Source organism: Arvicanthis niloticus, chromosome 24 (genome assembly GCF_011762505.2).
Source record: "Arvicanthis niloticus isolate mArvNil1 chromosome 24, mArvNil1.pat.X, whole genome shotgun sequence".
NCBI lineage: Eukaryota > Metazoa > Chordata > Mammalia > Rodentia > Muridae > Arvicanthis > Arvicanthis niloticus.
Window position 1 is genome coordinate 40,278,031 of NC_133432.1, and position 144,179 is coordinate 40,422,209.

Below are 144,179 nucleotides of genomic sequence, written 5' to 3' on the forward strand. Positions count from 1 at the left end.
AAGAAAACAGAGCATAGAGTTCAAGCAAGCAGTGAGTTTAGGTCGTATAAAAAGGGCCCCGGGTATAAAACATAAATTCCTTCCACGGGAAATAATAAAAGCCCTGAAATTTAATCTACCATGAACTAGTTTTGTAATGCCATCAAATATTTTTAAAGCGGGCTTCCGTAGATCAGAGGCAGGATTCACTGCTGACGTTCAGTTGGCATTTTCATTGATATCAGAATTTGAAGACACCTTGAAGTGTTTCCGTGCTTTCCATAGAGGGTGTTCAAACTTATTCTATACATGATTACTGCGTGTCGCTGTCCCAAGTGGTTGCCGTCTCCTACGAACAGGACACAGATGGTCCCTGCCTCCCCAGAGCCTACAGTCCAATAAGCAGAGCAGCACGAGCTGTTGATGTTGTACCCACATTTAAATGGCCATGAGAACAGTGTATTTTTTTAAAGACTGATGTTCTACTAACATTGGTGGCAATTTGACAACAGTGGGGGCACACACAGGTCATTAGCTAAGCCACAGCTGTCCATTTTCTTCTCACTTTTACAAAGCTGCATGTCACGGGAGTCCATCCTCTGGGCATAACATGCCAAGCTTATCTCGAAATGAGAGCAACTGTTATGGCCCACAGCAGACCAGAACAAGATGGAGCCTACTAACATTCCCTTCTGGAGGGTGGGGTTTGCACCATGACAGCACGAGACCCACCCCTTCCCAGGATATATAAGCAGGTAGCTGCTGGGGGTGGATATTCTTTTTCAGTGAAGGAGGCACCTGTAAGCTGTTACATTCCTGCAAGTGACTCCAGTTGAATTCATTGGTTCATGCAAGCTAAACTTGGACTGAATCACTTCTTGGTTTTGCTGGTGGTGCGGTATCTGGGGTAAGCAACCATTTGCTCACATTCCCCCAAGTTAATGCAATGATGTATGTTTTAACAAAAACCATGTATGAAGTGGCACTGCAAGATGTATCTATGTCGGCACCAAGGCAGGAGAGCGAGAGAGAGAGCGAGAGCAGATTACTAAAGAAACTGTTTCTCTTTGGTGGGCATTTCCATAGTGCTTTCCAAAGCAAGATACAAATGCTTTACCAGACAGAAGAAAGTCAGGCACTGATGAAGCTACCTTACAGTCTGTGGCTGGGTTCGTGCATACACATTGTCTGTCCATCACTGGCCAAGGAAAGTGTGAAGAGGGAACATTATCTCCCTTCAGGAATTGCCTTTGCCACAATGGCTTGTGGGAATGTCTGTGGGGGCATTTTCTCAATTGCTAATTGGTACAGAAGGGCCCACCCACTGTGGGAAGTGCCAATCCTGGGTTTGTGGTACTAGGTTTTGTCAGAAAGCTGGCTGAGCAGGAGCCAGAGGCAGTAAGGCAGTAAGCAGTGTTCTGTGTAGTCTTTGCTTCAATTCCTGCCTCCAGATGCACGCCTAGGCTTCCCCCAATCACAGAGCATAACCTGTGTCCTAGTTTGGTTTCTGTTGCTCAGATAAATAAACATCACAACCAAAAGCAACTTGGGGAGAATAGGGCTTGTTTATAGTCCATCATCAGAGCTCAAGTTTGGAACCTGGAGGAAGGAACTAAGGCTGAGAGCTGCAGAAGAATGCTTCTTATTGGCTTGCTCTCCCTAGATGCTTTCCTATCACCACTCAGGGCTTGCCTGAGGGTAGCACCACAGACAATGAGCTGGGTCCTCCTGCATCAATCAGCATCAGCTGACATCAGTCTTTAATCAAGAAAGTGTCCCCACAGATGTGCCCATGGGTCCATCCGATAGAGACTCTTCCTCAATTGTCATTTCCCTCTTTCCAGCTGACATAAGCTCTTTTTAGCTTATGTCTCATTGACAAAAACTAGCACACCCTGTAAGCCAAATATACTGTTTCTTTCTCAAGTCACTATTAGTCAGAGTGTTCTATCACAGCGATAGGAAAGCCAGCAAGGACACCAGGGAAGGGAACTCCAAACCATAATGAACTGGTGTGATCTGTACATACAGTGTTGGAAGTGACATATCCTAAAACTGTCCAGATTTTCACTTTCCCATATGACATTTAAAAAAAAAATCAAATCTTCCAGCTGAGATATTTCAGAGTTAGTAAAACATGACAAAAAGCAAGATGGATTGTTGTTTCTTGGGAAGTTTTAGGAACAGAGTGAAAGACTTGGTTTTGGATGGTTGCAAGTTCACGGCATCTTTGCACGTGATGCTTTTGTGATATGTTTAGGAAACTGGAAAATGTCACTAATTCCACATAGATTCCCAGATCGATAGTCCTTTAAAGAAGTGTATGGAACCTTAGTCCAAACATGGTTTTGGTTCACCTTCCATTCTGTTACAAGAACGCCACAACAAACAAACAATGGCTCTACTTTCCCTGGCATTTGACGCTGTAGTTTAGAAGCAAGAAATGGGGACTAACAGAACTAGCTGTCTCAGACACACAAATCTTATTGCTGTTGGAGAGGACGGGGTGAAGTCATTGCACAGGAGGCTTTATTTGAAACTCCAGAGTACACACACAGACTCCAAGACTGTAACCACTTAGTGTAATAGCAACCAAATGCCAAGAATAGGGATTTACTTTCAGGTAGCAGGCCACAGCCCCAAATGTATTTGTTTCCTTTTATGCTTTATGCTGTGAAGTCATCCTGAACCAAAGAGAGGTGAAAAACCATAACACACACACACACACACACACACACACACACACCATTGGGAAATGGAGTTCCATAACAATGGCTGTAAATGATAAAAGAATTAATTTTTTTAGGGACAGCTTCAAAACTTACTGGGTCACACTTGTGATATGACTTTTAATGATGGCCAGTCAAACGACAAGTTCCTCAGTAAAATATCAAATTAGAAACCGGTATGCTACCAGATCCATCAGCAGGCCAGGAGGCCACCTCGTAGATGAGGCATCTCCCACTATGAAGAAGGCTTGCTTCCCCTCCCTAGAACATGGAATTCACTTCTTTTGGTCAGTACTAGAGAGTTTGGAGGTTTCCCTAGAATAATATTTCCCTCCCAAATTCATTTTAGTTTTTCCTTTTAAGTAGGCCAGCCTCTGTCAGGAGTTCTCTGACAGTTGGGATAGCAGGACACGTGAGTCACTGTGAACACTGCAGGGGATGTATTGCTGCCAATCAACAAGGTGTGCACAGAACTAAAATAGCCTCAGATGACAGAGTGAGTCGATTACTCCTTAAGCACCAAGTGGGGGATCGGGATGCTTGAAAAGGCAAGGGCTTCACATACCTAGACCTCCAAAGTCAGACCTATGGGATGGAGCAGTGGAGAGACTTGGGGTGGCCCCTCCATACACAGGGCACACAGTGGCCCAGAGAGAAGAAATATTCTCTGAACAGCTCTGACACGTCAGGCCACAAGATGACATACATTTCAATTCTCTACTGTGTTACAACAGGGCAACTCTCAAAAACCTGTAGACGCCAAAGAACAGTGGCAGGGAGTCAAGCAGACTCAGGTTCAAATCCTACCTCGATCACTCACTTGCCGTATGGTTTTTAAGAAATTATCTAAAATAGAGTCACGTCAGCTTGATATGGTGGCATGTGCTTGTAATCCCAACCCTTGGAGTCCAGGGGAGGCAGGAAGACCACAGGGAGTTCAAGGGCCACTGGAACTATGTGGGAAGTCAGACAACTTAGGAAAGGTAATGATGTTACCTTAGAGTGATAACAAAAAGTCTAAATCTCACCCAGTGAGTGCCCGACACACAGAGTCAATGCTGCATACTATTAAGGACAGGTTCTTAAATGAGTTTTTGTAAGACATAATATAGTGTGTGTATGTGTGTGTGTATACGAATTATAAGGACCTGAACTATATGTCCCTGGCTAAGGATACTGTAACGTTGTTTTACAGTATGAAGGTGTGATGATAGGAAGAGAATCCATGTGAAAATTTCTACGTGATCAGGTAAGTATTCAAATCAGATAGAATTCAACATATTTGTTAAAATCTGCTAATTGTGAGATTAAGCAGTAATGTTACTACTGCAACCAAGTTATCTTATCATAGGCCTATTTCTACATTCTTGATTAAGCCAGAGTTTTTTTTTTTAAGTACTTTTTTTTACACATCTATTTTTATTTTATGTGTATGGACATTTTGCCTACATACATATGTACCATGTACATGTAGTACGTGTGGAGGTCAGAAGAGGGCGTTGCATCTCCTGGAACTGAGCTACAGATGTTTGTGAGCTCTGCATGCTGGGAATCAAACCCTGGTCCCAGGCAAGAGTAGCCAGTGCTCTTAACCACTGAGCCATCTCTCCATCTCTCTTAACCAGCATGGGTTGAGTCTAATTAGTCTACATTACTGAGAGTTGTAAATAGGACTCATCCAATCCGTCTTACTTTGATAGCTGAAACTTTTGGCTATGTTCTGCATTCTTTTCCTTTCTCACTCTGAGAAGTGGGTCAAAACTTCATCAGTCCCCCGCCCCCAACCCCCAACCCCTGCTTCACAGTACTTGTCCCAATATTAAAGACAAGCCAATACGAACCACAAAGCAATAACATATTTAACTCAACACACGTAGCTGGCCCGTTCTGCGCCGTGTATCTGCGATCTTTGGTTAGAAAGTAAGATAGGCTTAAGATTTGAAAGCTTTAAAGCATAGCTCGTGGGCTATTCTACAGTACACTGGTTAAACCAGGTGGGCACTGCGGCCAAGCACACCCCACCAGGTTGAGGTGTAGATGCGACTGCTGAAAGCCTCCTTCCCCAGGGAGAGTCCCACAGAGCAATTTCCTCTTGCAGCGTTCCAAGTGAGCAGGGCTGCTCCTGTGGGAAAGTGCACCAGTCCGCTGCGCTCCAGTTCAACGCATGGTGTACAGGGCAGTGTGCCACGGGTCTGTCCATGGCCTCGGGGACCAGGGATCCATCAAACTCTCCGCATCTAACTTTGTCCCGGAACAAACCCTCTTTGAAAACACAACGGGGCTGGAGGAACACGTAGCGTGGGGATGCCGTCAGCTGCTGGCGAGACCGTCCTCCTCCCCCACCTCTTCCCGGGAGGGAAGCGACCCGACGGCGCGGCCCCGCCCAGCCCCACCCACCGGCTCCACAAAGCCACTGCCCAGGCGCGCGGGTCTCCCGGGGCGAAGGAGGGGTGAGCAGAGCTGGTACCTTAGGAAGAGGCCGCGATGCCAGAGCCCGGGGACACCAGCAGCATCGCACCGCCGCCGCCAGCTGCTCCACCCAGGGCCGCCGAATTGCTCCCTCCCCGTTGCCCGCGCCGCGCCGCGCTCCTCCGTTGCGCCCGCTCGGCTGCCCAGCGACCGCCACTGTCAAGTGCAGCCCCGCCCCCGGCGCCGGCCCCAGACGCTCGCTCATTGGCTGCGGGAGTAGCTAGCTCCGCCCCCCCGGGCAGGCCCTCTCCAGGGGCGCGCTAGAGGGTGGGGACCCAAGCTGGGCGAGGCTTCCTGCGGGCACCCGGAGCTTCTGCTTTGCCAACCCAGAAATAGACAGCTCCAAAGAAAGGCGAGAGAGGAAGCGTCTTCAACAGGGCGAGGGCCATGGCTCCGCGGGACGGGTTCCCTAGAGTGGAATATTGAAATTATAGCTAGAGGGCTGGGGTTTGGGTGGTTGTGTTGGCTTGCTTTAAAAAAAAAAAAAAAAAAAAACCCAACAACTCAAAATTGCTCTTACACACCTCAACTTCATCATATGGAGAAGCTAAAACCAATTTAAACAACCTGCCTGGCCAAGGTCACTGAGCTGGTCGTATGCAGACTCAAAGCTGTTTGGGTTTTAGACTTAGGCTCACGAAGAGATTGTTCTAACGTACTGTATATATACTGTCTAGCAAGCGCTTAATTGAAACTCTGTAGCTATTGGGTAATTCAGAGGTTGCAGGGGCTGGAGCGGCATGGAACTGGGAGTGTTTGCTAGAAAATGCGCTTCATTTGGGGAGAGATGAGCGCATTGCACTTTTTTTCGGTGGTGCTGGACACCTGACCCTTGACTACGTTATAAGCCCCTGAACTGTACATTTTTAAGTAGTGAACTTTATGATAGGTGAGTTATCTCCCATAAAACCAGTTATAAAGTGTACGGAGTAGATTGCGTTCAATAAAACCACATAGATCCGCAGAGTGTGCAACAACTGTGCCCATTATGAGCAGAAATTAGGATTTATTGGCATTCACCCAAGTGTCAGTAACTCACGGCCATCTTCACCAACAGACTTCGACAGGGCAAAGATTCAAATGTGGCCCACTCCTCAGAGTGCCCAACCCCCGGGGGTGTCCTTAATGAAAGGTGTCAGTTACTGTAAAGAAGGAAGCTAAGTGCTAGCCCAGAACCAAGGCCAAAGAAAGGCTTTGGGTCCAGCCATGACGGGCCTGGAATACCCTCGGTGTTAAGCCAAGCATGAGGATCACTGTGGGGACCCCGGCTGAACAGCCAATGGTCAGAGCAGAGATAGCCTGGAGCTCAGTCCAATACAGGTAGCTTCTGAAGAACTACATTTGGGGTTCCTTCTCAGTTCCCCTAACCCTGTGCAGTATGTGATGTTGGTACTAGGTTTCATTTAAATCTATTTCACCACCTGTCTCAGATCAAAGGAAGCACTTACCAACCTAGGTTTCAAACCTTACGGAATATCAGCAGTGTTCTCAGTTAGGATTCTGAACTGGAGCGGAGTGGACAGATCTCAAGGCCTTAACTCCTGAGTGCTGGGACTGGAGGCCTGTGTCTCCTCACCGCGTGTCCTTGTTCTCCACTTTGTCATCCCATAGAGTTGTGAAGCTTCCTCGGATATGTAATGCGTTTGAGCCAAGGGGGCATTTAATGTAATGACTAGCGGCCTGTTTATTTGTTGTTTGATTGGGAAGTAGAAAGACGACTTAGAAAAAAAAAACCTACTTATTCATCTACCTCCCTTGCAAAACCCTGGGTCCTGATCTGGGTATGTGTCAGTGCTGGGCTGGAGAGGTTGCTAAGTGGTTAGAGCACTGGCTGTTCTTGCAGAGGACCTGGGTTCAGTTCCCAGCACCCACATGGCTGCTCACAACCATCTGTGACTCCAGTTCCAGGGGATATTGCGCCCTCCTCTGTCATCTTGAGGCATTGCATGCATGTGGATCACAGACATTCAGGCATGAAATAAGGCGTAGGCTCACATCAACTCCCTTTGTTTCCACATCTCCTTTCATCCCTCATGAGATTCTAACCTCCCTTTAAAAGCAGGCCCTGTGCTGTGTTTTGATAACCTCATTTTTTTTCCCTCCGCTTGTCATTCTGTCCTGTTCCCCATCCTCTTTGGGGTTAGGGTGAGTGGCCAATACAGTTTTATCATAAGACAGGAAGTCCATTTCTCCACACTAACAGACTACAGTGCTGACATGCAATAAGAAATTTAGAAATTAATTGGCCCATATTGCACGCCTGCTCCTGCGCTTTGGGACAACTGCAAAGACACGAGAGAATTACATCAACACTTTCCGTGCTTTAACAAGCTGTCGACTGAATACTAAGTCCACATGCCTGAAATCTCATGTAATCTTGGTCTAAGAGGTCACAATGTGAGCATGTTAGCCATAAATACTCTAAATATTTGCAAGAGAATTTTTTTGATTCATGAATGTGGGGTATTTAATCCTTGCGATTAAATTTCCACTTGATAATTTACTATCTTTAAAGACTTTTAAAATGTCTTGGAATTTATTCTTGTTTACTTTCATTTTTGGGGATCATAGATAATAGGCAAGTACTCTATAGTGAACTACACCCCCAAACTCTCCTATCATGTCAATACCTCTTTTTAGGCATATATATTCTTTCACAAGAATCTTACATCTAACACAACAGCTTTACAATTGTTTGTTGCTAAGTTTCTCTGCAAATATCTAGGATTCCAAAAGAATGGAGGTGTATTGATCTCCCTGGAGTCCAAAGCCCAGGAAAAACAAGGGGGACGCTGCAGTTATTTCTCTTGCAGGAGCAGATGCTGTCTCACCCCAGGGAGTTATAGGTTGGAAGAAATGAGACAATAAAACTATACATGCTACTTTTGTGAATTGTATCAAGCAGGGTCAGTGCCAGCCGTACAGGTCTGTAAACGAACACATACGTTTCATTCCTAGAACCAAGGGCAAGCAAGCACTACCTACAGTCTTCTCAGTGTAACCAGAGGAAAGTATTCGGAGCAAGAAGACTGACCTAGTTGAGCCCCACATGGTATAGCCTGTGGGAACCAGAAAGCGGGCTGCTGGGTTGGTTCAGCTGGCTGTCAGCTGTCAGCTCTGCCCCATAGCCACGGCTCTGTGGTCCTCTCCAGCAGCCTTCCCCCGCCCAAGGTCACAGCCCAGAGTTATGGGCACAAGCATCTGTTGCCTCTCAGTCTGCTCACAGAATTTTGTGCCTGTAGATGAAAAGCCAAGAACGACAAGACCTACAGAGTAACCAAACCACTTGCTCCCCGACGAGCAGTTTGCCTTCTGGCACCCTCGACCCACTAGCTGGCCTTCCTTATTGTTCTAAGAAAGCAGTTCGCCTTGCAGACAGGAATCACATCAAGACATAGGGAGAGGTAATCTGATGGAAAAGATTGGTCTCGGACTGTAAATGTGAACCTATGACGTTTTAGAATGAAGAAACCAGCAACAGCACACTCTGTGTAAACAATGAGTGGTAGACGGCTCTCTCCTAGTTGCGAGCATCCTGACGAGGGGCGCACGGGGCTGACAGGGAAACATGGAGGAGTCCCAAAGTCTTAGAAACCGAGAAGAACGGTCCATGCTGAATAAAGAAAAGTCCCCGAGTGTAAAGATGCTCACAGACCTCAGGGAAGAAGAGGGATCGTGCTTGAAATTCACGCTTCTGTCAACCTAAACTGCTTATCTCTGCTCTTTAAATATTTCCAGATTTACCCCCTGGGAAACTGGATACGGACTTAAGAGAGAACAGACACAGGCTTGAAATACCCCAGCAGTTACCATAGAGAAAATAAAGAAAAAGGAAAGTGAACAATTTTCATATTATGTGGAGGAAAGAGGAGCATAGTATATAATTACTCAGAATCTCCAACAAAGAGGCTCTTCTGCGAACAAAAAGAATAGATATCCCAAAGGCAGCTACTGTGGTGACATTTAACTGGGAATGCAGCCAAAAACTTAGGCTAGGATCACAGCTCTTGCCTTTCTTGTGGAAAATTTGGGGGGCAATTAACTCATCCAACCTGATGGTTGTGGGTCTGGCAAGCTTAGAGCAATGGTTCTCAACCTGTGGGCCGCGACCCCACGGGGGTTGTATATCAGACATTCACATTGTACAGTTCTGAAGCAGCAGTGAAATAACTTTACGGTTGGGGACACCATGACATGAGAGGCTGTATTAAAGGGTCACAGCTTTAGGACAGTTGAGAATCTCTAGACTAGGGGATGATAGAAGACACCCATAAATGTGTATTGACAAAGGTTAACATGATGCCATCTTTCAGATGAATGGTTTGAAGGTGTTTCTTGTTGTATCTAAATATCTCTCAGAAAAGAACTTTAGCTATCTTTTATATTCGCTCCTTTTGCTTACTTACATGACTAATGTAAGTATGTCATTTTTTTTTGTCAGACTGACACATATTTGGGAAGGAAGAATCTCAACTGAGGAATCGCCTCTATCAGACTGGCCTGTGAATATCTGTGGGGTGGTTTCTTGATTGCTGATCAGATATAGACCAGCCCACTGTGGGTAGCAATATTATCCCTGGGAAAAGTGGGCCTGGGCTGTATAAGAAAGAGAGCTGATTCAGAGGTTAAGAGCACTGTTTGATCTTTCAAAGGACCCAAGTTCATTTCCCAGGACCTACATGGGGGCTCACAATGTCTGTAACTCCAGCATCAAGGGATCTGATGCCTTCTTGTGGCCTCCAGAGGTACTGTACATACATGGCACACAGACATACATGCAGACAAAACCACTACACATCACCTAGAAATAAATAAAATCTCAAAAAATTGTTTGCCTGTAAAGAGATATATCAAGGTGGCTGAGAAAGCTGGGACTGCAGACCAGTAAGCGACCTTCCTCCATGGTGCCTTCTCCAACTTTCCCAATGATGGTCTGTAATTAGATTATGTTTGCCAAATAAACCGTTTCCTTCCCAAGTTGCTTTTGGTCATGGTGTCTATGGCAGCAAGAGAAAACCAACTAGACCAACCAGTTAAAATGATTAATTTTTTTCTATCTCTTAGTCTGTAAGAATTCCATTTCATTGCATTAGAAGTTCCTGGGAAGGAAAACACCAACACGTTGATCTCTGTGGAGTGAGTGCTCTCAGGAGACGGTCCAAAGATAAAATTAAAATCCATTTTTCCAAAGGAAACTGAGGGTAGCTACTGTGACGTTGACCTCAGTGATGACCCAGGCCAGTTGCCCTGAGTCTACACACAAGATTTTACACACATAGGGGGTCTCCAGAATCAAGCAGAGATCGCAGAAAAGCAAGTGCCTCACCATCCCGCTGGCTTCCCCCAAGTAGGACCATGGATCCGAAGTACATCTGCCTAGTGTAAATATGGTGGAGATTGCTGGTTGCTTCCTAACAAATATTCTCCTCGGCTTCTTTCCATTCCAAGGTTTTAGCTGATTGTCAAGTGGGTGAGGTGAGACCCTACTTCCCAGATGCCACTGTGGTTAGGTGTATGCATTAGCCCAGGCCCTGGACTCTGGGTGCTGGGAGGCCTTGTCACTTCTTTCTGACTTAGTGGAGGGACAAAAAAGGCAGGAGAAAGAGAGGGGGAGGGAGAGAGAGAGAGAGAGAGAGAGAGAGAGAGAGAGAGAGAGAACACCACGAGTGAGCTGAGGAAGGCCCCTCCCCCCATGCTGTGTGGAAACACACTCTGATGAAAACGGTCTTACTTCCTCAGGACAGGATCGATCCATTTAGGCCTTTAGGCTCCACATCTCAATTCTGTGACACTAGAAATTCTCATTGTCATTGTTTGAACATGTAATGCCACCCCCACCCTCACCCTCCACTCCACTCTCCTGCAAGCAGGGTCTTTTGAGGTGTATTGTCACTGTCCCCTCCCTGTCTCTTCTGGTAGGAGATGAGAGGAAAAGCTCTCCTCTGCCCTACACTTTCACTGCCATAGCATCCTGACCAAATAAGGGGAGCAGACAACCATGGGTTGGGTCCTCTAAAAGTAGGAGCCCAAATAAATCTTCCCTCCGGTCAGTTGTTTCTGTCCGGTACTCTGGTCACAGCAGCGATGAATGTAATGAATCTGGAGGTTCTAACTTGAACATTGCAGGAGACACGTGCAAGACACGCTGCATTCCCAGTTAGCAGGCCCGTCTCCTGCAAGCGGTCATACAGAGGCGTCTGTTCCCCTCAACAGGCTGTTCCTTCATCTTCAGGGCTTTATGTATGGAAGTGAGAATGAGCCACGGTGACGCTCAGCCATGCTCCTGGCAGAGAAGAAAAAACAAGAGAAGAAATAAGCGTGCATGGTTGCAGTGAGCGCATGGTACTGTTACTTCCTGTGCATCACAGCTGGACCCCGATGCTCGCCCAGACTCAGGTTTGGATTCTAGGAGAAGCACTGTTGTATTCCATGGTTGGGAAGGCTGTGCTAGCTGCTCTCTCTTCTCTATGTAGTTACGCCCAGGCCTATCAACTCATTCTCTTTTTGCCCTTGTGGCTTCACTTTCTTACTTGAATTACTTGTAAATTGGTTGCCTTGTTCTAACCCAGTATTTGCTTTCCTGGTCATATGGCTTATATAGTTAAGACAAAATAAATACCTATATTTTTCTTTGTTTGCCAGTCACAAAGATAGTTATTGTCCTGATTATTCCAGGAAGCCTATACGTGTTACCACTTTCACTAATAGCATCATGTAGCCCTAAGGGAGGTGAAGAGTTCAGGGTTTGGAAAGCTCCTTTACAGTGAACATACAACATGAAAGGCTTCCATGGCATCCTAATTTCTGACTACAGTTTCCACGTCTGAGGAGCCTCCAAACGACCCTCAGGATTTCCAGACAACCCATTGGAAGGATTCACACAACTAAATGAAACCCAGTATACTTGTGGCTACATCATAACACAGGGCACTGTGACTGGGAAAGGCCTGAAGAAACCATGAGTTGGAGTCCACGTGGAATCCTTGTGAAGGGAGTCCTGAATGTTCTAGCTTTTCTTGAGGCCTCTCCCCCACCTCCTCCCCTCTCCTCCCTCCATTCCTTTAATTAACAGGTCTCAATTCCACCAGGAAGGCCCACCTTTATGATCTAGCTAGCCCCTAACTACTTCCTAGGAGCCCCACCCCCAGACACTGCTATTTCTGTTTCTGTGTTAGAATATAAATTTTAGTAGAACACAAACATTTCATTTACTACACAAGCTTCAAAGACAGGAAACATGGTTATCAAGCCCCCCAAGAATTCCAATTTGAAAATGTACATGTATGAATTCGTTTTCCTAGCATGAACTTTTACTCTCATTAAAATTCAAAAGAGATCAGTGACCCAAATTTTTAGAACCACTGTTACAAAGCCTGGGCTCCTCCAGAAACAGCAGTTTTGTTTCCCCTTTTGATATGTAAAACGATGTGGGTGGGGGTGAGCTAAATGTTTTTTGTTCTTGGTAGCTATGAGAATGAAGGTAACTTTAAAAAGATACAGGGTTTCTTTCCCCTTTCTCTTTTTGTTTGATTTTTACAGGAATTTGAACTTGAGAAACAACTCGGAGTGTGTTTGCTGTGTTTGCGGTGTGAATATTGGGCCAGCTACGGACTTAAGAGTGTAACTGTCAGAAACAGTACTTTGCCAAATGGAAGTCTTGCATCACCACAGGACAAGAATTTCTGCCATTTTCCCTCCCTTAGCCTCTCTAGTGGGTGCTGGAGAAATGGCTCCAGGCTTTAAGGATGCTTGCCACTTGCAGCTCTTCCAGAGGGCCTGAGTTAGGAACCCCAGCATCTTCAACAGGATGGTCACAGCTGCCTATAACTCCAGATCCAAGGGATCTGATACCTTCTTCTGGTCTCTGTGGGTATCTACACACAGACGTGCGCCTGCACGGGGGCGTACACGCATGCATGCATGCATGCATACACACACACACACACACACACACACACACACACACACACGGTGTGGGGAACATTTTTTTAAAAGTCCCTAATGGCCACAAAGTTCTAGCCTACTTAGTATATTAACAATTTCTTTTAAAAGTTGGCATTCCAGGGATATCATAGAGGTAGACGCCCCGAAACTGACAATTAACCCGATGGTTGGCAGACTGTCCCAGGACAGGTTCGAAATTGGTGAAGTTCTCCTGGCTGCTTCTCATCATGTTAGCCAGCTTTGAAGGTACAGTTCTCATTACTATCTCGCACTTTCCAGCTCACAGTGATTGCTGGCAGACCCATGCTTTTGCCACATTCTTGAAAGCAATCGCAGCGTTTTCGGGTCTAGGATGTTTTTGAGTCACCAAGCGCTCAGGACTCTCATCATGATGCAGATCTGTAGGAAGCTAATCCGTAGGAATGTTACAGACGAGCCAACCAGCCTCTGGAATTCTGCTGATAACGGAAAAGTTATAGTTGTATTTATTTACTAGCATGCATACTGACTAGGGGACCATGTACAGACAAACCAGAGGCCACATCCTGCAGAGACACATACGTGGGCTGTGGGCAGCCTTTCCCATGCATGTCTACAAACCGTGAAGAGCTCTAGTACCGTGATTATCAACATGCAATCAGGCTAGGCTAAATCCAGCCTCTTTAAAGACGGAACCATGTATCTATCGCTTCTTATATGCTCAGAGGGAGAATTTCTAACCTGGTTAGGCTTTAGGAGTTGGTAATGTATAGAGTCCAGGTCTTTACAAGCATCACTGGGTAGAATTGTTTCTGGCTTTTCTCTTGCACATATCCCCTCTTCTCCCCATAGTGGTCTGGGAATGATTGTCGGTTGGCTTTGAGAGCCTCAAAAGTAACTCTAAGGGGATAGCGCCTATGATTGAGTTGACCATCATCTATTATGTATTTCTTGAGATACGATAAATAATTTCATCAAGTTTCCCCTTATGGACTATGTAGTTTATTTCTGTGGTTGTGTTTTCAAAACAACACCTTCCAAGTTCTGTAGCTGGAAGCTCAAAGCAGTGTAGTGGTTTGAATGAGAATGGCCCCCAGAGGCTCATATATTTGAATGTTTGGCTCCCAGTTAGTGGAACTGTTTGGGAAGGTTTAGGAGGTGTGGCTTTATCAGAGGGGGTGTGTCACTAGGGGAGGGATTTGAGGTTTTGAAAGACTCCCACTATTCCCAGTGTCTCTGTCTTTCTGCTGTAGGCATAATGTTTTTGTGCACTATGTAAAGGTTACCCTTGTGTTATTCAAATGTTTATTTCTCTGTCCTCACATCTTGTGCTGTTGGAGTTCCCAGCCCCAATAAGCCCATATAAAAAAGCACACAATCCAGTCGTCATAAGTATAAACTGTATATATACCTAGATAGGACAGATCTAACACTATACTAACTTATTCTCCAGCTATAAGACTTCTTGTTACTTGCAGTTTCTCCTGGCTACATGGTTCTGGTCCATCAAGGCTTCTTTCTCCTCCTCCTCTATCCTCTCTTCTCCTCTTGTCCTTCTCTGCCTCTCTACCTGCCCCCACCTCTCAAACCTCCAGCCCCACCTTTCCCCTCCACCGCCCAATCACAGGCTCTAGCCTTTATTGACCAGTTAAAATGGGGGAAAGGTTCACGTGAGATCACCTGAGTACCTGATGGACTGGAGCAACCCCTCTTGGGGCAGCAGAACTAACATCAGTATGTAAACAGCATCAGGCCAACCCACAACACACATTGTAACACTTAGGTCAAGAACCTCCTGTCTCAAGTTTGTGTGAACAATTTTTACCGTTTATTCTCTGCCTTGACAATAAATGCTGATCACCAGTGACTGAGCAGAAGAGAGAATCGGGCAGGACTTCTACAAGGCCAGGGAGTGGGGGAGGAGGAAGATGAGGAGAAGGAGGAGGAGGAACAGGAGACTCAGATCAGCCTTGAGGAGGAGAGGATCCAAGAAGGCACCATGGGAAGACACATCTGAAGCCCACAGAGCCAGATTAGTAGTAGTATGCAGGCATCATGGGATCGTGGGTGGGAAGTAGCCAGATTAGTGTCGGATGTTTAAGGTAGATCATTTAACTGTCCAGATATCGCAGTGCAACTTGAAATAAATCTTGGTTTCTCTGTGTGGTTATTGGGGACTAGCAAAAGTAAAGAAATACAGTCAACAGATTAATTTATTGATTAAACTTATATTAAAATAATTAATTTTACAGTCTGCCTTTTACGTGCAAGATGTGAGCTCATACATACTGCCTCAGCGCCATGCCTGCCTGTCTGCTGCCGTGCGCCCTGTCATGATGGCCATGGACTCTAACCCCCTGGGAACATAAGTCCTCATTAAATGCTTACTTTTATAAGTCCTCTTTGTCATAGTTTTTTTTTTTTTTTTTAAATCATGGCAAAACTAAGACGTACAGTTTCTGATTTGAGGTCGTGGCTTAAAATCCCTTCTTAGCCCCATGATAATTGTGAACGTGAAATTTATAAGAATATGCTCAAAATATGCCCAAATTACCAGTTTTCAATGTGTCACAGGATCAACTAATGAATTTTGATGAATTTGAAGATACTGTTTAGTGAGTCGTTAGGATAAATAAAGAAAGAAAAGGCCCAGTGGTGGACCACGTGTCTGGCATGCATGGGGACCTAGGACCATTTCCCAGCACTAACATAAAGAAATAAATAGAAAAGTCATCTTCTCTTGGGGGTAAAAAAAGAGACAATTTTAGGTTCAACCATAGTTCAGAAAAAAAGGTGATGGTGCAAGAGAAGGCATCCTGATTGTAACGGAGCACATTAGCCTAGCAACGAGGTCAATTATAATCCATTTATACATCAGAGCATGAAGTTAAAATCTCAGAGCAACATACCATTTTCAAAAGGGGGAGTTCTAATTCCTCTAAAAACAAGGAAAGGAAAATTGAAATATTGCACACATCATCTAAAGCAATGGTTATCAATTTAAGTGTCGTGACCCCTTTGGGAGTTGAATGACCTTTTCACTGGGGTCACATATCAGATATTCTGCATATCAGATATTTACATTATGATCAGAGAAGTTGCAAAATTACAGTTATGAAGTAGCAATGAAATAATGTTATGGTTGGGGAGTCACCACAGCATGAGGAACTGTATTAAAGGGTCTCATGGCAGCAGTAAGAAGGTTGAGAGCTACTGATAAAAGTGATATAAATGTGCTTCTTCAGTATTCTAAGATTCCAAGGAAGAGCTGGGTGCTACATACTTTTAATCCCAGTATTCAGGAGGCAGAGTAATCAGCTATTTGTGAGTTCAAGGCCAGCCTGGTCTACATAGTGAGACCCTGCCTCAAAAAGTTATTTTTTAAGAGACTTTGGAAGTATATTTTTATTTGTTATATATTTTTCATTATTTGTCATTTGTTCTTTATAGATTTTTATGGGTTTTCTTTTTAAACATTTTTTAATATTCATAGCTATATATATGTGTGTGTTTGAGTCTAATCCACCTCATATTCTTTCTTTCCCAACTCTTCCTCTATTCTCCCATCATTTTCACCTCCGATTAGTTGCACTCTCTTTTTTGAATGCTCATGGAACCCACTTACCGCTGCCTGTACATGCACAAGTGCAGCAGAGTGTACTGGAGCGTGGGTAGCCTCTCAGCCTGCGTCCCTGGAGAGAACCAACTCTCCATGCCCAGACAGTCCTCACTTACTAAGAACTCTCAGACTGACTGGGAGGGTCTTCATGAGCCCTCCCCATCTATGCTGGGTTTTGGCTAGCTTGATCTTGTACAGACATTGTGTATGTAGTCACAACTGCTGTGAGTTCGTGTGTGCAACTGCACTGTCACACCTGTCTCTACAGACAACCTCCTCTGGTTCTTACAATCTTCCTTCTTTCTTCCCTCCCTCCCTCCTTCCCTCTCTCCATTCCTCTCCTCTCCCTCCTCCCTTCCCTCCATTTCTCCTTCTCTCCCTCTCCCTTCTTTACTTTCTTATTTTGAGGCAGGGTCTTTCTGTGTAGCCTTGTCTGTCCTGGAACTTACTATATAGGCTAGGCTGGCCTTGAACTTGCAGAGATTTACCTGCCTTTGCCTTCTGAGTGCTGGGATTTAAGGACCACACCACTATGCCTAACTACAATCTTCCAATGATGAGTCCTGAACCTCGTGTGTGTGTGTGTGTGTGTGTGTGTGTGTGTGTGTGTGTGATATATGTCTCATTGAGAGCTGATCATGCCACAGTTTCTTATTCTCTGCACATCAGTTATAGATTTCTATTAATCACCAGCTACTATAAAGAAGAAGCTTCTCTGATAGAAGTTGAGAGGTGCAGTATCTCCAGGTATAAACATAAGAACTCCTGGAGCAGTTTATTACTCTCCATTTAGCAGAATGAACATATTAGAGTCTCCCCTAGGTCCTTTGACCTAGCCAGCCTCGGACCTGTGAGCCAGTTAACAGCACCAGGCACAGATTTCTTAATATGAAGCAGGCTTTAAATCTAATCAGAAAGCTGGTGGCTACTCCCATACCCCGTGTCATTGTTGTGCCAATGGGCACATCTTTCCAGGCCTATTGTTATTGCAACTCACAGGAGTCACATGTGGGTAATATCAATGCTTACTTTTTGTTCCTGATAGTGTTGGGGTTAGTCTATGGTTTCCGTTCTAAGAGTTTCTGGAATTGGATGCTCTGTGTTTGGTGTATAAACATTTACAACTGTAATACCATCTTGGTGAAATGTTCATTTAATGAATATGAAGTGACACTCCTTATCTATCTTTTCTGGCTGCTTTTGGTTGAAGTCTATTTTGCCAAGTATTCAGATCTCTCTGCCTGCTTGTTTCTTGGCTCCAGTTGTTTGGCATATCTCTTTCCTTCCTGTTACCTTAAGGTGGTGTCTTCCTTTTGATAGTAAACTGTGTTTCCTGGAGTCAGCACGGAGATGGATCCCGTGTTTCATCTAATTTGCTAGTCTGTGTCTCTTTCCTGGGGAATCGAGACTTATCAGTAAGAGTTACTGATGGGTGATGCATTAACTCCTGTCTTTTTGTCTCTTTGTGGTGTTTTTCTCAGACCTATTTGGTGAACTGTTCTGGGATTATTTTATTCCTTGTGACCTCTTGAGTTATTGATCACTGTCTTCAGACTGAAGTATTTGTTCTAATATCTTCTGTAGCTCTGGTTTGGTGGTCATACATTCCTTTAGTCTGTTTTTCTCCTGGAAAATTTGAATTTCTCTTTCAGTTTTAATAGTTAGTTTTCATGGGTCGACGTTTGTGGCCAGTGAGAACTTGTAACACACATCTTTCCAGGTCGTTCTAGCTTAAAAGTTTCTGTCAAATAATCAGGTGTTATTCTGACAATAACTGGAAATAACAGGAAACTGCCTTTATAAGTGACTTGAGCTTCCTCTCTCACACATCTTTTAATGCCCTTTCTTTATTCTTGTTCTATGTACTTTAATTAGGATATGTCGTGGGGAGCTTCTTTTTGGGAGTTCTGTGTTACTGTTCTTGTACCAGGATGGGCATCTCTTTCCCTAGGCGTGGGTGGTCTTGCTGAAAATATTCTCTGTGATTTCGCCATTGCATTCTCCTTCTTATTCTGTGTCCATAATCTGAAAGTCAGGTCTTTTCTTGGAATCTGAGAATCTCCCCATTTTCTGCTCATATGTTTTTTAAAAAATCTATGGTTGACCTTTACTGAGTGATTCAATTCCTCTTCATTGTTTTGCATGTCTGATTCTTGTTTTTTTTTTTTTTTTTTTCATGATCCATTCTGTCTGTAGGGATTTACACTGAGGATTTCAGGTTGGCTTGTTAAATTTTACATTTCCAGTATAATTTCAGTTTGAGTTTTCTTCGGCAAGTCTATCTTTACTTTTGTCCATATTTATCTTGAATTCTTTGTCTGGTAGTTCTTCCAAGTTATCTCCCCTAGGTGCCATCGTTATAGAATTGGCGATTTGTGGAGAATCACGTCGTCTTGGTCCTAGTATGGTTGAGGAGTCATTTATCAAGTACTCAGGGCCAGAGGCTCTTCATCTCAAGTCTTCCTCTGAGAGTCAGGTGCTACCCCATATCAAATAGAGCCTCCTGCTTGCTTTAACTGTGAGTTATAGACCTCCCCACAAGCATGTGGTCCTTACCCTGGGTCAGATCTGGTTCCCGCTTTGGGTCTATAGATTTCACTGGAGCTCCGGAGAAATATGGAACTTCCAAAACACCTACAGGGTTGACCCGGAAACAATCTGGTGCCTCAACTCCTACATTTATCTATACAATAGCGTCATTGCCCTTAAGAAGTTATGTAAATGCATGTGTGGGAGTTACACTAAATTGAGTTTAGGTGCCCTCTGAAGCTGAAGTTATTGGTGCCTGTGAGCCTCCCAGTGTGGGTCCTGGGAATGGAACTTAGTTCTGGTCTTTCTGGTTCCCACAAGTGAAGTATACAACATTAACCACTGAGCCATCTCTCCGACCCCGCCCCCTCCCTCCGTTATCATCTTTAGAAAGGTTAAATTTACACAATAAGGACTCATAAAAAAAAAAAAGAAAGGAGTCATGATAAGGATGAAAATAGAACTCAGCGGGAATTGTTACACATGTAGAAGTGCGCAGAGATGGTCCAGCATGACATCGTCAGGGGCATGACTCGCGGGAAGAGGAAATCCATCCGGAAGTAAACCTGAACCCAGTCAGAAACTGAAAGCTTCTCAGAAGCTGTCAGATGCTGATCCCATCAATCGCGACTTTTGAGGATTTAAGCACAGCACGGATAACACCAGCTCGGATCTGATTATAAGGAAAGCTTACCCTGAATGTGGTTTTTCCTCTCTCATGGGTCCTGTTCTCTTTTCCTGGTATCTCCCCTCCCACTGTCTCCCAGGCATGTGTATTAAAGAGTTAGAAGGTAAGATCCACAAATAAGAGAGGACATGTGATGTCTGTCTTTCTGAGTCTAGAACGTCATTTCATTTCCCCAAAAGCCTAGAAAATGAATTTACTATACTGTCGTTGGACAATGATACTAAGCTCATTTCTAAATGCTCTTTCTGCTCCCCACCCCAGTGACATCAAGTAAAGGAAATACCATTAACTTCTGTTTTATTTCCATATTAGGCAATATTTCCAGTTAGCTACCTATGAAGACACTGACTATGCAAAATCCACAGGTAAGCCACTCAATTTAATATTCTTTTTTATTTTTATTTTCTGTGTATGAGTATTTCGTAGCCACTACAGAGGATTAAGGGAAGATGGAGTCTTGGGAAAGAGAGAGAAGTGGGGAGAGGGCAGGAGGCAGAGACAGAGGATAGGAAGAGGTGTTTATGAAGCATCAGAAAATACCTTTACACTTAACACAAGTTTACCCTCAAGACTGTGACCTCTGAGTCTATTGCCCGTGTCCCAGGGCTTTGGGGAGCCACCCAGGATTTTGATTTTCATGAGGTTCTTCTCTTAGTAAGTCCTGATGCTGCCGACTCTTCTGACCTGAGTTTGAAGGGCAACATGTCCCAGATTCCTCATCCCAACTTGGTCTTCTTTGACTCTGTGTCTTAATTGTGTCTCCCCTTTTAACCCAGGGTGAAAAACTGACTCTCCAAAAGTGATGGCAGCTACAGAGTCAGCAATCTTGGTGTTGATGATCTGTGCTCCTTCTCAAAAGCTTGTAGAGAAGACTCATTTGGTTTTGTAGTCGCTGCAGGCATTCACTGGCTTGTGGCAGCACCATTATAGTCTCTGCTGTCATCTTTTCATGGCCAAATCTCCCCTTAGCCATATCTATGCTCCCTCTCCATGCGTCTCCTATGTCACTTTGATTACTTGTGCAAGGATGTTATTTCCAATAAGGTTACAATTACAGGTACCAGGGGTTGAGGCTTAAGCAGGTATCTTTGGGGGAAACACCATCAAAGCATATATGTTCATGGTTTGGAAGACATACCATTAAAATGTATGGAAGTTGGAGGTTGCAGAGATGGCTCAGCGGTGAAGAACACTGGCTGCTTTTGTAGAGAAGCAGGGTTTGATTCCCAGCACCCACACGACTGCTTCCAAACGTGTGTAACTCCAGCTCCAGGGATCCCACACCCTCTTGTGGCCTCCACAAAACCATGCATGCATGTGGTGCACCTGTGGGCAAGCAACTCACACATATAAATTTAAATTAAATTTAAAAATATTTGTGGAATAATAGCAGTATGTCAAATCCACATTTATCTAGTTTCATTCTTCTACACGAGAATTCTAGTTTCCCCCGCACCATTTGTTGAAGAGTTTGGGTTTTTGTTTTGTTTTGCTTTATTTTGTTTTTTAATTTTGCTCTGGTGTAGTGTTTTTGAAGGCATCTTTGTCCAAAAAAGCAAAAATAGGAAACTGGCATGCTATTATAGTTACAGAATGCCCGTTGGCAATCCTGGGTTGCGAAAAGGACAGATGTCACTGAGTCATCCACAAGGCACGTGTACAGGGGTTCTGCATTTCCTACGGGTTGCAGCAATCCTTCTGTGGACTCTGGGTGTGCTTCCACAAGAAGCTTCTAAACTGTTGGCAAGCACAGAGCATATACTTACTTAGCATCAAGTGCTGTATTCACAGGTGCTTCCAGATGTAACTTGACAGTAGCTTTTTGGTGAACGGAGTGCAGCGTTTTGGAAATTCTTTGCTCACTGGCTGGATGTTTTTAGAGTTTCTATTCTGAATAATCTTATACTGTTCACTGCAGGGTCTCACCAGGATCACTCTGGAACCAACTGGTTGCTTGGAAAGCCGTAGACTTATGGCTTGCTTTCTTTTCTTTTTCTGACGTAATTATTGTTGCACAAGTTAAATTACAGCACTGTTGAAAGAAATTTAAACAAGGACATTAAAACATCCACAAGCCCACTACTTTAATACAGTAACTAATGATGCAATTTTTTTTGGACCTTAATATGCACACACACACACACACACACTTCCTCCATCATGATCCCAGCATACATAAGCAATCACATTGTACTATTCCTTCTTGCGTGGATGTCCATATTTACAGTGTTACACAATTTCCTCATATTTCTAGATACAGGAAAATACTTCTCTTTCGGAATATTACTTTCATTTCACTTAGTCGCTACTATGAGCAGTCCATTCTCCTTCGGAGAGCGTGGATGGAAGTGCTCTTTCTGGGCTAAGCCTGGTAGATCTAACACAATGAAGAAATGGTCCTAGTATTCAGAAAGGTCAGGGGAAGGAAACCTTTACTTTAAAGAAACCAAAGCCTAGTTCGGGAGCGCAGAGACTGTAGGGTCAGATGGTGAGGGCAGCTTTCAGGAGTCTTAACTGGCACATTCCAAACGTTTAGAAAAGAGAGATGAAGATGAAGAGAGAAGGTGGAAGTTAGACAGACTTAAGGAGACATTCAGTTAATCATGGACATCTTGCACCTTTTAAATTTATAAACAACCCCCCCCCCCCACAATGGATGTGGGGTGGCATGCTTCTGTTCTGGATTGATCTGGTTGGTCTCGTTCTGGATGTTTCAGTGTGAACAAGAGCTGCTTCTCCGGTGCCTCCCTGGTAGCCCCTCTGTTAATCATTACCTTGTCGGGGATTGATCCAATACATGTGATCGATGCACAGCCCACAAGCCCTGCTGTGGGGAGTGTGCAGCTCTGTATGTAAACAGTTGTTTCTTTGAGACAGGGTTTCCCCGCAGCCCATGTTAGTTGTGAGCTTGTAATTCTCCTGCCTCAGTTGTTCCAATTCTAGAATTACTTATTAGCTATGAGCCACCATAAGAACGGAGAGCTTTTTAGGGGGTGAAGGAGAGGAGGAAAGGGTTTATTCAGCTTACACTTCCACATTGCTGTTCATCACCACAGGAAGTCAGGACTGGAACTCAAGCAGGTCAGGATGCAGGAGCTGATGCAGAGGCCATGGAGGGATATTCTTTGCTGGCTTGCTTTCCTTGGCTTGCTCAGCTTGCTTTCTTATAGAACTCAGGACCACCAGCCCGATGGCACCACCCACAGCCTTATGGATCTCATGGAGGCATTTCCTCAAGGGATGAAGAATGGAGTTTTACAGCTTAAATATGGACTCCTGGAGCTGAGTAACAACTCTTCACTTCCCCACCCTTCCCTTCTCCCTCTCACTTGCTCCGGGTCAGATGTTTTTTTCTATTTATTTATTATCTGTAAGGACACTGTAGCTGTTCAGACACCCATAGGAGGACATCAGATCTCATTACAGATAGTTATGAGCTGCCATGTGGGTGCTAGGATTTGAACCTGGGTCCTTTGGAAAAGCAGTCAGTGCTCTTAACCACTGAGCCATCTCACCAGCCTTCTTTATGATCTGCTCTTTGTGGGTGCTGGGAACCAAACCCAGGTCCTCTGGTCTGGAAGAGTAGCCCGTGCTCTTACCTGTTAATGAGCCATCTCCAGACCCGGATAGAGGAATTCACTTTCTTAAAAACATTGTTACTCTACAGTCAAACCTTTTGTCCAACTTTTTTTTCTTATTGGCTGACAAAGTGCACATTTGTAGGAGCTGGAGAAACAGTTCGCTGTTTGAGAGCACTTCCTGCTCTCCACGAGGGATCACATTCTGTTCCCAGCACCCACATTGGGCTGACAACCAGCTGTAACTCCAGCCAGGGGGATCCAACTCTCTCTTCTGGCTCCCTGGGCACCTGCACCCATGTGCAATACACTCACGCAGGCACTCATACAGAAACATTAAAAAATTTTTTTTTCAAAATTCCTAAGAAACAAAGCGTCACTCACTTTAAGGAAAACTACAAGCTACAGAAGAATGGGAGGCAGGTGGGAAGAATTCCCGCTTCAAAGGCAACAGAATATAACATTTGTCGCTCAGGCTTATAACAGAACAAACAAAATAAAAGCTGGATCAACCAGACCCAATCCATGTCTCGGTCTGTAAATCCTCCTCCTACCACTCAGTGGGATCTACTAAACTCCCGATGAACATCATGCTTTCTGTCAGTGCTCTCGTTTGCGTGCTTTACTTATAATTTTTTAATTTCAGAGAGGACCTTCCTTGCTACGTAACCCAGGCTAACCTTGTAACTAACCTTCACTATGTAGTTCTAAAGTCAACGTGTACTCCAGGCTGTCCTCAAATTTGTGCTCCTCCCGCTCCAGCACTGGCATCAAAGGGGTACAAACACATCCCGTTAAAGGAGGGGCCATGAGGGTTTGTTTGCTTGTGTGAGGATGGAGATGGAACCCAGAGCTTCGCGCATGCGTAGCAGGTACTTTACCACAGCGCCTGCAGCTTCTGAACATACCTCTCACTTCTACTGTGTTTGAGACCGGTTCTCACTCGGGAGCCCAGCCTGACAGGAGCAGTCTGTGTAGCCCAACATGGGCATCACATTCCCAGCAATCCCGCCTACCTCAGTTCTCAGGTCCAGGAATATAAGCATGAGCCACTACACTCGACAAGAACTTAAAATGGTCACATTTGAATGTTCTGATTCAGTTCTGCAAAACTAAGGAAAAAGCAGTAGCTATACTTACGTTGTCATCTTGAGATTATGACAAGGGAATTGAAAAGAAACTTTGTTTTATTCTTTGAGTCAGGATTCAATCACAGTGTTTTATACACGTGTCTGTACACCACCTTCTATCCTGTCCTTCTCCCCACGTCCCTTAAGATGTCTCACTACCATGCTGTGGTTCCTTTTATAGTTTCATGTCCTACACACTCAAGAACACGCGCAAACATTATGTATGTGTATACATGTACATACACACACATATAAACAGAATAAATATCTTCCAATAATGAAAATATTTTTTTAAAAAATTAGTAAGTAGTAACTAGCAAACTAATGCTAAAATACCACAATATAGTATAAATTCTGCTAACGTTGCAGTAGACAGAATAAAAGAAAGTCGCACAGAGTAGAATAGAAACTACTCCAAGACAGCTACGTTCTGGAGTCTGGATGATCAGAGCCTGTACAGAGCACGGGGAGAGTCAGCTGAACTTGAGGGCTCCTTTCTTTCTATAGTTATTCTCTGGTGCAGTCGCTAATGGACTGACTGCCTGTTGTCTTCACCTGGGCCACGTTTCTCCTCAGCCCACTAGGGGCCTCTGCTGGCCAAATGTAACGTTGCAGTCTCTGTGTTAGGTTGGTTTCCACAGACCCTCCTGAGACTGGGGTGGCTAAAGTTTTAGCCTGCAAACAGGCTGTCCTCCATGTACAGTATAAGTAAGGGAAGCAGCCACAATACTGGGAGGTGGAGGACCTGTCTTTGTGCTTTCAGGACCCTCTCACCAACCAGTCTCGATCACCGTATTGAAGGAAGGCAACTGCTGGTATTAACACACTGCTGGGGCTTCAGAAGTTTTCGAATCTGTGGATAGCTACATGGTTGCTGAGGCTGACCCATCTGACACCCTTGGCTCAGAGATAGCAAACTCTCAAAGTTATGAGATCTCATCACTGCCACAGACAGACAAGGGGCAGGAGGGGAGAGGGGAGAGGGGAGAGGGGAGAGGGGAGAGGGGAGAGGGGAGAGGGGAGAGGGGAGAGGGGAGAGGGGAGAGGGGAGAGGGGAGAGGGGAGAGGGGAGAGGGGAGAGGGGAGAGGGGAGAGGGGAGAGGGGAGAGGGGAGAGGGGGAGAGGGGGGGAGAGGGGGGGAGAGGGGGGGAGAGGGGGGGAGAGGGGGGAGGGGGGAGGAGCGGGGGGGAGAGGGGCGGAGAGGGGAGGAGAGGGCAGGAGCGGGGAGCATAGGGGAGGAGAGGGGAGGAGAGGGGAGGAGAGGGGAGGAGAGGGGAGGAGAGGGGAGGAGAGGGGAGGAGAGGGGAGGAGAGGGGAGGAGAGGGGAGGAGAGGGGAGGAGAGGGGAGGAGAGGGGAGGAGAGGGGAGGAGAGGGGAGGAGAGGGGAGGAGAGGGGAGGAGAGGGGAGGAGAGGGGAGGAGAGGGGAGGAGAGGGGAGGAGAGGGGAGAGGGGAGAGGGGAGAGGGGAGGAGAGGGGAGAGGGGAGGAGTAGGAGAGGTGGAGGGTTTCTTTGTTGCCTGTGTGCTTCCCAGTGGAGTCTCCTCCTCTGCAGGATTTGACTCCTCAGCAGTCTGCTCTTTTTCATAGCTGACTCCTAGGGCATCCCTCACCCTGGGCCCATGACCGGCCAGACTAAGCCTCCCTGACTTGCTGTTCTTTGCGGAATTTATATTTGGCACTATCTACACCCTCATCATTGGTTTCTAGCCTGGGACTTTTATTTTGAAATGAAGAGTTTTCTATCCTGTTTTAAAGAATAGTTACATAGGTCTTAAATTTTATGTAGGTTGCATTAAATATGTAATTGTATTACCATTTTTTTTTGAGGCAAAGTTTTTCTGTGTACCTCAGGCTGGACTCAAACCCATGGCAATCCCCCTGCTTCAGCTTTCCAAGTTCTGGGGTTGTACAAGTGAGCCATCACACATAGTCATAAATGTAGCTGATTCTCAGTGGGGAGGATGGAACTGTACACGAAACACTGGTATAATTTCTTACTGAGATTCATAAAGGACCATGAAGATCTAAGACACCTACCTTGTTTAGGGCCTGAGCTTTGATCCCCACCAAAAAAATGACAGATAGACAGGATCTTATAAACTTCCCAGGCTGGTCTGGGACTCATGATCCACCTGCCTCTGCTTCCCAAGTAGCTGTGACCACAGGGCTTGTGTGGCTGTGCCACACATGGCTTTAATTTTTCCTGAAGAGTGTGTGATGGATTAGGAAGTTACTAATTGGAATGTTTTGTACTTGATATCAATGTTTGCATGCTTAACACTTGGATCTGAATGTGTTTGTTTACATTTTAGTTTTATTTTTCGTGTTTGGGTGTTTGATTGAATATACATGCACTCACCATGTGCATGCCTGGTACCCACGGAGGCCAGAAGAGGACATCAGATCTCCTAGAACTATAATTATAGATGGTTATGAGCCACCATGCAGGCGCTGGGAACCAAATGCTGATCCTTGTAAGAGCAGCCATGCTCTTAACTGCTGAGCCATCTCTCCAGCCCCTTAGTGTGTGGTTCTATCTAAATACACATAATAGGTCTTAACAGGGAGAGAATAGGATACATTTATCAAATCCAGTTTTGAGGAAACTCAGTTACCACAAAGGCAAGAATAGGTAGAACCAAAGCTGCATTTTCTTCTGACCCTAGATTTCATTATCACACAAGGGCTCGGCTTGCAGCAGGAAAGGGTTCTGATTCTCATTGCGATGCTGGCTCACACCCCATTGCCATAGCCCCTCAAGTACAGAGAATTGATAAGCCGTAAGTGTTTCTGATGGAGCTGGGGAGATGGCTCAGTGGTTAAGGTCACATATTATTCTTCCAGAGGACTTGAGTTTGATTTCCAACTCTCATATCCTGTGGCTCACAATCACGTGTAAGTCTCGCTCTGGAGGATCTGACTCCTCTGGGGTCTACAGGTACCCACGCACATGTGGCGTACACTCCCACATACACCTACAAAGAAAAGAGTGTTATTGGTTCTCTGGTGGTCTAGATGTAGTGCCTGTCATGACTGGCTGGGACTTAGGGAGTGCCACTGTGGGTTGGAATGATCTGTGGAGGTTTTAGAGGACTTTAGTTCCAGGCTCTGTGTGTCCTAACTGTCCTTAGTGTCTTCCCTTGTAACCCATCCCTCCTGTCCATGCTTTATGGGGAAATATCCTTCCAGTGATGTGTCATGAGCAGACAGGTTTCAACTAGTTTACAGGATGTAGGAAGCATATTTCTGGAACTTGGGGGCTTTCTCCCCAAATCGCTGATAAGAATAGCCTCCGTTTGATTATGCAGGTAAGGACAGTGGACATTCTTGTATCTGTCACAGGAGGTGCGGCTCAGATGGGGAGAAAGAGGCCTTTTTAAGCCTCAACCCACAGAAGTCAGGCTTGGGTCAACCCCAGCCAGACGTGTTGGTTTGAGCTGGAGGATGAGTTAAAGAGAAAACCGCTGCTGGGCAGTGGTGGCGCACACCTTTAATCCCAGCACTTGGGAGGCAGAGGCAGGCGGATTTCTGAGTTCGGGGCCAGCCTGGTCTACAGAATGAGTTCCAGGACAGCCAGGGCTATACAGAGAAGCCCTGTCTCAAAAAGCAAGGGGGCAGGGGGAACAGCCTAGAAACCAAAGACTTAGCTACTGTACATACAACCTGGTCTTCTAGCCCTATTCTGCCCACAGAGAGTTACAAGCTTAAAGGAAAGGCATGGCAAGAATATTCAAGTGTGTGAATTTGCCAGATTTAATGCATATGGTTTGGCTTTGTTGTTTTTGTTCAAAGATTATCTACCAACATAAAGAACATTTTGAAAAAAGTGGACATATTGGTGGTGAGCTTCATAGTCTTTGGGCTTTCATAAACACTCTCAGTGCTTGTAACAGTATGGATTGCTATAATAAAAAAAAATAAAACTAGCCTCCTTTTCTGCAGGGTTCCAGAGCCCTGAGTGGAGGAAACTGATGGAGACATCCCACTTAGGACAGAGAATTCCAAGCTCTCTCACTCTCTGCACATTGTCTAGCTGTGGGTCTCTGCATTTATTCTGATACACTGCCGGAGGAAGCTTCTCTGGTGATGGCTGAGCAAAGTACTGATATATGATTAGAGCAGAATGTCCTTAGACTCACTCTGTTGTTATGTTTCTTTAGCAGAACAGTAGAAGTGTCTGGGGTTTCCCCTCGGTACTTGGCCTATTTAGTCTCAGGCTCTTGGCCACCCAAGCTGTGTTGGAGATAGGCTCCTTCTCATGGAGCGGGCCCTATAGCCAGTCATATATTTGTTGGTTACTCCCATAAGCTTTCTGCCAGCATTCCAGCAGCACACCTTACATGCAGGTCATCACTGAAGATCGAAGGGTTTGTAGGTGGCTTGGCGTTCACCTTTTTCCTTTATAGAGTGCAGAGTATTTTCCAGTACTGAATACTACTGAGTATATGAGTGAAGGCTCCAGGTAGGAACCAGCTCAGTCTTTCCACGTTCATGGAGAAGAGGCAGAAATAGTGGAAGAGCCAAAGAGGATGGAGAAGATGAAGGACACACGGCCTTGTACCATAGCAGGACTGATGTACGTGTGAACTCACAGAGCCTGTGGTGGCATGCACAGAGCCTGCACAGGTCTGAGCCTGATGGCGTCCCCAGAGCTGACAGTAGAGGTGGACACAGACCCACATTCTAACCCAGAAGCTATCTCCGATTGATAACCGCTTGCAAAGAAGCATTCATTGTCCTCAACGGAGTCTTACTGGGTATGCAAACTACTCTTAAGGCCAGGCTATATTCCCAGATTAGCTGGACAACACAAGACAAACTCAATAATATTTTTGGAGTTTTTGTTTATTTGTTTTGTTTTTGTCTCGTAATGCTTTGTCTGGGAATTTTTTTTTCTTAACCTACAGGTCTTTTGCTTATGTGTTATGGTTTCCATTTTTTTTTTTTTTTTTTTTTTGTAATGGGATGTCTCTGTGTGCTAACATGTGTGTCTCTGCTTCTGTATGTATTTTTTTTGTAGTTTCCCAACCCCTTTGACTCTTTGGTTTTCTGTTTTATCTTATTTTATTAGTTTTTCTTTCTTTTTTACATGCCTGTTTGTTTTCTAACGAGAGCAAGCAAGAAAAGCTGTGGATTTGGGTGGGTGGGGAGGATCTGGGAGGAATTGGGGCAGGGAGAACTACAATCAGAATATAGCATATGAAAAAAGAGTATTTTCAATAAGAAATAAAACCTGATTCAAAGTTAAAATAAATAAATTAAAAATAAAAGAATAGCTTCATCTTGCAGCTAGAAATAAAAATCATCAGTATTAAATGTATTTTCCCTTGCATCAACAGGTCGTCTGACAACAGACCTATGTTATAGAAACATACAAACAGATAAATATAAAGGGGGTGCTTTGTGGTAAGTTTCTTATTCTCTAGAGTAAGAGAGTCCTTTAATTTTTTTCTTTCTTTTCTCCTCCTTCATCTATTCTTCCCTCTGTCACTCCTCTCTCCAATCTGTCCTTCTTTCCTTCCCTTCTTACTTTTTTCAGACCAATAGCCCTCCAATACCTCAGGCTGTTCTTCAATTTGTGATCCTCCTGCCTCCATCTCCAAAGATCTGTCTTAGTTACTCTTCAATTGCCATGGCAAAACATTATGACTAAAGTAACTTATATATTGAAAAAGCGTGTTAAGTTTGGAGCCCCACAATTCCACAAGGTTAGAGTCTGTGATCATCATGACAGGCAGCAGGAAGACAGGTGGGTTGATATGATGCTGGACCAATAGCCAGAGCCGAGAGCTCCCATCTGATCCAAAAGCAGGAGAAATAAGGACTAACTAACTGGTAATGGAGTGAGCTTTTGAACTCTCAAAGCCTGCCTCCAGGGACAAGCCTCTTCCAGCCAGGCCACACCTCCTAATCCTTCCCAAACAGTTCCACCAACCGGGAAGCAAGCATATGAGCCTCTGGAGTGGGGAGGGGAGCATTTTCATCCAAACCACTACAGGTCACTCCGGATAACATGATAACACATGCCTATTTATGCCGTGCTGAAAGCTCCTCACCCAACATATTTCCACATCTCACACGCATTCCTGGTTTGATCTTGAAGCTGAGATTCCAGACTATGTGTAATTTTTCAAAGTCTCCCATTTCTCACGTTCTGTCCTGTGCATTCTGTAGCTCTCTACACTGCTTATTAAACAGAGGCTGATACAAGACAGTAAAGAATCAGCAAACATGGATTCAGTCTGGCCCCAAAGTACCCTTTAGAGTACCCTCAGTTTCTTTTAGAGAGTGAAGCTGTGTGGCTTACCCATGCTAGGGGCCCCCGTGAAAGGAACTGAGCTAGGGTATAGAGAAGCGAGAAATGTGTCCTACTGTCACTGTCTGCATGCCAAGCTCAAATCTGTTTGATTTCTTTAAAACTTGAGTCCCAGTTTGCTTTGTGTTGCTGTGATAAAAACCACGACCAAAAGCAACTTGGGGAGGAGAAGGTTAATTTGGCTTACAAGTTATATATAGTTGATTATGTAGGGAAGCTCATGGCAGGAACTGAAGCGGAAACCACAGAAGGATGGTGCATACTCCTTTGCTCATCTCCCATCTTTGTATAATTCAGACCTGCCTGCCTAGGGATGGCGCCGCCCAGAGTGGACTGGGCCCTCTTGCATTGATTAGCAATGCCACACAGATGAGCTCACAGGCCAATCTGATGGAGGAGGTGCTTCCGTTGAGAGTTTCTCCTCCCGTTTGTTGCTTTGTGTTTTAAGCTAGGCTTGTGTCAAGTTGACAAAAACTAACCAGATAGGATGGGCATAAATAATCCTATTAGTAAAAAATAATTGAGAGTCAATAATGAAATAAAAATTACTAAAAAAAACCTTAGTTTTTCTAGACTTCTGTTTGAGGCTCCTGTGGATATTTGAAGGTGTGCTCTTCACTTCTTGACACACATGCAATGTAAGAATGTGGAGTGTATGGCTCACCCTGATCCTCTCCCACTCAGAGGCACAGGCTACAGCCTCTCTCAGATGCTGAAGTAGTATCTACCTGATGTTTAGATTTCAAAAAAAAAAAAAAAAATCCTGAATTTACATGGTATTTACACAGCCACATAGAAATCTAGGTTTAGAAAACAGGTTTGCACTAACAAAAGGTCTCATTCAATGAGACTAAAAGGATTCTTTTTTCCTTCCTCTTTCTCCTCCTTCCTTCTCCTCCTCTTCCTCTTCCTCTTTCTCCTCCTCCTCCTCCTCCACAGGGTTTCTTTGCATAGCCTTGGCTATCCTGGAGCTTCCTCTGTAGACCAGGCTGGCCTCTAACTCACACAGATCCTCTGCCTCTCTGCCTCTCTGCCTCTCTGCCTCCTCTCTGCCTCTCTGCCTCTCTGCCTCTCTGCCTCTCTGCCTCTCTGCCTCTCTCTCTGCCTCTCTGCCTCTCTGCCTCTCTCTGCCTCTCTCTCTGCCTCTCTGCCTCTCTGCCTCTCTGCCTCTCTGCCTCTCTGCCTCTCTGCCTCTCTGCCTCTCTGCCTCTCTGCCTCTCTGCCTCTCTGCCTCTCTCTGCCTCTCTCTCTGCCTCTCTCTCTGCCTCTCTCTCTGCCTCTCTCTCTGCCTCTCTCTCTGCCTCTCTCTCTGCCTCTCTGCCTCTCTGCCTCTCTGCCTCTCTGCCTCTCTGCCTCTCTGCCTCTCTGCCTCTCTGCCTCTCTGCCTCTCTGCCTCTCTGCCTCTCTGCCTCTCTGCCTCTCTGCCTCTCTGCCTCTCTGCCTCTCTGCCTCTCTGCCTCTCTGCCTCTGCCTCCAGGGTGCTGGGATTAAAGATGTGTGCCACCACCATCCAGTGGGAATTATTATCTAAAAGCAGAAGTATTTGTAATGTTTTTCTAACCCTGTGGCAGTGTAGGGTAAGATTGTAAATCATTAGGCTGTCAGACTTAACTGGATGCTGTGGTATCAGGTTGTTGACTACTATGTGGCTTTTAGTTTCCCATAAAACTGCCAACTTTCTGAAAGCTTCTATCATTTGTATCTTGAACCCTCCATTCAAGAACAACATGGGCATTGATGATTGACAGCTGTCAAGTAAATAACTGGATATTCTTGTTTCTTTCTCTGATAAACCACTGACCACTTCAACTGGGGAGGGGAGGAGTTTATTTCCTTTTACATTTCGGGTCACACTCTATCAAGGACAGAAGCTAGGGCAGGAACTCACTGTAGAAATTGAAGCAGAGACCATGGAGGAACACTGATTACCACTTGCTCTCTTTGGTTTGCTCAATTGCCTTTCTTATACAGAGCAAGCCCATTTGTCTAGGGCTGGCACTGATGTGTTTTTTAAAAGATAAGGAGAGTGGGGGATATGTTCTATGGAGGTGTGGTGGGGTATGGCGAAAGGGGGTACCTCGGCGGGCCCATGCCAAGACATCCCTTCCCCCTGAGGAACCAGCCACACGATGGTATAGTATAGAGTTTATTCAGGACATGGGGAGGGGAGTTAAGAATGTAATAGAAGCAGAGAAAGGCAGAGAGAGAGAGAGAGAGAGAGAGAGAGAGAGAGAGAGAGAGAGAGAGAAGAAGAAGAAGAAGAAGAAGAAGAAGAAGAAGAAGAAGAAGAGAAGTTGAGGCCAGCCATGAACACGTGGAAGGAGAGGGGGGGGAAGGGAATGGGGAGAGAGGAGGGAAGGGAAACAGAGAAAGAGCAAGAGAGAAACAAGAGAGGGCAAGAGAGTGAGGAGGGGGCAAGTAGCCCTTTTATACTGGGTCAGTCCTACCTGGCTGTTGTCAGGTAACTGTGGGGTGGAGCTTAGAATGCTAACAGGCCTTGTACACACTGGGCTCCACATTAATTATCAATCAAGAAAATCCCCCACTGACATACCCAGGGACCAATCTAATAAAGGTACCTACTTGATTGAATTTCCTTTGCTCAGGTGTGTCAAGTTTGTGTCAAATCGACAAAACTAACCACATTTAGTCATGGGCCATAGACAAAGATATTGGGGTCAAAACTGAAATATTCTAGACAAAGGACCTAGTCTGTCTGTATTAAGTTCTTTGTTTGGATCATGGATTTGGAAAAAGCCATGCCATAGCTGTGTCCGTTGGGTTTCCACCATCGGTAAGTACCTGAACTGAGAGCATTTAAGGAAGCAGTGATTTGGCAAAAACTGTCAGAGGTGTCAGTGGAACTCGGTCTGTGCTGCCTCAGTCCACAGGAGGAGAAAAATCTCCCTCACAGCAGCTTGGAAACAAAGGAAGGATGGGGCTAAGATGCCAAGATCCTTTGAAGGCCACACCCATAGTGACTTAACTTTCATTTTATAGGTCCCACTTCCAGAAGGTTCCATAAACTCACAGCTGTGCCAGCAGCCAGGGATGAAGCCCCCAGGAGCCATTAGAAGACATTTAAGATCCATATCATAAGAGTGGTTAAGGACTTTAACAAGATGCCAGCCAGTGAATAAACAAGAAGGGAAGTGACAAGAGAGAGAGGGTGAAATCCTCAGGGAAGAAGGCAGCCCAGTCCACGCTGCCATTCATATACTCCAAATGTGAATCGATTTCTGATAGAAGAAACATATTCTTGGTGTAATGGAGGAACTTGTTTTATAATTTTAGTTAGGTAGCAAACAAACCGGGGTAACTGTGATAACACTGAGGTTTTTGCTTGTTTGTTTTGTTTTCTGGATGCTACCAGATAGAAGGATATCCCATCACTCTGTAGGAAAAGGTGACATAGTGCGTTTAGATAGATGCTTGCATTTTTCTCTTCCAAGGAACCCAGAAAGAAGGGAAGGGAGTTGACAAAGTTCACTTACTGTTTCATGCTTTGGCAACATAAGACCAGAAATGTCAGCTGTGTCTGGTGAGACAGTGGTGTGCACCCCAGCCATGCCGTGAGGCGCACTCAGCCGACTGCAGACCTACCCACATTGTTTGTTAAGCTTAAAGTAGCACACAGACTAGTGCAAAATATAAATTTATTCATAGTATTTTTCCCTCACATTTATAAACTTTCAGTATAAAAGTGTCCAAGTCTTCATAAACATTTTTCACTTTCAAAAAACAAAGCTGAAGTTTCTGGCAGTTTTGTGTGGGAATGGGGATTTGTGCGACTAAGCAAATGGCCCCACATCAGACCCGCCATCCTGAGTCACCTTTTAACTCTCCTTGTTTTTGTGCTAAATGAGAAGAGAACTTACCAGCAATAGAAATATTGTCCTAAAGCATTTGAGAATTATAACTGTTTGGGGAAGTTTGGGTTTCCGATTTCCTTTGCTCTGTGGGTAACTTTAGAAAAAAACATCTAAGATCTCAGCTTTTCTGAGCTTACACACAAGTCAAGAGGCAACTGGCTCTAGGCTCCCACAGCAGCCTCCTGCTTGTCTGGTCATGCTAGTCATGATCAACTGGTGTGAAGACCCGCATCCAAAGTTGCTATTCCAGCAACCTGCAGAAGCTGTCTAAGTATTAAAGAGATGTTGATGGTTTCATTCTCTACTGAAAGAGCAATGACAAAGATGTTCATTTTGTGTCTTGATGGTCACACTGGAATAAGATGTCATGGATGTCCAGACTTAACAGGCAGTGCAACTCGGTGTAAGAATAGGCCATGGTGGTGGCTACATGTGGGCACCCAGGAGTAGGCAGGCAGTGCTGACTACCTGGAGATCCACCATGGATCTGGGCTGGCAAGAAGGAGAGGCTTGCGATGCTATTCTCAGCTTGGTCCACAGGTCATAGAGCTGTCACCAGAATGCAGGGGCCAACAGCCATTCCACCGTGTCCCCGGTGCTGAACGGGAGGCTGCTGGCCAAGATGGAAACCGTCTCAGATGCCATCTTCCCCAAATTGTACCTTGTTTTAGGTAGCACCAGTGATCCAAAACCACTACGGGGAGACTGGCTTCATTATACTGTCCCCGAGGGCTATTTTGTTCAACACTACAAGTTTAAGTGAAGAGTCATCTGTCCACACAATGGAAGCAGACAAACTTTTCTTTTTAACTTTGAAGATGGATTTCCTCCGATGTTTGTGCAGCAACTGTTTCAACTTGTCCTTAAAAAAGGAGGTGGTGAGGGTGTAGAGGATGGGGTTTAAGGCGCTGTTTACCGGAAGGAAAAAAACCACAATCCAGGAAGTGATTGTGCCTGGAGAAATAAAAGAAGTTTGAAAAAAAATAGAAAGTGGCTCTTCTCTCTGTTCCCGGAGGAGACCCAGGCCTCTCCCCCACCCATCTCATCCCCATCTCGTCCCTGCTGCTGCAACAGAACACTAACTGCAACCTCCCCCACAACATCTCCTGTAGATCCCACACACCATCGTCCTCACCTAACCTCCCAGTCCCCACTCAAGGCTGAACCCCAGCCTGCAACTGCAGCAGGCACCTACTGCTAACACAGGCCATGCCTGTTGCATTCCTTCTACCCTCCACCCAACAGTTACCTAGCAACAGCCAAGCAGGTCAGGCTTGCTATAAAAGGAACTGCCCCAGCCCAAATCTATGTGTTCCTCACCTCTCTCTCTCTCTCTCTCTCTCTCCTGTCTTTCTCTGCTTCAAGTCTTTCTCAACTCCCCTTCTCATGCCTCCAAATAAACTCTTCTCCAGGGGAGGGATGCGTAAGCATGGGCCCCCTGAGGTACCCCTTCCATGGCTTTATACCACGCTCTATAAAACATATCCTTGGCTTTATTGAACACATCAATGCCTGCCAGAAAGCCAGGCAGGCTGTCTGCAGACCTCCTCCTCTTCTCTCTGTTCACCGAGACCCAGCTCCCCAATCTCATCCCCAGCGCTGCAGCAGAACACCCGTGGTGGCCTTCCCTCTTCTTCTGTGGAACCCACGGATTTTCCCTTCCTAACCTTCCTTCCCCAACCTGTTTTTTTTTTTTTTTTTTTTTTTTTTTTTGTCCTAGACCCCAACTCCAGCAGACACTCCCCTGCTAACCCAAGGGCGACAAATAGGCTAAAGGCAGAGACCCACACCTCTCCTCCTGTTCCTGAGATTGATGCCCAGTTGCATCCCGGCTCTGTAGCGCGAAACCTGCAGAGGTCTCCCTTTCCTCTCCGACCCCATCCTCAATGGATTACAAAGACCTTCTCCTCCAACCTTCTTTTCCCTACCCCGTTTCTCCTAGCCTTCAACACCAGTGGGCATTCCCCATGAACACACGGACTGAACAGGACAAAAACCAGGCAACACACAGCATCACATGGTCCAAAAATCCAGAGAGGAAACAGAAATCAAGAAGCAAAAACCCACCCCACAAAGACAAATCCAGAAATCAGTGCCTAGATATTTAACCATCCCAAAACCAGATGCTGAACCGCCAGTGTAAAAACACAATCAAGAGCAGCCAGGACATTAACTTTCCATGAGGGCTCAGCTATCCTACCGCGGCAGGCCATGAATATTCCAATCTAGCTGAGGCACAAGAAAAAAAAAAAGCCTTAAATCATCCTTTAAGAATATGATAGCATTTCCTTAAAGAGGAAATGGATAAATCCCTTAAAGAAATCCAGGAAAACACAACAAGTGAGTGTAAGGGAATAAATAACATGTTCAAGACCTGAAGTTGGAAATAACAAAGAATACCCAAACTAAAGGACTTCTGGGACTGAAAAAAAAAATTAGGAATTCTAACAGGAAGTACAGGTGCAAACATCACCAACAGAATACAAGAGATGAAAGAGAGAATCTTAGGCATAGCAGATACGGTAGAAGAAACTGATACGTTGGCCAAAGAAATCTGAAAAACTCCTGACTCAGAATATCCAGAAAACACAGGACTCCGTGAAAAGACTAAACCCAAGAATAATAGGAATTCAGGAAGGAGGGGAAACCAAGCTCAGAGGCCAAGAAAATGCTCTTAAAAAATCATAGAAGAAACTTTTCCCAGCCTAAAGAAGGTGATGCCAATAAAGTTACAAGATGCATACAGAACACCAAATAGATTGAACAACGAAAGAGAGTCCTCTTAGCACATAATAGCCAAAACACTAAACATACAGAACAAAGAAAAAATATTAAAAGCTGCAAGGGAAAAATATCAAATAACATATAAAGGCAGACCTGTTAGAATTATATCCAACTTCTCACCTGGAGACTGTGAAAGCCAGAAAGGCCTGGGCAGATGTCCTATAGACCCTTAAAAGATCATAGACACCAGCCCAAATGACTATACCCAGCAAAACTTTCAATCACTATAGATGAAGAAAATAATATATTTCATGATAAAGTCAAATTTAAACAATATCTCTTTACAAATATAGTTTAGCAGGAGAACTCAAACCTAAGGAGGTTAATTACACCCACTAAAACACAGGAAATAATCTCATACCAGCAAAATCAAAAGAAGGGAAACACACACACACACACACACACACACACACACACCACCACGACTACTACTACTACCAGCACCACCACCAATGACAATACCAAAGTAACAGCAATCAATAATCATTGATCATTAATGATTAATGGTCTCAATTCCTCAATAAAAAGACTCTAACAGATAGAGATTACCTCAAGTAATCCAAGTTTGCATAAGAAACCTACTCCAGCTTAAATCACATACTGGCACTTACACATTGAGAGTGGGGACTTCAACACCCCACTCTCACCAATGGACAGGTCATCCAGACAGAATCCAAACAGAGGAACACTGGAGCTAACAAACCTTGTAAACCAAACGGACCTCAGGTGTTTACAAAACTTTTCACTCAAGCACAGAATAGCACACCTTTTTCTCAGCACCTTGTGAAACTTTCTCTAACATCGACCACATGCTTACCTGGACACAAACCAAGTCTCAACAGATATAAGAAAATTTAAATAACTCCCTGCATCCTCTCTGACCACTACAGATTAAAGTTGAACAATAGAAACAAACAAACAAACAAAAAAAGCTTACAAACTCATGGAACTGAACAACTCTCTACTGAATAAAAAATGGGTTAATCCAGAAATAAAGACGTTAAATTCATTGAAGTAAATAAAGTAGAATTCATTGAAAATGAACACACAGGATACCCAAACTTATGGGACACAATAAAAGCTGTGCTAAGAAGAAAGTTCATAGTACCAAGTGCCTTCATAAGAAAATTGGAGAGATTGCATACTAGCAACTTAATAGCATATCTGGAAGCTTGAGAACAAAAAGAACCAATCAAACTCAAGAGGAGACACCAGCAGGAAATAATCAAACTGGGGGGTGAAATCAATAAGTTAGAAACAAAGAGAACAAGGAGTGGTTTTCTTTTTTTCGAGAAAAATCAATAAGATAGACAGACCCTTATCCAAACTAACTAGTAGGTAGAGAGAGAATATCCAACTTAACAAAGTCAGAACTAAAACGAGAGGTGGGAGAAGAGAATAACAAAAGGCACCAAGGAAATCCAGAGAATCACAAGGACATACTTTAAAAACATGCACTCCACCAATCTGGAAAATCTAAAAGAAATGGATAATTTTCTTGATGGAAATCACTTACCAAAGATAAATCAAGATGAGATAAATGATTTCAATAGACCTTTAACCCCCAGTGAAATAGAGGCAGCCATTAAAAGTCTCCCTTCCCAAAATCAAACAAATGAACAACAACAACAACAACAAAACAACCCAAAACCAAAACCAAAACAAAAACAAAAACCAAACCAAAACAAACAAACAAACAAAAAAACCCAAACCAAACCAAACCAACCAACCAACCAACCAACCAACCAAAAATCAGGTCCAGATGGTTTTAGTATAGAATTCAACCAGACTTTCAAAGAAGAGTTAATACCAATACTCATTAAATTATTCCACAAAATTGAAACAGAAGGAACATTGCCTAATTCACTTTAGGAGGCCACTGTTATCCTGATACTCAAACTACATTAAGACACAACAACGAAAGAGAATTACAAACCAATTTCTCTTATGAACATAAATGGAAAAAGAGTCAATAAAATACCTGCAAACAGAATACAAGAACACATCAGAAAGATCGTGCACCACAATCAAGTAAGCTTCGTCCCAGAGAAGCAACACACAAAAATCAGCAAATGTAACCCATCATTTAAACAGACTGAACGACAAAAAACACATGATCATCTCATTATATGCAGAAAAGGCCAGAGACAAACTCCCACACCCCATCATGATAAAAGTCCTGGAGAGATTAAGGGATCCAAGGGACATACCTCAACATAATAAAGGCAATTTATAGCAAGCTTAAAGCCAACATCAAATTAAATGGTGAGAAACTCAAAGCAATTCTACTAAAATCAGGAACAGGAGAAGGTATCCACTCTCTCCATATTTATACAATATAGTACTTGAAGTTCTATCTCCAGCGATAAAACAACTGAAGGAGAACAAGGGAATACGAATTGGAAAGGAAGAAATTAAAGGATCTTTATTTTCAGATGATATGACTGTATACATAAGTGCCCCTAAAAATTCCACCAGGGAACCCCTATAGCTGATAAACACTTTTGGCAAAATGGCTTGATACAAGATTAACTTAAAAAAATAATAAAGACTAAAAAAAAAGTAGTCTTCCTTTACCCAAATAACAAATGGACTGAGAAAGAAATTAGGGGAAAACACCTTTCACAGTATCCCCAAATAATATAAACTGTCTTGGACTAATTTTAACTAAGCAAGTTGAAGACTTCTATAGTAAAAAAAATTCAAGTCCTTAAAGAAGATATCAGAAGAGGGAAGACCTCCCAAGCTGCTAGATCTGCAGGATTAAAATAGTAGAAATGACCATCCTACTAAATAAAATCTACAAATTCAATGCTATCCCCATCAAAATTACAACACAATTCTTTATAGATCTTGAAAGGGCAATTCTCAACTCCATATGGGCAAGCACAAAATCCAGGATAGCTAAAGCAATCCCGAACAGTAAAAGAACCGCCGGAGGCCCCACCATTTCCAATTTCAAGTTGTACTACAGAGTTATGATAACCAACCACATGGTATTGGTACAAAAATAGACATGCTGATCAGTGGAATTGAATTAAAGATCCAGACTTAAATCCACACATCTATGGTCACCTGATTTTTTGATAAAGTCAGAAACACACAGTGGGGGTAAAAATCCAGCATCTTCAAGGAATGGTGCTGTCAAACTGGATGTCTGCATGTAGAAGAATGTAAATAGAGCCATTTTAATCACCTTGCACAAAACTCAAGTCCAAGTGGATCAAAGATTACAACATAAAACCAGATCCATCGAATCTAACAGAAGAGAAAGTGGGGAATATTTTTGAATGCGTTTGGCACGGGAGATGACTTTTTGAACAGAATAGCTATAGTGCAGGCATGAGATCAACAATGAATAAAATGGACTTCAAGAAACCGGAAAGCTTCTGTATGGCAAAGGACACTGTCAAACCAGCAGCCTACAGAAAGGGAAAAGATTTTCACCAATTTCACACCCAATAGAAGACGACTAGAGATCAAAAAACTCAAATAATCCATTTTTAAACCTGGGGGAACAGATATAAAACAGAGAATTCTCAATAGAGAAATCTCCAGTGGCTGAGAAAATTTAAGGAAATGTTCAGTATCCTTAATCATCAGAGGGATACAAATCAAAACTACTCTGAGATTTCATCTTACACCTGTCAGAATGGCTAAGATCAATAAAACAAGTGACCGCTCATGCTGGTGAGGGTGTGAAGCAAGGGAAACACTCCTGTGTTGCAAACTTGAACAGACAGTGTAGAAATCAATATGGCCATTCCCCAGAAAGTTGGAAGTCAATCTACCTCAAGACCCAGCTATATCACTCATGGGCATATACCCAAATGACATTCCATTCTGCCACCAGGACATTACTCAACCATGTTCATTTTGTCTTTATTCAAAATAGCCAGAAACCGGAAACAACCTAGATGCCCCACAACAGAAGAATGGATAAAGAAAATATGGTACACTGACACACTGGAGTACTTTTACATTTATACAGTTAGTTACAACAATGGGGTACTCCTCAGTTGTTAAAAAATGATATCACAAAATTCGCAGGCAAATGTATGGAACTAGGAAAAAAAAATTATCCTGAGTGAGGTAACCCAGACTCAGAATGACAAATGTGGTATGTACTCACTCATAAGTGGATATTAGCCAGTAAACAAATGATAGCCAAGCTACGGTCTGTAGGCCCAGAGAGGTTAGGTAAAGAGGAGGGGTCTAGGTGGGGACACATGGATCTTCCTCAGAGGGGGAAAGAGAATAGATTTTTCAGCAGACCGGTGGCCATTAGGTTTGGGAGGAGGAAATGGGGGTTAGGTAGGGGTGGAGTGGGATGAGACGGAAGGAGAGAGTGCAGGGGGAGATGGCTGGAATTGGGATGGGGTGGAAACCTAACACAATGGAAACTTCCTGGAATCTATGAAATGATCCTAATGAAGGCTCCCAGTAATGGGAGATACACAGTCTCATTTCTTGTAGCCAGGCAAGGTTCCCAGTGGCCTGACTGCATTGCATTCAGTTGATTGCTGGTCAAGGGGTCCTATGGATCTCCAAACAACCCATGCTGTTGCTAAGACAAAGGGATGCTCTTATCAAAACTGAGATCAATACCCACAAGGCTCACTGAACATGGAGAAGCCGAACTTGTGCCTACATGGAGCCTCCATCCCTATGTTCTAGTCTCTTTGGTGCAAGAAGATACCTTGCAGGCCACTGAAAGGACAAGGACTTTGACATACACTCTATCCTACCTGCAAAATATTCTACAGCAACGGTGGCATAGAACTTGTAAGAGTAACCAGCCAATGTCTGATTTGACTTAAGGCCCACCCCACAAGAAGGAACATGTACTACTTGGATAACCAAGAACCAGAGACTAGATATTTTAAAGACATGTGGTAAAACCAAACACTACTGGTCTAAAAAAATTAGGTAGGAAGGAAGGAAGGAAGGAAGGAAGGAAGGAAGGAAGGAAGAAAGGAAGGAAAGAAGGAAGAGAATAGAAAGTAAAATTGGCTGTTTGGTTTTGCAGTGCTGGGGACAGAGCCCAGGGCTTCGTGCATGCCAGGAAAGCACTTATCACTGGGATATAGCCATAGACTGAGGATATTGACTTAATAAACATATAATACTCATAACACACTGCAGCTGATGTTGTGTATATAGGTGCTGCCTAGTATACTTAAGGAGTTATAGATTCTTACTGCTTATTCTTTTTTTTTGGGGGGGGGAGTCCCTGGATGAGAACACAGAGGAACACACAGGTGGGGACATAGCAAAGAGGAAGCTATGTTTAAAGTGACCACCTTTAAGACAATAAGAAAGGCCTTGGGAAAACCAAACCTGAAGATAACTTGACTTTGGCTAGCCAGATCCCCATCTGATGAAAAAAAAATAAGTGTGTGGAATACTTTGTTATCATGGCGTTAGGAAAGAATACAGCCCCCAAAGAGTTAAGAGACTTGTAGAACATGGGAACCATTTGAAAGCCATCTAAAAGCACTCCAGTGAAGCAATGTTACCTCGGCAGACCAATGGGTGGGTCAGGATAGGAGCAGGAAACATTGAACTCACTTATCTGGGTCCTTCTTTTTCTTCCCCCACAACTGGGAGAAGCATCTGGGGCAAAAGACAGGTGTTGGGAGGCAAAGATGACAAACCTCCATCTCTACTCCTGGACATTCCCCCAGCTTCCCCAAGTCACTGGGAAAGACTCCTCATAGATCTGAGATACTGGTTAACAGCCTGGTGTGTTCCTGAGCCCTCACTCTCCCTGGGGCAGTTCATAGCATGGCAGCTGAGTTGATGTTTGTTGAAGACCATGTTGTGAAGAGCTCAGTGGAAAATGTGAAGATGAATAGACCATGTTTCCAACCTTTCTGGAATTTATAATTTTAAGAGAGCAATGGACACATGGACCCAAGATGAAGGTCGGCATGATGCAGCTCAAGTGGGACTAATGAGCACGGTGGAAACAAGACCTTATAGATGTCGAGCAACTGGGTTGGGTGAGGCTAGGAATGGGGCCATTAGGGAGAGAGAACTCGCATTGAACATCGAGGGAGAGATGTGTTCAGTGGACTACACTCTTGTTTCCTGAGAGCACGCATGATCTCCAGGTGGAGGAACCCCCAACAAATGTTAATGCCATATCAGAGAAACACAAAAGAGAAAGTTCATAGTTGTTCTGGGCTTAGATCACAGAATTCATAAGGGTGGGGTAGGAGGTGAGAGACACTACAGAGATAGTCCCACATTGGACTTCAGAGCAAGCCAATGGATGATTTGGTCCTATTGCATTTGAAATGGTCTGACGAGCTGAGCTGTCCAGGTATGGGTCACAGATTGAAGATTGCTGAAGAGAACACCTGTGCTACACACAGCTGGATCTCCTCCAGCGAGCTAATAGCAAACACTTATATCATCTACTTTCACGGCTCAGACCAGCAAAGTCTCCCAAGTACTCAGCTCTGACTCCATCCGTGATCTTCAATTCCACATCTCCCATGGCTTGATGGACATCTATGCTTGATGCAAAATTTAAGCAAGAGGGGGCTACTGGGCCTGGCATGTCATTTTACACTGGGGCATCTAATCAGGCCACACCTAACTGCATAAACTAGGGAAAAAAGAGCTCTGCATCACTTCCCATGCGCCAGACTCAGAGCTGTCACAACGACTAAGACACAGCTCCCACCACGACCAGCTCTTCAGGTGGACCTGCCCGTGTGCTGTGAACTGAAGATGATTCCAGGCTCTAAGAGTTAGGATAAATCTCTCTGTGGCTCCTGGAAGCTGTGATCTTAGAAAAGGCTTCGGGTAAAAGACAAACCAATGAAATGTGGGTTTTCTCTGTGAAGAAAGGGTGTTTCCATGAGTCTAGTAGCCCTTCAAATCCTGATATGATGCTTCATGGTAAGGACTATGGAATAGGGCTGATGATTCTATCTGAATCTGAGCATCTGAATCATGGGGGAATTGAGAAGAATACCTCTCTGTGCATGCCTTGGCCCCCAGGTACCAATCTAGAATTCCTGGTGGAACCAGGGTTCTATGTATGTATGTATGTATGTATGTATGTATCTGCCTATTTATGTATGTATATACGTGTGGTGGTTTGAATATGCTTGACCCATAGCTCTATTAGGAGATGTGGCTTTGTTGGAGGAAATATATCTCTGTGAGGGTGGGCTTTGAGGTCCTATGCCCAAGTTCTGCCTAGTGTGGAGGAGAGTCTTCTCCTGACTGCATGCCCAAGACAGTCAGTCCTCTTCTGTTGCCTGTGGATCAAGATGTAGAACTCTCTGCTCCTCCAGCACCATGTCTGCCTGGATGCTGCCATGTTCCTGTCATGATGGTAATGGACTGAACCTCTGAAACTGTAAGCCAGCCCCAAGCAAATGTTGTCCTTGGTAAGAGTTGCCTTGGTCATGATATCTCTTCACGGGAATAAATCCAAAACTAAGACTATGTCTCTCTCTCTCTCTCTCTCTCTCTCTCTCTCTCTCTCTCTCTCTCTTTCTCTCTCATATTCTCGGCTAAGAACCACTAGCTAGCTCAGGTAGAAGCAAGATACTTAGATTTATCATCTTTCTTGCTTCTATTTTTTTATTCTTCGTCACTGGACTTCACGGACACTGCTCATCTTAGAATATTAAATATAAAACACAGGGGTGGAAGTGTTAGCTCCTTGTATCAATGCCATAGGTACTTAAGGAGAATTTACTATGCGCAAGGCATGATCCTAGACTCTGGCCTTGTCAATCAAAGGGCCTGAAAAGGCACTGTGTACCTGGGGATGAGGAAGAGGACTCACCTGGTATCTCCACTTGAAGGAGAGACAGGATTTTAACGACAAACACGGGAATCCAGCAGATGGCATCAGAGAACACGATAAAAAAGAAGCGGTTTGCAACAGCCACCTCCTTCCCGATGTTGCTCCTCACTTCTGCAGTCTGAAGGGCTGTTTTCTGAATGGAGCAGAACATGGTGACATAGGAAAACACGATGACGAGGAAAGCCAGCAAGTTCACACCTGTTGGGAAAAGCATGCTTGTCTTACACTCTCTGTGGGGTCAGCAGAGAAGCATCAGCTGCGTGGCTGCTAATACAGCACCTGGCACTGGCCTTTCCCAGAAGCCCCCTCTCCTATGTTCTCAGAGCTATGTCGCTAAACTCCCCAAGTTTAGGGAATAAGATCAAGAACTGGGTTTTTATTAGCCTTAAAAGAGGATTTCAAAGGCATAAGTTCTATGAAGCAAGACTGCCTTTATCCTCTCCTCTCTCTCCCTCTCTCTTTCACACACACACACACACACACACACACACACACACACACACACACACACACACACACACGTTGGTTCTGTCTTTAGTTCCTGGAAAGTCACCCCTTAAGCTGATGCTGTGATTGTGATATAAGTCTTGGAAATAGATAACAATCTTAGTTCCTTGTCTTATACATATGAATAAAATAATCTTAGAGTTTATCACAAATGTAATTGCCTCAGAGGCATTATTCTTTAAGCTTTGGGCATTTCAATAAACATAACACATTTAAAAACAAATGCATTTTTTGTTTACTTTTGCCCACAGTAATTTAAACTTTTGTGGTTCAGAACCCTTTAAACTCCTTTTAGAAAAGAGAGAAAAAAAGAGTTAAGAATACAACTAAATGAATCACTCTTTTGGGGACAAATGGTTTCACAGATAGCCCCTAGAACATTGATTTCTTGTTTCTTTTGCTTGCTTTATTCTCGCTGTAATAAAAAAAAAATCCAAAATAGTGATTATCAAATTTCTTTTAATAAGCATAAAATTTGCATACATTTCCAAAGCTGCTAAAAACATTCCTAAACTGAATTTAGACTGTGTGGAAGACTGGTAATGGTTGGGGAAACAGTTTAAATTCAGGGTTATTTTTATCCAAAGCATTTCCTATTCCATGTCGTACAATAGGATTTTATAACACTGGTTTGTCTGGGCCTCTTGTCAGAGAGTATAGCTTAGCATAAAATAAAATGATTCTGTTGTAGGTGCTTAATCTGTTTGAGCAAAGTCTCGTGCCTTAGCTATGAAAGCCAGCCACATCCGACTTCCTTAGCACCTAACTGGGCCTGGCTGGCTCTTGGAGCTGGGGTCCACTTTGAACCATCGTCTTTTCCTGGAACATAGCTCCCACCCCTAATCCTGTCTTCACTTGGCTGTTCTTTCCTATTGCTGGGGTTTCATTTCTCCTTCGAAACCTTCCCTCCCTCGTCCTCAGATGTGGATAGCCTATACTCTTTACCCTTGGTGCTTTTCGGCCGGTGCTTTGAGGATGCACGTTGAGGGCTGGGGGTGGTGTCTCTCTAGATCTTAATATTGTGCACAGCCACAGAAGATGCACAGTAAATTCTTGTAGTGGTGGTTTGCATGTGTTTACACAGGCACACTCATGTCGGAGGTGTCTATGAAGATCACCTGCACTAGGTACTGCAAAGAAATGAGTCTGGAAGAAGCCTAAACAGCCTATAGGATCCTGGGAAGAACACGCTTATGAACTACATGGCTGCTAAACAAGACTGGTTTCTGAAGAGAATCTACAAAATGATGCAACCACAGAGCTTTGTTTTCCCGAGAAGGAGAAAGAATTACTGGAGAAATGGGAACAGAGGTTAGGGTCTCCCCAGGATGAGTTTTAAGCGAGCCATTTAAAGTTGACCTTGAGAGTGGTTTGGGACATTGATGGGTTTCTGATGAGAGGGAAAGGACTGGGTTTATAGCCAGGGCTGTGCAACAGATTACAAGAGGAGGGGGACTGTGTTGTCAGTGGTAGCGGGAGTGGGTAAGAATTCGAGCAGAGGTAAAGGCTCAGATTACAGCAACAGCAGTGGGCAGAGACAGGCAGGAGGAGAAGGCAGGGGGAAAGTGTTTATAATAAAGCACCAAGGAGTTGTTGTTGAGGAAGATGAGGGGAGAAGAAGCAGATGAAATGATGTGTCTTAGGTAAAGGAAGGCTGGAGAAACAGCCTTCGTTCCAAGAACTAAGACAGGTTACACAACTTAAAACCTTAATGTTAATGTCTAGAGTCTGTCATTTATTTGTAACGGAAAATATAATATCATCATTTCTAAGGAAAAAAATCAGGAAATTAAGAAAGCTGAAAAGAATTTGTATTGAGGGGTCTCAAGAGCTGTGTTTACAAAAACGTAATAAATCTGTGGGTGTTTAGATAATCCGCTTGTGAGTTTCCAGAGTTTTATTAATATTTATTTAAATGCTAACTACATTGTTAAAATGATTTAAAAGGAGTTTGAGTAGTTTGGTATGGTTTCAGGACTGCACTAACTTAGAATTTTTCCAGGTCATACTCACTATGAATGAACAGCAAAAAGAAGAAGGAGCGATTAAAAAAGAATCACTCAAGGTCCTGAGAGTGTGTCTTTGTTTTCCACACTAAACCTCAGCAATAAAAAGTTTAGTAAAGAACACCTACAAAATGCATGCCAAGAACTGTCTTTGCTTTCCGAAAGAACAGATGTACATCTGATGCTTTGTGTCATTTCTAGAAAGATGGTGGTCTCTCTATGAAACCAAAGATGAAATTTACCTAGGAAAATCCCAAGGGAGTACCCTCTACTTCCAAAACCTTCTGCTTGGTCGTAATGAAGTGGGAAACAGACTCCATTTTTTCCATAAAAGTTGCCAAAATAATCCTCGCTGGTGAAGGGAACGGCAGCTATGAGAAATCCCATCACCCAGATGCTGGCGAGGACCACGGCAGTTTGGCGCTTGCCCAGGCGCAGGTTGCTGAAAGGGAATACAATGACCAGGAACTTCTCCAGGGTCAGGAATGTCAGCAGCAGCACCGAGACCTCTGTGGACAGCGTGGCCAGGAAGCCCAGCAGGCGGCAGGGTACACTCTCCATCCACAGCAGCGCATACTTCTGATACTGCCCTCGGTACTTGATGTCAAAGACTCCCACGAAGAACAGGTACACCCCCATCAGGCAGTCGGCACCTGCACGAGCCAAGCAGCCCAAGACAGTTGTGCTCAGCATCTCTCCTTTTATTTTCCTAGATCCTTCTTCCTGTATTAAATGAACCGATGTAACTACCTACTAGACTACTAACTAGCCAGTGGACCTAATTTGTTTTCGAGTTAAAAGGCTGGAAAGGGGTAACAGTTTTTGGGGGGTAGTACTCAAATGAAAATATGTACTACTTGTATAGTTAACAAAATATTCTTGACTAATACAAAATATCTGCCCATCTTTTTCCTGACAGTGACAGGAGTGGAGAATCTGAGCTTGTCAAGCATGTGAGATTTTGAAACTGAAATTAATAATAAATGACATTTAGTTTACAAATCTCAAAACTTATTCCATCTTCCATCCCCCACTGATTGACTGGTGTTTTCATTTCTAAGACCTGATTTAAAAAAAATCACAAAGAATAATTCATTCAAATCTAGAAAAAATTTACCCACCGAAGCTAATCTGTATCGAAAGATATTTGTTGAATATATAATATATAATCCTGTATACACATCATATACACATATATCATATACATATCACCTCATAGAAGATACTCTATTTATACAAGAAGCATACTTACAACAAAGGATTTTGATGGACATAGCATGAGTCGTATTCTCAGCCTTAATGAGAGATCTCACGGCTATGACAAGGAAATTCCCAACGCAGGTAATGAAAGCTATAACCCAGACAGACACTCTGAGGATACTGTTAGCCAAGAGGTCCTCAGATGAAGAAATACCATCAGTCGAGGGCATACAGATTCGGACATGGGGAACATAGGAGCAGTATCGAAAGGTTTTCAAGTAACTGAAGTCAAAGGAGAAAAAGAGAGAGTCATTTGGCAGCAGTGATTCCAGAACCCCTACCAGGGCTACAGGCGGGGGTAGGGGTTGGCACTTGGCTAGTTTGCTTGTTATTGTGAAGTATTATCATTCAGTAATTTGCTAGTCTATGTGGGACTGTTGGAAAGACTAGCACTGTATGGGACACAGATTTCAGAAGTGTGTGTCTATGTCTGGAGAGAGTGAAGGGTCAGGGGACTATAAAGATCTGAAGTTTCCAGGACTCTACTACCATCCCTGGCCACATCAGATATGAGTATTCTAAAAACCAGATCACTATAAAAAAAAATTGATCTAGCCAACATTCCAGGCTTTCATTGTTGGGAACCTAGGACTCACAAAAAATATTCTCAATTAACATTGAGTATCTAGCCTTCTTCTTGTGCTGGCAGAAGGGGAGAGTCTGAGACTAGGAATACTGAGTCTTGCTGGAGCTAGGAGGAGAAGCTTAAACACAGGGTTCATATCAGAGTTTCTTCAAAAGGGCTAGCGTTTCATTTCTAGAGGGAAATGAAGGTTTGTTTGTGGTCAATACTTTTGTAATCTGGGCATGGGAACTCTAGAGGGTTGGAGAGGGCCAGCTCATTAGGTGTAGGCCCACACCCCAAAGGTGTATGAGTAGATCTTCTCCCACAGCACGCGTTCTATCTGTACTCTTCCGCTGTGTCTTTGTGGTTCATTACCCTACTCTCTCCTCCCCCCAGCTGAATACACATTTACCACCTCCGAATTCAGTATCTGCACCAGCAAGTTAGATGGTTCAGTGGTACAGTATGTGGAGCCCTCTCAAGACTGTGTGCCCGGCCATCCTTAGCTACCCGCCCTCCTTCCACACAAGCACAGTGGCTTTTCTAATCTTGCACAAGCCAGACCCATGCCCCTCGGAGAGCCTTGACTCTGCTTTTTCTTTGGATGTATTTGGTTGTCTCAAACGCCACGTGACTGACCATCCAAAAACCCTTCATCTATCTCTTTATTTCACGGATCATTGTGGAATCAATAGGCATTTGCTTATTGGCTCATTTACTCTGACTTCAAAGCTGAGTGAAAGTACTCTGGCACTCTCTTCCTCTCTCCCATCGCTGAGGCCTCAGCATCACTATGTGCCCGCTAGATGCTAAGGCTTCAACGAACGTCTCTTAGATCACCAAAGGATGATGGGCTGTTGAGTGCTGGATGTTGTGGAGACACACAAGGCAAATTCTATCCCTAGCAGCTTACAGTCCAGCTTCCTAACAACAGTTGACATTCAATTAAGGGAATCTGACATCTGACTTTATTGGTTTCTTTTCCTACCCTGGACTCCTGGCACAAACTTGGTTCTTTTAGGATTCCATTATACTCAGTGTCTTCAGAGAGAGAAAGCCAGGTTGGCTCTCCCACGGTGACCAGGGGCAGGCAGGATGGAGGGGTTGGGGGTGGGAGATGGGGTGAGGAGGTAGGGATGTTTTAACAAGTGAAGGCCAAGGAAGGAGAAGACAGCAGGTCGTTCATCAGGGATGTAGCTACGATAGCTCCTTTTCTGTTTGTTGTTGGTCCCTCCATGACCTTGGCATTTAGACACCAGTTTCACCAAATTCAGAAAAGTCTGGATCTCTCTAGTCTAAGAAAAAAACTCACCTTCTGCCTGCGGCAAGTAAAGAGTAGCCTTGTGAATTATTTATCTAACGGTGCCACAGGAAGGGGAATGAGCAAAAGCATGGGGATACACATTGAACACCTGTCTCTTAGGCACCACACCCCCTGCACAGACACAACCAAAGTGTTGTCCCCAAAGAGCACCTGAATTCACCTCAACACTCTCATCGACTGGCTGCACCCAACTTGGGATCTTACATCGATTTCTCCCTATTTTTGTGGATGACAATGGTTAATTTTGAAATCAGGAACATACAGATCATATACAGTTGATAAAGAAATGGTCACGTTAAAAATAAAACACATATATGAACACAACTTACACAGTGCACTTTAGCCATATATATTCAAGTGACTTAACAAAACTGATAAAGATTAATTACCTCCATGTGCAGTGCACTTTTAATAAGAGAAACAACACCTGGAATCTACATAGCCCACATCTGAGAGCAGCCGACTGCTCACTCATGTGAAGTGAATTAATGTTTCCAGGTTCTCCTGAGTACCCTTTAGCCAGTGACTTCATTTGATGTAATATGTGGCATTCTGGTACCCTGATCTCTTATTGGGCCTCAATTGGATAAACATCGTGTTTCCAGAGAGAAGGGTCATTCATGTCGGCACATCATTATATTGAACTCTATTTGAACAGGGACCAAAGGTGACAAAATTAAAAAGTTCTCAATAGGAAAGAAGACGTTTGTTGCATACAAACACAGTTCAGCGATAATTAGACAGTTGAGCATGAGAATATTTGAATTAATTCATCATGCCTTCTTTTCCCTCCATCCCTTCAAACATACATACATGTGAGAAAGGTTCTTCATGGGCTGGAACATTCCTGTGTTTATATTTGGAATCTCTATCCTTTCCAGGTCTCTGGAAGATACATACAATAGGTTTCACGTGTTTAGGATTAAACTTTGAAACCATTTCATTTTTTGGTCATATCTGAAATCTGATACTTTGAAATTTTATGTTATCAATTCAAATATGACTAAAAGTTCCATAGCAGACATTCTGAAAAAAATTATTAATATTAACATCTGCTGAACATGGGAGCTCTCCTGTCACTTAGATGCAGTACTATGTTTTAATATAAAACTGGTTTTGAAATGGCAAGGGGCTGGGAGAGTGGTTACATACTTGCCTGACAAACACAAGATTCTGGCTTCCACCTCCAGGAATAATGAATAAATAAATAGATAAATAAATAATCAATCTATCAAATGGCAGTGGTGTCTGATGTGAGTTTAACATTATTTTTATACTTTGATTTAATCAGCACTGCCATGGAAGTTCATGGGTTTCATTTCATACCTAGAACTTCCAATCTGAAAACATCATTAAAGTAAGTCTGATAGAAATCTGGATTTGAATATTCGCTTCCCCCTGGCCTATGTGTCTTTGGAGTGGAACCCAGAGGCAGTGAGATGCTACTCAGAAGCGTCATTTCCTAAGACCCCAGAGGGACCATCGTTCTTGCTTTCCTCCCAGGTCTATAACATCTTCAAAGGGCGCCAGCAGGCATCCGACACTCTGAGTTAGCTGGAGAGATGGCTTGGTGGCTAAGAGCCCTCGACATTCTGAGTTTATCCAGGCACTTCCGAAGGTATTGGTCTCAGAGATCCCTTCAGGACAGTGTAAAGGAAGAGCCACAGACCTCTCCGTAAACAAACAGGGGAAAGGCAGTGTAACGCAGTGACAACCTCCTGCTTGCAGCATGTGATCGGAAGACACCTTTAAAAAGCGGGATTTATCCTGATGCTTTTAGCTGATCCGAATAAAGATTTTTTTTTTCTTTCTTTTTTTTTTTTTTTTTTTTTTTTTTTTTTTTTTTTTTTTTTTTTGCAATAGGTTTCTGAATTTCCCTTGGCCCAGTGGCTCCTTCACAGAAGAATTCCTTTGCTTTCTAGACCAGAATTAAAACGTGGCGAGATGCTGATACTACAGAATTATCATGTGGTCCCTCTGGGAGAACACCCTGAGTTCTTCTAAAAGCCCCTCACCCCTACCTTCTTTCATATAGTTTTCAGCTTTCTTATTCGCTTAGCACCACTGACATTTTATGTGGATTGTGTGGCTGCTGCAGCACAGGGGCCATTATAGCCTGTCTGTAAGGAAGTCCAGTTAGTGTTAGTGAGGTACATATTCCAGTGAGTCTTAGAAACAAACTATTAGACCATAAATAGATGAGAAGACGAAGAGGGGAATGCGTACCTAACAGTCACTACTTTGGGAAAGGGATCAGACAGTGGCAGGAGAGTTTTCTTTTTAGATGTAGGTGCAATGAACCTAGGACCTCATGCAGGTCACGTGTTCTCTGCCTTCTACATTCCCCAGCAGTTTAAATCCATTTTACACAGGACTGCTTTGCCTAAGAAATTTAGTGCCGAGTATTGTATGGATGCATCACCTGTCAATTAAAAAAACCTACAGCCTATGAGAAAGGGTAAAACAGAAGGTGGGTCTTCCGGTTGGCAGAGTGAATTCTGGGATAGAGCCAGGCTTGGGAAGAGTCACTGGGGAAGATGTGAGGAGGGTAGACTTGTGATACCCGAGCAGAGGTAACCAGCCACGTGGCAGAATGTAGATTAGTATAAATGGGTTATTTTAAATTATTAGCTAGTCATGGAACGAGCCTAGCTATATGGCCTAGGTATTTGTAAATATATTTTGTGTGAGACGTTATTCCGGGGAGTTTGGGGCTGGGAGAAAAACAATCCCATGCAGTTGAGTATTTATAATGAAATATGATGGCACTGTTCATCTAGAGAAGAATTATGTCGAAGGCCTGAAGTCTATAAGTTAAAAAAAAAAAAAATAACAGGTTAGGGCTGGAGAACCAGCTCAGTGGTTAAGAGCACTGGCTGCCTCTCCAGATTAAATAATAAGACTTTAGAAAAATCACAACAGGATAGTTATAGACCTTGGTTAATTACACTCTTGCTTCCTAAGAGCAACGACCGTGCTGCCCACCTGTGGGTGCCCACTAATATTGGCGCAAAGATCGCTAGATCGTGTGTTTTTTAAATAGATTTCTATTTAAAATTTCTATTTCTATTCTAAAAAATCTATTTAACAACAAAAAGAACTGTGATATTGAAGATGAGGCTCTGGAAGGAGCCTGACGTAGTGGAACAAACCAGTAACCTTAGCACTTGGGAAGTGGAGGCAGGAGGACCAGAAGCTGCATACTAAGCTTGAGCTAGCCTGTGCTATGGGAGATCCTGTTTCAAAATATTAAACAAATAGTCAAAAGCCCTAATTTTTAAACAAGCAAAACAAAAACATCAGTTTTTGGAGTCAAAGAAAAGAATGTGTCAGGATGAAATAGGTAATATAATATTGTTCTTGGTCAAGACAAATAAACTTTAGCCCACAGATGGTCACCCAGGGGAAAGGATTAACAACATTTATAAAGAGGAATTGGCAGGATTTTTGGTACCACTGGAACTAGATTGGCTGAAATGGTAAAATACCCAAACAACACTAAATTATTTGAATTATTTATCTTTGTGGGACTGTTCTCATTAATTACAAAGATCGATTTTTATCCTATAATTTCTTTAGGGAGATGGGACAGAGAAAAAGAAGGAAAGTCTTAGAGAACTGATTTCTGTCAATCCTTTCCAAAACAAAGTTATTACAAATTTAATTCTTCATAAGGACCCGGGATTAGATTTTCCCTTTAAGTGCAGTTCTCTGGATGGATGTATAAGCCGCTGCAAACACAGTGGCTTTTAAGTGGCCATGACAGTGACTTTGCTATGACTTAGTTCATAATTGACAGCGGTGGTCAGGATTTCTTGGACATGCCTCCTGGGGATGCTTGTCCCATCCTGAGAAACACCCACTGAGAACCAAATACGTCTCTAAGCAAGATAGCCTGCCTACAATGGTAACCGGCACAATTAGAATGCTTTACTTACAGAGACTGAAGTTGTTTGAGACTTCCAAACTGGTTCTTGTGGACATACAGAAGAGGATTGGACGACAGGTTCCTTTTTTACCATTAGAGGAAGGGAGGGGATAAGCATGGCTGTTATTATTTTTTTGGAAGGCTAAGATGTTGCCACTTAAATCTGATGACAAGACAGGGGAACTTACAGCTTTTGGAGAAGGTGAAGGCTGCTGAAGAGGTGGGCGGGGAGTTTTGTTATCATATTGCTAGACAGGTCCCTGTTGATGACAGTGAAAACCAAACACAGTTACACTAGGATAAATAACAGGGACATCTCTCCCCACAGTTATCATCTTCCCACTTGACGAAAGAGAAAATACGAATCCAGTTCAACCAGGCTGCAAACTTGTGACACAGCAAGACCCCGTGAGTCAGCGAGGGGATTGTTTTCCATCGCTGGCAGACCATGTGGCATCCTGTTCATCCAGTTCCTGTCTGGAATTTCCTCTCACCCCTTTGCCAGCACATTCTGGCTCTGAGATCTCTAACTGATTCCCTCTTTGGAGCACACTCTGTGCACATCTATCACCCACATGGCTGTGATTCCCACTCATTCCACATGTTCATCCAGATAATCTTTTTGAGGTCAAGTCTTGAATCTTCTATTTATATTGCATTCCATCTAAATGAGCGTGAGCCACTCAGTAGCTACTCAGACAGTCTTTCATGGATAAATTTATGTATTTTAAATACACCCCACCCCCTGTAATTGGGGATTGAACCTAGGACCGAGTGCGTGCTGGTCAAGTGCTTTTCCACTGAACTACATTTGTTGGTAGTTTAAATGCATTCTTATATAGTTCTCTTCTAATGAATTATGATACCATTGTCCTATCTAGAAAGAATCACAGGCCAGTAACTCCAGAGAGTGTGACAAAGAGATCTGTTGTAATTGGAGACACAAATCTGTGGAGGGTCTGGAACAACTCTCTGAGTAGAGACAATGTTAAGGATGAAACCTGTGTACAATTGCCAAATTAAGAATAAAGAAAAACAACTTAAAAATAACTTTAAAAATGTGTGTGGGTGTTCTGCCTGGATGTATGTCTACTATGTGCATGCAGTTCTCATGATGACCAGGAGAGGGCTCAGATCCTCCAGAACTGGAATTACAGAGAGTTGAAAGCTTCCATGCGACTGCTGGGACTCAACACAGGTCCTCTAGAAGAGCAGCCAGTGCTTTTACCTGCTAAGCCATCTCTCCAGTTCCCAACGTATAAAATTGTAACTACTCTTGATATCTTGCAATAGATATGAGATGGCTGACTAGAAATAACCATAGAGGTTTTTCCCTTAAAAATTATTTATAGTAACAGCCAGAGTTAAGGTTTGAGCATGCTCTGCTCTCCAGAGGTTCATGCAGGGAAGGCTTGGTCTAGAGTATTGCGATGGTGGATCCTTCAAGAGGAAGGGCCCAGTGAAGAGTGTGTAGGGCACTGATGCATACCCTCAGAAAATATTGGGGTAGTTTTGTGGGATTCTGGATAGCTCCTGCAAGAGAAGTTAGAACCCCAGCAGGTCTGACCCCTGACTATCTCTTTGGCATCCCATCTCACCATGCAGCCCCTGTGTACATCCTTGTGATGTTTTCAGCAGAGGCTGAACTGGTGAATCTGGCTGATGTTGGATTTTTTTTTAGCCTTCAAAACTGAGGTGCTAAACAAACCTTTTTTCTCTGTAAGGTACCCAGCCTCAGCTATGTTGTGACAGGGACAAAAAATGGACAAATAATCTATATTATAAGGGAAGGAAAAAACAAAATAAAATATGAATGACAAGGGGTGGAGTCTTGGTTATGGAAATTAGGAAGTTCTAGAACAAAGCCACAGGGTTTGGTTTTAGGTTTAATAAAAGGAGTACAACTTTCCAGTGAGGGTAAAGCATGGCTAGAAAAACCAGTGCCTGGGCTATCATCTTCAGGAACCCACAAGTGACTCAGCATGAGTGAAAGACAAAATATATGGGGAAATATAGAGGAAATGCATGAGTCCCTGGTGTAAGACATGAGGGCTGTGCACAAGCTCCAAGGTCTTATTTTTCTAGAGTGCAGCCAAAGCAATTGAGATCACAGGGGATGCTTCTAGAAATGTCACATTCCTACATTGAACCAGTCTGTGATGCTGACATTTGAGAACTGAGCAGGTGAGCAGATACAGTGCTAGAGATCACAGGATGACAATTGTTTAAAGGGTCAGGAGGCGGGTGAAGAAGGAGGCGTCCACATGGACCAGGTGAGAGCTGGCAGAGGCTCTTCGGAGACACTAGCAGGCATCAGCATCCCAGGATGCTTAGTATTAGGAGGGAGCAGAGGGCTACGAAGCCGACTTTGGGACTTGTGTTGGGGTGGTTACTGTTATCATTAAGATGGAAAATTCTAGCTAGAATGAGCACATTTGCACTAAGCTGTGTTTAGCATTCTATGTGGTAGACTGTAGCCAAGCAGGGCATGCTTCCCTTCCCGTGCTAGCGCAGTGTTTGCTGGGACTAATAGAATCCCTAGGAAGGACAAAGATAGAGTGAACACACACACACACACACACACACACACACACACACACACACACACACCTTTCCCAGAGTCTGCTTTCCTCTGTGCTCTCTGCTGTCTGAACCTGTGCTCGGGTCAACTGTTCTAATGCTAGGTAGCTCTCTGAATCCAGGTCTGTATCTATTATGCTGCACACTGAAAGCTGTATAGCGGTGGTTCTCAACCTTCCCAGTGCTCATACAGTTCCTCATGTTGTGGTGACCCCAACCATAAAATTATTTTCATTGCTACTTTCCAACTGTAATTTTGCTACTATTATGAATTGTAATATAAATATCTGATATGCAGGATATCTGATATGCAGACCCTATAAAAGGGCCATTCAATTTCCTAAAGTAGTAGAGACCCACAGGTTAAGAACTACTGCCTTAAGATAGGATTTTGGTGTTCAGGAAGCTGGTGACTTTTGGAAAGACCTCCCCTGTTTTGTAACTTAACTTCTGATAACTTATTTTGTGCATAAAGATGATTCTGAGTGAGCCATTCCTGGGTTGTTGATGCTGTCCCAACTTGGGATAAGATGCTAATTTATACCAAGAAAAAAAAAGGGGGGGGGGATGCAACCCAAGTCCAGGAGGGGAAGGTGTCAGGAGTCCACAAGGTGGCAGCAGTTAAAGAGCCTACTGGTTTAGAGGTGCGATCATGGTCCCCCAGCCCTGCTTAGCAGGGAATTTTTTCCTAGTGCTTTAGGTGGAAGGTGCATGTGTGGATCAACAAGAAAGCCATGGGTGTGCACGGGCTAGAGGAAACATCACAAAGGGCACAGTGCAGGTGATGTCATGCAGGGTGCAGGGAATGTCATGCAGGGTGCAGGGGATGTCATGCAGGGTGCAGGGGATGTCATGCAGGGTGCAGGGGATGGCATGCAGGATGCAGGGGATGTCATGCAGGGTGCAGGGGATGGCATGCAGGATGCAGGGGATGTCATGCAGGGTGTGGGGAATGTCATGCTTGGTGCAGGGGATGTCATGCAGGGTGCTGGGAATGTCATGCTTGGTGCAGGGGATATCATGCAGGGTGTGGGGAATGTCATGCTTGGTGCAGGGGATGTCATGCAGGGTGCTGGGAATGTCATGCTTGGTGCAGGGGATGTCATGCACTGAGAAACCGTCCTTGAATATTTTACATAGGAAAGTGAAGTATACCACTTTGGGGGACATCAGGGGCTTCATGTACTTGTGATCATTCCTCCTGGGGATGAGTTTGATAAGATTCCTAAACAGTAGAATCACTCAACAAGTAAACTCATGTATAAACACCTTGTTCAAATTATATTTGACGATTCTTGGATTTCCTGTAGCTCTCCAAGGCTACATGGTATGGAATAGATAATTGGTGGTTTTAAAAATCACAACCAAGTCCCCTCCCCCCTCTTCTCTCACCACTCCCTTTCTGTTCAGATAAGGTCTCTTGTAGCTGAGGCTAGCCTTGAACTCCTGATTCTCTTGCTTCTGCCTTCTAAGTATTGAGATTACAGTTGTTTGAAACTAGGTCCAGAGTTTCAATTATTTCTGAAATGGCTGCCACTCCTTCTTTGGAGGTGGGGCATGGGAACTTGTGTTCTACTGAGTAAGAGGAGGAATGAAGGGGAATTCAGGATATGTTTTCGTAAACACCCATGTACATGGCACACACACACACCACAAAGCCCCTTACCATCCTCAGCATCTGCCTCTGGTCTCTGTAACCCACAGTCATATTTCTCCAACAGAGCATAACCAGGAATGAACCCCCAAGAGAGTCTCTTCTTAATGAGCCATCTCCAGTAGTTTGCCACAAAATCATTTTTAGTTCAAGAATCTTTCTGGATTTTGTTTTTTGATGCCAATTAATTATATGTAATTATTATAATTATTTAAAAAATATCCATATTGAGTTACTAGCCCTGTTCTCTAGAGCCAGGCATGCGTAATGAATGGAGGAATGATTATTGAAGTTATCAGTGGCCCTTTTAAAGTCCCCATCAGCAGGACGAGTTCTTAGTCTAGTTGCTGTCATGATAACAGATTTAATTGTAACTTCCAATGATTCAGTTATGTGGGTTTTTAGTATCAATGAATTCATGACTAAATTCCAGAGTCTAGAGGCTATAAAACACGTATTTAGACAGAGAAAGTTATGTGAGCTGACTGGAAAATTTCCACAAGCTTATCTTCATTAGAGATATGTCTACATGCTTCACCTGCAAACCTCTCAGGGGATAGTCATCCCTCTGGTCAGATATAATCAGCTAATGACACATCAATCAAGCCTTTCTTCATCTGGCAACCATTGAGAGTTAACCATAGCAGACATTAGAGAAATACCATCCATGTGTTTGAGGCTTCAGAGAGCTCACCTTGTCCCCAACACACACGTTTATATATACATGATATTGACCCAAGGAAAATAGGCAGAGAAAGTAGGGCGGGCTGGCTCCCTTGTCAATTCCAGTACATTACTGTAATGTGCTCGTGACGTCAGGATCATGCGGGCTTCCTTAATTGGTTTTTTGTATCTAATAGTCTACAGAAGTTTGATTGTTCCAAGTAGAAAGACAGTCTCCCTCGTCATTTAGATTAATAATCTTGGAAGAGAGCAATCATATTCTTCCTAGTAGACCATGCTACTTACAGTTCTCCTAAATTTTTTAATGAAGAAAATGTCTTCTCTGGAACAAAACCAATTTGATTTCTAGGCAGAAACCTGTAAAACATGGTGAGAGTCAGCACTGGGGGTTTTCCGTCTGCTGTCCCCATCAGTTCCTGCTGGGAGATGCCACTGCTCCGGGTGCCATTTAAAAGCTTCCCTTGAGGGCTCAACGGGATAGTTTTCTGGTTTGTAACCAGAGCCAAGCAAAACTTTGCTTCTGAGGATACCCTCGTCCCTCAGGAAGCACTGCTGGGAGCAGTTCCAGGCACCGAGGGTGGTCTGTGAAGTTAGGTCTTGTTTGGTTTCTGGTCATTCTTAAAACTGTCTTTTAAAAACTTTTCTTTTCCCTTACCTTTCTCTGGTCACCTGTGCAATCAACAAGCATTGTTGAGTGGCTGCTATCCCCAGAAAACTCCAATTACCAGAAACACAAACTAGTTGTTTCTTAGCACAGGAATGCCCAGGGTGCCGATTGGTCAATTCATCTGCTCTCCCCGCCCCCAGAACCGGCACAAACAGCAATCGGTCAGTCAAGAATCTGTGGCCAATTGGAATGCAGTAAACTGCTCCCTAGCTTCTGGTACACAGACCCAATTGATGAGTCTAGCCACTTTGCAGTAAAGGATTTCATTTCACGGTAAATAAACACATCATTCTTTGCCCTTTTTCACTATTGAACATTCACATCAGGGCTGGAAACAAAGCAGTACTTTGAAATCAGGCTCAGCCTTTTTCTCGATTCTCCCAATCTACAGGCCTCTCGTACTGGTCTACGGGTACTTACAGAACTGTGAGCGAGTCGCACGTTAGGAAGGTGGAGTTCGAAACGTACTTTATCCTGTTGTTTGCCAGATCTCTGAAAGCCACAGAGGGAAAACACTTCAAACACCTTTGTATAAATCATCGGCTAATGGATGCTTTTTGTTGGTACAACAGTTCTGAACGTTATCTCTCCTTCATTCTATTTCATTTGGGGCATCTTTCCTAATGTTTGTGGGCTTTCTATAACTTATATGGTTTCTGTTTTCTTCCCAACTAATGATAAAACAACAACAACAATAACAATAAACCTAAGGGTAGGGCAATTAGATATTTGGGGCGGAAATGTCTTTCTCTGCTGGGCACCATGCTGTTAGCTCTACTTGGTGGTTTGAATGAGTCTCAGTCATTTGAATACTTGGTACCAGTTGGTGGCTCTTTGGGGAGGACTAGGAGGTGTGATCTTGCTGCAGGAAGTGTGTCACTGAGGGTAGGTTGGGTATTGAGGTTTCAAAAGACTGTTGCCACTTAGAGTGTGTACTCTGCTTCCTGTTTGGGGTTTTAGATGTGAGCTCTCTGCCGTTGCTCTGGCCACCTGCTGCCTGCCATCTCCACGCTGGCACCATAGCCTCTAACCCTCTGGAAATGTAAGGACGGGACAAACTCTCCTATTAAGTCGCCTTGGTGACAGTAAATATATATTACCACAGCGATGTAAAAGACAAAGACACTATACTATATGCTGGATTTCATCATCAACCACCCTCCCTTGGGCTGGTACTGCTCCATTGTCTATAAAGCATTCCTGCAGGGGTGGTATCGTTATGCCCCGTTCAACACATGAGTCAGGCCTCTGAGAGGCTTCGGGGTTTCATTTCCAGCTGGCTCAGTAAGTGTCAGAACAGTCTTTCCCCATCAGATCTTTCTGAATCCAAAGCCCAGACACTTATGTGTCCTGTGGCGGTCTGGACCATTGCCTCACCATCTGCCCCATGCCAGTCAATATTGTGGTGAAGGGGAAGCTCAAGCCAACGTTGTCTCGCACAGACTGCTCGCACAGACTTAGGACATAAATCTGTGTGATATCAAAGACATAGGTCTTTTCTACATGGCCTTCCACGGGGATGCTGGTGCCCGGTATAGCACACCTCTGAGTGTGGCAGGGATGCAGCTCCAGAGTTGGGGAACTTTCTAGAAGTGTAGACCCCAGGATCCCCAGCCGACCTGCTGGATCAGATGTTCCTCTTAGCATGTCCTCCTCTTTGAGCTGCTCAGAAATGTCCTGAGAACTCCAAAGAGCGCTAGTGGGGGACACTGCTTTCTGCCAGCTGGATCCTTGGCACAGCTGGCATCCTACACACTCTGGGGATGGCCTCTAGAACCTCTGGAATTCTCATTTTTAGCAGTGTAGTGAGGCAGGGGGTGGGAAAAAGCAAACTTTTAAACTAGTTTTTCTAATATTCTGCTCTGTGTCTCTGTCTCTGTCTGTCTCTCATCTAACTATGTAGACTAGGCTGGCCTCAAACTCACAGAGATCCACCTTCCTCTGCACCCTGAGTGTTAGGATTAAAGGTGTGCACCACCGTTTCTGGTCTTTCTCTTTCTGAGGCAGAGCCTCGTTATGCAACCCAGTTGCTTAGGCTTCATCCCTGAGATTTGCCTGCCCCTTCTCTTTTCTGTTTCCCAGTATGTAAATGAATCTGTTCAATTCCTAAGTATTTTTTTTTTTAAAGAATTTATTTATTTATTTTGTGTAAGTACACTGTAGCTGTCTTCAGACACCCATATGAGGGCATCAAATCTCATTATGGATGGTTGTGAGCCACCATGTGGTTGCTGGGATTTGAACTCATGACCTCTGGAAGAACAGTCAGTGCTCTTAACCACTGAGCCATCTCACCAGCCCATTCCTAAGTATTTTTAAGACTAGGTCTTATGGAGTTGAGGTTGGCCTCAGACTCTGTAGCTGAGAGTGGCCTTAAACTTGTGACCCCTCTACAGATTCCCTGGAATTGGAGTTAGAGTTGCAGATAGCTGTGAGCTGCTCTGTGGCTGCTGGGACTTGAACCCATGACCTCCCAAAGAGCAGCCAGTGCTCTTAACCACTGCCCCATCTATCCAGCCCTTCTTTTGTTTTCTTTTTGAGACAGAGAATTCACTCTGTAACCCAGGCCTGGCTTAAACTCTCCATCCACCTCCCTCAACCTCCAATGCAGTGTTCCAGCTATTCTCAAAAGATACTTTACTATTTTATTTCACACGGTTATGTAGGGTCATGTCTCTGCAAGTGTATAATGCACATTGGCCACACCCTGCCCAATTCCCTGCTACCCTTCCCTCTCCTCAAAAGATCTTTAAAATCGGGAAGTAACCATTAGATTTTGGTTTGGGAGAGACACCCTAGATAAATTTTAAAGACAATTCTGCATTGAATTCATGGTTACCCTCCTCAATCCCAGCATAGAACAAACTCAATCCCTAATGAATACTCACACCCAGTTGAGTTGAGGCATCTGGGCACACAACCTTTGAGGAAGAGCCTCGAGCCGGTTACTCACCATGGACCTTCACACAGAGAGAATGGCAGTTAGACACAAAATGATTAAGCTACATTAATGAGAGGAGTTTTACTCTTCCACAGTTTGGAAGATTGTCTGCTATAATCGATATATCAGGATGAAGTTTTCGTATATAACTACGCCTTTACACATAGTGCTTGGGTGTGTGTACGGCAAGCACTAAGCTGCCGCCATCCAGTGGCTGTGTGTGTGGTGTGTACATCCTAAGACAAGGATTCCTCAGCCGTATTTTATGATGTAAAACTAAAGCAAGTCGCAGGCAATAACTGAGGCTCATGATTGTTCCCCTTGTGTGCTGCAAGCTCATAATGATTTCCATCGCCATTAGCTCTTGAGATGTTTTCTCAGGATGCATTAATCGTTTATAGCATTGAAGAGCCACACTGGAAACCACATTAAACGGAAGATGTGACAGCAAGGGGAACTATCAAAAGCAAACAGATCATGAGCATGCTAAGATACATGGTTAACTTGTGATGCTGTACTGTAAGATACACGATTAACTTGTGATGCCGCAGTCCCTGTGATAAATGGACCAGCCAGAGTGGATGCTGCATCATCCACCGTAAAGGAACATGGCAACCCCTGGCACCAGTTATTCTAGGATATTAACAATGGAAGCACAAGTAGGAAATCAGATCCGTCAGTGGGCAAAATTTGGAATTTTCATTGGCTGTCACTGGGCAAAAGCACATTTTCCTCTAGTGAGAATGGAGTTGGAGGCTGGAGAGATGGCTCAGTGGTTAGGAGCACTGGCTGCTTTTGCAGAGGACCCTGCTGCAGTTGGCAGCTCACAAAGGACCATAACTCTAGTCCCAGGGGATTTTCTGCCCTCTTCTGGCCTCTGTGGGCACCACACGCATGTGGTGCACAAACAAGCAGGCAAGCAAGAAACACTTGTGCACAAGAAATAAAAATAACAAAGCTTTTAAAAATGGAGTTGGAACTGGTGCTCCTATGAGATCCTTTTATACTTTGTTCAGTTTAACTAGGATTTCAGGAAATAAAAGCAAACCTTGGTTCAACCACTGCAAATAAAAACATGGCTGTTCCTTTAGGAAATGAGAGAAGATGAACAACATCGAGCAGCAAGCTTAAGATACATATCATAATCGGTCCAGCCATTGCCTTTGACTTAGCAACAGTAACTATGGCCTGAAGTTCAGCAAAGATGGGTTTGATGGATTTCTTTTAAGGCATTTTCTTTAAGGCTTCTCTTTCATAGATAGATATGCTGAGAGTGAGGGGGGAGGGGAGGAGAGGGACGAAGAGGGAGGCAAGGAGGGGGAGGGAAGAAGGGTACTTACAAGAAAAACAAGGAGTTTAATCCCATAAAGGACCTCTGTGAGATTCTGGTGATCGGGTTGTCATCTAAAATTCTGAAAAAACACATCAAAATGTTTCCAATGTTAGCGATATTTCTGAAAGAAACCCAGGAAAAATATAAAAGGTCCACGAGAAACAGACTCCCAGCACCTAATCAATTCCTTCCCCATGGGACACAGGTATCTTTTCCTTGATTCTAGGATGGGATTCCTCCAACTTCCTCCAGGACTTCTCTCAGCACATGTCAAGTTGGACCTGATCTCTCTCTCTCTCTCTCTCTCTCTCTCTCTCTCTCTCTCTCTCTCTCTCTGCCTGCCAAACACTTCCTAACTGAAATGGGCTCCATAAACGCCCTGAGCTGCCAGTTGGTTAAATGAAGGGGGGAATGAACACCCCCCCCGACACACACGCACAATAATGTAACAGCTATGAAGTGTTCGTCTCTGAAGGGAATTGTATATCTCCATCACAGAGAAGAAATACACATGGTTGAAGAGACTAATGTATTGAACCAGATTTAAGCATCACCCAGTGTTTGCATGTGTTGGAACTTCACACAGTGACTGCTAGTATAAACAATTTTCAGGCTTTTATATATCAGAAAAAATTTAAAATGTACTTCCTTAATGACTGGCTAGATAGGTCATCTTTTTCACATGCTAATTTTTCTATTTCCAAAAATAAAAAAGATGATTTTTTTTTTACTTGCAATGGGCATGCCCATCCCCTCCTCCCATCCCATGCAGTCCCTCCTCCCCCTTCCCTACCTATGCAAACTTTGTATCCTTTTTTATTTTTAAATCCTATGGGTCCAGTATGTGCTACCCATATACTCTGGTGTGGGACCGTCCGATGGAGCATGGTTCTCCTACCAACAGCCACACCCTTAGAGAAAACTGGTTCTCCCTCTCCTAACAGCTATCAGTTGCCAGTAGCTCCTCAGTGGGGGTGGGGATTCATGCCTGCCTCCCCCTCCATGCCCCTCCCCTTTTCATTTTCTTTCCTTGCTCAAACTTTTCCTTTCCATGGGAATACGTATTTTGAGGACTTGCGTGGCATCATGAATAAATCACCAACAGGCAGGTGTGACCCTTTAACAGATGCTGTCTGTTAAAGGGCTTCAAAGAGTAAAATATAGTATAATTCTTAGAAAAAAATCACATTTTAAAAATTTATTTTTGTTTTATGGTTATGGGTGTTTTTGCCTGGATGCACAGTCTTTGCATTATGTGCGTGTCTGGTACCCACAGAGGCTGGTCATGTGACAATGCCCAGAGCATTCCTTGAAAAGAAGGAGTCACTGAGACAGAGGCCTGGGAGGATAAGGAAGTTGGTTGGAACATTAGCCAGGCGATTGTGCTCACACTAGGACTAGATGAAGCTGAAGCCCTGGACTTTCTACCAGCCAGGCCAATTTGCAGCTGCTGAGCAAGGCAACAGAGAGCCTTCTATAGCCCTTCACTTAGTGAGCCAAGAAAAATATTAACAGCTGCTGAGAGATGCCTGGAGATGGAGCTGTTGGCTCAAGGGGAAATGTCAGGTGGTATTAGATTCTCAAACTTTTCTCTGGCTGCCCTGGGGACCAGAGCAAGCCCCAGACCTTTGTTTCTTAACACAGAGGTTTCTAACGGAGGGGAGTTCTTCCCTCTCAGGGGCACATGACAACGTTGGCGATATTTTTTCTGTTGTCACAACACTTAAGAGAAGTTGCATTGCTATCACGGGGTGAGCAGAGGCCTCCTGCAATGCAGGGGGCACCCTGTCTTCTCTGGAGCAAAGAATTAAATACGTCAAGATGTCAGTACTGCTGGGGTCAAGGACTTTCTGTTCTTGGTGACACTGGATGGCTGCCTGGCTTGGCCAGGCTATCATTGGGTGCTGAGGCTCCCCTGTAGTAACATGGCCAGATTCCTGTTTCATCCAACCATCACCTGACCTACCCATGTCTCTGAATTGCTTGGGCAAGATGCTCCGGATTATATATGAGTCAGAAAATAATAAACCAGCGACATCCCAGCCTGGAAACTACCCAAGCACTGTTGTAAGTCACTAAGACTATGACCATTTGTAGGAAGGAGAAAAGCCAAGATACTTACAGCCAAGTGAGCTGATGCAAGTCTTTGAATATCCCAGGCCTGAGAGAGGTAATGCAGTTATGGCTGAGATACCTACAAACAGTACGGGTGAGTTCATTAGGCAGACCCCACACTCCAGACAGCCACATTCAATTAGACCGATGGGATTTTGTAATCTGAATATCTGCTTCTTCAAGCATGTTCTGAATGAGCAGAAGCAGAGGCAGGAGGTGGGGGAAGGGATGGTGGGAGACGGGGTTGGAGGGGGATGACTATGAAGCACCCAGAACTACAAGCCCAGACTGGGTTTGACCAGGGTGAGCAATACGGCCAAGAACGAGATTGGGGGATGGTACATTAGGTTGGTGTAGAAAGAAAGACAACGGAACATGCAGAGCAATTCTTTTGTCCTTTTTTGGTTATATTCTTGGTACGTTACTATTTTAAGATGTATATATTTAGTGAGCAATGGTGGGGGGGGGGCATAAAATACCAAGATGTGCTGTGGAAGTGGTTTATCAGCAAGATGACAATATTAACCTTGGATAATATTGTTCAAAGAGAATATAGGTATTTTTTTTATTTTGTTGGCACAGTAGATCAAACCTGAGACCTCACATCTCACATTAGGCAAATGCTCTGAGCTACACCTCAAACCCTAATATGATTACCTTGTAGTCTTCTAAGATTTCTTCTGTTTCTCTGCACCCCTTGGTTCAGCATGGAGCCCCACCCCCACCTGAGTCTACCTTTGCAGTCTTTTCTCCAAAAGATACCCATGGGATAGTGATGGAGGAGTGACTCACAGTATTTGTAGATGATGTAATCCAAGGAACGCTCTCCTGGAGATGTGCGTGATGCAGTTGTGCTGAAGATATCTGCAGGAGCGAGACAGGAATGCCAGGTGATTACAGTGTACGGGCTTTTTAAGCGTAATTTGTGTAATGAGCAATTTTGCTTTTTTCCCCCTAAAGGCACTGGGTGAAACTGGATGAAGCAAGACAAGGCATGCAGTGAAGACAGGCCATCTGTGATCTGTACCACTGAAGTCTCCTGTGGGCTGTGTATGTGTGTTAAAACTAGTCTTCTTTTATTCAGGCAGGAACTCCAGCAAGCGTCCTTTCTAGCTTGAAGTAGCTGCTGGCCATGAGAGACCAAGCAGCCTTTCTGCAGAATGTTAGCGCCATGCTTTAGTTCCTCATTTACCTTCATTGTGTTCGCATGGACAAAAGAAGAGCCCTTTGAGTCTTTTCTAGATGTAAGACAAGAAGCAAGTGAATCATCCATGTGCTCAGGGTTCGAGCTGCTGCTGAACCAGGGCTCTTATGCTCTGTCAACGTTCAGGCAAGAGTTCAACCTGAGTCACGGCAACTTGAAAATACAGAATTGTTTCAATAATAGCAGGACTGGGGGATCTGTGGGAAGAACACATACTTCCTGCCCTCATTATGCCATAGGAAGTCAGCCCTGAATCTGTATTTTCTAAAGCCAGCCTGGGCAGGAAACAGCCATGCTGACATTAGTGATGACTACATAAGTAGGTCTTGTTTTTGTGTGGTGTGTGTGTGTGTGTGTGTGCCTGTGTGTATCTCTGTCTGTGTGTATGTGTGTCTGTGTGTGTATGTGTTTGTGTGTTTGTATGTGTGTGTCTGTCTGTCTGACTGTCTGTGTGTATGTGTGTCTGTCTTTGTGTGTCTGTGTGTATCTCTCTGTGTGTCTGTGTATCTGTGTGTGTCTGTCTATGTGTTTGTGTGTATGTGTGTCTGTCTGTGTGTGTGTATGTGTGTGTTATGCTGAGGACTGAACCCAGCCCCTCATGCAGGCTAAGCAACCATTTTACTACTGAGCTACACTGCCAGCCCCTACATAATCTACTTTGCTTTGATGTCTCTCATTTCCGTTTGTATCGATGTTTACAATATGGCACAAGGCTGTGCTAACTGTTACAGCGTTTTACTACAAAAGCATGGGCAGAACATGAGTGTATTTGCTGTCTAACTAGACTTTGAATTTCATTCTACTGCAGTTATTCCCTGTCAGAGTTTCCCAGCCTTTCCTTAGAGCCATGAGTGTGTTGTTGCAAAAGTAACAGGAGTTGAACATCCTTATACCCCAAGGCATCAGAGGAAGAAGCCAAGACCAACTTCTAGTTTATTATCCATCCTCACTACAAAAACAGTCATATTTCATGCATACATCCATGTGGAGAGTGGTGCTGATACAGGGCATTTGCATTACACCTGTGCACATGTACAAAGCACCAATTCCAGTCCTGCAAAGGAAACTTGAGAGGAAGTATGAGCTCATGTTTCCTGACTCCTCCCTCTGACCTCAAACGCTTGCTTCTTGCACTGTCTGTGAGGAGATGCTTCACAGTGCAGCAGAAACCCATCTTTGGGTTTAAGATTCTACTCTGCATAATATAGACAGACAGACAGACAGACAGACAGACAGACATCGGTATCTGTCAGAACACCAGAGGAATGTCTAGACAGAATGAAAGAGAATGTGGTGATTTGGATAGCAATGCAAAGAAAAACAAAACAACTCAAAGGAATATGATATGTCAGTAAAGAGGCCCACTGAAATTTCTCTTAAATAAAATAAAATAAAATAAATAAAATCCACTCCCCAGCTAGGCCAGTTCCATTTTATTTGGGATTTTTTTTTTTTTTTTAATCCGAGGGGTGACACATGCTTTTCCTACTTGGTGAAGAGATGGGTTCAATCGCAAACTGGGAGTCCAACCTTCTGCTTTCATATTAGAAGTCAAAGGAGAGAAACGTTCAAACCCAGCATCTGTCTGATTCCCTGGCCACCCACAGCCAGTTTACTCTCCCCAACATTACTTAAGATTCCAGTTCCTTAAATAATGGAGAGCCGCTAGTCTGAGCGTTAGCTGTTGGCTGTCACTGTGGAGGGGAGACTGAGTTTCAGGTCTCAAGTCTCAGGCTTAGACTACAGAACTTAAGCTCTCTCCCTGGTGTCTACCTCCTTTTTCCAGAAGAGCCATTTAAAGAATGTGAGAAGGGAAACATGACGATTTGGCAGGCAGCACCTCATTCTATTTCAAACTGAGACACGAGTCTGTTAAATGTGTGTCACACTGAGTGGCTTGCCTAAGAACAGCTTCCTGGATCACGGATCTCTGGTCTTACACGTTTCAAGCGGAGCCCCAACGACTTGTGTACCAAACCAAAGCAAATAAATGCTTTAATGACACGCACGTTCATGGGATATTTTTAAATGTGACAGGATGTACGTCGGAGCCAGGCAGGCATGTTTAATTATGTTTCATTGCCAATGATTGATTGCATTTAATAAGAACTGAGGTCAAGGAGAAATACCTAATTTTTTATAAGGCTACTTTACAACGAGGGGGAGAGTGGCTCTTGGTTTCCATGGAAGCGATGACAAAGCATACAGCTGACCCCATAAATTGTATTTTATTTCTCTGTAAGGTCATCTCAAACTACTTTTTCAACTTTAGAAAATCCTTGCATCTTAAGAGATTATTAAGATAACAAAATTGATCCACAGTAAAAGAAAATTTATATTTATTGAGCAATGCTTATTCATCTAGCAATTAAAATTAAATTTTGATGTAAGGTATTTTTTTTTCTCTCAATGTCAGAATGACCGAGACTGCACCATGAGGATTTAGAAGGGTCTAGACTGGAGATTTAGTGGACAGGAAGTTCTGTGCTGTCTGAGGGTCACACACTGTCAGCAAGGAGGGCTAGCCTCTACTTTTTGGGCCTCAATTACACAACTGTTTCCACCTTCTTCCTTCCTGTGGATATCAGCTACCCAAAGTAGGGATGTGGTCGAAGAGACTTGGTGTCCTTCCTCATTAGAGATGTCCAATGCCAGGTCTCCTGTTTGAATGCTAATGATCTTTCTTCCTCCACAGACGCCCATCTTTCTTTCCAGACAGAAAGCACAGGATGGAATCGTACTCAGGGCAGGACAGGACATCTCAGTAGAAACTCTGGGATGTGCTGACAAATTCTCTCCATCCCTCGGTTTTCATTACAACAGCTTAAGTACTATTGGGTTCGGTAGAATCCCTGGCCTCTGCTGGTGATTTCTCTACTACTGAATCACAGGTCTTGACTGAGTCCTTTAACTTTTGTACACTGGCTGACTCATGTCTAACATGGTCTAATTAGGAATTCTTACAACTTCTGTGGCACCTGATGATAGCATTTGTTAGAGTTGGCTCCTTCATGTCTCCCCAAGGCTTATGTGTTAAAGGCTTGGATCTCATCTTGGTGCTGTTGTGAAGGGCGCAAACTTCAAGAGATGAAACCAGAGAGAGTTTTTCACCCAGCTTCTCTCTCCTCCTTATTCTTATTTGTTTCCTAGTAAGGAGGTTTGGACCTTTGTCTCACTACATGACAGGGCTTATCTATCCTGCACCAAAACCTCTGAAACTTTGATCAAAGGAAGGTAATTTGTAACAGCAACAGAAAGCTGACTCATTATTTAAACACAGATTATAAAACAAAACTCTTGCCATTCTTTCTGTGACTGCTGTTATGTTTCTTCTCTGGTAGCTATCCTATATGCAGGGCAAGAACAGTATTGAGTGACTGAAGGAACATGTGACTTTAGGAGTTACTAAGGTTTGGAAGCATTGTGGGTAGGATTTCCTCTCTAGTGAACTCGTGTAGCCTATGGCTAATATGTAGCGAGGCTAGTGTGTCAGGACACTATGACCACATACTCTAGGACGGAGCAGAAGGCACTGACTGCATCATCTGATACTGCGCAGATGATAACCAGATCAGGTAAGATGATAATGTACACCCACACACAGCTCTGCTAAGTGGAATTCCTCCAGGGGCTTCTTTTCTTGTTTACGAGTACCCATCTTTAACTTCATGAACATGGCGTCACTGACAGTATTTCCAGAGACTTTCCTTTTATGCTAGGTGTTGAAGGATAAAAGAAATAAATATTTCTGCCAAGGATTCAGCGTGTGAAGCATTCCTTTGTTGGTATTAGAATCTAGACTATTGGTCTTCTTGGCAGATATAGCATCATCAGAGCCCCAGAGAAACTCATCTTGGAAGGACTGATAGACAATCACCCAAGCTATGAACCTGTAAGTTTTATACCCGCAAATATCGATAGGAGGCATCATGCTGACCTATCTAATATGACTAAACACTACAGTGTGAAGATTATGAAGTGGGTTAATGAGGGGCTGGAGAGATGGCTCAGTGATTAAGAGCACTGGCTGCTCTTCCAGAGGATTCATGTTCAGTTCCCAGCACCCACACCATGTGTAACTCTAGTCCCAGGAACTCTGATGCCCTCTTCTGCCCTCTGTGGGAACTGCATGCATGTGGTACATACAGATCTGGCAGGTAAGACTCACACCCACAAAATGAAAAATAAATAGCCTCCTTTAAAAAAGCAAGGTGAAGATTATGGATTGCTTTGTGAGGAAGGAATGAAGCATTTGGGTCATATCAAGTGACAGTTTGTCACTCATCATTGCTCTCTCACAGAGACCACCTACCAGTTCCAGGTCCTAGTTGTTAGCATGTGGTCTTTTTCTTTCTCATTAAATACTAATTATTTATATGCTAGTTATTGATGTGCTCTCTCCTTAAATATACTACTATCATTGTTGTTGTCATCACCACCACCACCACCATCATCATCATCATGTCTTTAACCCTATTATTCTGGGACACAGGCTGTATGCTGTCATTACATGTTTTAAACACGATGATTATTCTTGCCTAATCTTTCACTCTTTTTCTAAATTAAAAATTAGATTCAGCTTCTCTGGTCCTGCAGTGTTACTCTCTAATAGTATTAAAGGAAAGACTTGAGGCTCGATGTCGAGATGGTTTACCTGAAGCCCCAGTCAATCCTCTGAAGATGGTTAAGTGAAACTGCGCTCTAAACTATGAAATGAAAATGAAGCCCCCTTTCTGGTGCTTTACCTTGTAAGCTTAAGTTTAGAACCAGAGTTAGCGATACATGTGAAAGCTACTCAAACTCAATTCTGTTCTCTGATCAAAAGCATCTTAAAATGTCACAAGAGCTTAAAACACCATAAATGTACCCTTTGCAGTTACTCACATCTTTCTGAGTTCTGTGTATTTGCTGAAAACCTTGACTGGAAGTCTGTGAATTTTGTTTTTCTTAAGAGATCTGAAATAAAAATCAAAACACTTTTTTTTTTTTTGATACTTTAAGGCAAGCCCACGATGTAACCCAGGCTAGCCCAGACTTTTCATGATCTGTATCCTCTCGCCTTAGACCATTAGTGCTATAGACTAGATATGGGTGTGATGAGTTCACTTTTTCTCTTTTATCTCTGAATAAGACAACAAGACATAAGAACAAGTAGAAGTCAACCCAGAGGAAGATCCCAGCCATCTCAGACATGCCCAGTGAGGTCATGACTACAGATCCATGAGGGCCTTAAATTTCTTTCTGCAAAATTCAGGAAAGTTTGCATGATCTACAACAGCCAGCTTCATAGATCTTTCTATCTTTGCACTCTTGATGGATTATCAGTTTTACAAATGAGATGACATAGCCTGCTCCTTTTCCTCAGCTGGCGCATAGGAGAAACTGCATGAAAGTCAGAGAATACTGGAAAAGCACTCCAGGCCATAGACATCATGAGGTAAATGTTAACTAGGCTCCTCCTGAGGAGGAAGCATATCAACCTTATTGGTGACTAGTTTTAGAAGAAGTTCTAGGGGTTGGTGACATCCCTCAGTGCTGAAGAGCACAGGCTGCTCTTGAAGAGGACCCAGGTTTGATTCCCAACATCTACATGGTGGCTCACAGCCATCTGTAACTCCAGTTTCTCTGATGCCCTCTTCTGGCCTCTATGGGTACTGCACACATGTGGTGTACATACATCCATGCAGGCAACATTCATATACATAAAATACAAATAAATACATCTTTTAAAAAGTAAATTATTTGTTCATTTTATTATTTATAATTTTTACTATAGCACTACAGAGTTTTCTGTGGTTTTATAAGGTACAAATATCTTGTTTTTACTCACAGTAATGTTACGTTGCTGGAAACCTTTGGCACAGCTTTTAAGTCGGCCTTTACACATTCCAGTTCATTTTCTCTGCAGTAACAGTGCTGTGGATACTGGCCGAGAACTGGGGAGAAAAGACAAAAAAAAATCGTATTAGAAAAAATAGCTTATTTATGACAGCAACTAACATTATTCTCTTTTCATCAACTGCATAGCAACTTATACCTATTAATGGATCCACTGAACCCTTCATAAAAGCAAGTAAGAATTCTCTCCAGATCAGATACAGACCAATGATGTGTTAATCATCTCTAGCTCCTGTAGTCATCTCAGAAACATTTATCAGGTAAGCAGAAAAAAAAAAGCCCACAGGCTTAAAACAAATAATATCAGACCATGTACTAAAACGGGATTAAGTTCTTCTGTTCAATGAAAAGCATCATATGTTTGAGTAAATCTCCATGGTGATGACTTCCTATGTCATGAGTCACACATGATAGAGGAGCAGAGAAAGACAGAGAGGATTTCTATGGAATCTTTACTTTCTCTGCCGACCCTATGGATATTTGATGCAGTAAAGGAAGTGGAAGTTAATTTTTATTTATATCATTACTATAATTAATTAACGAACTGTTTAGACATAGGGTCCTGTTATATAGAACAGTACCTTCCGCCTTGACCCCCTGAGTGATGGTACTGAATACACGTGTGGTGGTGTGGGCCCAGCCTACTATCATCCACTGAACTGCAAGTATAAATTTCTTCTAATTGCTCATCCTTTTTTTTCTATCACATCTAAAGTGAATTTATCTGCATACTGGCAGCAAATCCACCAGAGCGATTACTGAATTCCCACTTAACTGCAAAAAAATGCCTTCAGTGTAAAACGTTTTGGATGATATTATGCAGTGTACATGATAATTAGCTCATCCCAATAAAGATAACGCTAATATGTTTTGTTTAATGTTTATCGACATCAAGAATATTATGGATGTATTATTAGATTGAAGATTGGTCAGAAAGTACTTGCCAACAACAGACTTTCATGTGGTGAAGCTGGGTATGCTGCCTAAAGCCGAAACCTGGTGAGACTCAGTGATTCAAGCAGAGATGGCTCAGTGGTTAGAGCACTGGCCATTCTTGCAGAGAACCTGGGTTCAGTTCCCAGCACCCACATGGTGGCTCACAACCATTTGTAACTCTATTTCTAAGGGATCTGATGCCCTCTTCTGGCCTTCTCAGGCACTAAGTATGCCTGCAGTGCATTCTTACACATGGAAACAAAATAAGCAAATTTTTAAGAAGGCAGAAATGTGGGCATTTCTTCAGCCTCCATATCGTGCAATGCAGTCAGGCCACCACCCTATGCTGTGGGTGGCCCTGAAAGGCCAGTCTCATCTCCTGCCACCTTAATCATCCCAAGACATTTCTTGGACTTGCCCTTTGTCCATACCGATGTCATGATAATCAGCACCAACTTCATTCTTCCCACTCAGTTGGCCCAGACCTGTTGGTTGTGGATCTGTCTTGTTCTGATGTAAGACTCTGTAGTGTCTCTCCCTGGCCTTTACCACTTAGGTGCCAGTAGCTACCCACCCCACCCACCCAGACTTCCCACAGTCACAGCAGACATGGTGTTCCTTTCTTCTCTCATGCATGGTCTGCCTCTGCAGGCGCCATTTTGGAACATCTGTTCCTGGTCCTCAGTGTTCCTTCTTTACTCTTAACAACTAAAGAACAAAAGCAGAGACCCAACCCAACCAAACACACACATTTTCCCTGGTGTGTGAAGTTAGCTCCAATGCAGTGTGTAAAGAAGGGGCTATTAGAATTTTGACTTTTGATTGCTTACTAATCTTGTCATTTTTTTAAAATTATATTTTTCTTTTTTTTGTTTTATTTTTTCAAGTAGTGAAAAGTGTTTTTTTTTAAAGTCTTAATAAGGCAAACTTTTACTCTTCACAAGAGCCAGCACACAGGGCAGGAAGTGAGCGTGGTCTTCATTCTCACACAGGTGACTGTCTTTTCCCCATGGGCGGGGTCCTGACCTCATGGTCTTTCACGATTGGCTAGTTTTTAAAAAATTGACATAAAGAAAACAAGAGGGTTGTCCACTTAAACTCAAGAATGTAGCGGGGCCTTTGTGTAAACAAAAGATTCATAGGGTGTGTGGTGGGGCAGATAAGAAGATTTGAATTCCCTGTCAAATAGTTTTTACAATTCTTGGTAGAAAGAAGACTCATTTACTAGTGCTCACAAATTTCTTCTCTTTTTTTAAACATTTTTTTTCCTTTAACTTCTAAGATGTTGCTCACTCCTTCTTGGAGTAAGACGCTGCTGAGGGGTGAGCTATCTGTTTAGTAATAGCTGATAAGAAAGAAACCCGGTCAGGCCCCTGGGACAAAAATGAACTATTGCATCTACTGCGTGCTTTAAGGTGAGCGCTCTTCCTGTGGGTGGCCCCTTGGCCAGGAGATTGACCAGGCTCATCAGAATGTCAGGCCTGCACCAGGCCAGAGATTCTACTCTCTTGGTCAGAAGAAGTTTTCTCCTAACAGGCCTATGTGTGTGTGTGTGTGTGTGTGTGTGTGTGTGTGTGTGTGTGTATGCACCACATGCATTTAGTAGTGTAGAGGCCAGAAGGGGACATCAGACCCACTTAGAGGAGGCCGTGAGCCACCATGTTGGTGCTGAGAACTAAACCCAGGTCCTCTGCGAGAGCAGCCAGTGCTCTTAACCTTGAACAGCTCTACACAGCCCCAGACTGGCTTTGAACTCAGGATCCTCCTGCGTCAGACTCCAGATTTCAGGGGTTACTAGTGCATGCCACTCTATCTGGCATAATTTAACTTTTATACATTGTATATCCATGTATACACATATAAATAAGTTATAAACTAGTATAATAAAGTGCATACTACAGTCTTTCCCAAGTATGGGATGGGGATTGTTTTCAGGGGCCTTGTGGGTACCTAAATTTACAGATGCTCAAGACCCCTTTAAAAGTGCTTCAGTATTTGTGTAGATTCTTTAGAGATTTCTAGAGGCCTCATGACACTGATTACAGTATAAATTCTATTGACATAGTTGTTTCACTATTTATATATTTTACATTGTTATACGATTGTAGCAGTATGTAATGTAATATACATTAAGGATTAGTGATTGGGAAATTTTCTGTACAAGTTCAGCACAGATTCAGTTTTGGTCGGACTGTCTCTGATTTTGAGTTGGTTGGCTGCACAGTTGTGTAACCCTAGGGAAGTGCACTGACTATGCACTGGTGGATAGGGTTTCGTTCTTGCTGCTTATTTGCTTGTTTGTTTTTGAGTCAGTGGCTCACTCCGTGGCCCTGGTTAGAACTCGCACAGATTGCCTTCTTCTGCCTCCCAGGGTACTGGGATTAAAGATGTACAATGTTAGTATAGCACTTAATGTGTGCACATCACATATGTAAATTAAATTTATGTATTCTGACATATACCAGAGTATATGTACACACACACACACACACACACACACACACACACACACACACACTGACACACACACATATGCTCCAACTCTATAACAGTATGGGGGCCAACTTCTACAGTGTGTGCCCCAAACCCTCTTAATTAGAGCATGCTGCAGCCTCCTGAGTTCAGTCCTGTCCTCCTCTAGCTCAGGTTTGTAGCATCTCAGTGCACTTGTTTAAAGGCTTTGAGCAACCTGCACTGGACATCTCCCCACAGATCTTACTGGCCTTGCTTCTCTGCCAATCCGTTATCTCTTCTCTCTGCATCCAGCAACTTCGGTCACCTCGGTGCATTGCTTAGGAGAGTATTCCCATCCCTGGCAGAGCCCTCATTTCTTACAGTGGTCTTCCATGCCTCCCTGTGCAGCCTGGAATCACCACAGCTCAGTGAGAATGACTTTCTAGCTACGTATGATGTTTGTGAGACACCTTAATCATCACTGTCCTTTCTGTGTCTGAAACATAGTGTGAGCTGTTTAATGAAAAAAAAAAACAAAGGAAATGGAATCTTGACATTTGTCACAATTATTATCTGTGCATTCTCGTGACCCACATAGTAACACAAGGAGTGAGCATGCATAGACATGGGTCTATTCATCCTCCCCCACCCCAGGCCCACAGCAGACAGTAAAGTGGTTACCAGTGAAATGCAAAGACACGATATCGACCTTTTGAAGGTAGCTGAGCCACTACAGCAGTCCCCACTTACCCACAGGGGACATGTTCCAAGACGCCCAGTGGATGCTTGAAACCAGAGAAAAAGCCAAGTCTTGGACTGACTGATTCTCCTCTGCCTACTTATGCCTCTGGGACATTCATAAGCCAGGCCAGTGAGGTTAAGAGTGCCTGATAACTCCATAAAAAAATGACAACAGTATACCACGACAAACGCTATATGAACTTGGTCTGTCTGTCTCAAGGCACCTCTGCCGTCAGAACTGTTTTGGGACTGCAGTTGACTGCATACCGTTGCAGTGATTGACAGCAAAACCTTAGATAAGAGGGGGCTGCTGTTCCCAGAGAGATCCATGAGCCACAGTCAAGTTTTTGCAAAGCGGAAACCATCTTTGAACCGCCACCACTTACAGCACTCCTGTGTCAATGTCACTTTATTGACATTCCCATGGACTGTGCCAAATATGGTCGTCCATCCACTAGTGTCACCTGTGGGATGGTGAGTGATATGCGTCAGTTAGTCTGGAAATCAGATACCACACCACAAAACAAAAGTACAAAAGTTTCACAAAGAACAAAAGTTTCACAAGAACAAAACAAAACAAAAAAAATCCACTCAAACAACAGAATGAATGATTGATTCTTTTCACAAGGATTTCAAATGTGCGTTCCCCAGCATGTACAGTACCAATATTATTTTATGTGGTTATAAATGTTGTGATAAATAGTACCCGTTTCTAACACTGACATTTTGGATCTTTTGACCTGAATTTTGGGGATTTCCTAAGACCATTGACTCTGTATTTCATTCAGACACTTTGCCATGTGAAGATGGAAGGGATTTGTGAGATCGGGCTACCGAGTTCTGATAAAATTGAACCTTCCTTGTTTTGTTTCGGTGCTGGGGATTGAACCCAGGGCCTCATATGCTCTCAACACGGGCTACACCAGTCCTTGCCAAAATTTATTTTTGAATAAAGCAAAACCCAGAATGCCTTTTATTAAGACTGTGGAGTCCTATTGAGAGAAATAATAGTTACCTCCTTTTATCCTGTCGTAATGTCAATTTGTCATTCACTATTGTGAAATTTTTATTTGCTATGTCCTTTATATGATAAAAACATCACATATGAATAAAAAATGAGCCCATTTTGCAGCATCCTTAATTGACTATGTGCTGTAAAAATGGTAAGATTTGCATTGTAATAGATGGTACCGAAGTCCACATGAATCAAAAAGTAAATTTACGCAGTCGCTTGCAGGCTCCTTTGGTCCCTGATATCTAGAATTTATCTTTATTCCTTTTTCATATCCTGAATTCTGCTGCTGTGATACCTTTAACTGTATTACAAGTGATTCCATGTGCTTTCTTCAGTTTGGGTTCAGAATGTCCTGGCGGTGGGTAGATAAACAGATGTGGCCCTTGATTCCTTCCGAGCAAAGAAGAAATCTCATTGGCTTGTTCATTGACAATCAGAGAAGTACCTCTGAACTGAGCACAGATTGAGTGCCTACTGTGTACCCTACTATCCTACATTCTGGTGGCAACAAAGCAAAGAAGATTCAGGTCTTTTCTTAAGGTGCTTGCATCTGCCAAAGAAGTGGCAACGTAACACACATGACTCTACATGGCTGGAGATTTACCCATGGGCAGGCCCAGGAGGAGAGGGACACTGAGCTCAAGTCATGTGACTTTTTCAGTTTATTCCAGTCAGCCTTGGAGCTGTTATTTCCTGTGCCTGGAGTTCTATGCTTCCAGAATATCTTCTTTCCTGGCCGTTGTCCCTCCCTCCCTCCTCCCTCCCTCCCTCCCTTCTTTCCTTCCTTTCTTGTTCCTTCCTTCCTCATTCATTTCTTCCTCCATCCCTCCCTCCCTCCTTCCCTCCCTTCCTTCCTTCTTCCCTCCCTCCTCTCTTCCTCCCTCCTCCCCCTTTTAGTTTGTTCTTATTCAAGTCAATTTACTTTAATTAAAGTTTTCCTTGATTCTGTTCTTAAAATGACTTCCCAAGGTCCTACTCATTCCCGTGAAACTCCTGGTCCTTTTTTCTCTGGTTCACTCGGCTTCTGTATGTATGCTATTATTGTTTTCTTAGTTCCTGCCGTCCTATGAGCCCCAAGGTCCAGGTCCTCGTTTCTCCCTCATTTCTTTTGTGCCCGCCGTGTCCCGATGCTGTGGGGAGGTCCTGGCCCTCAGCCGACACTCAAGGTCAGTCTGTACAATCAGTTAATCCCCCCGGTGAGCCCAGTGACAGTTAATGGACATTCTCACAGCCGAGCAAAGTTATTGGCCACAAGGAAGCCTCTTAAAATTGAATTATGAGAACCAAAGAAGAATTTAGAATGTCATTTTGATTTTTTATGGGACCATCTTTCTGATCTTGGCAAGCGCTAGGTCTTTTAAAAGTCGAGTCATTAGCCCGAATGCAATGGGCAGTGGTTATTAGATCGCCCCCTCCCAGTTCCCCCCACTTACTGGCCCACCCACGGTTTGGGGGAGCACATGCAGTGTGGTCGGGGGAGGACTCACCACAGTTGTCTTCGTCCGCACCATTCCCGCAGTCATCCACGCCATCGCAGTGAAAGGCTCGGGGCAAGCACTTGGTGAGATTCCCACAGGGGAAATACCCTTTTGGGCACAGAGGAGCCACCATACTGCTGTCGGCCAGTGCAAAATCTACATGAAAGATGAGAGAAGGCAGATTTAAAATTCCTATGTTAAGAAACCAAACGTGACTGTGGCTAGACCTCGCTGGCATCATCCCGTGGTAAGAACTCCATGAGCCGATTGGTCCAGGGTCAGTCTTAGAACATAAACATGGAATAACATCGTAAGTGACCCCAGTCGAACCTCACACTAGCCATAGCGTGGGTGAGGTGAAGACCCATTTTGAATTTTCACTTACGGGAAGTAATTGCAAAGAAAGCCAAATGGGTTGCTTGACTATTGCTTGGAGTCAGAGAAGCATTTAGTGTGAGACAGAAGGCTACAACCATGTTTACATGGGAACAAAGAAACTGATTTATGCAGCTAAGTTTTTCATAAGAAAAATTTAAGGTGACTTAATACATATGCAAAAGGACCATTTAAGTGAGAGCTGGGGAGAGTGCCTAACCTTCATTAATATAAGGGTGGCAATCCTAGCAGTGACTCTCATGTTAGAAGGTACTGAGAACCAGCACTCTGCTAAGAAGGTACCGAGAACCAGCACTCTGCTGGGTAGTTATCTCAGTCACTCCTCTCTGGCCAGAGAGATGTGGATAGGATTGTATCTTTCGGCATGCTTTAGCAGATGGTAAGCTTAGAGGGTAAATAAACTAAGCGTCTTCCTTGGGGGTGTCCCCTAGATGGCTTGGGTAAAGTCTGATTCTGCCTTCTGATGTCAGAGGCTGCTAGTAACCGCTATGCTGAGCGGGGAATCAAACCATTCTGAAATATGCCTTTCCAAGAGTAGAAGCCACTTATGAAGACAAATTAAAAATAATCTTCCCGGAAAGAGGGCATAACACATGAACAAGTGTTATGAACCCCAGTCTAGTTGGACAGAGGGGTGCAGACAGGAAGTCCTGTGACCTTTTACAAGGCTACATACCAGGAAACAGGGTTTACAAAGCAACCCCAGACATTTAGGTCTAATAAGGGTGCATTCAAGTTTAAGAGCATGCTTTCCAGAAATGTTTTTTTTTTGGACATACTCTTTGTAAACTGACTAATAGGATTATGGAAGTCTTGAGGTCAAGTTGAAACTTCACAGGTTTGTTTTCTATTAGTTCTTTGAGAAGGCTGTACCCCGATCAGCCCCTCCCCCACCTCCTCCAGCTTTCCCCCCTCCCTTCCCAGCATTCTAGCAACCTTTTCATTTAAACTTCTGGAGTCCAGTTTGTGCTGCAGGTGTACCCTGGGGAGGTTTCCAGGGAGAAGAGACAGAATGAATGATGGATGATATAAAGGGTGAACTGGGGGATAATGGGGAAGGCTTACGTGAGGCGTCAGGTAGAAGGGCAGGGGAGAGCAGGGAGGGGGTACAGGTAGGGATAACTAACACTTGAAGGCGTTTCACAGTCATATAGAAACCTACCCCAGTACACACAGACACACACATAACACCCTGTGACAGAGCCACAGTGTCCTACCAGACACTACAGGCTAACGCATAAGACTTCACACACTGAGAGATCAGGGCACTCTGAAATGGCTAGTTTATTACAACCTGCTGAAGGGATGGGGGGAGGTGTTGGCCAAGTGTTCCTGCTGATGATTTTATCATCATGACCAGGAAACTATCTGGGTGTAGACAATGGTTTTTTAAATAAGCTTTAGCTGGGCTTTCCCTTCATACAGTATCACCTACTGTGTGTTGGGTATTTCCCAATTATCTCATTGAATGCCAAAGGTAATGGAGCCTACTGATATTCTGATCATCTGGTTAGACCCTTAGACCCAGGACAAGGGACTGAGGTGCATATTTTATATATCAAAGCAGAGATGACCTCCAGGTTCTCCCGGCATCCCTGAGTCCCTACCTGGCATACTGTGCCCAGGGGCTGGGCTGCCCTTCGTCCTATATGATCCAGACGTTTTTGCCTCTCCTCCTCCTTCTCCCCTGCCTGCCTCTTCTTCTCCCCCCTCAGTTCGAATGCCCTTACTCTTTTTCTCCCCACTTCCCCCACTCTCACCAAGGTGACTTGGGGCCAGTGAAGTCACCTGAGAAAAGCTTCCCAATAAACCTGCCTTTAATGCAATCTAATCTGGCTTGAACTGGCTCATTTCACTGGCAGAGAAGTAACCTAGCAATGCTCTTTATGAAGATGCTTTTATCTGGGTCTGGGGAACACAGCCATCTGGGCCTTCCAGTAGCTGGTGCCTTGCGGAGAGATCGCATCCCACAAACGTCTTTGGAGACCTCCCTGGTGTTAACAGGCAGGTGTTTGAATGTGGGCACTCAGGCTGTCTGACCCACAAGTGGACGCTAAGCTCTCAAGGACGTCATTGGAAAAGACAGCTGGATTATGTGAGCTTAGCTTGTTAGTGGAGATGACCCTGGAGACGGAACAAGGGCACAAGGAACAGGGTCAGTGATGTCATCGAGCACTCCCAGGGACAGTGATGTCATCGAGCACGCCCCGAGGCTCTCACAGGTGCATCTCCTAGAACTTTCCGATGGAGGAGGCCAATCTAGAGTGTGACCCAAGAATGTCGGGTGGGGGTGGGGTGAGGGTGAGGGTGTCAAATCTGGGAGGGACAAGAGAAGTGGAGGAGAGGGGCTGACCACAAGTGTCTCCAACTGCTATATCTGTCAGATATATATATACATACATACATATATATATATATATATATATATATATATATATGTATGTATGTATGTATATATATATATATAATCTGTCAGGAGTCTCCATTCCCCACACCATGGTGGCAGGCGGCATCTTCCTGGGACATTTCAAGTATAATTGGAATATGAAAGGAAAATGACTGAACTCAGCTCCTTCCTCTTTGTCCTCTGTCTCCTTCATGTCTGGTATCACTTGGTGCTCCATTAACTTAAAAAAAAAAAAAAAAAAAAACACTCCCATAGGAGCTGAAAAAGGAAAGAGCCCCTTTCAAAATTTGACCTTGCTAACGTTGTGGGCTCATTTCAATTCTGAGTAAATAAAATCCAGAATCCTGTGTATTGTACTTATCATTCTCCCTCATAATCACAAGATTTAAATAGTAATTAAGAGTCCTGGCTGTGTTTGCCACAAACTGAGGGAGATCCACTGGCCGTCTGGGGCGGGGGCATATTCTGCAGTCTGGGGCTCCTGCCATCACTGGCTGAAGTAGAGAGAGACAGTTTTACTGAAACTCAAGAATTATAAAAGTGGAGGTTCCCAACACCAGTGCAAAGCTGGTGGTTTCCAGAGGTTTCCATGGGACTCCTCTGGCCAAACTACAGCAGTGGAGAAATCTGGGCTCCTGAAAGGAAACCACTGTCAAGGCCCCTCCTATCTCCAGTCAGTACTCCAGCTGTGCACTGGCATGCCTTTCAGAGAAGCCAACTGGACTGCTGCCCAAGGGTGCTTTGGGTTGCCCATCAACACTTTTCCTGGGCTACTGGGAAGGGACACGTGAAAAGGACCTCTTAGGTTTGTCATATAAAAAAATCACTCAAGATGGTCAGGTCCCTGTTTTGATTTTCTGACAACAGTAGTACTGACTGGAACTGAGGAAAGCCGTGTGTTCTGAAGAACCAGCCTGCCTTCATCATAGGCTTGAAAACCAACTTATAGTAAAGACAAATTAGGTTCACTCCTGTTTGTGATTAAATCTGTTTCTCAAGGACTGGGCTACGCCTCACCTGTATCCTTAACTACAAATGGTTCTGTTCTGCCTGCTCCAGTCATGACAATCATGTCTTTGTTTCAAAGGGTTGTTTATAACCACCTTGCAAACCTACCTTTGTTTCAAAAGGCTATATGACCACCTGTGAGGACCTTGTTATGATACCTGTTGTTATGACTGACTACTTTGTTATGATACCTGTTGTTATGGCAACCTTGCTATGTCCACCTTGCAATTATGTCTTTGTTTCAGGCCATTGAGACTAACTTGTTATGTTATGTTTATGTTCTGCTCCTGTAACCCCATCTATTTTGCACCCCCTAAATCCTCCATTTAGAAACCCCTACCCCCAAGCTATAAAAGCCTTGTCTTCCTCACATCAAATGCTGACCTCTGGAACTCTGTTTTAGGGAGAGGCAGCCCACACACGTGAAAAAAAAAGTGTGTTTTAATCAATTGCTTGCTTTAATGAATTCAACCATAATGATTTGGGTCGGTGGTCTTTCTTCTTCCATCTTTGGGATTAATGGTCCCCCCCACACCAGTACCTCCCAGAGAAGGCATTCCACAGAGGTGACTAGCTGAGGAGATGCTTTCCTAGGTGACTTGTATAGTGCTGCTCACCTCAGTGAGGGTGGCACTGTCACTGAAGCAGGCCATAGAGCAGAAGTCACAGACAGAGCCTCAGCCATGCATTTAAGAGTTAACTACTAGAACATCCAGGAAATGTTAACTGGACCATGTCGGTTGCCAGTCAACAAGACAGGCAACGCGGTCTCCCCGGGGTGCTCGGAGTGGGATGCAGCAGCTCTCTGGGCAGTCAGGCCACTTTCTGGAAGCTATTCTACTTCTGGCAAGTCAGAGCATCTCTAAACACATTGCTTAGAGCCCAGGCTAACCACAAATGTACAATTCTCCTGCAGTAGCCCAGAGTGCTGAGACCACAAGCCTGCCGTCATGCCTGCCTGGCTGTGTTCTGGTGTTTAAAACATCCATCTTGTTCAGTGTGATCAAAGAGTCTGCCTTCTTTCTGAAAGCTGCCCAAGACTGAGAAACTCAGAGAATGCCTAGTGAGTGGGTGAAGGACGGAGGGGCATGGCAGAGTGTGACAGTGACAGACTAGATGAATCCCTGACATGGGCAACACTGAGAAGAGAGAGGACTGGGCCTATGTCTCATCTGTTGCTCTTCAAATTCCAAGTCACAAATTCCCCTGTCTCCCTGACCTTTCATTGATGGCTCTTCTCAGAGGGGATTCTTCCAAATCCCGACAATTTACAACTTGCCCCTCACCCAGGGTTCCTGACACGCACCTGATCAGGATGCACCTTGCACAGATGTAGGGCACCCCTCACATGGACTGCCTACACTGAGCTGTGTGGAGGCTGCATGGTCATGGACCAGGGTCAGGGATGATACCTGAAGGGTGAGGGCCTCCATAACTGCTCTCTGTAATGTCTCCCGAGTCTACTCTCTGCCCCAGCATCTCAGATGCTCTCCACATTAATTACAGCCCCGCTTTCTCATATTTCCATCCTCGTTTCCTTGTCATGGCACCCCCTCCACATTCGTCTTATTTATTCAGTTCTCAGAGGCGAGACATAGCTTAGAGATACAGAGCTTGGCTAGTGAGATCCAGGTTCAATGAGCACCTCACAACATGCACACACATGTGTGTGTGTGCATACACACACAGAGCCACAAACACACACACATGCACACACACACATACACAGGTGCACAGACACACACACATGCAGGCACATATACACAATACACACGTGGGCACACATGCACAGGTACACACATACAAACATGCACCTGTGCACATACACGCAGGCAGACACACATGCACACACAGACCCATGAACATATACACACATGTAGGCAGACACACACACACCAGAAAACAATCAGGCCTCATATTTAAAACAAGTTAACAAACCAAATGCTATTATATCCAGTTGCCTTTGAGGCAGGTCCAGTCTTCTCTCCTTTAAAAGGTCACTTCTCAGAAGAGTGACAAGCCATTGTCTTCACTCCTCCCACCTTTCTCCCATCAACCCACAGCCAACTTGGCCTGTTACTCCGTCTGAGTTCTCCTCAAGACCAGTGTTTGTCTGCAGCCGCTCCCTAGTTCTCCCTTTTAAGATGAAGTCTCACTGTGTAACTTCTGCCTAGCCTGGAACTTACTCTGTCAATGACCAGAATGACTTTGAATGCACAGCGATCCTCCTGCCTCTGCCACCCAAGTGCTGGATTTAAAGATGGGTGCCTAATCCTTTCTGTTACCTCATTGGTCCCCTGAAGCATCTAACAAATTCCACCACCTTCCTCAGGCAGGAAGCTTCCTTCCCTGGCTTTGTGGCTCCTCTCCACCCTTCTATACTTCTGGAGTCCCTCTCTGCTCTGCTATTACAGGTGATTCTGCTGGCCTGCCCTCGGGCACCTAGAGATGCTTACGATGTGACCTGCAGCCAGGTGCATGCTGCAGGTGTGCGCTGCTTATAAAAGGACCTACCTGGCACTCAGACTCAGCAGCTAGCTCTCTCTCTCTCTCTCTCTCTCTCTCTCTCTCTCTCTTTCGCTCTCTCTCTCTCCCTCCCTCCCTCCCTCCCTCCCTCTCTCCCTCTCTCTCTCTCTCTTGATCTTTCTCACTCCCCCTCCCTCCTCCCTCTCTTCCTCTCCTTCTTTCTCTCTCTCTCACTCCCTCCCTCCCTCCCTCCCTCCCTCCCTCCCTCTCTCTCTCTTGATCTTTCTCACTCCCCCTCCCTCCTCCCTCTCTTCCTCTCCTTCTTTCTCTCTCTCCCTCCCACCCCTCAGCATTCCCCCTATCTGTTCTCTGCCCTCTTTTCTCTGCTCTCATGGCTCTGCCCCTGTCTGTCCATCTGTCTGCCTGTCTTCATGGCTCTACCTCTTCCCAGGTCCTCACTCCTCTCCCTTCCCCCAACAAACCCCTTTCATACTGAAAGATAGAAAAATCATAAGTTGATCCCCTGAACCCTACTTTTAAAAGCAAAGACATAAAAACCTGTAAGTCAAACACTGTGTTGCCTCAGTCCCAGGAAATTAGCTGACCATTTGAACAGATGGCCCTAACTAAACAAATCTTAAGATTCATGGTGTCAGGATGCTATGGGCCCGAGATTAGCTTGGCCGGGCTTTGAACTAACAGCCCTGAGACAGTTGGTGCCAGGATGCTAAAAGTTTGAGATAAGCCTGACCCCCTTGAACTGGAGCTCATGATATATAGTGTGAAACTACTTCGAAATAGCCAATTATAAAGTGACACACCATGCATCTTAGGAATTTGAGATCAAATGTATCGATGACCTAGTGACCTTTCCCCCTCCTTCCCCCTTCCCTAACTCCACTCTCAGCCTTCCCCCTTCCCTAACTCCACCCCCACCTGGTTTGTAGATTCACCCTTAAAAGCTGTAAACTTCTTTTGTTCTTTTGCTGAATTCCGCTGCCCCTGCTTGGGCTTGAAGGAAAGACAGCCCTGGCTAGCCAGTAAACCTCTTGCGATTTGCATCAAGTTGTGTTTCTCGTGAGTGATTTGGGGTGCGTCTGCAGTTCTCCACGGATCGGTGAGGTCCTTTTCATTTGGGTTTTACAATACTAGGTCTGTTACGTGGCATAATTACTCAGGGGCACACGAGACATGGGCCCGCCGAAGGCACCCCTTGCCACATTGTGTTTTACAACACCTCCTTATCTCCTTAATCCATTTGCTTTTTTTTTTAAATAAAAGAATAACAATTGTAGGGTTGGACAGTGTCCGTAAGGTCAGAACTTTCTAGGTTTTTGCATTTCTTTGAACAACAAATGGAAACATTTACAGGAACTTGCAGACATCAGGCGTCATTAATATTTTAGCTTTTGAAGAGGTCCTCTAAAATCTCTGTCACCTTGCATTTCACATTGATTCATTAGAAAAATAGTATTCTGTTATCCAAACATTCGAAAGACTCTTCCCCAGAGAAGACAAGTCAATCCTTCCAAAGGATTGTTTGTATCTGCTTCCTGAGACTCTTAGCTAGCAGCCATGCTCAGGGGCTGGTAGGAAGTTCCTCCCTGACAGCAGGCCTTAGGAACACAGTGTTTGCAATGTTGTGTGAGAAAACAGAGTCTGGAAATGTAGCTGGAATTCTCAGGGGAGGTCAGGCCTCTCGTTTTAACTCAGTCAGATAGTCTCCTCATTTGTCACTTGCCTACAACTTCCCTGACAAGAGGAGCTCCGGGGGTGGAACTCCTGGACCCTGGCATTCAAATAACTCCACAAACAGAAAGTAAAGGCTGTCAGCTCGCTTTAAATCTGTGAAATCATGGCTTGCTTCATGATAGCTTTCCAAAGGCAATGATGCTTGCTACTGCTGGTTCAATATTATACCGGAACACTAACCTAACAGAGGTAATCAAGAGGCTGACACAGCGTAATGAATGCCAGAAGAAGGGTTACAAGAGTTGCTGTCTGTGGATGGTGACTGTAAACCCGGATGTGCTGGAACAGTAAGCTAATAATGAGAGAAGCACACTTTCTACACAGCCAGATGTAGGTAAATAGCAAACAATTAGAAAGTAAAGTAGCCAAACAACTTTTTTTTTTTTTTTTTTATCATCAGCTGCCACATACTTAGGGATAAGCCCAAAGCACGCACAAGGTGTTTTTTATAGAAAGTGTATGCTCTCCTTGAGGAAAACCAATGATGTAACTAAATAGTGAAAACACGAAAGAAGTGTGAGCAGATAGAATGTAAGGACTGGAAGACAGCGAGGAGGGCTTAAAACGCTGTCTCCAGGGCATGCTGTTTGCAAACATGATCGCCCAGCAGCTGTGGTTGCCTGCACTGGGCATGCGCAAGACTGAGCCTGTCAACAATCAATCATAGATTGTGGAGGGACCCCTGGGGGCCCTACCTCTCCCAGCTGAACTGCTGGTTACGGGTAGATTCTGGGACAGGTTATGGGTAGTTTGTTTCCAGTTATGTACCCAATTGGACCCACCAGGCTCCAGCAGATAGTTCCAAACCTGTGGTTCCAGGGCTGGCCTGGGTTAAAACACTAACCGCCCCCCCCGCCCCCCCGGGAAAAAAACAAGAGGCATGGAAGTGAGAAAGCGGGGAGTAGAGAAGAAGAAGGGCACCCGGTCCCTGGAACTGGAGTTACAGGTGCCTGTGAGTTACCGTGTAGGTACTGGTAACCAAACCCAGATGCTCTGGAAGAGTAGCAAGTGCTCTTAACCCCGGAGCCTTCTCTCCAGCTCTCCTTAGGATTTTAAAAGCAGTGATGTACAATTTGGGGCAGGCTATGAAGTCTCGCAAGCCCTAATAATACACTTCTGGGAATGCTCCTGAGAACACCTGCTTTGGAAAACGGCATCTCGCCATCTGCTGAACTTGAAGCTTTGCAAACTGTATGAATCATCAGGCTCTCTCTGAGTCTGCAGAAATGTGTGCAAAGTGTGCCCGAAGACACCCCTCCACCCCTGCTCCCCACCCCCATCCCTGGGGCCAGAACATTCCCAAAAGCATCACTCACCAAAGTCCCAAACTGAAAACAACCTAAATATCTTTGAAAGAGAAGATAGGTAAATGATAGTGCGGGGACCCTCGGCGGCAGACTACACAGTCTGGAAAAGTGCCAAAGTGATCTTCACTTTCTCTGGCTATCTTGTCTTGTCTTTTGTCAGAAAAACATTCCCGGAAGTGTGCCTTTTATGGTGGAAATGTACTGAGATTTTTTTTCTTTTTTTTAATGCACTGTTCTTTGCATTGGAAATACATTTTATTTTCCTTTCCCACTTCTTTATTTCATGTTCATTTCTGAAGTCGTTTCTGGGAAAATCTCCCCAAGCCTTCCAAAGACAGTCACTCTTATGAGTTTTCCTCACAAATCATCTCGAACATCCTTCCTTGGTGATCCTTGCAGTGCTCGATTCTAGTTGATTTTTTTTTTCACACAGTGCGACAAGTCTTGTCTGATGGAAAGAAATTAATTATTCATTTTGACTGTTCCTGTGGCAAGGAAAGTTCTCGATTTCTAGCACGTGATGCGGGTCTCAGAAGTTGTCCTCTATGCATGGAATACTCAGGGAATAGGCAGAGCTGTTTCGGTGAGCGAGCAACCAATACACACAGTTCACACACACAAGGAGGCAGACTGACCCCCGGCCTCTGTGAACCCGGTGCTGTTAGGAAGGACATTTAATTCTTCCCGGGGGATGATTTTAGCTTTTATTACAGGAAGAGCAGCATGTGGGAGAGGGAAAGGGGGGATGGTCGGCAAGAAAAGGCTTCACTAAGGATCTCCGTCTTTCCCGGAGCTCCCTAAGACCCCATCTTCCCATCTTTGCAGTTTTAGTCAAGTCTGTGCCAAGTCTCACCTCAGGCAAAAGTCGCTCATTTGCATCCCTGAAAGAGGACTGGCTTCTGTGTGTTAAAGTATCTCCCTCATTTACATAAAAGGGAGCTGGGCGTAGAAATATCTACAGCAGGAGGTACATCATTTTTTAGTGGATTTGGTTGAGACAGAATGGCTCAGAGAGTCTATGAATGGGGAGTGGAGCTGCAGTTCAGGGTAGCGTGGACAGAGCAAGCCCTGGCTGCAAACCCAGGCCACACCGGCCAAGACACAATCAAAGACATGTAGAAAAGGAATGACAGGCACAAGGAGACTCAAGTACCAAAGTCCCCTTTTACTAGATATCTGTTATGACACGATTAATTTCTCCTATAGGATTGGAATGCCGATTACCATTAAGGCTGTCATGTAGGTAAATTTGGATATTCAAAGTTTTGAATTACTACCCATTAAGAGGCTGTATATTGTTAGTGTGGGGTTAGCAAATTCCTTTGCCAAATATTTAATTGTCTCTATCACCTCCAAATTAAAAAAAAAAAAGATTTACAAATAGAATTAATATGATAAATGATCCATGTCAGTTCAATTAGCCATCCAGATATACACAGATTGTATAACAAAAATTACCATGTTCTTCTTTATTTTAAAAAAAACAATGACTTGGGGATGAAAAGATGGCTCAGTGGGTAAGGGAATTGGCTGCTTTCCCAGAGGACCTGGTTTCAGCTTCTGGCACCCATGCATTGATTGGCTCACAACCACTTGTAACTTCAGGATCTGGCGCCATCTTCTGGCCTCTGTGGGAACTGCATGCATGTGGTGTGTTGGGACTTTTGGAAAAGCACCCCATCCCACTGTGGGCAAATTACACGTATGCTTCTATATTAAACACTTTTCCAGAAAAAGCAAAGCCTTCTGTGGTGTTTTAACTTGTACTTTCAGGGTCATGTTCAATGATAGCTTGATTAAGCTGAGTGCAGCTGCTCTGAGTGGGCCAGGAAAGAACCCCTCTGAGTGGCCACCCGATGTGGTGATCTCAATCAGCAGGAAAGCGATGGAGAGCGGCTTGGTAAGTAGGACATGGGGATGGAGCTGGATCATCTACAAGACAAAACGTCTGCACTATTAGAATGAGCTAGGGGGTCAGTCTGTCTATGTGAATACACCCATGAGCCCACTTGTAGAGGGTCAAAAACAGGAAGAAAATGCCTCCAATCTCACAAACAAGTTTAGGGCCAAGCACAGGGAGAATTTATATTTGGATGAGTAGGGAATAAGACAGCTTTAAGAAGTAGTTTAAAATCCAAATCTTTAAAATCTCCAATGAACAGAGGCTGGGGAGACAGGTCCGTGGTAAAGAGCACTGCTTTACCAGATGTTGTGAGTTCGATTCCCAGCACCTGCATGGGACTGTAACTCCAGTTTCCAGGGGATCTGATTCCGTTTTCTGGCCTCTACAGGCACTACACCACATTCAGGCAAAACAGATGCAGTGCCCAAAGGTGCCAGAAATGGGCAGCAGATTCCCTCTAGAATTGGAGTTACAGATGGTTGTGAGCCACCATGTGGTGTTGGGAACCGAACCCAGGTCCTCTGCAAGAGCTTCCAGTGCTCTTAACCGCTGAGCCATCTCCCCAGCCCCTATGTACGTACATACATACATATTTATATACATATTTTTACTAATTTTAGAAAGCTCATGATTGCATACTATCTCCTGCTGAATAAGGCAAAAATTTTCCAGTCAAGTGAATTAGTGTTCTATAGCACAAATTAATGTATTTTTACAATATATGTATAAAGATGGAATCTGAATTATCCCTATTGATTTAGACTAAATTTGTAGACAAACTTGATCTAACTTCATCTTCAGAGCCTCCCAGCTTTCAGAATTGGGGAAAAAATCAGTATAGTCTTTAAGAAGAGAGCACGATGGTGCTGAAGTACTAAAATCGAAGCTATACTGACTACTACTTGGTTCTGTTTGAGTTTTGTGCCCTTCAAATCTTAACCAGCAGAATCTTACTGATGACTGTTGGCTAGGCCAGTAGATGAGGGGACAGCCACCACTCCAGAAAGGAAATTGAGCTAATAGGAAACAGAAAGCTACAGGAAGTCTTGGGGGGGCGGAACAGGGGTTGGGGGGAGCCCAGCAAAGACAGGAGGTGGCAAGAGGACTATTTGAAGAAAGGTCTTGCTGAAAGATAAATGGGTCTCCAAGTGGAAATGCAGCGGCAGATGTGGACAACCTTTGAAGGACCAGCCCAGCGACTTAAGATGGGATGTGGCAGGGTTGGTAGAGAGCTGAGACCTAGGGGCTGATGTAACAAGAGGGCTGGAAAGCACAGACGTGGAAACTCTGGGGACTGCACCGGAAGTGAACCTATGTAGCAGTGACGTCATCAGACGCCTAACAGGCCACGTGATCTGTGGTCATGCCATTGTGCTGTAGACAGCAGAATGTGCCCCTTGTGTTCTGGCAATTTCTATCAGTCTCCTCCCTCCCTGACTTTTCAGTCTCTAGCCACAATTAGTCTACATTCAAGTAGACTCTCGTAACTTCTACATTGGAGCACGCGTGTTATACTTTTCTTTCTGCCTGGAAGGTAGGTGCACACACACTCCAAGCGTGAGGAGACGTGAAGGACAGGGAAATTCAAACGATCCTGCTTGGATTGGTGCACACCCGGACTCCTCGCACGGATTCCTACTGATGAGCACAACCATTGCAAGTCAGTAAGAAGTAAAACTGAGGCCGACGGAAAGGGTTTTGAAGGACTTGACTGTGAAGAAATGAAATGTGTACGCAAAGTATCTGTTGATTCTGATTTGAACATCGCATCGTGGGCACGTACAGGTACATCACATGGTCCCCGTACAATTGTTTTACAAGCCAATTAAAAAGGGTGAAGTCAAAATGAAAGCAACAAACAAACAAACAAACAAACAAACATAAAACCACAACAAAACCAGACCAGACTCCTACTTAGGAGTAGTGGGAAACGGAGCAGGAGGCATCACCAGGAACAGAGGCAAGGAGCTAAGTCAAAGACTGGTGGACGGGAGGGCCGGGAAGAAAGGAAGGCTGGGACTCTGTCCCTTGTCATTGAACACATTGTAGCGGCCGTTTGCTTCACAACCTGGCTAATACAATTTCTTTCTAGTGTTAACTTTTAAAAGGCTCTTTATCATATGAATGCTAAATCGATTGTTTTCGGAGGACATTTATATATTCAGAACCCTCCTAGGTCTCTTTCTTCTCTGGCAGTATATAGCCACGAGAAATTAATGCACTGTAAATCAAGCACCACGCGATTACCCCACGTTCCCCCCCCCCCCCGTACCTCCACTAGCGCTTCTCCTGTAAAATAAATATTGAATAAGTAAAACCTGGAGTTTGGGAATGCTGGCTCATTCTAAAAGCTCCATAAATTTATGATTGGGTAGCTACTTGCCCCAAATAATTTGTCACTAGCTGACTTTTACTTGAGGCTGCCTTTTTTTTTTTTTTTTTTTTTTTTTTTTTTTTTTTTTTTTAGATTTAAAAAGCGTTCAGAGTTTCATTATTAGCATCCAGGTTTTGTGTCTTGGGTTCAAGTGGAAGGTGTTCTGAAAGTCTTTACTACAGCTGGCTGTGCTTCTTCACGTGCACCTGCAGCCGGATGTGCAGAGCACGCGCCTCTGGAGGTTACACACCTCAGAAATGCTTTGACTTTGGGGACCCAGCTCCCTCACCCCAAGCAGGCTCTGTTTTTGCCTCAAACGAGCAAGCTTACTTTTTCCCATTACTGGCGAGAAAGAATTTCAAGAGGATTGGATTGAAGTACAATTGATTTTCACAGCTAGGCGCAGCATGGATGCAATTGTGTAAAATTAAAATGTAGTTGGAGAAGCTTTTCTGTAGTCTTAGCCATGCCGTTAAGTGGTTTGGAAAGCACCCCCTTAAGGCCTAGGTCCAACGTGGCCACTAGGGGGCACTCAAACACTGCTCACTGCAGAATAGCGCCAGGGCTCTGCTTTAAAGAGTAGCAAATGACTTGAGGACATAGCCGTTGGAAGTTATCAAGCAAGAAGTTATCTCTGTACTTGAGATTTTAATTTTCTACCTAAGCGCACTGTTCGAGTTTAACTATTTTGAGTTAACACTGCCCCTATCCATTCATTAAAAGTCTTCTTAAGGTTGTTTGGGGCCAATTAGCAATGATCCAGAGTGAATTGATTAATGAGAAAGCGCGGGTCATGAGAGGTGTCAGGGTGAGATGGCTGTTGTTGTTGGCTAATGTATTAAGACAGTAAATACCATCTACTTCCTAAGCACTTGAGTGACCGTGGCCCAATAAATCGTGTGGCTTCAACTGCCCTAGAAAATGACCGGCCACACAGACTTGACTTCAGAAAGCAATTTTTATTCTGAGAAAAAATAATAATGGCCTTTGTTTGGTCATGACATGGAGCCTTGTTATTTTAACTGTCAAGAATTGTAGGAGAAACCGCAAAAGCTTTAGCAATTAAGAAACAAATAATTATGATTTCGTAAGATGTCAGTACTGACATACACATTGCAGTAATAAAGTGAGTTGTTGTGAATATAAAGGTCTGAAGTGAGGAAAAGTAACACAAACTTAGAAAATAAAACGGAGCCGAGGATTGTAATTAACCAATGAACTATTTTTAGGTTCAAGGTATAAATCTGAAATCAGGTACTTAGAAAAATCCATGATCTTTTAAATCTTTTTTCTCTTTTTTCCCCCCAGTTTTCAGAGCTCAGTGCACTACAGCAAACCATGTGCTGGCACTTCGAAGTGATTCGGGGGTCAGAGCAAGCCTACTCGGGAGCACAGAATGAGTGATGTGGTGTGGTAGTTAGAGTTTGAAGCATCTTTTAAAGAGTCCAAGGACTCTTTAAATCGCTCATTCTTAACTGTCCTCCAAAATTGAATATTATGACTAAAGATAGAACCCAGGCTTCTGCCCTTAGATCTTAAATCAAATCAGACTCCTGTTCTAAAGCTGTGGTTTCCTGAAAGAAGAATTTCTTGTTTCTCTTTAAAGAATAGATTTGCACGCAGAGGTTAGAATACAAAATCGAAACTGTGCTGGGTACATTGGCATGGGTAAGTTTTAGCGTTGTTACAAGTTCAACATAAAATTTAAAACCTTTAAAAATCTCTGGATAGTTGTTCTTAAATACTGTATTTTATTCTCGGAAGTTACGTTTGTTTGTCCCAAGTGGTGCGTTTTACTTAAAGATAAAAAACTACTGGTTTGTACCTCATTTAATTAAATTGATTTTTTTATAAAGAGGCTAATGATAATTTCAAATTTCACTATTTATTCTGGAAATTTTGAAAGAAAAGATATGAATTAACTGAATACATTTTGAACCAAAGTAACACTGAGTTCCTGTGCCCTGGAGAGAGACAGGAAGCATGTAAACTTGTAGCAAAATTAGATTTTTACTTTAGTTGTTTGTAGCTCTAAGTGCATAAACGGCACTGACTGAAAAACGAGTCCTTTGCACCAATTTCCTAAACCTCAGAGCAGGTAACAAAGATATATCAAATACATATTTTTATAGCTTAATAACTGTTTTACATAGGTGGATTCTTAGATGTTTTTGGATTTGCTTGTGGTTTGCAGTCCCCAGTTTAGATTAACAAAAACAAACATACGTACAAAAAAAGAAAGAAAGAAAGAAAGAAACCCAAACCTCCTAACCACTAACAATTAATTACACAAATTTTATGGGCTTATTCAAACAGGTTGGGTTTATACAAACCCAATTTGTATAAATTATTTGTATTTTATATTTTAGTTTATGAATATGCCACACTCCTGGAAGCACTTTCCTCTGCTAGAATTGATGTGTCAACACTGATTTTTAAAATACAACCCATCTTTAGTTCTAACGACATAAAAAGTCATGTTTCTGGGAGATACATACTGCATTTGAAAACTGCTAGTCTCCACGGTGCTCCAGACAATTAAGGATCATTTCAGTGGATGCACGGAGGGGTGCCTAGCTTTCAAACACCACGTTGAGTCTATTGTAAACATCACAGAACTACAGAACGATTTTCTTATCTTTGGGAACCATAGTCATTTATAGTGAGGAAGCAGCAGCCTTACCTTTGACCTCTGTCAGAAGCATGACATGAAGTAGGAGCCACATTGCAGTCGGTCTGAGCTAGAGAGGTGTCCAGTGTCAGAGGAAAGAGCTGTAGATTCGAAGCATTGAGTTCGTAGACGCGTCCTCCTTGCTGCTCAGAAGGAGTTTTGATAGAGTCTGGTGCCTCCCCTGTGTCTGAGCATGCTCAGCTGAAACCTCCCTGGCATGAAGGGACACTGACGCTTGTCACTAGGGAGCCTGCTTCTTTTTCCGTCCTTTCCCTTCTCTTGCTTCACTTTATTTTAAAAGTAGAGTTGTGTTTCTGGCCGTTACATTTATCACAGTGTAAGAAGGGTACAGTGGAAGAAAAATAAGAAGGTAAATAGCTCTCTAATCTTATTAATAAGCAACATTTTAATAGCTTAATGTTTCTCCTCAAAGCACCTGGAGTGGTTTGCACTCATTCTTAATCTAAACACAAGACAAATTCCAGAGTGTGAAGGACCGTACATCTACCGTTGACCAACTGGGAAACTCGTTAGAAGCAGTTTTCATACAAGAAGCAACTGAGAGATAGGTCCTCATTGACACACCATAAGAAGGAACCAAACTGAGATGTTTTCAAGTGACATTCAGAAAGATTCCAAGAGTGATCTTGTGTTCGATGGGGGGAGTATTGGCCTAATATTTGAATTTTACTTGCTCTCCCCATAATCACAGTCTCATGTTAAAGCACAGAGCTCTGCTCAATGCCTTAAATCCAGAATCCCACATCTACTCAAAGCCACCGTGACTTCTTTTTTTTCTCACACCCCGAAGATAGCTTTTTAACCAGGCAGCTTTGTGTAAGGGACGGTAGGGACTTCAACTGATCCCAGTGTAATCCTAAAGAATGTTCCAAAAAGACAAGTGGGATTTCCTTGTCAGAGTATAGACTTGTAGTTTTTCACTAACTGGGAAGTGTCTGTGGAGGAAGGCTCCCAGTGAGGATTACAGCCCAGGGTTTGGGAGTGGATGGAAACACTGGCGCTTGCTTGCAGTGACTGACTGCTGGCAGCTGGGGCCAGCCTCGCTCTGTCTTTCCTTCCAGCTCTGGAAAGAATAAGAATTCAAACAGAATTAGAGATATACAATATTTTATTTATCAGGTAATGAAGTTGGTTCTTCAGCCTTTTAAGAAGCGAGTGAAATTTCTTTCGAGGCTCTCCCTTGATGCGGACCAAAGGAAAAGGCAATAGTATCAAACATGAAAAGAAATACGTGAAGGTCTTCTCTTATGTTAAAAGAAACTTGTTGTTGTTGTTCACTGGACTTGAAGTCTTTTAGGATAACTCCCCCCCCCACAACTCCCCTTTCCCAAACAAACAAACCCCAACAAAATAAAAAACAAAAAATTCCCCTCTGTCACTTAATAAAACAAAAACCCCCACTATGCTGAGAAAAATGACCCTGTACTTGTGCTCTGCCAAGATGGTGGATGCTGAGATCTGGTGTTAAAGTTTAAAGCATAAATTTTAAAATGCAACTAAGTGCCATTAATTGGCTATTTAAAGGCAGTTGTTGGAAGTTTAAATATATTTTCCACAAGCATATATCTTTGGAGAAAGAAAACGGTGTCTAGACTTCAAAGAATTTAGTTTAGGATTCTGTATTGATATCAAAGCCCAATATCTTCTGAAGTATCTTCTGAAATTGCAAAAGCCGACTCATCTTTCCCCACCAGGGCCGCTCAGAGTTAATCTTTGAAATATTAGCCCAGGAAGAGTCTGAATTCAACAACTATAAATAATAATTAAGAACGCCTCCAGCTCGTTACTGACAGTTGAAGGCAGAAAGCCGGAGCATTTGGGTATGATTGTGGTAAATGCGTTTTATCTGCCAGGCATCCTGGGTGCACGTCTGGCCTCTGACCTGCAACAGGCAGAGGTTGAAATCACACAGGGTGATGATATACGTGGTCAAGCAGGGGTGAATGAATTCAGTTTCTCACCCAACCCAGAGGTGAACTCAGCAGGGAGACTCCAGGGCCGGCTTCATGCAGAGCTGGAACAGAAGGCTTGGAAATTGGTTTGGAGAAGCATACATGTACTTTATTGATCTTGTCTCAAATCAACTCATTTTTTGTTGTTGTTACAATCTCCCATCAGGAGTGCCTGTACTTTTTGATACAAACACGACAAGATTTCATGTAAATACATGGCTTATCATCCAATACAATTCACTGGGATTCTTACTAATGCAGGGGAGTTTATGTACTGAAAAATTAGGTACCTGATTCTGTCTGAATAGGGGATCTGCACCCCCTTGTAAAACGCAGTAACTTTTATATACGTTGTGGAGATCGCCATTCAATAGAAAAGTCAGTCCTCTCTCTTTGAGAAACTTTACTGATCAAATGAGCTGTATGACCTTGTCTTTTGATCACCTCACCCCTTCATTCTTTCCTTCTCACTTTTTAGTGATTCTTTGAGAATTTTGTACAGTGTATTTTGGTCACATTCAACCCCTTACACCAACTTCTTGCAGATGCACATCCCAAGAATCCTCTTTCAGTCCTCTTTTTGTTTGTAAACCCAAGTCCAGTTCATGCTGTCGTGTACCCTGGGTGTGTGGACATCCATGGAAGCATCCATGACCTAACCTTGACCACACCACTAAAGAAAAGTGGCTTCTTTTCTGCCAGCATCTATCAATTACCCATAGTTCCTTAGTAGACTTGGTAGACTCTCCTCTCCATGCTGGGACTTTGTCTGGCTTCTTTATGGCTTAAGAATGTCTCACTGTCTTGTTCAGACACATTTTCTTCATCCATTCACCTGTGGCTGGGCCTTTAGGCTGAATCCATAGACTGATACCTGCAGGTATCTCTGTTGTAATCTGACGTCAGTTCTTTTGAGTCTGTCCTCAGAGAGGGAGGGGGTGTCCGGTCTGCTACTTGATTTTGACCACTCACAGAACCATTTGGAAGCAGCCAGATTAAAAGGATGTGCAGAAGGAAGATGGCTGTCATCTGCTTGCTTGGTCTGTCCTTCCCCTGTCCAGGCGCTGCTGATTTACTCTGTTACTTCTGACACCAGAGCCTTTCCAGGCGCCCATCACTGACTAGGGATCAGTGGTTCTCTGAGTGCACTGTCTCTCTGTCTCCATCCCTCCCTCTCTGTCTGTCTCCCTCTCTCTTTCTCGCTCTGTGTCTCTTTTTATCTCCCTGTCTCTGTGTCTCTCTGTTTCTGTCTCTATCTGTCTGTCTCTCTTCTTCCCCCAGGGTCTCACTATGCGGTTATGGCTGGCTTCTTTTCTCTTGGAGAGTCTGCCTCTGCCTCCTAAGTGCTAGGATTAAAGGTATACCTCACCACCCCTGGCCTGGTGTTTGTTTTTGTGTTTTGTGTTGTTTGTTTGTTTTTTTGATAATATGAATAATTCGGGATCTCAGTGTGGTTTTTGACTTGCATCTTCCTAGTGTCTAGAAGATAGCAAGCACTTTCTCAGATATATAATGGCTGTTAAATACACTATCCGTTGCTTTGGTTTTTAAATCAACCAAATTTAAATTTATTTTGGTGAAAAATGCAACCAGGCAGGCCTGCTTTTCTCTTGTGTTTGTTGAGAAGGCATTCTACACAGTCCAAACGTTCGTTACAGAGAGACTGTGCGATGTTCTGTCACTGAAGATGATAACATTTCATTCAGCCTGAGGAGACAGCTCAGCTATTAAGAGCTGCTCTTACAGAGGACCTGGGTTTGAATTCTAGTACCATATGGTAGCTCCCAAGCGTTTGTAACTAGGGGATCTGATACTGTCTTTAACCTCTGTAGGCACCAGATGTACACATGGTTCACATACATACATTACGGGAAAATACTCACTTATATAAAATAAATCTAAAACCAAACAAAAACAAAATAAAAAAAAAAAAAGACATCTTTCCCTGTGGCTAGTGGAAGATAAAACCCCCCATCTAATTAAAAAAAATAAAATAAAATTACAAATACTTAACTATGCTCAGAAAAGTTTGAGTTTAATATCACTTCAGAATTATGTAATGACTTTATTGTTGGTTGTCTATAATATTTACTATCTTGCCAAACTTTTCCTTTCTTTTTTCTTTCTTCCTTCTCTTTTCCTGAGACAGGGTTTTTTTCTGTGATCCTGGTTGCCCTGGAAGATGTTCTCTGGACCAGAGATCTGCCTGCCTCTGCCTCCTGAGTGCTAGCATTAAAGGCATGAGCCACCAGCACCCAGCATGCCGAGCTGTGTTTGCAATCAAGGCATTTACTAAATTCCCTCTTAGAGTGTTCTATGGCTGTAAAAAGACACCATGGTCAAGGCAATTTTTATAAAAGAAAGTATTTAATTGGGGGCTGGCTTATGGTGTCAGAGGTTTGGCTCATCATCATGGTGGAGAGCATGGCAGCATGGTGAGAGAGAGAGACAGATACAGAGACAGAAAGAGACAGAGACACAGAGATACAGAGTTAGAGGGAGATGTAGAGATAGAGAGTGAGAATGAGAGAGAAAGAGACAGACAGATACAGAGAGATAAGATCTTCCATGGGCTTTTGAAACCTCAAATCCCACCCCCAGTGACACACTTCCTTTAACAAGGCCACACCCCCTAATCCTTCTAATCCTTTCAAACAGCTCCACTTCCTGGTGATCCAGCATTAAAATATAGGAGCCTGTGGGGAGCTTTCTTATTCAAACCACCACACTCCCCTGTACCTCAGGATGGTATACAAGTGGAAACACTGCTCACCACTACAGAGTCTGCTCACTTTTATCACAAATTTGGTCCATTACCAATTTAATATTATTTTCTGTTTGTAGAGTAAAGGGCATTCTGATATCCCACACATATTACATAACTAGGTAAGACATTTCCTCAAAAAGATGGATTTGTGCAATAACTACAGCTAGAAATCCGAAGCTTACAGCAGCACGCTGATGATGACAGTAGTCACCTGGTAATTTATTCACCATAAGTTGTTATGGGAAATAAAATCTATGTAACTCTGCTCTACAAGTATGGTATCTGTGATTATAATTGTATGTTAGTTTCTCAATGTGAGGTCATGAATGAATTCATTAGTCACTATAACTGCTACTTTATATAACCCTCTCATAAATGACCACAGACTTATTGGAAGAAGAAATGCAGAATTAACACAATCCCATCAGCCTTTGTGTCTGTTAGTTGAGCAAACCCGGTCCTGTGTAGTCAAAGGATCCATGCCTTCTCACCATGCTGCCCTAATCTAAAATAATTTAAGTCACACTCCATTTATCTGGAATTGTCACTCTTGGCAAGAGCTGCTATTAGGTGCACAGAGCCAGAGTAAAACCTGTTATCCAGACATCCACCACTGGTGGAACGGAGGACTAAGTATTCTAAAAGCCTCTGCACTTTCAAGATAATGGCATCTACATTAAGGAAATTGGATTACCTTTCTGGAGACAAGAAAGTGAAGTCTAAAGGGAAAGGAAGACAAAAGGTGCTGGAATGGTCACAGAGAGCAGTAAACTAATATACAAGGCTTGATTGTCTGATAAATAGATGTGGATACTAGAATTGTTATCTTCTAGCCCCCAAGTTGCTGGCAGGTTCTGGGAGCTCACCTGCAGTCCCTCTAAAAACTCTGAAAGGTGGAGACCAGAGCAGCAGCCACAAGAAGTACAATCTCCCTGGGAAGACACTCTCAAGTTAGTTTCCCATACTTTACTGACATTTTAATGTCAGCCAAATATTAGCTCATTATCAAAGGTCAATTAAACACATGTGGATAAGAATCAACAGAAACAAGAATAGATTTGAGCCCTAAACCTTGTGGCTGTTGAGATGATCAGGTTTGGAATATTAAATGCCTTAACAGGGGCCACAGATAGAATCATAGGAAAAGTAAGAAAGAACCAACCATGCAAAAGAACCACAGAGAGTTCAGCGAGCTGACTGAGCAGTTAAGAGTACTGGCTGCTCTTCTAGAGGATTCAGGTTTGATTCACAGCACCCACAGGGTGTCTTAGAACCATAATCGCACTTCTATGGGATTCATGCACCATCTTCTGGCCGCTGTGGATACTGCACATGCATGATACACAGACATACATGTAGGCAGACACTCACACACACACACACATACATATATAAAAACAAGTAAACCTTTTGAAAAGAAACAGAGAGATGTTTAGAAATGAACAATATATTTCTGAGACTTAAGGACTCAAACAACAGACCGTGCAGTTCAGAGGAAAAAATGAGAAATTTCAATTTTAAATTTCAAATTTAAAATGCCTAAAGGGAAAGATCGATAGAAATGAAGAAGAGATAACAGTGGAGAAGCTCGGGACCAGGACAGAATAACAGGCAAGGATCTGTGAATATGCAAACAATTAGTAAACGTAAGTCTACCCATAGACATTGGTTTTGAAATTATGACTTTATGAAAAGATAGATGCTTAGAAAATCCCAAATTCTAATGTGTGCATGCTTGTCAACAACAGCATCAGACGTCAGAATAAGTGTGGAAATATTCAAAGTTCTGAGAGAAAGTAATGGTGAACTAAAAAAATTATACCTGGAACTGCTTTTATTAAGTTTATTTTTAAAAAATTGTGTGGGACCGGAGAGATGGCTCAGTGGTTAAGCGCACTGATTACTTGCTCTTCAAGAGGTCCTGAGTTCAATTCCCAGCAGCCACATGGTGGCGCACAACCATCTGTAATGGGATCTGATGCCCTCTTGTGGTGTGTCTGAAGACAGCGACAGTATAATATATATATATATATATATAGTGTGTATATGTGTGAGTGTACATGTGGGTGCAGGTAACTGGGGAGCCCAGAAGAGGGCAGGGAATCCTCTGGAGCTGCAGGGACAGGTGGTTGTGAGCCACCCACCATGGGTACTTGCGTGAGTCCTCTGGAAGAGCCGTGCACATTCTTAACCGAGAGCCTCCCTCCAGCTCCCTAGAACTATCTCTTAAAGGGAGTCTAAGGAAAACTAAGAACAAGATAGGAGAAACAACCAAACTGAAGGTGTAGGCAGGCGTTCCAATGGAACTGCTAGGAAAGGAGCAATGTGTTTGAGTTGTGTGGGTCAGTAGGTGAGTCCTGAGTTCTGTCCATCTCCACTGAGGTCTGAGGTTAAGAAGTAATGGCAGCCATCCTCACAGTGTCTCAAGACACATACCAGGTCATCTGGAACATCACTGAATGTGAATCTAGACAACCCCAGATGGATGACAGATAGCCTGTAGAGTCATGAGCAACACAGGTGTGTGTTTTTCCCTAAAGCTACTAAGAATTTGATGTCACTGTGGTTGTGACTTCCATAAAACATCTGGTCGATGCTCATATCTGTCAGCCATTGGTCCAATGCAACCTTAGTATTCCAGGGAAGACACCGACCATCACCTTGCTTAGAAGAATACACCATAAGATGGCTAATTTTTGTAGTTAACTTGATTGAAGTTAGAGTCACACTGGGGACAAATCTCTGGTGTGTCCAGGAGGACATTTTGCCCCAGCCCACGGGGGATTCAATGAGACCCTAAGGAAGGGGGCAAAAGAATGAAGGGACAAGAGACACAAAGGATGAGAGCAAGTCTGAAGTTCTGATCAAGCTCTGCAACTTTAATTTCAGGGGCAGGTTATAAAGACACAGCAAAATGGGAAGTTTAGGCGAGGGTCATTGCTTAGGGCTCTCCCACTATTGAATCTTCCTTGTCTAAGACCATCCCACTGTCATATCCTTATTGCCCAAGACCATCCCACTGTTGTAACCGTCTCCCAGGAAATACCAGACGTTCTGGGACCTGAGATCAGGGAACATCCTTTCTTAACCCTGTACTGACTAGGCTTTCCAGAACAGCAGGTAGTTTCCCAAGGTTTTCTTAGAACAGTAGGTAATTTCCTAGGTTTGGATCCCAGCAACATTTCTGGAGGGATTTAACTATGAAGATAAAACCCAAATGGACGTGGAGACTCCAGGGTGTTATAGATACCAGGACAGCAAGATGTTCCTCAAGGACACCAGCAAGCACAGAGGCGAGCCAGTATGGGAGAGAGCCCAAATGGAGGGAGAACTGGATAGGCAGGGCAGCCCCGGGGCAGTGGGAGCCCATGTGATGTAGCTACAGGCTGCTGGTGTGGACCTGGTACAGTAGAGTTTGGTGCTTTCCCCAGTGACTTTTGATATTGCTTTGAGCATGGCTTTCCATGGTATTCCCCTGTTCATTCCTCTTGGGATAGAATATTTATTGTGACCCGTTGTATATAGGATATAACTTGTTTGATTGGATAAAGGGCTCACAGCCACGAGCCCTTTGCTTTGTAGTATAAAATGTATTTTTTTTTTAAACAGTGCTGAGTATCAAAGACTATGGGGAGCTTGATGAGGAACCAAACACATTTTGCATTATGAGATCGCTGTGAACCTTTGAGGACCAGAGTAGAATGCTGTGATTTAAAGTGAGGCGTTTGGTTGTCAAGTTAACAAGGGAAGGGTGGGGCTTGTGTTGACCAATCTTCCTTGCTAATTTGATTGGATTTAGAATCATCTAAGAGGCAAACCTATGGGTATATCTGGGAGGGTTCTTCTACAGACGCTCAACTGAGATGGGAAAACCTATTCTGAATGTGGGGGTCCCATCAATAAAAGGGAAGAGAGTGGTCTGCCACCAGCACCCATCTTTCTTTGCTGTCTTATCGTGGACATGAGGAGACCAACTGCTTCATACCCTGGCGACCATGTTTTCTCTGCTGTGAGCAAAAATGAACTTTTTAATTTTATTTTACAGATATATATGGGTACATTGTAGTTGCCTTCAGACACGCCAGAAGAGAGCATCAGATCCCATTACAGATGATTGTGAGCCACCATGTGGTTGCTAAGAATTGAACTCAGGACTTCTGAAGGACCATTCAGTGCTCTTAACTGCTGAGCTGTCTCTCCAGCCCTGAACCTTTCTTTCTTAAGTTGCTTTTTGTCACCACACCAAGAAAAGCAACTAATATATGCTATAAATATAGAATCACTTAATATATAATTTAATTTCCTCATAGGCATTTTCTTCTCTTGTTTTTTTTTTTTTTTTCAATAAGTGGGATTTTACTAAACAGCTAAGTTTACTAAACTTCTGAACCGCATTTGAGGCCATTAGCTTACGTCATTATGAAAAACATTTGCCTGCTATACATCCGATAGCGCAATAGCTTCCAGAATATGTAAAGAAATAAGAAAGTAAAGCCAAAATTAAACAACCTAATTGATAAATGTGAAATTTTGAATAAGTATGACTGTTGAATAAATATATGAAAAATATTCAGTATCAAATCAAAACTTCATTAAGAGTCCATGCACCCTCAGTCAAAGCAACTTCTTAGGAAAGAAAATGGCAGTAAATGCTGGTGAGGACGTGTGGGAAGGGGGACACACATTCTTTGCTGATGTGGGTGCAAACCAGAAGTCACTGTGAAGAGTCCTCAGGAAGCAGTACTAGTGTATGATTCAGAATGCTCTTCCAGTAGCCATTATAGGATGCGTTACACCCAAATTTCTTGGAATAAATTATTCAGCAATTAATTCCAGGGCTAACATTCCTTTTGTTACTTACAAAAGGGTTCCTGAAATATTAACTCAGTTCGTTCTCTTTTGGAACAATGCAAACTGCACCTGAATTTAAATGTGCACTTAGTCAAGAGCCATGGCCTTCTGGTGCATACTTTTTTTTTTTTTTTTTTTTTTTTAAATACAGTTTCTGGGTGACTCATCTTAAAGCTTCAGGTAACAAAATAAATTAGAACTTTACTAGGTGGCTGTTGAAAACTAAGCCAGTGCTGAGTTTACAGGGAACAAATGTGTCTTTATAGACTTCCAATATGAGTATCACGAGGCAATGATCTTTGATTTAAAGGGAACAGTCACGAAGCATTTTTTATCTACATTCCTTTTAAATTCATTATGCTAGCCCTTTTTATAAGATCATAAAAACCCGAAGCTTGCTTGGACCCCCAGAGGCCGTCAGCCCAGTCTGAATGCTCAGGACTGCCATGAAGCTCCTCGTACCATCCATATATTTTTTTCGCTTGAGTCAAAACACAATTCCGTATGCCTTCTTTTTTGTTTCGGGGCCTTCCTGGAACTCAGGGGACTTCTAAAACAAAAATCTGGAGACATCCCTTTATGCACAGGAGACGGAGATGGGGCTGAAGTGATGGAGGTGTCCAGGTTTCCCCAGCTCCCTGTTCCAGCCACCATCCCACTGTCCCTGATAACACACTGCACTCTTCTTCTTTGAACATGTCACGTTTTTATTATTCATTTGTTAGTTATGCAAGCCTAAGACTTGCCAGCGTTCAAGTGTGTAACATCGCATGCATTGCAGTAGCTACTGAAGAATACCTTGAGCAAGCTAGAATTTTAGTGACTTAAATAACACCTCTGATACTTCCTGCCACGGAACAACAATGGGGTGACTGAATTTGTCATTGTTTTATCCATTGGCCTTGTTTGTTTGTTTGTTTGATGTCTTAGGTCTCTTAGTTAGGGTTTCCTTTGCTGGGAAGAGACGCCATGACCAAAGCAACTCTTATATGGACAACATTTAATTGGGGCTGGCTTAACAGGTTCAGAGGTTCAGTCTATTATCATCAAGCCAGGAAGAGCTGAGAGTTCTGTTTTTCCAAAGGCCTCTAGGAGAAGGCTGGCTACCACATGGTCAGGAGGAGGGTCTCATTGCCCACCCTTACAGCGACACACTTCCTCCAACAAGGCCATATCTCTTAATAGTGCCACTCCTGGGGACAAGCAGATTCATACAGGGTTTCTGTGTGTAGCCCTGGTTGTCCTGGAAATTGCCCTGTAGACCAGGCTGACCTCAAACTCAAAGATTCACCTGCTTCTGTCTCTTGAGTACTAATGTTGGAATTAAAGATGTCCATCACCACTATCCAGCTGGCCTTGCTTTTGTTTTTTGGTTTTTTGGTTGGTTGTTTTTTGTTTTTTGATTTTTTTGTTTTTGTTTTTTAAAGGTACTTAAGGACTTGATTCAGGTCCTCTACAAGAGCCTCTTAACTGGTATTGTAGAATTGACTTCAGGTCCCCTGTAGAGCCATCTCTGTAGCCCTATAAGTTTCAATCATTTCTTTTAATATATTGAATATAGCAAAAGTATGTCCTACACAGTAATGGAGCTTATACATACATTGAAACAATTTTTTTTGGATTATAGATTATAAACAACTAAATACGCATTTCATAATGATCAACTTTGCACTTTCTTTTGTTTTTGACGAAATGAAGCAAGGCTAATTTCCTGAATCTGGTAATTCAGTCACTCTGGCAACTGTTAAAAAGGCTGTCATTGCCTTATTGAGTTACCCTGAAAGCTTCACTACAAAATCAACACACACACACACACACACACACACACATACACACACACACACACACACACACACACACAAAGTCTATCTCCTGACTTTGTTTCTGCTTGGTTGATTCATCAACTATCGTTTTGCCGATATCACATGCGTGGCTTCATGGTAAGTCTTTAAGTCGTGCGCTCAAGACCTCGAGGCTGCTGCTTTGTGGGCGTGGCTTGGACTGTCCCTGCCTTTTGCGTTTCCCCAAGATTCACTCAGTTTCTCCATCTGCTGTTATTCTGACCACAGTGTGGGATCTGTGGGTAAACAATGGGAGGATTCATTATGCAGTGGGGTCTTCTGACTGACAGATGTGCTGGATTAGCACCCACCCATTTCCTCGTTTAAAATTTCTCTCAGTGTGATGTGTTTTGCCCTGCATAGACCTTGTATAAATTTGTTTAAAATTATTCTTAAGTATGCCATTCTTCCAGATGTTGAAAGTTTTATATATTTTTTAAAATTGAAATTAAAATTTATTTACTATTGTTATTTGTGACTTTGTGTGTCTGTGTGCACACATGTATGGATGTCAGAGGACACACCCGCTGTGGCATCACACTGGCCCAGCTACTGGTAAAAGAACTAATTATAAAAAAATAACAAACAGTTTTCTCTCAAGGACTTGAAATATTAGAGAAAAGACTTAATCAAGGATCAAATATAGTGATTATTTTTGCATCCTGGTGTCATATAACAGTTGGCAATTGGGGTAGCTTTTTGTAGGCCTTATAGATTCAAATGGTAGAGCATCGTACAGCCTGTGAAGACAGCTATACTTCTTTGTAAAACACACATATATATGTTTGCTCTGTCACAAAGATGAAGCACGTACTGCACTGGAGAGACAAGCGTTGCTAGTTGTTTTAAGAAGTCCGACCGCAGCTCAGAACAGACCACTCCAGACCACGTGGTTCCAAGGGGGAGGAGGTTTATTCAGGGGATAGGGCAAAGGTGGGGAGAGGAAGGTGGAAGAGATAAGAGAGAAGAGAAGTAGAGGCCGGCCATGACCACGTGGAGAGAGAGGAAGGTGGGGGAGGGGACAGAGAGGCAAGAGGGTAAGAGAGAGAGAGTAAGAGAGTAAGAGTAAGAGGAGGGGGCAAGCAGCCCCTTTTATAGTGGATCAGGCCTACCTGGCTGTTGCCAGGTAACTGGGGAGGTGGAGTTTAGACAGAATACTAACAATCGTGGAAGTCAGGCCTCTTCTTACCCACAGGGGAAACATACCACAAATGCGGTTGTGAGATTTTTGTCAGTGCCCTTTGTTGAGTAAAGTCTCCTTCTACAACTACTTTGTTAAAAGCTTTAACAAATATCCTTAATAAATATTTGACTTAAAAAAAAAACAACAACACATGTGTTTTTCATATCAAGTTAAAAAGATCTTGTACTTTGTTCCCAATATCTAAATTTTTTTAGAGCATTTTTCTCTCAAAACTGATGGGATTAAAAATATTCTTCATTAACTTACTACACACGCATGCTCTCTCTCTCTCACACACACACATTCACATACTCACTCACATAGTCACACACATACACTCACACACACTCACACATTCACACACAAACACACACTCATTTACTTTCAAACCTGAGCTGTGATAATGGGAGGTCATGACCAGAACACATTGTCATCAACTAATGAACAAGTATTCAGGAAAATGAGTATCGGGGTAATCTCTCCTGCACTGTATAAAAGCATCATCTGTCAATAAGAAGTTGAATGACCAATGGCAAAGCAGGCGGGAATAAGCAGGACTTCCAGGAAAAGATAGGAACTCTGGGAAAAAGGCGTGGGAGATGGGAGGAAGTCTGTCGTGTGAAATTTAGGAAGTAACTAGGCGTGTGGCAGAACTTAGACTACTATAAACGGGTCACTATAAGTTAAGAGACAAGTGGGGAACAAGCTTAGCTTAAGGTCATAAGCGTTGTAAATAAACGAGCCTCTGTGCCATTATTGGAGAACTGGGGCGGACATAGAAGAGCCCAAACTTTTACAAATGAGCGATGCTTTTTCTCTTCACCTGAACCTTGTGACCGCTAAAGTGCATTTTTGTCCGAGGTGCTTTTCTTGGGAACACTCCTCATAGGGACTCTGATCCATGTGGAGCTCCTGACACAGGGTCACGGCTACTTTTTATCAGTTGTGATTCTGTCTGGCCTGCAATTCTGAAGCAGGATGTAGGAGGCTTCCTTTGCTGGGCACGTGGTATAAAGAAGGACAGAGGGTGGCATGCACTGCCCCCAGATGCTGCCTTCCTCATGATTCCACACTCCTGCCTCCATCTCCTCAACCAGCCACTTCCTCCTCCCCCCTTTAATTAGCTCCCAGGCTCAGTTTGACTTGGCGTCTCTTAATGAGTTTCCAATAATGGTGTAAAAGACAAATTTATTCTTCTCACATAAAATAATGCAAAGAGACGATTGTCTAGGGCAGGTTTGGTAGGCGCCCCTGTCACCAAAGATTCGTTCTGGAGGAGAGGAGGAAGAGGAGGAGGAGGAAGAGAGGAGAAGGAAGAGGAGGAAGAGGAGGAAGAGGAGGAAGAAGAGGAGCAGGGGTTGAAAGAGGAAGGGGGAGGAAGAGGAGGAGGAGGGAGGCAGAGCCTTTCTTTCTGGTAGCAGGACTGCAAATCAGGAGTCAGTTACTAGGAGGGAGGGGACTGTTTGTTGCAGGGTATTCCCTGCTATAGAGGAACCTCCCTTTGGTTTCATTCAGCCCTGTGGGAAGTCTTTCTGGGACCCACTGGATTAGAACTTTTGTGTATTGCTCTCTGTGTGTTCGGCTCCCTGTATTCTGACCTCATACAGACAAACACTGAATTACATTAATTGGACTTTCCTTCCACCGTTTTCACCCATGCTGCATTGTATTACTGGGAATTACAGTTCCAGGAGTTAACTTGAAAGTGAACTCCGAGTCAGCAGAGGGCTGGCTGCTTTCCGGAAGCCTCCTATGTCTCTCAGGCTGGCTTCAGACTCAAGTTTTGCTTCAGCCTCTGAAATCCTGGACCCACCTCACTGTTATCAGGCCTGGTGCTGCTCTCCTTACAGAGATCTCAAGCTACAGAAAGTCAGTGGTAGTTGCCTATCTGAAAATCTTGCCAACAGCCCAAATATGCAACATTATAACAGAATACTGAATAGTCAGCCGTACAGCATCTGTAACATAATCTTCCCAAGCCAACTGATTTGCATTACGAAGCAAGATTGTCTTTCTCTAGAATCTATTTGGCCCCAAGATGCCATGAAAACCACATTTCGGGTTACAATCAAGCCATTAAATATTTTACATAGACAGCGTTTCTTGCAATTCTGGTAAAATAATTCCATAAACTGCAAATAGGATTTGAAGAAACATGTGAAAATTACATTTATATATGTTTTTTTTCTCTCATTTTGGCTTAAAGGCCTGAATGCTGAATACATTTACTGAATATAGTTGTGAAGTCAACAAGAAAACCACAGCTTCTAAAAACTCTCTCCAATGCTCAGGAGCAGAGGGTACCACAGGCTCTCATCTGTGTTTTCTGGCCCTTTGTTGGGGATTACAGTTCATCAAATTGTGAACTCAGGACACGAGCACATACTTCTGAATATTTGTTGGAAAAATGCAATGAAGCACTCTGGACTTTGGTAGACCTCCAGCCCACGGGCAGAATTTGACCTTCGTGGTCCTGGCTCATCTGACTCTTGACAAATGTCCTTTGTATGAGTGTGGGTTTGGCAAAAGCTTCCAAAGCCTCCATTGCGATTTTATTTCTAGGATTATTGCACTTGGAGAAGGATTGCAAGATCTGTGCGGTAGAGACTCAGGCATGGAGTGTTTTAGGTCAATAAATCGTTGGAGGCTGGTGATAAACCTCCGGTAATAAACCACCTGGCAATCCACAGCTATGGCATATGGCCCTTAACCCCTGGCCTTTTCTGGGTCAAAAGAAGGGGTTTTTGCTCCTTTTCTTTGTTTCTCCTCTTTCATCCTTCTATAACTATGTGGAGTACGTGGAACACACTCAATAAATATCTGAGTGGATGAGTGGTGTTTTCCATACCATCCAAATCAAATATCCTTATTTCTGTTCATCTCTTACTACTTTTAATTCATTTTTTATATTTTGCTTTTCCCATATTGAAATGAATAAGCCATGTAATACAACCGGATGAACTTCAAAGAGCTTAATTAATAAAAAGTATTCACAATTCTTTGCTTGTCCATGAGTAAATAGATAAATTTAGTGTCTTAAAGTTCTCAGGAAATACCCACCTGTTTTTAATCCTTGATTAATTATTTTCTCTAATATTTCAAGTCCTTGATAGAAGAAAGGGTTTTTATTCCTTATAATTAACTGATGAGAAACATTTTTTCATTCCCTTATAATTAGTCAACGTCATTAATCTAAAAGCACCAGAAGGAGGGCAAAGAGGTGGCTCAGCAGTTAAGAGCACTGGCTGCTGTTGCAGAGGACCATGGTTGGGTTCCCAGCATTCATGTGGCAGCATACAACTGTGACTCCGGTTCCAGGGGATCTGGCTCCCTCTGCTGGCTGCCAAGGGCACTACACAGATGTGATGCACATACCTACAGGCAGGCAAACAGATAGGTGAAGCATTATTTTAAACATTAAGAGAAGATAGCTGAGGAGCAAGGAGGATGGGGGAATTTCAGCTCCTGACAGAATGCTAGTGAATCACTGACTGGCCAGTACCATCTCATTGGGTGGTAGTTGTTATCAGAAATGGTAGTGGTGCCTTTAAGTTCAGTGTGGAACAGATGGACACTCCACGCTGACCACCTTCTCATCCCAGCGCCTTCATTCATGTCTATGTAGGACCCTTGTTGATTTGAGTCCAGATTGCAGGGACATCGAAGTTCACTTACTTGTTTTTCATCCACTGAGTCACCATGAGTAGTGAGTTTGGATCTAAAGAGAAGGATCTCAAAGTACCATCAAGATTACAGAGAAAAGAAGGCAAATCTTTCTGGAAGTTTGGGGAAAGAAAGTGGAGCTCCTAAGACCAAAGGGCAAGGCCTCAACCAGGGAGAGGAGGATTCCATTGTGCCAAGTGCAGGACTGGTGGTGATGGTGGTGATGGTGGTGATGGTGGTGATGGTGGTGATGGTGGTGATGGTGATGGTGGTGATGGTGGTGGTGGTGGTGGTGGTGTTGATGGTGGTGATGGTGGTGGTGGTGGTGATGCTGATTGGTGGTGGTTGTGTTTTGTTATTGATCCTATCAAGTGGACAAGTCCAGCTCCTAGAATGGTCAATATCAAGGAACTCCATGGCTAACAAACAGCTCATCTGCCAGGTGGAGAATTCAATGTGCTTGAACTCACCTAATGGGTCTGAACCTACGGCCATCAGCACGTTGGCTCAGCTGCTGGGTTTTGCTTACGCTGTAACAACATGCAGTCCCTCCCACCAGAGGTGGACTGGCCAGCGGGTTCTCAGCTTCCACTGTAACTGCATGCTCACCGACCAGCTTGCTTGATTTTCCTGACAACCCACAGATGTGTGATTGACAGCATAGTAGACTGTGGAAAGCCCCTTCAGTGCCCAGCATGCTTTCACACTCTACCTTGGCTTTAATTGTAAACTGTGGATATGAACTACAGACCTTGTCATAGCTCAGCACACTCAGCGTCCCAGGGAACAACATCAGAGAACAGAATGATAAAATTGGAGATCCATGTCACCCTATTACGCTGGATGTAGCTCACTGTCTACTGGAACCCCTTCCAAGGAGACCGGAAATGCATGCAGATGACCGGCACCACCCACCACCCCACTCAGAGAACACAGGAAACCTGTCCAGGTGACTGGAGCTTGTGCTAACATCTACCCAGATTTCAGCAACACGCAGGGTACTTAAGAGTTCAATTTAGAGAACAACAACATTTGTATTTCCTCTAGCCTAGAAACTAAAGTCTGACCTTAGCTGGAAGTTGCTTACAGTTAGACCCAGCCAGTGATCCATTTTAGTCTTTCTCTTTTTATTCCCTGAACATAGAGCACAATTGAATCAGCAACATTTTCCGCAGAGTGGAAATGTTAGGGAAGCCATCTGTGAAGGACAATTGCTTACCACTGCTGCCCTGGAGTTTGGAACCTGGATTACTGCAGTAGAATTGAATTTGGCCGCTAATCAGTTCACAGGGACCCCAGAGGCTACGTCAGATGTGGTTTCTTGAGAAGTTCTAAGATTATAAAACACACACACACACACACAGAGTTTCCCCAGGGTCTTGGACTTCTTAGAAAGATAAGAAGGATGAATGGAGGAGAGAACATTCTGGAAACCTTGCCAGAGGAACGTGCTCCTCTTTGGTAGTTACAGACAAGATTCTGACCACCAACAGCACTCTTTCCGGGTGTTGGTCATGATATCAAGCTCACACGCCTAGGCTTTGCAGAGAACATAGATCCTAAGAAAACTGTACTGCGTAGTCTTTTTCTTTGAACTGACTCTCTCCCAGAAGCTTCCACCAGAGTACTGAGAAATGTCAGTTTAGTTATTGTCTTAGTCAGGGTTTTTATTCCTGCACAAACATCAGGACCAAGAAGCAAGTCTGGGAGGAAAGGGTTTATTTAGCTTACACTTCCACATTGCTGTTTATCACCAAAGGAAGTCAGGACTGGAACTCAAGCAGGTCAGGAAGCAGGAGCTGATGCAGAGACCATGGAGGGATGTTACTGGCTTGCTTCCCCTGGCTTGCTCAGCTTGCTTTCTTATAGAACCCAATACTATCAGCCCAGGGATGGCACCACCCACAGTGGGCCCTCACACCCTTGGTCACTAATCAAGAAAATGCCTTACAGCTGGATCTCATGGAGGCAGTTCCTCAAGGGAGGCTCCTTTCTGTGTGATAACTCCAGCTTGTGTCAAGTTCACACACAAAACCAGCCTATTCAGTTATTTTCTACCTCAGACTGTTAGAGGAGGGACCGGTCAGGTTTGCTTCTCCTTTGCTCTGATAAAACACTAACCCAAAGCAACTTGCTTACGTGTTACAGTCTATCATGAGGCAAGCCATAGCAAGAACTCAATGCAGAAACTGAAGCAGAGGCCATGGAGCAATGCTTGCTTGCTCTCCACAGCTTGCTCAGCCTGTTTTCTTATATAGGCCAAGACCACCTGCCCACAGTTGGCCCCAGCCATAGTGAGTCCTACCTCCAATGTCAATCATCAACCAAGAAATGGCCTGCAGACTTGCCCACAGGCCAATCTAATGGAGACAATTCCTCAACTCCACTTCCTTGTCCACCTCTTGAAGGGGCTGAAGTTTGTGTCAAGTCAATCAACACCACGTTTCATACCTACGTGTGTTTCATACCACCTACACGTTTTATACGTGTCTTGTTAGGAGCCGTGTGAGCGTGACAACATTCGCCATTACAAGATGGCTCGGGCATCCTGTCCTCCCACTAGTAAACAACTGACTGCGCAGGTGCAAAAGGCAAAAAGCGTGCCAAAGTCACTGCCCATCCTGGGGCGTATTATGGGTAATGAGTGAACAGCCAATCAGAAGTGAACACGTCACTCTAGGGTGTATATAAGCAGTGTCTTTTCCGGGCTTTGGGTCTTTCCGCTTCTGCTGATACAAGAATAAAACCTCACTGTGGTAACCACCCGAACACTGCCTCACGTGTCTCTTTCGAGGGCGAAGGGAACACAGAAGGGGCTCGGAACATCTGGGACAGGATGCCCGCGCCATCTTGTGATGGCGAATGTTGTCACGCTCACGCGACTCCTAACAGTGTCTATTTATGTAGACATCAATGGATTGAAGACTTATAGAGACTGCATTGTGTATTTCTACCAACAGAGGACTCCTACCATTTAGATTTTCCAAGCTCTTTAAAAGCATTTATTTATTCTATTCACTAAATTTGATAGATGCTCTTCTGTTATGTAATCTAATATGCCAATTTCCTTAAATGTTTTCCCACAAGTAGCGAACATTGTAAAATTTAATGGAAAGTCAGATACACATTTCTTTTAGGAAAAAAATATGAGCCAAAAATTTTGCTTACCCACCCCCCCCCCAACAATAATAGGAGCCTATCGAGTCATGGGCCTGGAAGGTGAGATTTTTCTCTAATTTATTTTGAAGTGTGAAAGTCAAACTTTACAAATTCTACAGGTAGAATAGGCCACAGGATTTATTGTTTGGTTTTGGTTCCATGCCAGTCAGCCACATCAGGGGCCTATAGCCCTTGTTACAAAGTTGCACCAGTCAATGGAAACCATGAAAACCAGTTAGTGTAAACCGTGAAATAGAATTGCTTGTCGAGACAATCGAAGAAGAAACATTATACAGCCCAAAGCTGAACTCCAGGTAACTTTGTTTCTCTGCCTCCTTGAAGGAAAGTACTAGAATGCAGTCTTTGAGGGGTGAGGGGTGAGATTTTTCCTAGAATGAATATGCTTTCTTGACAGAAATGAGATATTGGAATCAAAACTATTTTCCTCCATTCCCACAAGTTGCAGATCCAGAAAAGCACAAAACCTAGCTGATAAACGTGTCAAATAAATCAATTACTCAGAAATGCACATTTATATATGTAGTTAAAATGCTACATTGATATGGATTTATTATGTCATAAATTGTGTCATAAAAAGAAACCTTCGAAATCCCTCCTAGCCTTATTCAATAAATGAATGTTTTTGTTTAATTTCAATATATAGTATATACCTTCCAAGATTGTTTAACAGTACACTATGACTTTTTTTTTTTTTTAAAGATTTTTATTGTATTTTATGTGTATGTGTATCTTGCTTGCTTATATGCCTGTGCAGTGCATGGAGGCCTGAAGAGGACACCAGATTCCCTGGAACTGTAGTTACAGAGGGTCATGAGCAGCCAATGTGGAAGCTAGCTTTGAACTCTGGTCTCTTGTAAGAGCAGCCAGTGCTCTTAACTGCTCACCTACCTCTCCAGTCTCCACTGTGGCTTTATAATCTGGCTTACTTTGTAGCTCTTTCTGTTCCGGCATATCTGTGTCTAGGCCCGATTTCTCAGCATTGTTAAACTAAACACAGTTTTCCTCTGATGGGACGCTGGATTTAAACAAGCTGGCTCAGTACCACAGGTTCTAAGTTGTCTTTCCTCTGTTGGTGGTTGGTAGTGCAGTTATGGGAAGAGATCCTTTGCATGGAAGCCACTGACAGTGATGTGAGATGCACATGTCTCATCTGGTGATTTTACATCACGTTGTTGCCTTTAAGATGAGCAGGATGTGCGTCACATCCTGCCTTTGGTAGCATCGGTCTAAGTTTTGGCAATGAGGAATGCCACACATGTGTTCTATGTATTACCCTGAGAATCACTGCTTAGGTTTTTTTCCTTTCTTTTTTTCTTTTGTTCAGTTTTATTTGCCATTTTGTCCCAAGCAGGTATCTTTAACTGAAAATACACTGTTAAGCTAGATTTGAACTCTTGCTCTTCCCAGCCTGTGAGCTCAAATTTGGTATTTTGTTTACGGTCAAGTCCATGTTCACACCTGGCAATTCTATAAAGAGAAACTAAGGTAAACTCATAAAATTCTAGAGTGCTCAGCTATGGTATAAGACTACTGCAGCTGCCACTGGGCTTTACCAAGAAATATCAGTCCTCCTTTTCTGTCTCTGGTGACTTTTCAGTTACTATTATTATTTTTTAAATGAAAAGAATTTATGATAAGTGAACCAAGAAAAAATATCATCAGTCATTTAAAAATTTTTTTTACTTTCAAAGAGAGAGAAATAGCTTAAGAAAACATCCTTCTTCTAAACACATGGTACAAATCAAAACCAGTTGTGACCTAATTAAGGAAATCTTAACTATGATGATAAAAGGCTCGCTCATGTGTCATCGTAGAATATAACTTTACCTTGGGCTGCCTTCACTAGGTTCATATCGTAATCTGTGATGGGTGACAGAAAATGTGTCACACTCTCAAGTACGGCTGAGGTCACTTCCATAAAACAAATAAGCCCCTTTGAGTGATCTGTGCACACATGAAACACAGTTCCCTGGCAGAATAACCCATGCATTCCAGCCTCTGACCCTGGCCTCCGCCCCCACCCTCTCCCTGTCCCCTCCCCGCCCCGCCCGGCCCTGCCATCAAGACTGCTGTGTTAGTGTTTTGTCTACAGGCTTGAGTCATCTGGGAGACCCAGTTGAGAACATGCCTCCATCAGAGTCACTTATAAGCAAGCCTGTGGGAGCATTTTCTTGATTAATGATTAATTGGGAGGTGGGGTAGCCCACTATGGGCTGTGCCACCCCTGGGCAGGTGGCTGTGGGTTGAATGGGAAAGCAGGCTGAGCAAGACACAGAGAGCTGTCCAGCAAGTAGCATTCTTCCATGGCCTCTGCTGTCGTTCCTGTCTTGGTTCCCCTCAACGATGGACTGTAACCCATAAGCCAAATGAACCCTAACCTCCCGAGTTGCTCTTGGTCACATGTTTACCGCAGCAACTGAAAGGAAACTGGGACAGTTACTAAACACACATCAGCTTTCGTCTGCATAGATGGAATCATGCATCTCCTCTGTGAATAGCCTCCTGAGGCAATCTCACATCAGCAACACTCCTCCACAGCGCACGCAGGAAATCCCAAATTGTCACTGGTTTCTACCCAAGATCGTGTCGAGATCTATCCATCACTCAGCACAGACAACCATCTGGTCTGGTCAGCCCGTAGCAGCTGAGCATAACAACGTGAGGATGCTTGTAGGTGCCTCTCACAAGGATTTCTTCTGTGTGCTCCAGTTGGGAGCAGAGTTAGTAGCGGAGTCATTAGAACACAGGCGTCTGTATGTCCAGCTCCACAGACACTGACAAACGTCTCCAGAGACTGTCCTCTCTCCTCCATTTGTGGCGTTTGTCCAGAGATTGCGGGCTCCTTGGGTGTTCTGTCTGTCATTTCCCAGGTCCTGTTGAAATCTGGATCTGCTTCTGTCAGTACTACATAATCTGACAATTATTCAGATTTTTTCTTGTTTATAGTAATTTTTTCACACTTGAAAAAGTTTTGGTTGTTAAATGCCTGGAAATTTCCCTGGGCTTTGGGAGGACCAGAAAGACAAAGACCTATCTCAAAAGGTGTCACACCCCCCCCTCCCCAGTCCGTTTTAACTTGTACAAATGCTGCTGCTGCTTTCCCGTTTGGATTGTTTCCTTAGGATCCAGTTCTGTGGTGGCATTGCAGGCTTGCAAGGAGACTGATGTGTTTAACCGGACTCTTGATACATAATTGCAACTAGTTTTTCTAAAGGTTGAATTTGCAGTTTTTAAAAAAGACTTAAGTTTTCTCTGTGTCTCTGTCTCTCTCCCTTTCCTTCCCCTTCCTTCTCCCCCTCTCTCCTCTCCTCCCCTCTCTCTCCAAGACAGGGGTTTTCCAGGTAGCCTTGGCTGTCCTGGAACTCATTTTGTAGACCAGGCTGACCTCAACTCAGAGATCTGCTTGTGTCTGCTTCCTAAGTGCTGGGATTAAAGACATGTGTCACCATACCCACTAGGTTCATTTTCTTAAAAACAAAACAAAAACAAAAACAAATGTCAACATCAAAAAATACGTTTTATTTTATGTGTATGGTAGTTTTGTCTGCAAGTACACCACACATGGGCAATACCCACAGAGGCCAAGAGGGGGCACTAGATCCCCAGAACTGGAATTACTGATGAGCTGTGGGTGCTGGGAACTGAATCTGGGTCCTTGGCAAGCATAGCCAGAGCTTTTAACCTCTGAGCCATCTCTCTAGCCCTAAATGTACATGCTTTGATGTATGGATTTTCTAAAGGGCAAGACATTTTCTCTCTCTGACTTGGGGAATAATGTAGCACCTGATATTTGTTTTAATTTGAATAGGTTTTATTATTTTTCTAAGAATGTGTTCCCTTTCTGCAAGCTGCAGGGTGTTGGGATTTCTCCAGTGCTCCAGTGAATTGAATTCACCCTTATCCATGGATTTTAAATTAAAAACACTTCAGCCCCTTTGGGTAGTGGACACATACAGTCTGCTGAGACCATGTCTGGATGCTTGGGGGCTCACTTGTCCCTTAGGTGTTTCTTGATCCTATTGATTAGGTCAGTGGAGTTCTGGGTCCTTCCTGTCCTGCTCATCATTTAAACATTTAAACCCAGGAAGCGGTCAGCAGGACAAACATTGTATAAATACATTAGGCAACCATTCTCTGGAACTTAAACACTTCCATTCTTAGGTCCAGCTGTGTATTGAGGCTGCCTTCATCTCTAAGTCTGGGCTCCTTCGTCTCTGAGATTTTCCAGACTCTGTTTACCCAGCCCAGCTATGCTTGAAGGCCGTCTCTAGAGGACACTGGCCCATCTGCATTTTACTCAACTCAGGGCTGTTTTCTATGTATCAATTCTGCCAAGATCTTCTGAATTTGTTGTTGCTATTGTTTCTAATTCTCTAACTGTTCCCTCCCCGTGCCCCCTTGTGCATTTCCTAATCCCTTTCTCACTAATCTGCTGATGGCCTGATATTTCTTACAGGTTAATGTTGCTTGTTCATTTAAAGATTCCCAAATTACAAAAAAAAAAAAAAAAAAAGCAAAAACAAAAACCCAACAACACAAGTAACAGCTGTTTTCTCTATAATAAACCTAAGTTTCTCAGGAAATTTACTCACTCCTGAAAGGATTCATAAATCTTTCAAAATATTATTACATACATGGCTTGGAGCTACCAAACAGAACCTCAAATCTCTTTCTAGACAGAATAAATTTCTTATAATTGAGTTATTTATCTTTTGTTTATCTTGGCAATCAATACCCTTATCTTTTCCCAAACACAGTCCTATAGATAATCAAAACCTCAACTCTCCAAGATAAAAACAAGGACCTTTGCTTGAGAGATTTCTTCATTTAACCTTGAATCTCATTCTGTAGAATTGGAGACACATCTTATTCTAGAAATGATTTGATAACATTCAAGCTGTTAGTTGTCTTGTTGGTTATTACTATGCAGAGGACAGGAAGTAGACTTTTATGGTGTGACATTCAATATTTCCTAACTTTTAGAACATCTCAGCAGCCAGTTATTACAAATTAATAGTAATGGTTGGACAGATGGCTCAGTGGTTAAGGGCACTGGCTGCTCCTCCAGAGGACCTTGGTTCAGTTTCCAGGTCCCAATATGGTGGCTCACAAGCCCCTGTTAACTGCGGTGCTAAGGGATCTATCGCCCTCTTCTGGCCTCTGTAGAAACTGCATGCACGAGATTCTTCGCACTGCATGAGTCGTGGATGCGTGGGATGCCAGTTCAACATTCTGCTTCTAGAATCTTCGAGGTGCCAGAAAGGTCACTGTAAGTCCTGAAGACTCACATGGAGTTTCAGGTTTCCTTTCCTTGTAGAGGCCAGGAGGTGAAGGCCAAATGGAAGACAGAAGAGTCGAAAACACGACCCAGAGATGTTGGTGGGCAGCAGAACGCAGTTTTCTAGATGGTGGCCCAAACTTTCAGAATGAAAGAGCGTTAGCTGTGGATAGATTGCTTCCCCGGAGGCCACAAAAAATTAAGCACATTTTTCTTCCTCCTACTTCAATTTACAAAGTCTAATTATCTTATTAAGAATTCTCCTTGATCAATGCATGTGTAAAGAAGAAAAGCACTTTCACGGCTCTTGCCTAGAGAAGCCATCCTAGGTTGTGGGAAGATAGATTGTGACTAGCATTCTTCTTAGTGATGAATGTATTCGTTCGTTCTGAACCCAAAGCAAAATATCCGAGATGGGAAAATAAGGATCATGCAGCAATCACCTCAGCAAAGGCGGAACAGGTGGAGTATAGTAGCTACAGTTTGAGACGAGTAACCATGGAAACACTGGGCTTCAGAAGAGAAACTGGAACCATGGAGAGGATTCAGATACCTTGGATAATAGCCAAGAAAGAGAAGCAGAATAAATGTCCTTTACCACTGTGGTGCCATGGAGAGACAAGGGGAAATCCTTCCCGCAGAAAAGATTGATCGTGAATAAGAGTCCCAGCAAACTATCTTCTGGAAAGTTCCACGGCCCCTTACAGGCTCGTGTGGCCCTTTTAGATCATTGAAGCGAGACCTATTCAGTAGCCTTGCTTTGGAAAGGGATGTCACATTGTCACAGATAGCTTTAGTTAGTTGTCTATGCGATTCATCTGGGAAGAGGGGAATCTCAACTAAGAAGTTGCCTTCATCAGATTGGCCTGTGGACATGTCTGTATTTTCTTGATTGCTGACTGACGTGGGCAGGCTCATCACACTGTGGGTGGTGCTATCGCTGGACAGGCTGGACCAGGCTGTATATGAAAGAGAGCTGAGCAACCCAGGGCGAGCACACACGTAAGAGGCATCCCTCCACGGTCTTTGCCTCAGTTTCTGCTTCAGAGTCCTGCCTTAGCTTCTCTCAGGGATGGAGTGTAACCTGTAAAGAGGTAATAAACCTTTCCCTCCCTAAGTTGACTTTGGTCATAGTGTTAATCATAACGGAAGGGCTAACTAGAACACATGTCATTTCCCAGTGACCTCAGGACACCGTAGCCAGGAGCAGTGCCAAGGAGGGACCAGTTATGTGAACTCGGCAGACATAGGAGACAGAAACCTTTGTATATTCCCATCTCTTGGGCTCCATTAACATTTCTCTGCAGTGGCTGTGGGGGAGGGACCTCATAATCCTAACTTGGCCCAGCAGTGACTATAATATAACCAAAGCCTCTTAGGTTTGTACGTGTGACGTGAAGGAGAAAGGAGGACACCACCATTGAAAATCAGATCTGGGCTCTCGCCCTACTTCATGTGGATGGGATGTGCGATTGCCAGGAACGAAGCAGTCGGTCCCTCCCCAGCCCCGCCTCCCATTCCCTTTAGCCCCGCCCACCCCTCCTACTACACCATGTTCATGCACACATTACTGATAGGTGAGGAAAGAGGTAATACCATAGTTTTCATTGCTGTCTTGTCTGCAAAGTGTGCACAGAGCATTTTGAGCGACTCCATGGCTTTGTCTGTGGTCCTGCCTGGGCATGAATGGCTGTCAGCAAGAGGGGGCTGTGAGGGTAGGAAGACCTTGGAGCGAGTGAATGAGGAGCAACTTTGTAGCCAGTGTTCCGCTTCCTGATTGGCTTTCTAATGATGCATCTAGAAGCAACAGTGCTGGAGGAAGCTATCTACTGCTCCGTGGGGTAAGGGTCACCCCTCCATGGAGGACGCTATCCACTGCCCTGTAGGGTGAGGGTCACTCTTCCTCCACTACACTCACCATGTTCCATGTCACAGCCGCTTGAAAGGCAAGCATCTTCCCACTCATGCATGGCCTCTGACGATGGTGGCTGTCTCTATCTCCTTCCTGGTACACACTGTAGCTAAACGCATTCATCATAGTCAATCAGGCTACAGGGAACTATGCTTTGGTGTTCAGAGAGAATTGGAGTGAACATTCCATACAAATCGTCTAAGACACATTCAGGAGAAAGCCATCCTCCAAGAAGGACAGCATATATGATATGGTAGGAATATCATATGGTAGGAATATGGTAGGAATATATTTCCCTACCAGATGCAAACCTCAACAGAACAATGATGACAACAACAACAATAAAAATGTCAGGAACATTCCCTAGGTAATATGACTCAAAAGAACACAGTTCTCTAGGATCAAATTAAAAAACAAAAAAAGGTCTGCAGAGATGGCTCGTGGTGAGGAGTGCTTGCTACTCTTCCAGAGAACCCATGTCAGGGAGCTCAGAACATTCTGTAACTCCAGCCTCAGGGGAGCCAACATCTTTTTCTGGCCTCCACGGGCACTCCCCCCACAGCATCTGTTCGAAGAAATGTACACATATACACGTAAATAAGTTTGGGGGTCTTGTGAGGGGTTATTTATCACAGACCTAATTCTGTGCACTTTCTTACGTTTTCTAACTCCTCCAGCCACAAAAAACAACAAATCAACATGACTTCCTCCTACCCCTTAACCCTCCCCCGACCCCTCCCCCAACTCCTTACCCTTCCTCCCACCCCCTTACCCTTCCTCCTAACCCCTTATCCTTCCCCATCCCTCCTCCTACCCTTTACCCCTCCCCCAACTCCTTACCCTTCCTCCCACCCCCTTACCCTTCCTCTTAACCCCTTACCATCTCTATCAATGCATAATCTAGAGAGGAGGATAGCATCTGCATGTCTTCTCGTTGCACTTCTGGTGGAGTGGGGGTAGGGCAGCTCAAGTTTAGTAACATGTCTTACTGCCTACAGCAAAGGTCAGGCACTGATGCCATGGCCCTCTTTTAGATGGCACCTTTTTGGTAGCACTATATGGTTCTTTTAGGCATTGGGTAAGGATGTTTCTAGCACAAGGGTATCTTAGCCATAGGGAGCCAAGAAATCCCATAAAGTCACACCATGCAACAAACCTCACACAAGAGATTTATTGGGGAAGAACATAAGGTGGTGGCCGTTTCTGGACAGGAAGAGAGACAGCAGAAGGCTGGGTGAAGAGGAGGGCTTTTGCGGGGTTCTTGGAATGTGTATAGTGAGCTAGTGGAAAAGAACACAGCATCAGGTTGGTTTTGTCTGCTGAGTCACAGGGTCTGGATTTCTAAGCCTCGGGGGTGGAGCCAGTGGGCAAGGTGTTTTCCCTTGGACCTGGTCTTCGGGGGAGTCAAGTCAAGGGCAGTGTGTTCTCAAGATCTGGTCTTGGTCTTGGGATCAAGTCAGAGGCAGAGTGTTTTTCCCTTGTCCCCAATCCCTACATATTGTATTGTAATCTCTCATCCAACTGCCATTTAGGGGACTTCACACATGAATGGCAGAACTCATTTGTCAAGGAGACTTGCCATTCCATCTCACACACAGGAAGATTGACATTCCAGACCTCCTCTCCCCAGCATAGCCACACCCCCTCACAGATAGACCTCATTACAAATTATTTATTCATAGCAGGACAATTTATGAAGAAAGCACGCCTGTCTGTTCCCAATGGGAAGAGCGCCGTATTGGAATTATCGTTGTGGGTTTCCCACTCTCAGCTAGCTTTGCTTCCTGTGGTATTGTCTTTCCATGTACAGCAGACACAGGGCAAGTGCTTCTTCAAAACTCATCTTTAGCTCTGTTGCACCCCACCATTGGTCACCAAGCATCTCTTTAAACAAGACAGGATGCAAATGACAGACTGGAAAACAGTTCCATCCAAGACAAGGTTGGAGTCTATGTGAGTTAGGACTCCAGGGAGGGGTGGGAGTAGAGAGGGGTTGGTTGAACCAATTCCTTGGTAGTTCAAGAATTTCTCGAGTGACACTGAAGGAAGCTAAGCTGGTACTGTGGGGTCCGCTTAAATCCAACATACATCCAACATCACTCAAACACCAGGTCAATGCAGATGACAAACATTTACCATCATCAAGCCACTGATGATCAACCAGGGCCACAGAACAGGCTTGGGAGCTGAAGTACACACTGAGGAGACACTGTCCAGCTTATTTAAAGGATAAAACCACAGAAAGAGGAGAAACATGGTGGGCCATAGCATTGTCCAATCATATTTTGACATAAGGAGTTGAGCAAGGGAATTTTCTCCAGTCAGGTTAGGAGCTGGTTCCTGGGCGTTGGGACATGGACTTGTTTGATCCTGCCAGCAAGGTGATGATGGCTGGACTCAGACAATTGTCTTTTTACACATTGTCTCTGAGATGACTGCACTCAGACAACTGTTTCTTTATAACAGAAGAAGGTTGACAAGAGGGATGAGAGGAATAAGAGGGGCCAGGAAAATAGCTCAGCTGGGAAAGTGCTTGCTCTGTATACAACTAGTATATGATGAGTATATACTTGAGCTCGGGTTCTCAGCACTCACACGGAGATGGGAGATGTGTACACATGGCTGTACACATCTGTAAACCCAGCACTTGGGATGCTGAGACAAGTGGATCTCTCAGGCCTGGCTAGCTGAATGGTAAGTTCCGGTCCAGCGAATACCCTGTCTTTCAAAATAAGGGGAAGAATAAAGACACAGACATTGACTTTGCAGCCCACCCTCCTTCTCTCCTCTCTTCTCATGTGCATGCAGTGCAGGTGAGACATCCACCCACACAAGCAGAGAGGGAGGGAGGGAGAGAGAGAGAGCAAGAAGGATTGAGAGAGTGAGTGTGAGAATGAGAGAAAGCAAGAGAGAGAGAGCAAGAGACAGAAAGAAAGCAAAAAAGGAGAGAAAGAGAGCAAGAGAGGGAAAGAGAGAGAGCAAGAGAGGGAAAGAGAGTAAGAGAGGGAGAGAGAGAAAGAGAGGGAGAGGACAAGCAAGAGAAGGATTGAGAGAGCGATAGAGTGAGAAAAAGTGACAGAGTGAGATAGGGATTGAGAGATAGAGCAAGAGAAAGCAAGAGAGAAAGGAAGAGAGAACGTGAGAGAGAGAGAATGAAAGAGAGAAGGAGAGAGAGAGAAAGAGAGAGAGAGAGACAGAGTTTGCAAGCCTGGTCATCCCAGGGCTATCACCATAGATTTAGATGTCTAACTGGCATTCATCTTTGTGAAGTTTCCACTGGGTTCACATTTCAGTGGACAAGCCACGGACATGAAGTTAAAAGGAAACATTGACATGTCCCTCTGTACTTCCTGAAGAGTGCCCGGTGTTAAAGGTGTCAAGTGTGTTTCAAGAGGATGAAAATGTCCCCAGCAGCAATGGCAAACACTTGGAGAATAAAGAAACCAAGAGTCTCCAGGGAGGGAGGACATCAGAATTGAAAACAAACAAATAGCTGCAATGTTCACGAAGTCAGAGAGGTTCATTTCGGTCCAGGTAGATGGAACACAGCCATTTTGCCTAAAGACCATTACAAAAATCCCCAGCTACTGATGAAAACAAAAACAAAGCGTCTGTAATTGCACTTCCTTAGCAAAGCTAACATTTAGCTGAAGTGAAACGAGACATCTTCGTGAGGTGATTGTACATCATTTCCTTGCTGCATCTGAACCATAGCCCAGGGTTATGTGCTTTGGCTCCCCCCCCATAATGTCTTATAATGATGATGAATTCAGTTTGATGTCTGATTACATAAAGTAAATTTGCCAGAAACACCCTGAAATCTAAGCGTAAAACAAGGCTGTATTTCAGAATGTATTCTGAGAACTGATCTGGAGGTTCCAGCAGGAGAGTGCATGCTGTGTACATGGCTCGCTGAGGACTGGCCCTCAGTTCTGGTGTGTGTGTGTGTGTGTGTGTGTGTGTGTGTGTGTGTGTGTGTGTGTGTGTGTATGTGTGTGTGTGAGGGTGGTGTGTATGGGGTGGTGAGGGGTGGGGGGAGACCTACCAAGCCAAATCAACCCAGGCGATCAGTGGGGTGACAGAGGCTGCATCCAGATGCCAGAGTGCCCTCACCTCTTCAGAATGCACTTTGAACAGGTTTTACCAATGATTGAAAAGAAACAAAGGAAACAGAGTAGTGTATGGTAGAATCCATTAAATCCTGGAGTAATGGCAGAACATATGGATAGCATGTGAGTTTTCTTCTTTCATCCGTAGAAATGCTACTATGTATCTGCACATGTATTTATTTTGTACATGGGTGAGTGTAATGGATATGTGTGTGGTATATGTATGTATGTGTGTGTGTGTGTGTGTGTGTGTGTGTGTGTGTGTGTGCTGGTATGTGTGCCAGAGGAGGAAGCTGGGTGTACTGCTCCATCGTTCTCTCCTATCCCCTTGAGGGAAGATCTTTGAACCTGGAGCTAGGCTGGCAGTCCTCAGGCCCCAGTGAGCCTTCAGCTTCTGTCCATCACAGCCCTGGAGTGACAGATGCATGCACACTGAGGGCACATCCGCTTTTTATGTTAGGACCAGGAGCTGAACTCTAAAAGCACCGCTCCCTCCCTATCAACACAATATTTAAATTCTAAACATCCATGAAACCCACTAAGTCCCACCCTCTTCACAGAATCTTCTAGGCTTCTCCAAACCTCTCCATCTTTTCTTCTAGAATGTTTTCACTCAGTGAAATATTATCAACCATTGGTGATGGCTAATTACTCTCTAAAGCAGAAAGAACAGGTGAGAGACTGTAGAAGAAATGTGAAAATCCCAATTTCTCCAACTTGCAGTGAGGGCTTTTCCGTGACTAACTCTCTGATTCCCCACGACATTGTAGGGCAAATAACTACTTCCATTTCAGAGAAGCGGAAATAGAGACGGCGCAGGTTGAGCTAACTATTGCCATGTTAGTCAATGGCAGAATGGCATTAATTGGAAACCAGTCCTCTCTGATCCTCTAGCCACCCATTACTCAAAAGTCCTGTGCTCTGGTTTCTTGGTCTCAAGAACAAAAGCACAGTACTCTATCTACACTTACCCTACCTAACCTGTACAGTTAGCATGAGATGCAAATGAAAGCATAGATCGAGAATACTTAAAGAATGAAATTGGTCTCTGATTTTGCCTTGGCCTTAGGCCATACTGTTGATCTCACCCGCACTTCTGCTTTGTGTGGGTGGGTTCCGCTTCATAGAAATGAACACATATCAGACATACACTATAAAACTCCCTCTGAGAAGGAGGCCCCCTGGCATCCATATATACAGAATATACTTTATTTCTTCCATTCCCAGTGACCTCTGCGGTCATCTGGGATCATAATCCATCACCTCCAGAAGTCCTTCCCAGTCTGCTCATCTTTGATTTGCAGAAAGAGAGTTATTTTTTACACTCAAATTGGACATCCCTTAACTTAAACCCTTCTGGACTAACTTAAGGTCAACTCTCTTTCTTTCTTACTAAATATGCCTCTGGCTTCTTATATGTACACATAGTTGTTCTAGCCACAGATCTGGTCACTCATCTGGAAGCCATGGGTTATGATGATCAGGTAGCAGGTGACTGCACTGACAGCATCCCTGCTTTCTATGGTAAAATATCCAATGTACACAAGTGTGTTTAATGTTCTAAACTTGGTAATGAGATTCCTTTAATTTTGTTGACCCATCACCCTGTCAAACCATTGACATCAGGACTCTTTGTATGAGCAGAGTTTTACAAACTCACCAGAGAGCCAGTGATCAATGGAAAATCAGGAGGTTTTGGCAAAGATCGCACAGGTAGAATTCCTCAGGTTATAACTTCATAGAAAAATGAGACAAGTACATCCTCCTAATACGTTCCATTGACATTTTAAAAAATTGTTAATTCAGGATTCACAACACTGCCGAGAGCATCCTATGCAAATTCTGAATTGCTAAAATGTAAAATTATTTGGTGATCCAAGAAAGGAAATTACCATATGCCCTGAAGTGTAATTCTTACACGATAACACAGAATCTCTTTTTCATGATAGAGGCCAACAAGGAGACCTTAGAAACCATCTAGTTCAATTTATGTGACAAAGGAGGGTCCCAAGGCTTCTATCCACATCATGTTGCTACTTACAAAGAAAGAGGCTGGAATATGAGACCCTCAGTCCCTTGACTCTGTATTCATTGAATAAAGAGTTTGATGCCAACCGAGATTTGTGCATAAGGGACATACTTTGATAAATCAAAAAGATCTTTCTGCGATTCAGGCTCAGCAGTTCAGTGGGGGCAATGGAAAGCACATCCTAGCCCGGTCATGGGCCTTTCTCAAGTAAGTTGTCTCGGGGATTGAACAACATACAAGAGGATCCTTTCAGATGTCGTAAAACATCGTCAGGAGGCCACAACACAAGGAGACTGAAACTTCAATAACAGACACATATTCCTACGTGACCTCCCACAAAGGCAGGCTTAAAGACCTGTGTTTAAAAGCCCACTCAGTCTGTTTCATAAAAGTATGAAAAAAAAAAGCCATTTACCATGAAATTCTTTGCGGAAGAGATTCTCAGGCTCAGCACATTGAATGTGCAAAGACTTCCATCTGCAAATAGACTTGTCAGCAGTCCAGTGAAACTGCTGACACACAATATTAAATCCTATCACCTCCAAATATCTTCCATGACACCTGAAATATATTTTGTATATTTATTATTGGACTCTGCAGCTTCCTCTGTTTCAATACGATTGAGAAGAACACAAAAATTTGTCTTATTTGTTCAACACCAAGTACTTTAAATTATTTCCTGAGCTTTCCCATGATAATCTAATTTATTTCTGTAGCAGTAGTCGATTGAAAATAAAGAAAAAGGACTCAATATTAACCAATGAAAATTGCTGGTATTTGTCAAGGGCAGCGTGGCAGGCTTTCCAGATACCACCTGCTGTTTCTTAGTGTGAAAAATGAAGCAATAATTTAAACTACAAATCTTTTCCTTAAAAAAAAAAAAATGGAAGAGATCCATATTTGAGTTAATTTATACAAAGTAGGGCTTTTAAAAAAAGGGAGGTGGGGAACTGGTGTGGTGACACATGCCTTTAATTCTAGCACTTGTGGAGCAGAGGCAGGTGGATCTCTGTCAGTTTGTGTCAAACCTGGTCTACAGAGTGAGTTCCAGCAAAGTCAAAACTACACAGTAAGACCCTATTTCAAAAATACCAAAACAACAAAAGGAAATGAAACGAAAATCAACAAAAGACCAAATACCAACCAACAAACAAAGAATAAAATGAACCTTTTAAAAGACTTAAAAAAAAATCAATGTACCCTTTGTGTTCATAGTATATTGGTAACAATCTCAAAAAATTTTTTTTGGAAGGGAACTAACTTATTGTAAGGGCAGCTGAGAACTTTTTATATTGACCTTTGACTTCAGAGTTAATATTGCAACTTTTTAAAAAAAATTCCTGAAAAATACTTAAGAAATTTCAGAGTCAAACTAATTTCCCTAACTAAGTTCCTTTCAATAAAGTGGCCTAAACTACAGAGGCATGGCTTGCTTAGTGCGGAGTGGGGTGGGGTGGGACATGTGCTGTTTTCCCTGCTGTGAGGTTTCTTTGGAAAGACTTCCTCTGTCTTTGCTTGCACAGTTAAGTAGCCATGACTACTTGAGGACAGATGCTGTGCTTACCTCTGGGACTAAACTGATTGGCTGGCTGTGTTAGGGGGCAGGGCCACATTCATGCATTCCTTTTTTGAAATATTGATCAAGGTTACGTATATCTTTGGCACTGTTTGAGGCGCTGGGATACAGAAAGTAAGATTCTCCAGGAGTCTGCAGGCTAATGGGAGCGGGAATACAGGCAATGATTAAATGGTATATTAAATGATGCATTAGGGTTATGTGGTACACTCTGGGGAAATGTGGAAGAGGTATCAGATAGAAGTATGATGCTGGGGAAGGTCAGAACAGTCGAGGATGACACCAGTGAAGACCCGGGGTGGGTGGTAGGTGGGCGGAAGTGTTTGCTTTCTATTGAGATGATAAACACCGCGACCAAGAGCAACTTCTGGTTTGTTTCAGCCTCCACTTTCAGGTCACAGTCCATCACTGAGGAAAGTCAGGGAGGGAGCTCACACAGAAACTGAAGGAGAAATCATGACAGAAGGATGCTTACTGGCTCTGCCACTGTCCCATGCTCAGCCTGCTTAAGCAGCCTACCTGCCTTGGGATGGTGTCACCCACAGTGGGCTGGACCCTCCCATCAATTATCAATCAAGGCAATCTCTCCCAGATATGGTTGCAGTCCAGTGTGATCTGGAAATCTCTCAGCTGAGGTTCCCTCTTCCCAGGTGACTCTGCTGTGTGAAACTGACTATAAAAACTAATCAGGACAAAGAATATTCCAGGAGGAAGATGGAGCAAGGTGGGCAGTTTGCACCACCAGGTTGTTTTGGATGGGAGATAGGTAGAAGTGGGTACTAAAAATCTTTGTATATCCTTGAGGGACACTGGACTTTGTGCTGTGGACAGAGGGAAGTCCACAAAGAATTTACATCAGGATTAGTGTTTAATTGTTTAGGACACAGGCTGGTAGGGTGTGGGATGGGTTCCGAAGAGTCCAGGCTGTAGTTAAGTAAGTCCTGTAAGGGCATGTGGTGGTCCTGGACACTAGGGGCAGATTATGGATCAATCAGCAATGCCACATTACTGAGTCCTCTGGCCTCATAACCAAGTGATAGTTGAAAAACAATGAGAGAGTTGGGGCCATTACTGCACGACTTGGCAATCACATGCATAAAACTATGTATTTATTAGTCTGTTATTTTTTTTTCTATCTTGTCCTCAGACAGAAAATCTCCATAAACAGCTGGACAGTTTTGTAACAGGTATGTGGAAACCCAGTTTTAAAGCCCTGGTTTCAGGCTTCAGGAAAAAAAAAAAAACCAGCGTAGTCCTGAGAGGAGCATGCTCAAAGGTAACCTGCCCTGTAGCCTCAGCAGGCCAGCCTGCTCCAAGGCCACCCGCTTTCCTCCCGCACCCCCCTTCCCCTCCCCTGTAAACAGAGAAGGCTGGTTCCACCTTCAGACATCCCAAGACTGTCACGTGCACCCCCATTCAGAATCCTGTTCCTCAAGACCACTGGGTGGTGCTGTGGAATATGGCTGTAAATTCATCTGTTTGCACAGGCTGGGCTTTAAACTCACTCCATTCTCTCCTTTTCCAACTTGTTTTTACAATAAGAAAGGATAACTTACTTCCCAGAGTTTCCCAAACTCCTTTATTTCATGCTGGGTAGAAGAGAAACTGAATTTAAACAAAACAAAACCCAGAAACTATATGTCTGTCTGTCTGTCTATCTATCTATCTATCTATCTATCTATCTATCTATCTATCTATCTATACACAGAAACTATCTGTCTATTATATATACATATGTCATATGTATATATGTATATATGATAAGAATGCAGCTACCTCCAAATATTTTTTTCTGTAAGACTGAACAGATGGTTACCAAGTTTCGTGAGATATAGGTATGGACGCACTAGCAATAGCCACTCCATCACCACCAAAAAAGAGAAATAAAGCAAATGAATGGGGCTGGAGAGACCACTCAGTGGCTAAAAGCACTGACTGCTCTTCTGTTCTCAGGTTCTGTTCTCAGCGCCCACATGGAGGCTCACAAGCACCTGTCAGTCCAGCTCCAGATAATCCAATACCCTCTTCTGGATTCCACATGCAACAGGCACATGTGGTTCACAGACACACATGAAGACACAACGCCCGTACACACAGAAAATTAAGATTAAAAAATAAAAAACAACAATGCATTTTTGCTAAAAACATGCATTTTGGCTTTGTGCTTTTGAGTGGCTCCTTTTCTTTCTTTCTGTCTGTCTGTCTGTCTCTTTTTTCCCCTGGTCCTAGCTGATAAAGTCTTCCAATGGCTGAGAGCCATCAGTCCATTTACTCATTCCATCACAGCTCCAGCATGTCATTGCTGCTCCTATGAGCTCATGGTCACTGCTACTCCTATGAGCTCATGGTCACTGCTACTTCTATGAGCTCATGGCCACTGTTAGTCCTATGAGCTTATTGTCACTGTTAGTCCTATGAGCTCATGGTCACTGCTACTCCTATGAGCTTATTTCTTTACTTCCAATTTCCCATTTTCCTAACTTCTTTGCCTGCTCTAAGCACGCTCTTGCCCGTCTCTCTTCTTTCATTCATTTACACACATAGGACTATGAAGATGCCCAGTCGCAATGTTCTTCTTATGAGGAAAGGCATCTGCGAAGCAGGAAAAAGACATTTTGGAGCATTCTTCTGGGAGGAACAAATATCTCACACATCTTTTAAAGATGTCTTATCAGGCTGTCTTGTCTTTGTGGATTCTCAGGAAACAGAGACACATCTGTATTATTTTGAATTTGCCTCTTCAGACATGCTGAACGTATTTTCTCTTTAATGCACAGCAGCTTGGATTTCTTATCTTGGTCAGGGTCAGGTTAGCTCCTTGTCAAGGTTTCTTGACAGTGGCTCATTTAACTCAAGATTTAATTTGACCATATAAATATATCTCCTTCCCTTGATAAACCATAAGCCAGCCTAGCATTCTTGAGCCACCACTTCTAACCAGCTGTCCATTTAGGAAATACAATATTGCTCATTTTCCTATTCCAAACAAGCACAGAGTTTTGTTTTGATAGAACTCCAGTGTAAGCTGCCTCCTCCTCAGCTAATTTTGCCCATTTTAAAGAAAGTGTTAATCCTTGCCTAGAGCCCATCTTCATGTGAGCCATGTATGGCAAGCTTCAAGTTCTGGTCATGGCAGGTTGACCCTCAGCTTCACTGGGGCCAGAGAACTCCACGGGGCAGCCTATACAGTGTTGGCTGCCAGTGGGCTGTGGAGCTGGTGGAGACCAGATGGACCCTGAAGCATCTGTACGGAATCATCAGAGCAGACTCTATCCAGCCTGCATCCTGAGGGACTTACTGCAGACGCCTCCCCTTCTTCTGGTTCTTCCTGGATTCCTGAGGCTTTACTTTACTTACAAGAAGCCAGTCTCTGTGATGCTCTCTGCACTGACTCCCCTGGGCTGCTTAAAAGATCTGAACACTTTCTGACCAAAGCTTCAAACAGACCTTCAGGAATGCTGGAAGGGCAAAGCAAGTTTTACAGAAGTTCTCTCAAAAGATAGTTGCTATATAGCTTGTACAGTAGATTTTTTTTTTTGAAAAATTCAAAACATGTTGCATTGTTTTATATATCTCATTGTTTTATCATTCATTTTCATCTGTAGCAAAATCGTGATGCAATTAATTTTTTTTTACAAGGTTATGAAGGAAAGAGCTTTGGGCAACTATTGCTTGCTGTATTAGAGTTTTCCAAATAAACCATGTGTGTGTATGTGTGTATATGTATGTATGTGTATACATATCTGTGTGTGTGTATGTGTATGTATGTGTATGTATACTATGCGTGTATGTGTGGATGTGTGTGTGTTTACCAGGAGACTGTAATATCCATCTGTGTTTACAAAGGCTCGGAAGTTCCAACACTTCTTATCTAAAAACTAGAGACCTAGGAAAGCCAATGGGGGTAAGTTCTAGTCTGTAATAAAATAAAATACGTGAGAAGCCAAAGCTAAGATGGTTAAGTCCTGACTCCAGGCAGGGTGAGGCAGATATCCTAACTTAAGCAGTAGGCACAGAGGCATCTCTAGCTTCCCGAAGCTTCTTGTCACTTTCAGCCTATTGATGAGTTAGATGATGACCATTTGTGCTTGGAAGGAACCTGTTCAACCAGCTAGTCTACATGGTAACACCTTCCATAAATACTCAGAAACACTCCACAAACCCACACTTCTGTAATGTGGCCATTCTATGGCCCAGTCAAGTCGACACATGAGACTACTTATCATAAGTCTATTTCTTACCAGATTGGTACCTATATCTATACATCACACTTAACCTCCAAATATACATGGCAACAACATTATAATTCTGCCTAACATGATACAACTATCTTACTTATAACCCAAAATATAATAATGTCTTTCTCAAAAGTGAAGCCCATGGGTGATGTTTTCTTTTTTAAACAATATTTAAGCACTGTGACATGAAATCAATTTATCTTAAGCAACACTGTAAAGGAATGAGACCACATAAAACAAATATGCTTAATATGTACTCATCTACATATATTATACATACATGCATATTCATAACAAAATAAGGATGATATGCTAATGACTCAGTCCTAGGTAACAATCACATAACTGCAAGTTGGTCACAGGGTTATAGCTGGCATTTTTCAGTCACTGTCTCCTTTTCCATAGTTGGTCCTGGAGAGTTGGCCTCCATTCCAGAAGGATCTGTGCAAACTAGAGTCTTGCACACATTAGCTCATCATTTACTTTCATTTATTCATTCTTTCTCTTTCCTCCATTTCCTTGCACACCCTCCCCTCTCCGATACCTCACCAAGTATTCTAGGCTCATGCTGGCCTTGACTGTACTATGTATCTCATCTGGCCTGAAGTCATGGTTAATCCTTATGCCTCAGCCTCCTGGTTGCTAGGATTACAAGAGGGTGCCCCGAAGCCTGGCTTTCTCCTGCACGTCTCCTCCTCTTTCTGTACTCTAGGCATCCTAGACTCCTAGCTCCTCAAACATGCCAAGCATACGCTGCCTCAGAGTTGTGGCTCGGTTGCAACCTTCTATCTCAGAGGCCTGAGCGATCAAGCTCTTCATCACCTTCAAGGTTTTGTTCAAACGTCTCCTTAGTTAGCCTAAGTCACCTTATTTAAACTCCTGTCACATCGTGCTCTATCCTCTCTCCCCGACTTTCTTCTGTTTTAACTTTCCTGTCCGCCTTCTGACTTCCCACAGTATGCCTATGACCACTCTTCCCCAACTTTCCATTGTCTGTTTTGTTCAGAGATGTGAAACACCATAGTCGCTCAGTAAACATCCCACCAAATGTATCCATTCACAGGATATACTCCTTCTTAGGGATTCAAGATAAGACTCAGTGAACATCTGCTCCCTGCTCAAAGATTCATTCACACTGCTCAATTCAATGTTAAACACCACCAGGCAAAACAGTATCTGCATTTGTCAAGCACACAACGCACTGAGAAATTTAAGGTAATTCTCCCAAGGCTCTTAGTTAATTACCAAGGCATCAGACTTTCAAGACAACAAAGGTGCTAACTTAGTACTTTGTAATTATCAATAGTGAATTTTAATTCATCGATTTACATATCTTAGGCTTTTATAGCCAAGCAGCTAGAGAGACCATAAGGCACATTTGAGGGTATCTTGATTTCCCTTTCAAGTTACTTTGCAAACAGCAGGCATCTATTATGTACTCTATGAGAGCCTGGGAAGAGCAGAGATGCATAGTAGGAATGGGTGTTGACTCTACTACACTGTGGATGAGCCGTCTAGAGCAAGTCATTGAATCTTTCTGGGTGGCTGCTTCTTTATCTTTAAGACTACTAAGGTAGAATATTATGTAACTGCAAGCATTGTGACGAGAAAAGCGGGTATGTGCACAGATGCTTTCAGAGCTCAAAGAGAAAGCAGGAACTCCAGAGGTGGGAGTACAAAGTCAATGTCTGTGTTTTTCTGAATGAACAGTCTATTTAGAAACCTGTCCCCCAGTGTCCTCTGTTCTGAAATAAGGACAATCCAAGGAAGGGATCCCTGTAAGGAGTATTGGCTGTCAGCAAGATAAATGAAAGGCAGGTGCTCTGAGGTGCCGGGGTGATCCTACACAATCCTTGAGAGTTCACTACCTTCTCTCGTAACTAAAACCAAGTAGTGTGGAGTTCTTTTAAAGCGAGAAGCAATAAATGTAAAATATAGCCCTATTCTGTAGCGAAAACAAAAGCAAAAGTATATACGAAGGGAAACTACAGATTGTTCATTTGAAGTCAGGTGTAAATTTCTCTTCCACACTGACATGAAAAGACCAGGGTCTCTCAACTTTGCCACCAACAGAGAAAGTTTGTGGGAAGGTCTGAAGACGTCGCTTAAACCATGGACAGCACAAGTTTAGAAGAAATACGACAGTTGAAAGCTAGCAATGGTTACTGGAGAGGTGGTTCAGGGGTTAAAATCTTTGGTTGCTCTTGCAGAGGACTCAGGTTTGGTTTACTGTCTTAGTTGGGGTTTTATTGCCATGAAGAGACACCATGACCATGCAATGTTCAAAATGTTTTCCTCTTATAAAGGAAAACATTTAATTCAGCCTGGCTTACAGTTTTATAGGTTTAGTCCGTTATCATCATGGCAGGAAACATGGTAGCCTGCAGGCAGACATGGTGCTGGAGAAGGGACTGAAAGTTCTATATCTTGATCTGTAGGCAGCAAGGAGAGACTGTGATAAGCCAGGCTTAAGCTTATAAGACCTCAAAGCCTTCCCCCCAGTGACATACTTCCTTCTATGAGGCCACACCTACTCCAACAAGACGACACCTAATAGTACCGCTCCCTATGGGCCAAGCATCCATACATATGAGTCCATGAGGGCCATTCTTATTCAAACCACCACATTTACAAAACCCAACTCATGGCTCACTAATGTCTGTAACTCCAGCTTGAGGGAGCATCTTCTTCTGGCCTCTGTATCATAGACATGTTTGGTGCCCATCTCACTTAGAAATACACATGAATGAATGAATGAATAAATGAATAAATAAATAAATAAATAAATAAATAAATAAACCTAACTATAACTATATCTTCCTCTCCTCTATGAGGGTAACCATACCTTGAATGTAGAAACTCACACTCCTGGGTATTGACAAGATTCTACTATAGATCTGGTGTGTGTGATCCTTGATTTTTTTTCCAATACCAGAAATTAAGTGTCCACTAGACACACATTGTAATAGATAGTTGTCATAGTTTTCATTTACCTGGCAACTGAACCTCTTTGAAGGTTGAAAACTGTCCTACTTTATAACTTTCCATTGGAAACTAGCTTCCTGCTGTAGAAACTGATAACCCCACTTTGACCTTCTTTTGAAGACCCCCAAACTTGGGAGACCCTCACTCAAGTCTCAGGAGGTCATGGCCACCCAAAAACTCACAAGACACTGTACCTGGATGCAATCAGCAGAGGCTTTATTAGGGAGAGTTGGCCAGCCAACGGTCAATTCATTTGCCCACGCAGGAGCTGAATGACAAAGACCAGCTGGCTGAGAGGCTCTTTAATGGGGAAAACCATAAACCAGGGGAGTTAGGAAGGGGTAAGGGGTTGCTAAGGAAATATAACATAAAAATAGCAGAGAATTCCAGAGGAACCTGACCTAAGTGAGTCAGGGTCATGTGGAAAACACTCTGTATACTCATTCTTCTCAAAAAATGTAGTCTTGCCATGTCACTTGTTCAACTATTTCTCAGTTGTTGTCCTGTCACTTGCTCAACTATTTCTCAGTTGTTGCCCTGTCATCGTGGTTACTAGTTTCTCAGCCCCACCTAGATGACTTGCATTCTTCTCTTCCAGTTCCTGAAACCAGCCAGTCCACATTTTTAGCTTGCTTCAGAGAAAATTTTCTATGTCCTTTAAAGAAAAGCCTGTATATATTTTATAAAATGATTTTTATAATTTTCACTCTACACTTTTTGTCCATGTAAGTTGGGCATGAACAGGTGACCTCAAACTGACTCACCAACCAGAAGCCTCAGTTTTGAATGTTGAATCAAGATCCAGGCAGGTGAAGAGGCAGGAGCCAGCTGTGGAGCATCTTCTCTGAAGGCAGGGAACAGTGAGTTTCCAGTCATGGGAGCATACAGGAGTGCTGAGTCATGGGAGCATACAGGAGTGCTGAGTCATGGGAGCATGCAGGAGTGCTGAGTCATGAGAGCAGGCAGAAGTGATGAGTCATGGGGGCAGGCAGAAGTGCTGAGTCATGGGGGCATGCTGGAGTGCTGAGTCATGGGAGCAGGCAGAAGTGATGAGTCATGAGGGCATGCAGAAATGGTGAGTCATGGGGGCAGGCAGAAGTGCTGAGTCATGGGGGCATGCCAAAGTGCTGTGTCATTCCTTGACCATTGATGGTAGGAATGGTGTGCTTACCAAACCATTTTCTTCTTGGATGGAGAAGAGGGGGTGGTGCTGTTTGCTTTGAGCTTTTCTCATTTTTTCCCATTTTTCCCAAGCTTTAATTGATTGTCTGGGATTCACTGTCCTCTTTGCAATCTCTCTCTCCTTCTCTTTCTTCTTTCTTTCCTTTTTCCTTGTCCTTTTTCTGTCTTCTCTCCTTTCTGCCTTGTACCCACTCTTCATTATCTTCTGACTCTTTACCTTCTCCTTTTCCCCCCAGAATGTGATCAAGACACAGGACAACAGACATGGTTTCTGGTGCAATATTTTAAAGAAACTCATGTAGCCTGAGGTTATCTAGCTGGGTTTACCATTGAAGGCAGTGACATTCCAACAGGATTCAGGGTTGGAATCTGACCACTTTGTTTCTCAGTCATCAAAATACCAAAATATCAGTGCTAGAAACGTGGCTCAGAGGTTATAGCACTGGCTACTCTTCCCAAGGACCTAGGTTCAATTCCCAGAACCTGCACAGCAGCTTGCAACCATCTATAAATCTAGTTTTGGGAGATTTGACACCTTCTTCTGGCCACTGCAGGTACCAGGCATGTGGGTAATATATATCCAAACACTTAAAACTAATAATTGACAAAACACAAAATGTCATCAGTATTTCTATGTGATGAAATGCCTTTCGTGGAAGATTGTGAAAGTCATGGGGTGTGTGAGTAGCAGAGAAGGCTTGGCCTTTTCTAGTGAGTCCCAAATGGGAAACAAGTAAACCCAGGTACTATAAGCTATAAACTTATGGCTGCCAAAGTTAATGTCCAATTTCTTAGACTTGATGCATAAATTCTGGGTTAGAGTTCTATTTTTATACTGGTTTGGCCATTGTGTCTATATATTCAGATTCTTAGTAGTCGTAAGAAATAAAATTCCAGGCTTATTCCTAAATATTCAGCTATTGTTGAGTTAAAACCATTCATGTCCTATGTCTGTGCTAAAAATAGTTCCTGCAACAAACGACAGCAATAACAATAAAAATACTTTGCAGCTATGGGGCTAAAAGTCTAAAGCTATTAATCTGGACTAAAAATCTATGGAACCATCACAGAATCACTAATATAAGAGTCAAAGCTTTGAGTAACAATAAAGGAACCTGTGGACTACAAGAGACCGTGAAGGGGGAGTTTGGAGACATATCTCCTGAGCCTCTATTTGTATCAGCCTGAAATCTAGGCTTCTCATCTATTGAAGCCATAGCTGGGCATTTTAAAGAGCTATGACACTCTGGATGGAAAGGCATCACGTTCTGTGTTCTTAACTTTATGCCAATCTCCAGAGTTTTATTTGCATCAGTGTGGCATGGAGGAAATGGAGTAAGATTTTACTCAGGAGACCAATGTTCCTATGCTTGTATACTGCCATAAAGCACATGGAAGGTACTGGAGATGGATTTGGAGGTGGGAGAAAAGAATGAGATTTTAGGCTTGATTCAATATGTCAGCTCAAGCATATTGATTGGCCTTAGTGGCACCTGAATGATCTGGAGGTCTCTGGAATCAGGAAGATGGGCATCTCATAAATCAAAGGGAATGTGAACATGGGAAACCACTGGAGGGCTAACTTGAACTAGCAGGGTAACCAGAGCTATTTCTAAATTATCTTGAGTCAAAGGGAGAAACCAGGGACTGTGGAGAAATAAGACAGTAATAATATTGTATGAAATTCAGTGACTGTCAACCTGGAAACCCTAGAGACCCAAACTCCCTTATCAGCTCACTCTCAGGGAACCCTAGGGCATTATCCATCACCAGCTGAGCTGAAAAGATTATCATTAATCGTAGAGCCCTCAGGGAATACCCCAATGGTATGTGAACTCCACAAACCTGTTTCTGTGGAACTGAACTTAATTGGGGTGACATGGAAGAGCAATAGTAAGTGAATCCTCCCAGGGAACAGAAACTTAAATTATTTTGCCCCAAAGGATCTCCAATGAATCGAATTGCTGACTCTATTTTGAATGGCCCTTTTGGGAAACAGACACATGGAATGAAATAGGAAGTCTGGTGAGAAAGGGCGCCAGAGAAGAGTTATGCAGATGGAATATTTGAAAAGGTCAAAGTGTTAAGTGCTTGAGTTTCATGTATATGCTTTCCCAAGAGCCCGTAAGCCCAGGGATGGAGGCAAATGGCTGATTTTGTGCATGTCAGTCAAATCTGTCCCATAGTTTTTATAATGCTTTCTCAGTGATTTCCAACAGAGAGGCCATGATGCTAGAGGTGGCACTTTGACACTGAGTCCAGTAATGTTTTCTATGGTCAAATCCCCTTTGGTCTGTAAAAATTCCATTTTATTGGTTCTAGAAACTTCCAGGCCATTGATGTACCACTCTGGCCAATCAGTAGGCATGAACTGACGCATTAAATCAAGCTTAAAATCCCACTGTATTCTCTCTGTCTTCTACCTTCAAATACATTTACGGTACCTCCTTATGCTTCACAGTTCAGTTGGCTTTGGCTTCTGAAAGGGTTAAAAATTTTCCAAAACTCCTAGCAGGCTGAGCAGAACCAAGAGTACAGGTCAGCTTGGTCGTGAGCTCTGTGTTTCAGGAACTTGGCTGACCACAAGATAGATGATTGAATACGAATAGGCTCTTTGAGAATAGCCTATACAAAATGTTCTCTCTGACTGTTCCTTGTACCCTGTCACAAACTAAATAATGGGCTGGTACTTTCCACAGATTCTTTCCAATAACCCCCCTTCACTCCCCCTGGGTTGTGGTCCCCCCCCCTTGTGGTTTTTTTCCTTGTGGCTTTTGCCTTTAAATTTTCTCTGCCACCAAAGCTAGGGGGTCAGACCCCACTGCCCCTGTGTGGGTCATGGGTCTTGACCTCAGCATGCTGATCAAAACATACCTCTTGCTGATTGCATCAAGTTCGGTGTCTTGTGAGTTATTGGGTGGCGATAAATTCCTGAGACTTGGGTGAGGTCCTCCCTTCGTGGGAGTCTTACACTTCCAGAGTGCTGTGACTCTTTGAAATGTGTAACTGTAGTTTTGAGAGTTGGGAAGCCTCCATTTCTAATTAATATAGACAGAGGTTTGGCAATATGTCTCAAGACTCTTCCCACTAGTGACCATAATGGAGTATTTATCAAGTGGAAGCTGGTGTTGTCATCTGACCTTTTTGTGTCCTTTAAACAGAATAATAAAAAGGCAGGATTTTGGAATTATCACGTGATGTAGTTGATGATGATTGGCAAGAATAGAGTTGATACCCTTATTGTCTAGAGAGGAGTTTCATCTCCATGCTGGGTTTTGTGAATGGATTCATACAGTATGTACATATTTCTTTTGTAGACCACATCTTCATGGAATGGTATATTTTGTCTTTTAAAAATTAAACAGATCTGTTCCATACATTTAAAATAATAGATAGTATGCTTGTAACAGCTCAACTTATGTTGTTGTTTGCAGTGTTTGAACTGCTTTGAAGATGCTTCCAGAAATCACATGCTTGTGCTCCTTGGGAATATGACTCTCTCTAGTAGATACAAGGAAATGAATGAGTTGGTTGAAAAACATTTAAGAGTACATCTCTTTTGACTCCTAAGTTACCTTGGAGTGGAGATATGGTGAAGTGAAGAAGACAGTTTATCCCTCAGAAGTCAACTCTAATGGTCTTATCATCCACAGGCTTCTTCCAGTGATCACAAAACCCAGGTCTGACTTTCTTAGGGAGCCCTTGGTGTCACCAATGCCCCATAAAAAGGAGTCACTTAATGACTTACTAAATTGAATATGCTTCTAAATTTGACTAGATTGAATATGGTTCTAAATTTAGGGTCTTGGTTGGGAGCTGTGTGCCTTGGCAAATTCTTCTCCTTATGTTCTATTGATTGAACATCAGAGAAAGATTTTACTTCAAGGACATGTGTCCAAAAGTTTCTTTCCCAGATCTGGAGAAGAGCAAGTAACATCCGACCTTGAATCCTGGGGCTATTCTTTATTTGGACATCATTGCATGTACACAACTTAATTTTCATTGCTTGATGTTTGAGAGAGAAACATGGCTTAGAGAATATAGAATAAACTCTAGGTTTCATTGTCCTGTGTCTGACTCTCAGCATTCCTACTAGGGGCTGAAATTGTCAAAGGGGATCACTCCATTTGCTCATGACTATCTTGTCATGAAATGGAACTACAGGTGTCTTCTTCTTAGACTAAGCCGAGGGAATAATATAAAGTCAGAAAAATGCCCATCTTATGGTAGGTGTATTGACAAGGCAAAGGTACAAAAAGGCAATCATGGAAATGTATTTGTCAGGGGTGCAGAAGTGACTCTAGTTCTGAGGTCTGACACAGGACCAGAGTTCAGTTTCCAGAACATACATATATGGTAGCTCACAACTGTCCATAACTCCAGTTTCA

The 144,179-nt window shown here is 43.6% G+C and overlaps 2 protein-coding genes and 1 long non-coding RNA gene across 4 annotated transcripts in view; 1 reads left to right on the forward strand and 2 right to left on the reverse strand.

The window, feature by feature from the left end:
• LOC143438190 (uncharacterized) overlaps window positions 1-3,957 on the forward strand; it is a 9,178-nt gene extending 5,221 nt beyond the window's left edge. Inside the window, exon 3 of the long non-coding RNA XR_013107188.1 lies at window positions 3,904-3,957. This is a non-coding gene — a long non-coding RNA (uncharacterized LOC143438190). The remainder of the gene's footprint in view (window positions 1-3,903) is intronic.
• Window positions 1-5,329, reverse strand: part of Fry (FRY microtubule binding protein) — a 374,882-nt gene extending 369,553 nt beyond the window's left edge. The window contains exon 1 of one of the 2 annotated variants that reach the window (XM_076923845.1): window positions 5,176-5,329. The gene's annotated coding sequence lies outside the window, so the exon portion shown is untranslated. The remainder of the gene's footprint in view (window positions 1-5,175) is intronic. The other variant, XM_076923846.1, reaches the window with a different exon arrangement.
• Window positions 5,330-34,609: 29,280 nt separating this feature from the next.
• Window positions 34,610-97,148, reverse strand: Rxfp2 (relaxin family peptide receptor 2). The gene is made up of 18 exons (XM_076923847.1): window positions 97,037-97,148; window positions 80,750-80,896; window positions 78,634-78,711; window positions 74,049-74,154; window positions 73,103-73,174; window positions 67,807-67,878; window positions 67,022-67,093; window positions 64,907-64,978; window positions 63,514-63,585; window positions 61,046-61,117; window positions 60,244-60,315; window positions 55,229-55,300; window positions 55,051-55,122; window positions 51,926-51,997; window positions 49,216-49,445; window positions 48,206-48,616; window positions 45,430-45,648; window positions 34,610-35,786 (listed from the first exon to the last, which is right to left on the reverse strand). The coding sequence occupies exons 1-18, from the start codon at window positions 97,077-97,079 to the stop codon at window positions 35,527-35,529; spliced, it is 2,214 nt and encodes a 737-aa protein (XP_076779962.1). The 5' UTR covers window positions 97,080-97,148; the 3' UTR covers window positions 34,610-35,526.
• Window positions 97,149-144,179: the final 47,031 nt, after the last annotated feature.

Excerpts from the sequence above, each read along its gene's own strand:
- Rxfp2 (XM_076923847.1), bottom strand. The coding sequence starts at position 97,079 with ATGTGGCTCCTACTTCATGTCATGCTTCTGACAGAGGTCAAAG. Across the intron at positions 61,118-63,513 it reads ATGCCTCAACTCAACTGGGT|AGATCTGGCAAACAACAGGA; the intron begins GTGAGTATTCAT and ends TGTGGCTTTCAG. Across the intron at positions 51,998-55,050 it reads CTCAAACAACTTCAGTCTCT|AGACCTGGAAAGGATAGAGA; the intron begins GTAAGTAAAGCA and ends TGTATCTTCCAG.